General features: G+C 41.6%; 1 protein-coding gene across 1 annotated transcript; it reads left to right on the top strand.

Moving 5' to 3' along the window:
• Nucleotides 1-85,972: 85,972 nt before the first annotated feature.
• Nucleotides 85,973-128,521, top strand: LOC148014280 (P-loop containing nucleoside triphosphate hydrolases superfamily protein). Its single transcript, XM_087666186.1, has 7 exons — nt 85,973-86,891; nt 87,334-87,636; nt 88,219-88,502; nt 114,435-115,472; nt 115,616-115,784; nt 127,515-127,672; nt 127,990-128,521. Exons 1-7 carry the CDS (start codon nt 86,078-86,080, stop codon nt 128,266-128,268), a joined length of 3,045 nt encoding a protein of 1,014 aa, XP_087522312.1. The 5' UTR covers nt 85,973-86,077; the 3' UTR covers nt 128,269-128,521.
• The last annotated feature ends 15,658 nt before the right edge of the window (nt 128,522-144,179 follow it).

Genomic DNA, 144,179 nt, shown 5'->3' with positions numbered 1-144,179 from the left:
CTCTCTCTCTCTCTCTCTCTCTCTCTCTCTCTCTCTCTCTCTCTCTCATACACTACTCCTTGTAGTGACATGTGGTGATGTTGAGTCGCTTATATTGTTGCCACGTAGAAGCCTCCTTAAAAACCTTCTAGTGATACATATTAAAGATAAAAGATTAAAGATGGAGGTTACAATGGTAGTCTTCCTTTTGGATAGTCTCTTTAAGACCCAATGATGTTGGGGGGTGGCGACTACGAGGTGGCCCTTTTGCACCCTCCCTCTTCCCACATGGTATGATATTTGTCTTTACTCTTCTTAATGATCTTTGTCTTTTGTTTGTTTGTGGCTTTCCTCATCTGGCATCTCTAAATCCTATAATGCATCATCATTAGTATTTTGGCAAAAATTCATTTATTCTTGTTACATGTGCTATTGTTTCATATTTTTCCTATCCTACTTGCTTCATATGTGTTTTTCCCTATCCTACTTACTTCATTTGTGTTTTTCTGTATTTTATTAGTTATAACATAGGGGGCAATCCATTTGTGTTGCAATGAGTCATTTAAATTTTTCTATTTATTTGGATAATAAATCAATACTTTGACTCTAATTTCATATTATTTATTTATTGTATTCTCATTGTAATATCTTCTTTGTCAAGCTTGTGTAAATGCAAAGATATTGAGTGCTAATCTTATTAATGGTTGTGCTTGTTTTAATTATAAACATAAATCTCTTGCATCTTTGTACTTATTGGAATTTCTAATAACTATATTCCTAGAGGAAAATTTTTGTTTCAACCATACAAAGCTATGAATGGGATTTCTTTCATTGAAACTTAGATTGGGCACCTATATGCATGCACCACAAGAAGGAAGGACCTCATCTCAATTTTGTTGAAAAGGATCCACATACATGGAAATTTAAAACAACTAGCTAAAGCCCAAGTATATCAAATGTAGCTCAAATCCAAGTGCTAAAGCATGTCATAACCATATTTGAGCTCATACATCAATGTTAGACATCACCATATATATCTAGCATACTTGAAATACCATACATGCATAATAGGCATTCAAAGCATGAAGCTCGCTATTGTATGCTTGCTATCCAAACTTTTATGACAATAATAAATCTTTGTAAAACTAAACCAATCAAGCTCTAAATAATCCCCAAGTAGCATCCCGACGAAGCATAACCATACCATCGAGGCACCAAAATAACATCCCCGAAGCATCAAACATGCATTATGAAATTTACTATTTGCTATCAAAACCAAAACTATTTTATTATGTAAAATAGAGAATTGAAACTTTCTCAATACTCGGATTTGTAGTTCTCATCACTTGCTTAACCGATAAGACCCACAGACCACTTATTGTTCAAGCGTTTCAAGCGAGCACTATTGGCTACCTCTCATATAGCCGATGCGCTATCCATCTCTACGAGTGTAGTGAGCTTACCCTGACGCTCGAGTGAGTTACTTCCTCCCTCAAGCACTCCGATAGCCCCACGATTCTTGATGCAAGCTCAAGCATTCTCAAACCTCCACCTCCAAGCTCCATCCTCGATAGCCACACGCGAGGTGAGAGAAGAGAAGAGAAGAGGAATAGAGGAGATAGAGGAGGGCTTCACCTCCAAGATCCCCACCCTCACACACTCACTCCCTCACTCACTCAGACTTCCTCCCTCAAGCACTCACAAGCAAGCAAAAGAAGAGAAGAGAAGAAGAGAAGAAGAAGAGTCCACTTTACCAGACACCAAAAAATAAGCTCTCATTCACTTTTTGAACTTTATATACAAAACCCTCTTTCCCTTGGGCGGTCATTCCCTTTTTACATGGCCGGCCATAGCCTAGGCCCTTTTTTCCATTGTTCTCCTATCTTCCTAGCTTCTTTCCTACCGCCCATCTACCTTTACAATTTGCATGGGGCGGTCTTAAAATAAATCATGGTGCGCCTTGCGATCTTTTACAAAAGTATTGACTTGCACTTTTTTCTTGTGCGCCTCTCTCCTCCTTGATTTAGGACTTTTTTCACACTTCTTGTGTTTCCCGATATTTTCTTGGCACGCATTCGTCTTCCATTCCACTTTTTCCTTGGCCTTGTCTTCTGCTTTTGATTTTCTAGATTTTTCACTTTTTCATCTTGTTCGTGTGCTGGTTAACATTACCCCCCTCGTAGTTGGGTGCCAGTCCCATGGCACTTGCTGGGTAGTGAGTTGAACTGTGTGGCTGGAGTAGCCAAATGGCTTTTTGAGTTTGTATACAAGTCGTGTTGGGAGGTGTGTTGGAGGGATTTTTGGAATTGGAAGGCCCTTGAGTTGGAGATGACCCCTGGTGTTGGAGGGATTTATGGACCTATTGGAGGGATTTATGAAACTGAAAGGCCTTTGAGTTTGGAATGAGCCCTGGTCTTGGAGAACTTGAGAACCCCTGGATGTAGTGACTGTGATCGATGTGCATCTTGCGGTGGCTACGTGTGATATCTTTCTTTTTCATTTCATTTATTTATTTCTTTCTTATTCTTTTTTTTTGAATAAAAAGTTTCTTGAATTTAGTGAAGTAGTACAAGATAATGGATTCATTTTCTGGGTTTGTGGTGTGGGGTGAGGACCTTGGAGTCTTAAGTGATTTAATAAGGAAGTGACTACTTAGCATATACCCTTTTTGGCCTATTCTAACATGGAGAGGTATGGTGGACAATAATGGATGGCTACAATTGGTGAATTGGCTGTCCTTCATGTCCTCAAGGAGGGCCATGCAAAAGGATGGGAGTAAAGCAGCATGCAACATTAGCCGAGTCATGGCGCACCCATCTATTCCCCCATTATTGTCAAAAAAGAGCGGCGGAAGATGGTACTCTGCTGGTGCAGGTTGTTTGAGTAGTCCTAAGTAATCTAATATAATTACATGTTGTTACAAAGGCGGGGTCTGGGCAAGAGGAGAATTCCATTAGGAAATGGGCCATGGAGTCCCATAGATCTTGTTTTGAGAAGGTGAGTGCCTCCTCTGTTTTTGTGGCATTGACGTTGTAGATTTTGGGAAAGTCTTATTGGCCATGGATGTCGGGGTCAAAATCTACTCCCATCCTCTCTCAGGATATGGTAGATAGGTTGGGTCATTCCATTCGAAGGGTAGGGAGCCACAAGATGACATCCACGCATCCACGTGGCTGTTCCAGGCTCTTCTCATCCACTTACGTTGGGATTCGTAGCCTTTCATTATGTGGGGTACCTCCTCAACCTTGTTTTCCCATACGTAATCTAGGGATTCTGTCCCCCAAGCCATTGGATTTTTCTCTCTTTCAGCGAGCCATCTTTCACCAAGCCTTCTTCCCATGGTGATTACTTTCATTACTTCTTTGGTGGATAGTACTTTGCTCAAGCCTACTGGATATTGGAAGGTGAAGTCAAAGGGTTGGCGGTGATTTTCCCACTGCTTCCACACCAACAGCTTTGTATTCCAATTCATGGGTAAGCAGTCCCTTTCTAGTGGGATGGGCGGCTATGGAACTGCAAGCGGTTGTGCTTGAGCTCTTTTGTGTGCTTGATCTAACATTCTGGCCCTCTTCTCTTTCACTTCTGCCTTCCTTTCCACTGTGGTATCTTGTTCTTGAGGGGAATCTGATTGTGGTGAGGGGGTGGTGGGATCCACTCGTCATCTTGTTGCATTCCTTCATAGCTTAACCCTGGCCCTGCCTCTTGGGGTTGTCATTCTTGAAGTTCCGAGGCGTCAATCTCCTCTGGTGTCAAGCCTGCTCCCAACCGATTCTCTTGCTAATCTTGACCGATTGGGTTAAGGCTTGCATCTTGGATCTAGGAGCACAACCATTTTTTGATCGCCTTGTGGGCTATTTCTAGTTTTCTTTTACGCACATCAACTATCTCCTCCTCCTCAGAGAGTGTGATGTCTAAGATCGTGTTGAGGAAGGCATGTTGTTGGATGTCGAGACTAGCTTGAGTGGCACCTACCCTACCTTCTGCTAATATTCAGCCTCCCTCTGCAAGGGCCAAGCGGCTCACTAGATCCTTCACTTGCTTCTCGCTCTTGGCTTCCCATTCCCTTGCTTTCTTTTTCATTTCTTCTAGGCCTTCACTTAGCCTTTGTGACAGGGCCACTATCACCAGCTCCTACTTTTTCCATTTTTGTACAAGGTCCTCATTTTCTTCTGTTAGGCGCTCCATCTCCTTCTCTAGTGTTGCTCGTTCTTCCCTTTGTCGTTGCATTCCATGTTCTACTTCTTCTCTCTCTTTTTTCCATTCTTCCTACTCTTGTGCTCTCTCTGCTTCCAGTGCAACGAGCTCTTCCATGCCCTCTTGGAGTTTTCTCACTTATGCTTCGAGCTCCGCCTGATGTAGAACTAGGAGTTTGTATTCCCTTTGCATTACGACTAGCTCCTGGTTCTCTTCCTCTAGTATTTTTTGCCACTGTGCTTCGTCGTCTTCCTTGGCCCTTAGCTCTACTTTCAGCACATGGATTTCTTTTTGTTGCAAGGCCACTTGGCAGGTTTTTTCTAGTTGGGAGGCATTTTCCATTTCCCTTTCCATTTCTAGCTTCGCCACTAATGCTCTCTTCTCCTCCCTTGCCCTTTCCAACTGAGCGTAGAGCTCCCTGACATGCTCATCCTGGTTAGCATGCTGTGGCTCCGTGGTGGTAGTATCTATTCTTGGTCGCTTGGGCTCCTATTGAGGTTCAACGTCATCTGAAGCTCCAGTCTTTTCACTCATGTCATTGGGGTTCTCGCACTGGAGGTGGGTATTGGGGTATGTGTCTTATCGACCAAGAATTGCACCCATGCCATGAGGTTGCTGGCGTCCATTGTAGTTGGGGTGCATGGCGTTGCTATGATGGTCGGGGTATTGGGCAAGAGGGTAGACAGGGTCAGGTGGAGTGCGGCCTTGCCCTTTCCTTCTAGGATGGGTGGAGGTAAGTCGTTTGACACTTGGGCACTGGATCTCGGCCTGTCCTGCCTAGGGGCGCTCATTGTTGCTAGCTTCTCTTGCCTACACTGCTGTTCTATGGACATGTGCACAGCTTGTGCCAAGTCCTCCTCTTCTTTCCTTCTCAATTTCTCCTCTTGTTCAAGAGCTTTTCTCCTCCTCTCTTCCTCAACTCTTTTCGGCTCAGCCTTGGCTTTTAGTAGGTCCTCTTCCTCTTTTTTGTTTCTCTCTTTCTTTGCTTCTTCTTTGTTGTCTTCTTTTTAGGTGTCTTCGCCTTCCTCTTGCTGGATTGAGCTTCTTGCTCTACCTCTTCTTCACTAACCATCCTCTCACTTAATTGTTCTTTATCGTGATGAGGAGGTGACCTCTCAGGCATTTCATCTGATCCCTCTTCTCCATCTTGCATCTCTTTTATCACCTCTCGGATAAGGGTGGTCAAGACTCCTCCATACCCTATGAATGAGGCCTTGGCTGAGGGCTTCTTCTTGTCGATTCCCTTTGATGTTGGGGATTCTCCACCTGTCGGTCTGCTTCCAAGGTCTAGTGTCTTGGCTGATTGGTCTATGGTTTTTCTGATATAGCTATTCCAATCCACTTCATGCAATGAATGAGCTGCCATGCTCTCCAGCACGGGCATGCTGATCCTATGCATGAGTAAATTTTATCTTAGGTTGGAGAAGAGGGTGTGGATCACCTTGGCTTGCAATCTGACCTTCGCATCAGGAATGCCCTAGATACTTATGCCATCATTGGTTAAGACACTTTTCTTCTTCATCCCTAGCATGGCATAGACATCTCTTTTATGCCTCTTCTCCACCTTCGAATCATCCAACCCCAACGCCTTCTCCACTAAGGCCTTGCTAAGCGGGACTTGCACTTGTTGAATTCCTTCTCTACTTGCCAAGGACACTATCTCACTCTCCTTTCGGGGTCATACGTCCTCATGAATTCCACACACTTAGTGTGGTCATGCTCTTGTTTGAACTTTTCGATATATGTGGCGAGGTTGCATTGATCCACAATCCTCCTGATGACGGCTTCCTCGTTGGTCACTACCCCTTCGATATTGTGGATGCTCCTAAACCTGAGCTGGTTGTATGCCCGGTTTTCAAGGGAGAGGCCATACTTTGTTCTTTCTTGTTCAGTGAAGGGTAGGCGATGGGCTCGGTCTTGTTGCGACATCTTCAGCTCCTGTCAAAAGCCATGTTTTGCCATTAGTGCTTTTCCAATTAGTTACTCACTGAAAGAAAAGACTTCATGCTTGGGTAATTAAATTGTTTTTAGTACAAAGTTATACTTTTTTTCCTTCAAGTAGTCTAAGCCTATTGCTTTCAAATTTTATTGTCAATTCCTTTGTCACAAGTTACTTCGTCCTACCATTGAGGTCCCTCATGCATGATTTTCCTTTATGGTTTTTCTTATGTGTTTGGTTTGATTCACCTTACCTCCCCCCTCTAGTTGATCGTAGCTTTTAGCCAAGGTCATGAAAGTAGCGTCCAAGCGTCGGAGGCAAGTAACCAAGTTGTCCCTTGTATTTTTAGCTAAGTTCGCGGCCAAGGTTAGAATTGATCGTCGCTCATAAGAGGGTCGAAGGCCGGTGGGTGGTTGAGGTTTGACCACACTAGAGAGTTCAACAGCTAATGTTTGCCACTTGATTTGCTCATGAGGTCGTAGATTGGTTCTCTATTCGATGGGTTCGGTCATCGTAGCTGTGGTTGAAAAACTACTAGGTGCTTTTGAGGTTTGAGGGGCACCATTGGAACTCTTTTTGGGCGGTTCGTTAATATAGGCTGCAGTTTTGGGCGAGAGACTGGTTCAGGCCCTATTGAGCTAGGCTTTTGAGGTTCTATGGACTTAGTGGTACGATTCTCTTGTGGTTTGAGCGTTTTTGGCATGATGTTTCATGTGGTCAAGCTCAATGGTGGCATTTCAGTAGTGCCCTTGGTTGTTTTGTCTTTAGGCAGCCAAATGTAGGTGTATCCGCATACTAGCCTTGCGCTTGCAACAAGGCTTTGGGGACCCATCGTGGCTTAATCGTACATCGATGTTTATAGTTTTGTCTTGGCTTCCTAGGTTTCGGGTGCAAATCATTAACCTTGAGAGGCCATGGGCTTCTATTCCTAGGTGACACTTTCTGTTTAGGTACTCATTTGAACTAGGGTTCACAGGCTTCAACGTTGATTCTAGTGGGGTGTTGGCATCAAGGCTTGGTAGGTTGTGACAAGTCCCGACTCCCCTCCTTAGACTTGATAGTGGGTTTCTCTATCGGTGGCTTTGCAAACTTGGAAAGAGTCACACTGCCCTTGCTAAAAGCTATAACAATGCGAACGTTACCCACCACGGCTAGGTGGATATGCTGCGACTGATAGTCGACATTGCAATGAACTTGCTTCTTGAAAGTTCGTCCTAACAACTATTCAATGCCTGCATTCTTAGTGTTAGGAAATACATAGAAGATTATCGGCATGCTTTCAAACTTGATAGAAACTGCAACCTTGCACTTTCCTAAAAGTGTGTAGGATTGGCCTCCATAAGCGGTGAGATTAGCATTAGTGGGTTGCAACTGCGGTTTGCCAATTTGGGTCCAATGGTCATGAGTCAAGACATTAAAATCAGCTCCCTCATCGATCAATATGTTGATAGTGCATGTGTGTTTAACAGTGACCATCATGCGTAGATAAGTTGGTGGTATTGCTTCCTCATCCTCACCATCCACCTCAATGATAGTGGCTACTTGTATGTGGATAGGGGGTGCTAGCATTGGGGGACTCATGCAATGGGTGCATGGGAGGGAAGTACTTCTTTATGTGGCTGCCATTGAAGAAGCCTATGCCTTCGCCCTTTAGGGTTTCAAGTTCTACGTTGCTAGTTCGGCTGATGGTTCGAACCTTAAAAGGTCATAGCCCTCAAAATTTCAGTTTTTGCTTATGTTCCTTGACTGAGTACAGTAGTACTAAGTCACCTTGTTCGAAGTTGCGTTGCTTGACATGCTTGTCAACCTAGCTTTTGCATCTAGGGTATGTCTTATAGCCGTCTTGTAAGCCATGCGATAGGCCCACAAGGCTGCCATCAACTTGTTATCCAAACACTGCGCGAGGCAGAGATGACTTTGGTCAAGATATTTATCAAGATTTTATTTGTGGACTCTGCTTGACCGTTTGCCTCAGGGTAATAAGGCAAAGACTTCTGATGGATGATTAAAAAAGAGGATAGGAGGTGAGCTATCACTTCGTTGATGAAGTGAGTGCCTTGGTTGCTTCCTAGTTTGATGGGGCAATTGAACCGTGAGATCATCGGCTCCCATAGGAACTTGGCAGTGGTCCTAGCATCATTCTTTCTTATAGCTCATGATTCTGCCCATTTTGTGAGATAGTCGGTGGCTATAATGATGCATTTGTCTTATGAATACTGTGCCGCAAGACTAATGGGTTCGATGAAGTCAATCTCCCATTTCTCGAAGGGTTGTCGTGCGATAATTGGGGCTAGCTCCATGTGATCCTTACGAATCGGAACTTTAATCTGTTGGCACTCATCACAATGCTTCACAAATTGTGTCACATCTCGGAAGAGGGTAGGCCACCATAGCTGAGATTGTAGCACCTTGCGGGCTGTTGCATCTCCACGAAAGTATCTTCCTGCAATTCCACCGCATGCCTCTGTCAATACGTCATGCATCTCATGCTCATACACACATCTGCACAGTAACCTGTCCTGCCCTAGTCTATAAAGTTGGCCTGCTATCAATTGATATGGTTGGATTTTCAGGATGAGCCGCCTAAGTCGGGCTTTTTCTATCGGTCATTCCGATAGTCCATGCTAAAGCACTTGAACTATGTCATCTGCCCAGTACAACATCATGCCATCTTTAAAAAAATATTCTTTACTGGATAAGCAAAATAGATGCGCACCTAGCAGTTCATCCACAATGCGTTGTCTGGCTGCTTCTCCCATGGGGATGCGAGACAGGATGGTTAGCCATGTAATGCTGCTTCCCTTTATGCACCATCATGGAGAAGTCAAACTCCAAAAGTAGAAGTATCCATCTAGTAATGCGTCATGTAGCACATGGTTTGTTAACAAGATACAACAAGGCTTGATGGTCAACAAAGAAAGTGAAAGGCATAGCCAAAAGATAATGTCAAAATTTCTTTACGGCAAACACCATAGCCAAGCCCTCTCTCTGTGTTTGTCGAGTAATTTATTTCAATCTTAGTGAGTTGTCTACTAGAAAAGCTCAGTGGGGATAATCCAAGTTATGTTCACCAGGTTGGCACAACACAACTCCTACAGTGAATTTCGAAGCATCAATGTGCACATGGAACGTGAGTGTTCAATCTAGGGCTCATAGAATTGGTGCTATGGTCAGAGTCTTTTTTAGCTCCTCATACACGCGTTGGCATTCCTTGGTCCATTATTCGAATATGATCAACAGCTGGTATAGAGGTCTATCAATTAATGTATAGTTCAACACGAACCATTCGATAATACCTTGTATGTCCTAGGAAGCACTGAACACCCTTGTAATCAGTTGGGGGTCGAAGATCGACAATGACCTCGATCTTTGAGAAATCTGTGGCAATGCCATTCTTTCACACCATGTGTCCTAGGATACACCCATGCTTCACCCAGAATTGGTGCTTCAAGGGGTTTAGTGAGAGGTGGTATAGTTGACATCGTTCAAAGACCGCTCGGAGCATATCTAAGTGTTCTTGCCAAGTAGAGTGAACACACAAGTTGTCCATGAAGACCTCAAATTCTTTCCTCAACATGTCTTTGAATATTGTACACATCAATCGTTGGAAAGTGGCTGGCGTGTTAGTCAATCCACCAAAAGGAATGACTATGTAGGCAAAGACTCCCCATTTAGTGGCAAATGCGATTTTATACATATCGTTAGGATATACTTGCACCTAATTGTATCCAGAGAAGCCATCTAGGAAACTGTAGGTCTCTTTGCTAGCCACTCTCTCGAGCATGTGCTTGGTGTATGACAGTGGGTAATTATCTCTCTTTGTAGGAGGTATCTCACTCGAGGCTTGGCTCTCCAAGGTGGCGACAATGCATGGGGCTGTTGCGTGTCACGCTTGGGCATGGTTAAGTGGCTTGGGGCCTCTCGTCAAAAAATAAAGTGGGGAAGGTGAGTGAATGAGTGAAAAGTGAGTGGGGGGAGATAGTTTTTCTCATTGGGGTGAGAGGTGAGGGGGTCATAGGTAGGGGACAGGGTTTCCTTCCCTAGCTTTTGTGTAAGCACCAAAAAGGCTCATGTTACCTTTAGAAAGGCTCCTTGCTCATTGGGGGGAGTTGGGATAGCTTCAAAGTTCACATTCCGAGTTGATCCCATCATAACACAGCTGTGTTTACCTTCTTGTAATTGACACACACTCTAATCTTTCCATTCTTCTTTAATATGATGACTATGGGGGAAACCCAGTTCGTGTGTTCAATTTCGTAGATGAATCTTGCTCTCATTAGTTTGTCGATTTCTTCCTTGACAGCATCGACGTGCTTTAGATTCATGGGATATAGTCACTGCTTGATCGGTGTTTCATCAGGTGTCATGGGTATGTTGTGAGTTACCACACTTGGGTCTACCCCTTTGAGCTCTTCTAGGAACCAAGCAAAGACATCTATATACTCTCACAAGAGAGTAACGAGACTTGCTATCTTGCTTAGCCAAGTCATAAGTCATCAGCTATAAAGACAAGTCATGGGGTCTCCCCCTCCCTGGCTAAATTGACCTCCTTGACCTTGGCGGGTCCTTCGATTGGTTTGCTTGCTTGCCACTGTCGTTTGGCTCCTAGCAAGATCACCACCCTATCTCCCTTTTTGAATTTTGGAATCATTTTGGCAGGTCTTGCGGTTTTCACTAATCTTCTATCCGCATTACCTTGCTCAACGTCTGTTGTTCCTCCCTTAATCGTCGGCGTCATGGTGGACGGGTAGGTCCCCCTTAATGTATCTAGTCTTAGGAGGCCGAGGTATTTCAAGGTCACTATTTGAGCCGACTTTCAATTTCAAATCAAACTCTCTGTCCTCGCCAGAAGAGGGGCTCTCTCTTGGTGGTCGTGGCTTAGAAGGTGAGTTCGTTCGCTACAATGGTGTGTCACTCTCTAGGGTCTACTTATATTTGTTCGATTACACACCCCCCAATGTCATACTCTAGAGTATCGATTTCCCTTTTGCTCTCATCGCTAAAGGAACAACAATCCTCATATTTGTCGTCAGAGCTATCTTTGTCCGGCAGGTGCTCATTATTCTCATGGTTTTGACAATTCTCTTCTTGTTGGTCGAGGATTGAGGCCTAGTTGTACTTGAAGTTTAAATTGTGTATCTTGGACCATCGCCATTTAGGCTCGTCTAAGAGGTGTTGGAGTGGCTTAAGATTCGTTGCTAGATTGCTAACCAACTTATTGGTCAAGTACCCTAGAATCTCCAAGAGCTCTTGTCTATTGTGTTTGGGACTTGGAATGCAACAAGGTTGGGTCTTCCATGTAGGCTCTCGGTCATCATGCAAACAAAAACTGAAGGTGTGTCCAAGTGATAGATGATTTTTGATGCTGAGAAGTGCTTAAAAATAGCCAAAAATTATGAATTTCAGGGAAAAAATAGACTTCATCAAAGAGGGCGGTGGCAATCAGTACGATTTTAAGCGGCAATGCCCGGAAAAGGCTTAAAAAGACCCACTTGACGACAGTTGGTGAATTTTCATAATTTTTTGGCGTGTCAGATGAGAACCTAAGAGCTCGGCAATGGAGGACTTCAAGATGGATGCCCAGGATTTTTCAGATTTTGAAATGGTCATCGGACGAGGAAATGGGAGCGCCCGGGAGGCCAATGCCAAATGTTAAGTGGAAATGGACTTAAGGGATGCCAAAGGGCATGACCCTTGGGGGCTCCCTAAAAGGGGCCCAATCAAAAAAACATTTTTTTGAGGGAAAGAAGTAGGCAGCCAATTTTCACGCCAAGAAGAAGATGGCGCCATCATTTGTGGAGAAGAAATGGGATATGGGGGCTGCAAACACCCCCCTTGCCCCCCCTCCCCCCCCACAACCGATTACATGCTTGAGATACTCTTGATCTTCACCCTCTATCGCTCATGTCCACTCCTCAAATGGCTACCTAGTTCAAGAGATCATATTTCAATCTTTCTCTCTCCTCCCTCTCTCTCCTGCAAGCGGCAGTTCCTGCGTGTGAAGAAGAATGAAGCCCGGTTGATGAATGCTCGTCTGGTATGGTACCGGATTGCTTCCCAATCGAAGGTGGGCTGAAGAATGCAGTGTGGAGGTGGGCTGAGCATCAAACGGGCCCTGATTTGCAGCCCTGCAACAAGTTTCAAAACCCAAAATAATGAAAAATACACAATAATGACATTTTTACAAATAAAATGGCTCTTTTTTCGCATTTGATGAGGTTAGCAATGTTCATATGGGCTGAAAATTGATGGACATGTTGTTTGCTGTTGGTTTTAGTCTTTCATAATAAAAAAGTCAGAAAATATACACTTAAAGTGTGGAAAATGAATGGGAAAAACCCGAAAAGCATGGTTTTTAGAGTAAAAATGGAGTTTTTGGGCTTACAATTGGAAAAGCATGAAACAAAACACCAATAAAATCTACATGGTTGCTGTTTAAGGACTCAATAGCCACAACTCTGAAATAATACCAATTTTTTTATTTTTATTGATAATAAATAGGAAAAAATAAGAAAAAATGAGGAAAAATGCTCTTTAAAAGGGGAAAAAATAGGAAACGGACGAGGAAAATTATGGATGTGTCTGTGGGTGTATAATGAGGATAAAGCATGAGGGTAGGGTTTGCCTCAGGTTATCCCCATTTATATATTTTTGTGAGTATTTACTGCTTATTTCGTGCGAAATACACATGAAATTACCCTTTTACCTATCACCGCAAGCAAAACTCTAAACGTTAGGGAGAGAGGGGAGTTAAGCATTGAAATATGTTATAAAATCTGATGTATTCACAGCATTATTCATATAGGATGATGTTAAGTTAAATAAAGGAAAGTACAGCATGAGTGTAAGGCTCGGTGTCTTCTCTCATCGCAGCAATTATGCGTTAGTGAACGGAAGCATGAAAAGAATGGATTTGCACAATGTACGAGGCTGTTTTTCAATTGTTTGAGCACTTAATCATATACACATTTACATCAAGCATCGTTAAATGGCATCAATTACAAGCTCTGGATGCATAGCACTTGGTTTCTCTAGGACTTGGCCCATGTAGAGAGAGTGAGCAACCCAGCTCTAGGTCTAGACGGTGGGTCAAAAGGGGATGGATAAGTGAGGATAAGTGCATTCTTGGAACGTTGAATATATTGGCACTAAGAGGGGAGTTTGTTTCGAATGTGTCTATGTGTGGAAGCAGCGCATCGAGGGGCCAATCCCCAAGATGTAGGAGAGCTGCGGTAGGGCCACGGTAATTAGCCGATGGGGTGCCCTTGTGTTTGTGATATGTGGCATTCATTGTCGATATATGCATAATCTCCCTCTAAGGAGACGGGAAAGGGAACATTCGTTGGACTATAGACTAAAAACACGCAGTGATTAGTGTTTAGGATAGTGTATCCCTCGATAGATGCTCCTGGCCCGCGAGGCCATGTGGTGGGGTTGTTTATTGAGAGCATGACGTCCGGCTAGTGCCTTAGCCAGTGCCGGCCCATTTTAGGTCCCATCACTAAGAGGTCTTGGAGTGGCTTAAGATTTGTTGATAAATTGCCAGCCCACTTATCGATCAAGTATCCTAGAATCTCCAGGAGCTCTCATCTATTGTTTGGGACTCGGAATGCAATAGGGTTGGGTCTTCCACGTAGGCTCTTGGTTGTGTTCTTGTGCACACAACATACAATCCCCCCACATGGCCTCGCAGGCCAGGAGTGTCTAAGCCTCACTCTACACTTCGATTCTACATTTGTATTGAGTCATAGTCCAACATTCACCATCTCTTCTCCTCAGAGGGAGACCCCACAACATATAGGCATAGTGCCTTGTAACACAAACATAAGGAAGCTCCTCTCAGCTGATTGTCGTGGCTCCACTGCGACTCTCCTACACCTCGGGGATTGGCCCCAAGATACGTCGCTTCAATATAAAGTACACACAAGACAAGCTCCACTCTTTCATTTTGAACGTATTCCAAGAGATACCATGTGTCCCCAAGAAAATGATCAACTAGCCTACAGCTTAGGTTGTTCCTCGCACTCTCAAGCGTAGGTCCTCATAACGGAAAACAGGTGCTATGCATCCAACTCTTCATATTCCGATACCATGGTTGATATGCACATGTAAAAGTAGATGATCCTAATGTTCTCAAACATAATTTTCAATCAAAAATGTGTCGTGCACAACCAAGCTTTCCAATGCTCATTCACTAACTCGTTGCGACGATGTAAGAATAGCACCGAGACAATGCTCATGCTACTATTCTCTTAATTAAAATACAATGAACCGTATATCATGCTATACATCAACAAAATCAGCAATAATCTCTACCCAAATTGCATCATTCAAACACCCCACCCCTATGTTTAGGTAGTGCTTCCGTTGCATAGGTATATGGGTTCATTTTGTCACGTTTTGATGTGGGAAAAGCAATAAATCACAAACTTTGACAAAAAGATAGGGCAAAATGAGGCTGAAGCTCATGCTCCGCCACTACCATACATTCACAAACACTCATTATATATATTTTTATTTTTATGAAGCATATTTCTTTTTTTTTCTATTTTTCTATTTTTAAGCATTTATTTGATAATAATTACTATTATTTTTTATTTTTTCATGCCAACCATTTCATCATACTAAAATTAAATTTTATTTTTTATTTTTTCCCATAGAAACACATTCCATCCACCCGAAACGACAAAACCATCATTTTACCCTTTAAAACCGCATTTTAGGTTTGCGAGATTTAAATAACACATGTAAATCATTGTGAAATCAATATTTTTTGATGTACAATAATTGAACATAATGCAAATAGCACCCACACAAAATTTCATCGCATAAGAACATCATTTCCATCATAAAATGTTAAAAAAGCTTAATTTCCTTCATAAAAAATAGTCATACTGTGTTTCTATGAAACCTGAGGTGCATTAAATGACTGCGTGACCAGTAGATGGAGCCTCCATCAAAGTTCAGCATCTCCATTAATCTCCATCATCATTTGCTTCAATCTCCTTTCCCGATTCCTCCTTCAAGATAATGCGCATGAACACCCCATAAAGAGAGAGAGGGAGGAGAGAGAAAGACTAGATCTGGATCTCTTCATCCAAACAACCATTGGACGCGTGAGAGGTGGCGATGGAGAGCGTGGGAAGACACAAGGCCAGGGATGTAATCAGTGAGGGGGGTTGTTCTTCAGCCACCACCATAGCCCCCCTCTACCTCCAAAAATCGTCGCCAGGAGGATGTCGCTATCTTCTCCTTCTCGTGACTGTTGAAAACGCCCCCCCCAACAAAATCGATTTTGGAGGGTGACCCTTGACACCCTTTCACTTCTCCTTTTGGGCCCCTTCTTACCATGTTCTGCCATTTTTTGGCACTCCTCCCGCGTCCGGTCTCCGAATCGACTTCTGAAAAATGCTAGGCGTCCGTCTCGAGGACTTGCATTGCCTGGCTCTTTTCGGGACCCAATCCGATAGATGAAAAAATTATGAAAATTCCCCAACCGTTACCCGATGGGTCTTTAAAGCACTTTTGACACCCGTCTCTGACTTGCCGCTTTAAATCGTACTGACTGCAGCTGCTGCCTTTGATGAAGTCCATTTTTCCCTTGAAATTCGGATTTTTTGGCACATCACTCAACTCTCACTTCACTGGCTAATTTTTCAGCACTCCTAATCGTTTCACCTTCATTCCGTTAGCCAGAGTGACATTGAACCTAGCAGTCTCGACCGGTGGGTTACCCCAAGTTTGAGCACTGCATGGCTTAGCACACTCACTCTTGCCCCTATGTCTACAATTCCCTTTCTTGTGATATCACCCAAAGCTAGGACAGGCAAGATTGCATGCATTTCTATGCCTTCCCAAAAAGCATTGACGTGCAAGGATTTAGGCATGGAGTGCAGCATTAGACTCGGTATTTGAGTTTCTGCGTCGGTCAGGCAAGTTTGTGGTAATTGGCTCATTTGGTTCTTCAACCCATTGCTTCAGCTCTAGCCATAGCGTTGGATGCTACTTAAGCAGTTCGCCTAAGCATAGAGTTACAAGGGTGGTCACCGGTGTATTAAGGAGGTTGCTAGTCCCTTGCCTCTCTCCTAAGTTTACGGTTCTTGGCCAATGGCCTTGACTGGTTTGCTGGCCCGGAGTATTTAGACTTTGTCTAGGCGGCCTAGCTTGTGGTACCCTCGCTGCCCTTGATTTTGGTCGTGGGGGAGAGATTGGGGGGCTTATGCTTGAGAGATCATCGATCTCATCTTCTAGTATGGGCTCAGCATCCTTTAGGTGCTCCTAGGCCTCCTTCACCCATTCTTTCACCTTCTTGATAGCTTCGAGTTGGCGCTTTGGGTTGGGGTACTCCTCGACCTTAGCACTTCCCTTTTCAGCCGTTTGAGGAGCCGACGTTTCTTCTCCTGTGTCATCCCCTTTCCCTCCAATAGGTAGTGTTATGGCACTTTCAGTTTTGAGGGTGACCCTAGCGTGTGGTCTTTTCTTCCTTCTTCTTTGACTCTTCTTTCCAACTGTGGTTACGTCAAGGTTGCTAGGCCCTGGCAATGAGTCTTGACATGCAATGGGATATGTGTGGCCTTCCTATCGAGTGTCTCAACACCGAACAACCCGAACGAAACTGATGGTTTGATTCCAGAACTAGAGGATGATCTTTGCCTAGGGCAATTGACAAAGCGATGAGTGATTCCATACTCAGTGTATCTTAAGTCAATCTTATCTCTATTTGCTTGCTCCCTCTTGGGACAATGCGAAGAAACGTGTCCTTGGTGACCGCAATTCCAACACACGATTGGCTCTTGGGTTTCTGCTCCTACGCTTGTGCCTCTCCCCCTCCCTAATGCCATCACAGGCACTGGTCGGTAGTCCATAAGGACTACATTGCCTTCCTCATCGTACGACACGTATGGGTTTATATAAGGCTCATCGCCCCGCTAGGCTCGTTCACATAGTGGACTAGAATATCACTCGGTGGGTGGGTCACATAGGGTCCATGTGGTCTAGGGATACCTATAGGATTTATTTCCATCCTAGCGATGGGTGGCTTAGCATAATTAGGTGTGGAGAGAGCCGATGGGGCTCCCCTTCCAAAGAAGTTTTATGGCATGTTTGCAAGGTAGGGTTGACTGTAAGGTTGCGGGTATAAGAGTCTTCGAGATAATCGACAATGCATGGTGTCATGGCTGAACCTACCACAATTAGCACAAGGTCATGACCTAGGGTCTTGACCCTCAGCTGGCAAGTGATTTCCGCCACAATGCACACATTGAATGTGTGGGCACTTTGGTTGTCTCACAAAGCTATATGAGTCATTGTATGACTGGAATAAGTGAACTATTCCACATAAGTGAAGCGAGGTTTTTGAGTGGGCTTTTGAGCAAGTTTTTTTTGGCAACCCCTCTATTCTTATTCCACATAGTTCACTTATTCCAGTCTTAGATATATCCACCTCACTTATTCCACTCTAGTAGAGCGCCTCAAAGTAGGTTGTTGTGGGGCATGTATATCACGAAAAGTGCTATGGTGAACTTACCTAGCTAAGCGTACTACAGACCCTCCCTTGTATAGTCTTATTCATGCGCTTAGCCCTACCATTCTAGGGTGGATGGGGGTAGTCAATTGACACTTAATACTCTTCTCTTCACAAAAGCACTCAAAGGCTTTCGATACATTCTCACCTCCATTATTGGACCGTAGGTATTTCAACCTCCTTGAACCCATTTTGGTTCTTAACAAAGACAAGCCAAAGTTGAAAAGTAACCAAAACTTTTGACTTTTACTTTATGGGATATGACCAAAACTTATGTAAATAATCATCAATGAACGTAACAAAGTATTTCATACCACCTAATGACTAACAAGGCATAGGTCCATAGACATTAGAATAAAATAGAGCCAAAGGCTCATCCATATGCGTAATGCTAGACTTCTTATGCATACTACATGTCTATCTACCATATAAACAATGATCACAAGACTCAAACTCTTATAGTCAAGAGATAGAAGATATTGCAAATGGGCAAGTATTTTCATGCCCTTCACAATGACATGTGCCCACCAAGGCAATAATACCAAAGAGATACATGTGGAACTATAGCCACAAACAAAATATGATCCACAGATCTAGATACAACAAGGGGATAAAGTGTGCTAGACATGGCACCTCGTGCCAAGACAAGGTTTCCATGGGCGATCTTCCATGAAGAATCTCGAAATGAAATAAAATAACCCTCATCATCCAATGTGCTAGCAGAGATAAGACTCTTTGTGAAAGCCGATACCTAACATTATGCAAAGTAAACATATTGCATGACCAACAAACATCACCAATGCCAACTATGTCCAAAGTCACGTCATTCCCCAAATGAAGAGTTCCAGACAAACTACAGTAGGAGTGAAATCACTCTCTATGAGAAGTCACATGAAAGGAATCCCCTGAATCCATCAACTAACATTGACTAAAACATGATAAGGCATCAATTAGTTTTGTGATCATCCACAAAAGAAACTGTAAGTATATAAACGTCGTCACAGAATCAAGATGATCCATGGGGGGAAGGGCAAGAAGCGAGGTTTTTGAGTGGGCTTTTGAGCAAGTTTTTTTTGGCAACCCCTCTATTCTTATTCCACATAGTTCACTTATTCCAGTCTTAGATATATTCCACAAAGCTGTATGAGTCATCATTAGTTTGGTATTTGTCTAGCTGCTTTGCCACCACATGAATTTTTTATTAGCTCTTGGAGCCTTGGTTAACCCCTAACCTTGCTAGTAGTGATGTTGCTAATGATGTATCGCTTTGCTCTACTGATGTGTTATCTAGCAATCGCTTCGTCAAGAGCTCGCTCAATGTGAGGCCTCCTTCTAGCACTTTCTCACTCTCTGATCAGTTTCTACTTGCTAGGGCTAGCACTCTCTGAATCTCTCGCATTTCTAAGCTCTAGCACAAACTCCTAGTTTGTTGGTCCTATTTGTACATGGTTAGGCCTTGCAGAGCCCTACGTGCCAACTTCCTCTCCTCCTCGAGATCTGCTATGATGTCCTCTACAGGTCTACCGCGATACTCTAGCCAAGTTTGAGCATCATATTTGTTCACTAACTGCTGGATAGCCTCAGGAAAGTCTCCTAGGTTAAGCTCCTCATTGCTTCTATGGCTTGAGCTACCCTCTTCCATGTCTAGGACTTCCTATTCTTCCAAGTTTTCGATCAAGTCGATAAGGCCGGGTAGATCCACTTCCACGATAATGTCTATCCTTGTTGTATTTGAATTTTTGGCTGTTTCTTCGCCAGGTCCTACTTTTGTGGATTTGATCACCCTTTATATCTATGGGTCTTCTCTTACTAGTGGGTTGCTTCAAGTTCTTAAGTCAGAGTGTGTTCCTTGTTAATTACAACCAGTCCTCAACTTACCCTCACTCTGTGCGTGTGTGTGCTCTTTCATGTGCACTATGCGAAATCAGACTTTTAGCTCTTCTCAATTGTGCTTTAAGGGCTAAAAATCAGAGTGAGTGAGAAAACAAGTGCCTAGACAACTCTAGCACTCTCGTCGTGGGTTTAGCCTGATAAGCTTGTAGGCTTGATTTTTGGCCCTAGCTTTTGGCCGTCCCCACTGGTTTATAGGGTTCTTTGCTATTCCCTTCACTCAGTCATGATTTGTTCGTGCTCTAAGACTCCACTTGATGTTGCTACCGGACTAGATCGGTAGATGGTGACTAGTGTCACCTCTATGCTTGAATCTCACTGATCCCTTTGTTCCTTGTGCCAAAAAGACATCTCAAGTGTCTGTATGGTCTTTGGATGTTCGTACAGTCGGTGTCTAGTTGGTTCGATCCAATTTTTAAATTTTTTTGGGAAAATCAAACTCGGCCCAACATGTCCGAATTTCGACGTGTTTGAGTCTAGTGGGTCGGATGCTAATTTTTGACGCATCCGAGTCGAGTGGGTCGAGGGCCAAATTTTGACGTGTCCGAGTCAAGTGGGCCGTAAGTCGAATTTCGACGTGTTCGAGTCTAGTGGGACGAGGGTCGATTTTCGACGTGTTCGAGTCTAGTGGGCTGAGGGTCGAATTTCGACGTGCCCGATTCTATTGGGCCGATGGCCGATTTTGGGACATGGCCTAGAATCGCCGTCACTTGGACGGGCCGAACACGACGCGTTTTTTTCGAGTCGATAAAAATTTGACCACGTTGAACGATTGTGGCATTTACACTAGTCGAGCACCTCCATATCCTACCTACACATGAAGAAGAAGGTGTGGGTATACCTGATGTGGACAACAAACTTGTTGGAAATACAATTAAAGCAGGTCCCCGCAATGGAGCTCACTCGCTCTCTCTTTCTCTCTCAAAAAGCCAGGGTTTCAAATGAGCTCCCCCTTGGTTTTCTGGTTATAAAACCCCTCCCTCACAAGGTTCTTGCTACTCTGGCCCCCTCGTTTGTCAACCTCAATCCCCTTTAGCTCTCCTTTTTTCCGTTTTTTCAGATCTATGCCATGTTTGGTCTGTTTTATAGCAGTAAATCCCACACTTTTCCAACCGATTTCCTAACCTTAACCTACTCTAAATGCAACAAGAAATGAAAGCAAAGTGCTAAACTGATTTCTCCTACTCAACTAACCATCCAAAACCAAAAATACTTACTTATAGCATGGATTAAAGACCCAAAACCTCCTATATCTATCTCAAGCTCTGGTTTGGCAATGAAACCCTTACTTCGATGCTCGATTTGAAGTATGCAAGTGCTCAAGCTTGAATCCATTGGTCTCAGTAACGGAACCAAAATGTAGTGGCGAATCAAGCTCAACCATCAAGACCCACGGACCGCTTATTGTTAAAGCGTTTCAAGTGAGTACTAATGGCTACCTCTCACATAGTCGACACGCTATCCATCTCTACGAGTGTAGTGAGCTTACTTCAATGCCTGAGTGAGTAACTTCCTCCCTCAAGTACTTTGATAGCCCCACGATTCTTGATGCAAGCTCAATCATCCTCAAACCTCCACCTCCAAGCTCCATCCTCCATAGCCATGCGCGAGACGAGAGAAGAGAAGAGAAGAAGAATAGAGGAGATGGAGGAGGGCTTCACCTCCAAGATCCCTCACCCTCACACACTCAGTCTACCACTCACTCACACTCCCTCCCTCAAGCACTCACAAGCAAGCAAGAGAAGAAGAGAAGAAAAAGAGTCCACTTTGCCACACAAAAAAAAAGATATCTCATTCACTTTTTGAACTTTATATACAAAACCCTCTTTCCCTTTTTACATGGCCAGCCATAGCCTAGGCCCTTTTTTCCATTGTTCTCCTATCTTTCTAGCTTCTTTTCTACCGCCCATCTACCTTTACAATTTGCATGGCGGGTGAAAGCTCGACGCTCTCAAAATAAATCAAGGTGCACCTTGCGCTCTTTTACAAAAGTACTGATTTGCACTTTTTTCTTGTGCATCTATCCTTGATTTAGGACTTTTTCACACTTCTTGTGTTTCTCAATTTTTTCTTGATGCGCCTTCATCTTCCATTCCACTTTTGCCTTGGCCTTGTCTTCTGCTTTAGAGTTTCTGCATTTTTCACTTTTTCACCTTATTCTCGTTTGAGGGGGTTAACACACTCTTTTTATTTCTATTTATAGAATGTGTGAATTTGATCTTGTATGTAAAAGTTATGGCCAAAATACAAAAGTATTATCAAGTTATCACAGCTATCCACGACTTCTGCAATATGCTCTGTATCCACTTGAAATGGATAGAATGGCTACTTCTTAGCTCAATAAACACTCAACAAGGCTTAGCTAAGCCTCGGAAAGCTCTTTGACAAGTTGAGAGCAAGTTAGAACAAGATGGGAGAAGGGAAGACTCAATGCATACCTTAAGAGGAAGAAACAATGGCTACCATGAAATCTTAAGTTGAAGCTTTGAATCTGGGTTGAAGCAAACAATGAAGAAGCTCCTCAAATGCCTGCCCTAATACTAGTTGAAAGGTAGAGCCCAAGTGAAAGTACATATGTGGAAGTAAGAGCAAAGCAAGAGCTATGGTGGAGAGAGAGAGAGAGAGAGAGAGAGAGAGAGAGAGAGAGAGAGAGAGAGAGAGAGAGAGAGAGAGAGAGAGAGAGAGAGAGAGAGAGAGAGAGAGAGAGGGAGCGCATATGTGGAAACTCTAGTAGTCACAACGTGTGATCGGCCTTCCTTTATTCAATAAATCATTGAAAGAATAAAGAATAAAGTGACAGTGATTGATGCCCACCACATGCAATGTAGAAGTGTGCAATCATGATGTGTGAAGTAAATACAAGATGGCATAGGCACAAGCCCCTTTACCCCAGATAATGTGGTGGATTCAAGTGACACAACTAGATATAAGGCAAGAGATTGAGAATGAGTGGTAGCTAAGGATCTTACTTATGAAGTATTGCAGTTTGACCATATTCAAAGATCTTATACAAGATCAAAGAATTTGTAGACTTTGTAGCCATAAGACTCACCATATCCAATAAAGAATGGTTGTGTGGCTTTGGGTGAAAATCTTGAGTTGTGGTCAATATTAATTAGAAAAAATGTGCATTCAAATATCTTGAGATGTGATAAGTCAAGAGGGTGGCCAAACCATAATCCATAGGGAGTGTGGTTGTGAAGAGAGGTAGAGTACAACCTCTTTTGGAAATAAGTTATTATGGCAATTGCTTGTTTCCAATATTCTTTATCGAGACGGGCCACAGAGAGCATGGCTCTTGCTGCATTTAAAAGGGTTGCATTTAAAAGAGTACAATTCTTCCATTCAATGACTCCATTTCATTCTGGATGATATGGTATGATGAGGTCATGATGAATTCCAAAAGCTTTGCAATAATCTTGAAACTCATTTGAGGTCAACAATAGAGTCTTAATTCATAACTTGTGCTTATTTTTCACCACTTCTTTGTACTCTTAAAATTTGAAAACACTTTTAACTTCTTTTAAAGAAAATATACCGCAATATATCTATAATAATTATCTATTAACACCATGAAATATTTTGCAGAGAAGCAAGATTAATATGACCACAAATGTCAAAGTGTATGAGTTGAAGGGGTTGAGATGTAGCAAAGTCAGACTTAGAGTAAGGACGATTAGTTGCTTTGTTGAGAGCACAAGCTTGATAGAAGGGAAGATGAGAGAGAGATGATGGGATGCTCATGACAAGAGTTTAATGAACAAGTTGCTGGAGGACATGTTGGAAGACATGACCAAGTCGAAAGTGCCATAGAGGAAAGACTTGAGATGAGCTTGTGGAGGAGAAAGATGTAGAATAAGTGGAAGCAATGGTGTAAGATTTAAGGATTGAGTAACCAAGAGTGTAAAGCCTCCTTGATTTGGGACAAGTGAATTTGATAGAAGGTGAAAATAGCTAGAGGATACAATGGTCCTTAAGAAAGTGAGAAGTAAGAGAGGCTTTAGAAGCGAGCTCACTAATGCTAAGAAGATTCTCCTTGAGATTTGGAACATAATAAAATTTGTGTACCTTAATGATACGGTTAGATGGAAGCTCTAGTTGAATGGTGTTGTATCCTTTAGCTTGTTGGATACTATTGTCCCCCCTGGCTACATTGAGTGGAGAGGACATCTCCTTGAAGTTCACCAACCATTCTTTCTGGAAGGTCATATGATGAGTAGCTCCTGAGTCTAGAAACCAAGTGTATTCTTCCTCCTCAAAGTCTTGATGAAGTATCCAAACACTTGTAGCTAGGTTGATGATGGTGTTTAATTGATCTTCTATGTCATAGTTTCTGATACTAACAAAGTGAGCTTGCCCTTTTGAGTGATTCTTATTAAACCAGTCTCTTTGTGCCGACAATCTTTCTCTATATGACCTTGTCTTTACAAATATTGCATATGAAGTGATAATGAGGATTTCTAGGAGTGCATGAAGATTAAGATGAGTAGTGAAAATTGGGTTCATGATGAGGATTTCCAAGGATTCCTTTAAAGTTAGAATAAGAAGATATTTTGGTCTTTTAATGAAAGGTGTGAGGCCTTTTGCGAAGATATTTTGGATTATAGACAGTTTACTAGAGCTTCGGTTTCTTGGGTGAAGGAAGTGGAACGAGTATCCCTCATGACTTGTTCCTACTTGATTCTATTGATGAGAGGCTAAAGCTTGAGTTTATGAGTGGAGGTTTGAGTGGTGATGACAGCTTTCTAGGATAAAGGCAAAGAAGAGAGAAGAAACAAAGCTTATAGTTGTTCAAAAATGACTAAACTAAAATTTTATAGTTTCATCCAACAAGGACTACCACTCCTCCAAGAACTTGGTGGAAAATTAATCTTCACGCATAGTGACAATGGGTAACTTTTTGAATATGGTCATTCGATATACAATATCTATGTGTTTCATAAGTACTTTGGAAGAATCCCCAAGTATCTTTTATAGTGGGTGTTGATCTTACTAGTTGCACTTGTCAATCTCCACAATGGATTAGAATCTCTGTCCTTGTAGCTGTGTCTATTTGCATCCAATCATCTTGGTTCGTTCCTCCTTGTTTATGGAATTCTTATTTGCCAACATACTCAGCCTTGGTAGTAGTAGAGAGGACCATGCATTTTTGCACCTTGGACATCCAAGAAACAACACACTTAGCAAAGGTAAACACATAGCTAAAGGTGGACTTTCTACTGTCTATATGTCCTACATAATCAAAGTTAGTGTACCCCACCACTCTTATATATTTGCCACCATAATATATGCACAAATATATTGTACCCTTTAGATACCTCATGATACCCTTTATGGCATCCTCTAGCTATGTGTTTACCTTTGCTAAGTGTGTTGTTTCTTGGCTATGTTAGAACTAGTGGCTACTATGGTACACATCAAACTACCCACTACAGATACAAAGGAATCTTGGCTATCTCTGATTGGCATGGCTCACCTTCATATGAGAAGGCAAAGGAAAACCAATAGGCTTAACATCCTACATATGAAACTACTCAAGGACCTTCTAGATATACTCCTGAGATATGTAAAGGACCTCTAAAGAGTGATCGCGCTTAATGCATATCCCAAAAATATGTGAGGCATGTCCCATGTATTTCATCTCAAAGCTCTTCTTGAGCTGACTTTTCAAAAGCATGAGCTCTTCTAGCAATCAATATATCATCCACATAAAGTACTAAAATCAAAAGGATGCCATCATGAGTTTTCTTTGTATATACACAACAACATGACAGATCCGGCACTTAGACCACAAGAGACTCAGACTGCTAAATCCAAAGAACCTTTGGAGCCTAGCCCTGCGTAGAATCTAAAACAATCTATAGGTCTAAATTGTAGTCCGCTACTAACAAACTGTCTCAACCTAGGCCTACTAGTGCCCCTCAAACCTTAGAAGCATCCTTAGCAGGTGCCACAACCTAGCCTATTGAACAAGAGGCCAAGCCACAACTGTAGAAGCAACTAGAGCCGCAACAATCAACTGCTAAACTCTCTAGTTCAATCACAAGCTCCAACCACCTGCAGGCCTTAGACCCTCTTATGAACGAAAGTCAATTCTAACCTTGGCCACAAACTTCGCTATTGAGAACACGGGGGATGACTTGGTTGCTTGACTTAGATGTATACCAACTTGTAGAGACTAGGGATACTCTTCAACTTCTACATCCACTTGTATGGCAAAGCATGCTCTCCAGTAAGCAAAGGAATCAAGTCCCATGTATGATTTTTCTATAAAGGGTCAAACTCTAACTGCACGGCCCTCTTTCAAGAGTGACTATCACCACAACACATGGCCTCATTATCATAAGTGAGAGGCTCACCTGCATCATCTATCACCATCACATTCTAACTCTAGTAGAGCGCCTCAAAGTAGGTTGTTGTGGGGCATGTATATCACGAAAAGTGCTATGGTGAACTTACCTAGCTAAGCGTACTACAGACCCTCCCTTGTATAGTCTTATTCATGCGCTTAGCCCTACCATTCTAGGGCGGATGGGGGTAGTCAATTGACACTTAATGCCCTTCTCTTCACAAAAGCACTCAAAGGCTTTCGATACATTCTCACCTCCATTATTGGACCGTAGGTATTTCAACCTCCCTGAACCCATTTTGGTTCTTAACAAAGACAAGCCAATGTTGAAAAGTAACCAAAACTTTTGACTTTTACTTTATGGGATATGACCAAAACTTATGTAAATAATCATCAATGAACGTAACAAAGTATTTCATACCACCTAATGACTAACAAGGCATAGGTCCATAGACATTAGAATAAGATAGAGCCAAAGGCTCATCCATATGCGTAATGCTAGACTTCTTATGCATACTACATGTCTATCTACCATATAAACAATGATCACAAGACTCAAACTCTTATAGTCAAGAGATAGAAGATATTGCAAATGGGCAAGTATTTTCATGCCCTTCACAATGACATGTGCCCACCAAGGCAATAATACCAAAGAGATACATGTGGAACTATAGCCACAAACAAAATATGATCCACAGATCTAGATACAACAAGGGGATAAAGTGTGCTAGACATGGCACCTCGTGCCAAGACAAGGTTTCCATGGGCGATCTTCCATGAAGAATCTCGAAATGAAATAAAATAACCCTCATCATCCAATGTGCTAGCAGAGATAAGACTCTTTGTGAAAGCCGATACCTAACATTATGCAAAGTAAACATATTGCATGACCAACAAACATCACCAATGCCAACTATGTCCAAAGTCACGTCATTCCCCAAACGAAGAGTTCCAGACAAACTACAGTAGGAGTGAAATCACTCTCTATGAGGAGTCACATGAAAGGAATCCCCTGAATCCATCAACTAACATTGACTAAAACATGATAAGGCATCAATTAGTTTTGTGATCATCCACAAAAGAAACTGTAAGTATATAAATGTCGTCACAGAATCAAGATGATCCATGGGGGGAAGGGCAAGAAGCGAGGTTTTTGAGTGGGATTTTGAGCAAGTTTTTTTTGGCAACCCCTCTATTCTTATTCCACATAGTTCACTTATTCCAGTCTTAGATATATTCCAGTCTTAGACCATTGCCACTGTCACCACCATCGCCACCGTCACTAGCTCTATCTTCGCCACCACCTTCACACACACACACACACACACTCTCTCTCTCTCTCTCTCTCTCTCTCTCTCTCTCTCTACATGTAAGTAGTTCATTCTCTTTCTCTCCTCTCAATAACACACATTCTTAGTCTCTCTCTCTCTCTCTCTCTCTCTCTCTCTCTCTCTTTCTCTCTCTCTCTCTCTCTCTAATTATTGCCACCTATCTCACCATCACCACTACCTCCCTCCCTCCCCCTCTCTCTCTCTTTGGCAACCCAAAAATAATTTATGCTAGTACTCTGGATTGATAGAATCTGTATTATATTATATTATGAAAGGTGTTCCAATAAATAGTTCTCTCTCTCTCTCTCTCTCTCTCTAATTATTGCCACCTATCTCACCATCACTACTACCTCCCTCCCTCCCCCCCTCTCTCTCTTTGGTAACCCAAAAATAATTTATGCTAGTACTCTAGATTGATAGAATCTGTATTATATTATATTATGAAAGGTGTTCCAACAAATAGTTCTCTCTCTCTCTCTCTCTCTCTCTCTCTCTCTCTCTCTCTCTCTCTCTCTCTCTCTCTCTCTCACACACACACACACACACACACACACACACACACACACACACACACATGTTTGCAATATAGAAATATTTGTGCAAGCACTCCAAATCGATAGAAATTGTATTACATTATTGGATTGTGACATGTGTTTCAACGAACAATTCTCTCTTTACCGATATATAGTTCACACACACACACACACACACATTTGCAATCCAAAAGTATTTGTGCGAGTACTCTAGGTTTGATAGAACTTGTTTTACATTGGATTTATGACATGTGTCACAAAACAAATAGTTCGCTTTTACTTGTAAATAGTTCACACACACACACACACACACACACACACACACATTTACAATATAAAACAATTTCTGTGAGCAATCCGAATCTAGATTCATATTATGTTGACCTCTGGCAAGTGTACTATTGTTTCACAAATTGACAGATAATGACAGTAAAAGATTATCATAAATTTAATCATAGCTAATCAAAGCAAGATATGTTTATATTTTCTCGATAAAATAAAATGCATTTACTTCAAGAATTAGCAAAGTCTTTGTTTTGTTGGTCACACTATGGGTGACATTGGAAAAGTTCTTCTCTTTCCAAAAATGATATGTAAGTTCTCTTCGGTAAGTATGGGTTGATGTATAAACATATCTACATTTGCATCCATTCCAAATACTCACTAAACATTTTTCTATGTTAGGAGAAAAAACATTTCCAAAAGAGATGACTGTTTTTTGTTCACAAGGTCCAAACTTTTCAATATAGTTCATTCCAAAAGGCTCAATTTACTATGTCTCACATTAAAACATATCATAAATATACACATAATTTGATCTTCCTAGCTAGTAACTATTTTTAAGCTTTTTTCTATGATCAAATATTATTTTAAAACTTTATTTTCCTCTTCTCTCTGATTAAAATTTTTATATTTATGTATATATATGTGTGTGTGTGTGTGTGTGTGTGTGTGTGTGTGTGTGTGTTCTCTTCTCTCTCGACTCTATTCAGTCCTAATGACTCTAGAGAGAGATAGAGAGAGAGAATTGTAAGAGTTACATATAATGAGAAATGAAGATAATGACCATACACAAACACATATACATACATACATATACACATAGAGAGATGCGCATACACACATGCACTACTTAATTTATTGCTTAGTTAATAATTGAATTACTAATCATTTTTTAGTTAATTACTAAATAGAAATATAAAGAGAGAGGAGAGAGGGAGAGAGACAAAGACAAATGAGAGGAGAAAGTGAGATGAGAGAGAGAGAGAGAGAGAGAGAGAGAGAGAGAGAGATTATGTGACTTGCTTTGACTTTTTTTTTTGGTCAAGAAGGGGGTTGCTAGCAACTTGTCAAGAAGAGGATTGCTTGTAACCCCTTTTTGAGATGAAATTTTTTTTCACAAGTCTCCTCCATTATTTATTTGAGAGGACTTGTGAAATTTTTTTCCACTAAACAGGGGGTTGCCGACAACCCCTTCTCGACAATTTTTTTTTCACAAGTCCTCTTTTAAAAAAAAATTCACTAAACATGAAGCTATCAATAACCCTTCCTAAACAAAAAAAAATTCATAAGTCCCCTTAGAGAGATGGAGGCAACTTTTGAAAAATTTTCACCAAGAAGAGATTGGCGGTAACCCCTGTTTGTGGCGACAAAAATTTCATGTCCCCTTAGAGAGATGATGTAGGGGAGTTGTGATTCAAAGCGCTCTCTCTCTCTCTCTCTCTCTCTCTTCGAAAATAAAAATTCATGTCCCCTTAGAGAGATGATGATAAAGTCATATAATCTCTCTCTCCGTCTCTCTCTCTCTTTCTCGATGAGGAAACTACTACAATATTTAAGTGAAAAAAGATTTGTTCTTCTAGTTCACATAGGAGATAAAGAGAATTTCAAATGAGATGATGATATTGAGTCTCAGAAGTCATGCAAGTTAGTAGCATGGATTCTTCTCTACAAGCATAACTTGGTATCCTTCTATAGAAGTATATTTACAATGGTATCTTGTCGATGTGTTCTCTATATGTAATAAACTATGAATGGTAGGTTCATGATAGGCAATTAGAGAAGGGGATGTTGCAAACTTTGCCAAGGAAATACAGGGATTAGGTGCACTTGAAGGAGGAGTAGCTCATATATAAGGATCACCAGATTGAGCAGCAGCAGTGGAACAAGGAGGTGTACCGGAGATGTTATATCTTCTTTGATTACGTAAATGTGAATTTTCCTCCAATGAGAAGGCATTATACAAAAAATACTTGAAGAAAAAAAGGTGCAAGAGATATAAGGATCCACAATCCTGGTAAGTAATTCCACATGTATTCTTTAGAATATGTCACACTTTTATGTCTTCTTCAAAAGAGAATATGGTTGATCGTAGGAAAGTGATACCTGCAGTGCATTTGTTCTCGTAACTCATTCTTCGATAAGGAGTTAGGGTGAAGCCACAATTTCTAAAATATTTTGATGATATTGATTGGCCACACTTTAGTCTTACAATGATACTATTTGTGGATGATAGCATAAAAAATATGCAATATAACCCACCTAACTTCTTTGCATATCCATTTACATTTCAAGAAATCCCATGGATACCATCCTCTTCAAATAGATGCTTCTCTATTTGACTGAGGAAAATCCCTTGAATATCATCCTCTTGAAATACATGCTTTCATGTTTGAGTGAGCTAGTAGGTTTTCACGAGGGAGTCTAGGAGTTTGTTAGAGAACACCTATTTCACCCTCCTGCAATGGAGCTGAATTGATATTTAATATTTGCAATAAATTTGTTCATTTGCTTTGCATATAGTAGTTCACTAACTTGTAAATGCATTTGCAGGTTTATAATTTTTTTTTGGTAGTTGTTAATGTAAGTTCATGCAGTATAATGTGAAATATATCAGTACATTGAAATATTTGATTGTTGAAGTTTGGAGTTTAAAATGAAGAATTCTTGAAAGGAATAATAGCTACTACAAGTAATGAAGTAATACATAGCTATATTTTATGAAGATTGTGAAGCAATTGCTTGCAAGGGTCTATTGTAAACAAATGCATAACTTCAATCTATATGTAAGCCTAATCAAGTGCAGAAGAGAGAGAGCATTGTGCAAGTATAAGTGGATGTGTCTATAGTTTGCTCGTGTGTGTATAACTAAAGTACTGGCACATCAAGATGTAATTATAAAATATGTGCAAAGAAGAGAGGGGGGATGTGAATGTATATGTAGTGTGATATCTCATATGCATACGTAATTGAACTATTAACTTTGTGATAATATTATCAAAGATAAGCACATAAGATTAATCTAGTGATGTAAATAAGTTGAGAGAAAACTACTAATTCATTGTTAGAGAGAGACAGAGAGAGGATAAATTACAGAGTTGGGGGTGAAAAAGACAAAGAGAGGGAGAGAAAGAGGTTGTTATTTAGAAAGGAGGAGAGAGAAATGGATGTCATGGATCCCCAACATATGAGAGAGAGAGAGAGAGAGAGAGAGAGAGAGGAATGTGTAAGTGTATCTGATTTTGCTTATGTGTGCACAATAGAAGTACTAATACATCATGATGTAATTATAACATATATACAAATAATTAAGGGAGGGGAGATGTGAATGTATACGGAGTGTGATATTGATTGTGTATGTGTAATTCAACCACTAATATTGTGATAATATTATAAAAAATAATCACACAAGCTTAATATAGTGATGTAAAGCAATTAAGGAGAGAGAAATACTAATGTGTTATTAGAGAGAGAGAGAGAGAGGATGTTATTGAGGCAGAGGAGAAGAGGGAGATGCATATTATGAGTCTCCGAGAGAGAGAGAGAGAGAGAGAGAGAGAGAGAGAGAGAGAGAGAGAGAGAGAGAGAGAGAGAGAGAGAGAGAGAGAGAGAGAGAGAGAGAGAGAGAGAGAGGAGAATCAATTGTGGTTCTGATGAGGAGGAGGAGAGTAAGATGTGGTGGTATAGTGGCAGTGCTAGTGGAGGTAATGTTATTGAAGGGGAGTGAGATGTTGGTGGTTGGTCCCCAACATATAAGGAGAGAGAGAGAAGAATTGGTTGTGGCTCTAATGAGGAGAGGGAGAGTAAGATGTGGTGGTGGTAGCGGTGGTGGCAATGGAGGAGTAGCATTGGTGCTTAATATATGCCCAAGAGAAAAAGAGGACCAAGTGGACTATGTGGAATAAAACTTGAGGTTGCCCAAAAAAGCTCACTTCTTGCACACACTTTGCATGGTGCACTACATTCATCTCTTCTATCTTAACACTAGACTTAGTAGGTACTATGCTTTGATGATCATTTTTCTCCTGCACTTTCCTCTAACCCTTTTCCTTGTGCTTTTCATTAGTCATTTTGTGGCACTGCAGCCTATATATGTCTTGCTTTCCCACACTAAAGGCATGTTAGCTCAAACTTATGTCCATGGACTTGCTATAGGACTATCCATGGGACTTAGAGTGAGACCAATGAGAGTCTCTCTAGGAAGCATCAATATTATTTCTATTGATTTTCTCATTCAATAGTGCACCTTCTAGATCTTGTAGCTTTAGCTCATCTTTGGGCATATTTGCACACATGCTAGTGTGGAATGTATCCCATGACTCAGGTAAGGCGACTAATAAGAATAGTAGTAGGAGATTCTCTTTCAAGTCTATCCCCTACGAGGTCAAGTGGCTAAGAATAGAGTGAAACTCATTCAAGTGGGTAGACAGAGAGGTCCCTCCTTCATGCAAAGGTCCATGAGTTGCTTTAGCCAATACATAAGGGTTTGCTTATCATAAAGATTCTCAAATTTCTCCCATAATTTCCATGCATTGTTTGTGTCACTAACAACATTGTTATAAATCTGCTTAGAGAGTGACAAATGATTTTAGACTTGCATAACTCATCTAAGTCAACCCAAGTCTCCTTATCAACATTTGGAGGTTTAACACTCTTGGTTTTCAGTGGCTTAATTTGTGATTTCTGCACTAAAACCTGCAAAATCTTTGTTTTTCAATAGCTATAATTTGTACCATTCAACTTGTCAATGTTCAAGATTGCACTATCATTTGAATGACCATCCTCATTGGATTAGGAGTAAATATCATCATATTGGCGACATACCAACAATTTGGATTGATGGATGTGGAGTTAGTCCCCTTCTTAGTAAGGATGGCCAATCAATAGTGGGTATGACTGTTAACTCTCAAACAAACAAGGTGAAAAATCTAGAAAATCTAAAGCAGAAGACAAGGCCAAGGTAAAAGCGGAATGGAGGATGAAGGCACAACAAGAAAAATCGAGAAACACAAGAAATGTAAAAACTCTAAATCAAGGAGAGGCGCACAGGGAAAAGCACAACTCAAAATTTTTGTAAAAGAGCACAAGGTGCACCATGATTTATTTTAAGAGCGACGGGTGCAAATTGTAAAGGTAGATGGGCAGTAGAAAAGAATCTAGGAAGACAAGAGAACAATGGAAAAAATGGCCTAGGCCACGACTGGCCATGTAAAAAAGGGGATGACTACCCAAAAGGGACTTAGGGTTCTGTATATAAAGTTCAAAAAGTGAATGAGAGCTTATTCTTTTGGTGTGCGGCAAAGTGGAATCTTATTCTTCTCTTCTTCTATTCTCTTCTCTTGCTTGCTTGTGAGTGCTTGAGGGAGAGAGTGTGAGTGAGTGAGGGAGTGAGTATGTGAGGGCGAGGGATCTTGGAGGTGAAGCTCTTCTCCATCTCCTCTCTTCTTCTTCTCTTCTCTTCTCTCATTTCGCGTGTGACTATGGAGCATAAAGCTTGGAGATGGAGGTTTGAGGATGCTTGAGCTTGCATCAAGAATAGTAGAGCTATCAGAGTGCTTGAGAGAGGAAGCAACTCAATCGGGCATCAAGGTAAGCTCACTACACTCATAGAGAAGGATAGCGCGTCGACTATGTGAGAGGTAGCTATTAGTGCTCACTTGAAACACTTGAACAATAAGCGGTCCGTGGGTATTGGTGGTTCTCGCCTCTACATTTTGGTTCCGTTTGCTGGGAGCAACGGATTCAAGATTGAGTGCTTGCATGCTTCAAATTGAGCATCAAAGTAAGGGTTTTATCCCCTAACCGAAGATTGAGATAGATAGGAGGTTTTGGGTCTCTAATCTGTGCTACAAGTAAGTATTTTTGGTTTTTGATGGTTAGTTTAGTAGGAAAAATTAGTTCAGTACTTTGCTTTCCATTCTTGTTGCATTAAGAGTAGGTTAAGGTTAGAAAATCAGTTGGAAAAGTGTAGGGTTTGTTGTTGTAAAAATATCAAAAAGGACACAGATGTGGGAAAAACAGGAAGAAGGAGAGCTGAAGGGGGTTGAGGCCGACAAGCGAGGGGACAGGAGTGGCAACAACCTTGTGAAGAAGAGGTTTAATAGCCAGGAGACCATGGGGGAGCTCATTTGAAACTTTGGTTGTTTGAGAGAGAGGGAGAGAGAGAGTGTGAGCTTCATTGCGTAGACCCGCTTCAATCACATCGTTGACAAGTTCGTTGCCCACTACAGGTATACCCACACCTTCTCCTTCATGGGTATGTAGGATCTAGAGGTGCTCAACTAGTGTGAAGGCCACAATCGCTTGGCGCAAAAAATTTTGCATCGACTCAAAAAAAACATGTTGTGTTCGGTCCGTTTGAGTGACAGCAATTCTGGGCTGAGTCCCAGAATCAGCCCTTGGCCCACTACCATTCGACCATTCGACCCAATCAACTTGGACAATTGAAAACTCAGTCCTCGGTCCACTTGACTCAGACACGTCGAAATTCGGCCCTCGTCCTGGTCCGAAGAATCGGTCACTTGTCCCACTCGACTCAGACACGTTCGAATTAGTGACTCGGCCTATCCGAATCAAACAGGTCGAAATTCGGCCCTCGACCTGGTCCAAATCAGCCACTTGGACGGTCCGAATCAAACACTCGGCCCGTGCAATTTGGACTTGTTGGGCCGAGTTTGATTTTTTCAACTTTTTTTGAAAATTAGACAAGACGACTTAGACACTAGCCGTCCGAACATCTGATGGCCATACAGACGCTCGAGGAGCCTTTCTGGCACAAGGAACAAAGGGACATAGAGGTGGCGCTAGTCGACCATCTAGCGATCCAGTCCGACAACATCGAGTGGAGTCTTACAGCACTAATGAATCATGGTTGAGCAAAGGGAATAGTAGAGAATCTTATAAAACCAAGCGGATGGGGCAAAAAATCAAGCGTACAAGCCTATAAGGCTAAACCCACAACGAGAGCACTAGAGTCGTGTAGGTACTTATTTTCTCACTCACTCTAATTTCCAGCCCTCAAGCACAACTGTGAAGAGCCAAAAGCCTGATTTTGCATAATGCATAAAAAAGAGCACACACACACATACACACACGTGCATAGAGTGAGGCTAAGTTGAGGATTGGTTGTAATTAACAAGAAACACACCTAGACTTAAGAACTTGAAGAAACCCACCAGTAAGAGAAGACCCATAGACATAGAAGGGTGATCGAATCCCCAAAAGCAGGACCAAGTGAAGGACACATCCAAAAATCCGAATGCAACAAGGACAGACAATATCGTGGAAGTGGATCTACCCGACCTTATTGACTTGATCGACAACTTGGAAGAATAGGAAGTCCTAGACATGGAAGAGGGCAGATCAGGCCGTCAAAGCAACAAGGAGCTTAACCTACAAGACTTTTCTGAGGCTATCTAATAGTTAATGAACAAATATGATACTCAAATCCGGCTACTAGAACATCGCGTCAGGCCTATAGAGGGCATCATAGCAAATCTCCAGGAGGAGAGCAAGCTGGCATGTAGGCCTCTGCAAGGCCTAGCCGCGTACAACCATGATCAGCAAACTAGGAACTTGCACCAGAGCTTAGAAATGTGAGAGATCCAGAGAGTACTAGCCTTAGCGCATAGAAATCGGTCAGAGAGTGAGAGAGCACTAGACGGAGATCTCACACTGAGTGAGCTCCTGACAAAGTGGCTGCTAGATAACATGGTCACAGAACAAAGCGATGTAGCATCGGCAACATCGCTGCTGACAAGGTTGGGAGTCAACCAAGGCTTTAGGAGCCAATTGAAAATCCCCACGGTAGCAAAGCAACTGGAAAATACCAAGCAAATGATGACCCATACAGCTTTGTGGAACAATTTGAGCATGTTTGCGAGGCCAACAGCCTCACTGATCTACTCAACACTCCCAAGCCTTCAGACTATGCTTAGGCAAGAAGGGTCGGACCTGGTACACGAGTCTAGATGCTACGGAGCGTGCCGATTTCAATGGCTTGACAAATCTCTTCATTAAGAGATTTTCCGAATCTGGATACTCCGATAACCTGCTAGTGCGACTCATGAATGTCAAGCAGAAAGAGAAAGAGGATATTTGAGATTGTGTGACCCATGTGAGGAGTCTCTTCAAGAGAATTCTCATGGGTGAGAGACCAACTGAAAGGGTGGTATCCACAGTATTCATCCACAAATACGAAGCGAAGAGCTCTACAAAGCCTTGGCCGGCAACTCAAGCCTTGTAGCGAGACGCACTGGCAAGGAAAAGCTCAAGAGCTGATCGTGGACTTGCGGTCACCCTAGACATATTTCTTTGTGCTGCCCTGAGAGGAAGCAAGCAAATAGAGATAAGGCAGACCTGAGATGCACTGAGTATGGAATCACTCATCTCTTTGTTGATTGCCCTAGGCAGAGGCCATCCTCTAGTTTGGCAAATGAGCCATCTGTTCCATTGGGGTTGTTCGGTGTCAAGACACTCGACAGAGAGGCCATGCCTATCCCATTGCATGTCATGACTCGTGCGTATACAAAGCAGGTCAGCATATCATTACTAGGGCCTGGCAACCTGAACGCAACCTCAGTTGGAAGAAAGGGTCGGAGACGAAGGAAGAAAAGACCAAATGCTAAGGTCACCCTCAAAATTGAAAGTGCCATGATACTACTTGTTTGAAGGAAAGTCATTGACGTAGAGGAAGAAATATTGGCTCCTTGGTCGGCAGAAAAGGGAAGTGCTAAGGTCGGGGAGTATCCCAACCCGAAATGCCAACTCGAGAGAAGGTGAAAGAATGGGTGAAGGAGACCTAGGAGTACCTAAAAGACATTAAGCCCATACTGGAAGACGAGATTGATGATCTCTCAAGCATAAGCATGCCAATCTCTCTTCCACAACCAAGATCAAGGGAGGCGATGGCACCACAAGCTGGGTCGCCTAGACAAAGCCTAGATGCTCCAAGCCAGTAAGAAAATCAAGGCCATTAGCCAAGAACCGCAAACCTAGGAGAGAGGCAAGTGACTAGCAACCTCTTCAATACACTGGTGACCACCCCAGTAACTCTTAGCTTAAGCGACTTGCTTAGGCAGTACCCAACGCTGTGGCTAGAGCTAAAGCAGTGGATTGAAGAACCAAATGAGCCAATTGCCACAAACTTGCCTGAGCACGATGCAAAACCCAAATATCAAGTTTGATGCTGCACTCCATGCCTAAATCCTTGCATTTCAACTCCTTTTGGGAAGGCACAGAAATGCACTAAGGGATGTCACTAGAAAGGGGATCGTGGACACAAGGGTAGGAGTGAGTGTACTAAGCCATGCAGTACTCCAAACTTGGGGTAACCCATCGGTCAAGACTGCTAGGTTTAATGTCACACTGGCAAATGGAATGAAGGTGAAACCATTTGGAGTGTTGAAAAATTGGCCAATAAAGATCACAAGAATCCAATTCTCTATTAACTTTATAGTCATGAAGGGAGTGGACTACGACATCCTGCTAGGCCAACCCTAGATGCGTAATGCAACAGTTCTAGAAGACTGGGGCAATGGTCTTATCTTCTTAGGTAATCGAACATAAGCTATGAGAGTAGAGATGGACACTTGGAAGAATACACCAGTCCACCTAGATGCCATCTCCACCATGCTGAAGGGCGACGGACAGACTAGGGGATCCTATGGGGCCCTTACCAAGTATATCCCGTGCCCTGAGGACGAGCGAGACTAGATGTATCTTCTTGCTACAATCGACCTACCGTTCTCAGATACTCAGGAGTACGAACAAGCCATCAAGGCAACTGGCAAGCTCAAGGACATAACTTCAGTGCTAGTCTACACGATGACTGGAAGCCTACATGGAAGGCCCAACCTTGTTACATTCCAAGTCCCAAACAATAGATGAAAGCTCCTAGAGATCCTAGGGTACTTAACCAGCAAATAGACTGGCAATCTAGCAACGAATCTTAAGCCACTTCAAGATCTCTTGGATGACCTTGAATGGCGATGGTCCAGAGTACGCGATTTAAACTTGAAGTACGATTGGGCCTTACTCCTCGACCAAGAAGAAGAGAATTGTCGAACTAGGAGAATGGGGAGTAACCGAACAAAGACGGCTCTAGCAACAAATATGAGGATTGTTGTTCCTTCAGTGATGAGAGTGAAAGGGAAATTGATACCCTAGAGTAGGACACTAGGGGGCGTATAATCAAACAAATATGAGTAGACCCCAGACCAAGCAAGTGGAGTGCACTTAGAGTAGAGAAAGGAGTCAAACACAAGGACTGCGATTGAACTTGGTTGGAGCATACGGGTGCAATTGACTACGAGCAGGAAGGCCTAGCCCAACCAAGGATGCACCACTGCTGCAAATGGACTCACCTTTTGAGCTACGACCACTACGAGAGAGCCCCTCTTCTAGCAAAGTCAGAGAGTTTAATTCCAAATCAGAAGTTAACTTAGATAGTGACCCAGAAATACCTCGGCCTCCCAAGACTAGACGTACTAAGGGGGACCTTCCCATCCACCTACGACATTGATGATTAAAGGAGGAATGATAGGTGCAGAACAAAGAAACGCAAACAGATGAACAATGAAAAGTGCAAGACCTGCCCAAACAATTCACAAAGTTCAAAAAGGGAGACAAGGTGGTGATCTTGCTGGGAGCCAAACGACAGAGGCAAGCGAGCGAACCAATTGAGGGATCCACCAAGGTCAAGGAGGTAAATTTAGCTAGGGAGGGGGAGATCCCACAACCTATCTTTATAATAGATGACTTGGCTAAGCAAGATGAAGCAAGTCTCATTACTCTCCTACAAGAGTATATAGACATCTTTGCTTGGTCCCTAGAGGAACTCAAAGGAGTAGACCCGAGTGTGGTGACTCACAACATACCCATGACACTTGCCTCAATGCTTGCAAAGAAGCAACCATATCCATGAACCCAAAGCACGCTCACGCTATTAAGGAAGAAATTGACAAAATAATGAGAGCGAGATTCATCTATGAAATTGAACACACGGACTGGGTCTCGCCCATAGTCATTGTACTAAAGAAGAATGGAAAGATTAGAGTGTGTGTCAATTACAAGAAGGTAAACATGGCTACGACGAAGAAAGATAACTACCCACTGTCGTACACCGAGTACATGCTCGAGAGAGTAGCTGGCAAAGAGGCCTACAGTTTTTTGGATGGTTTCTCTGGATACAATAAGGTGCAAGTGCATCCTAATGATAGACATAAGACTGCATTCGCCACTGAATGGGGAGTCTTTGCCTACATAGTCATGCCTTTTGGATTGACTAACGCGCTAGCCACTTTCCAACGATTGATATGTATAATATTCAAAGACATGTTGAGGAAGGAGCTAGAGATCTTTGTGGACGACTTGTGTGTTCACTCTACTTGGTGAGAACACTTAAAAAGGCTCCAAGCGCTCTTTGAACGATGTCAGCTACACCGCCTCTCATTGAACCCCTTGAAGTGCTAGTTCTGGATGAAGCATGGATGTATCCTAGGACACATGGTGTCAAAGAATGGCACTGCCACCTCGAAGATCAAGGTCATTGTCGATCTTCCACCCCTAACTGATTATAAGGGTGTTCGGTGCTTTTTAGGACATATGGGGTATTATCGATGGTTTGTGTTAAACTATGCATTGATTGCTAGACCTCTATAGAAGCTATTGATTATATTTGAATGGACCAAGGAATGACAACACGCATATGGGAAACTAAAAAAGGCTCTAACCACAACACCAATACTACGAGCCCCAGATTGGACACTCACATTTCACGTGCACATGGATGCTTCGAAATTCGCCGTAGGAGTTGTGTTGTGCCAATCTTGTGAACGCAATCTAGACTACCTGGTGAGCTTTGCTAGTAGATAGCTCATTGAGACTGAAATGAATTACTTGACAATGGATCGAGAGGGCTTGGCCATGGTGTTTGCTGTAAAGAAATTTCGACATTATCTTGTGGCTAGGCCTTTTATTTTCTTTGTTAACCATTAAGCCTTGTTGTACCTGGTTAACAAACCATGCGCTACAGGATGCATTGCTAGATGGCTTCTTCTACTTTTGGAGTTTGATTTCTCCGTGATGTTGTGTAAGGGGAAACAACATTACATGACTGACCATCTATCTCGCATCCCCACAGGAGAAGCGGCAGGACAAGGCATTGTGGATGAACTGCCAGACGCACATCTATTCTGCTTATCCAGCGAAAAAGATTTGTTTAGAGCTGACATGATGCCATATTGGGAAGATGACATAGTTCAAGTGCTTGAACACCAGACTACCTGAACTACCGATAGAAAAGGTCCGACTCAAGCAGCTTATCTTGCAAATCCAACCCTATTAATTGATATAGTTGACCAACTTTACATGCTAGGACAAGATGGGTTACTGCATAAATGTGTGTGTGAGCATGAGATGCATGACATACTGACAGATGCACGTGATGAAATCGTAGGAGGACCTTTCAGCGAAGACGTGACAACTTGCAAAGTGCTGCAGTCCTAGCTATGGTGGTCTACCCTCTTCCGAGATGCGACACGATTCCTGAAGCATCGTGATGAGTGCCAATGAACTAAAGTCCCTATCCGTAAAGATCATATGGAGCTAATCCCAATTATTGCATGACAACCTTTCGAGAAATGAGGGATTGACTTCATCGGACCCATTAGTCTCACGACACAATATTCACAGGCTAAATACGTCATTGTGGCCACCGACTATCTAACCAAATGGGCAGAAGCACGAACTATGAGAAAGAATGACACTAGGACCACTGCTAAGTTCCTATGGGAGCAGGTGATCTCACGATTCGACTGCCCCATCGAACTAGTCAGTGAGACCAAGGCACACACTTCATCAACGAAGTAATAGCTCACCTCCTGTCCTCCTTCTTAATCATCCATTGGAAATCCTCACCTTATTATCTACAAGCAAACGGTCAAGCTGAATCAACAAATAAAATCCTAGTAATCGTCCTGACCAAGGTCGTCTCTGCTTCACGCAATGATTGGGATAACAAATTATATGGCTCACAAGACGGCTGTAGGATGACAGATCCGCTTTAGATTGACATATGTTACAGAGGCAATCCTTCCCTTGGAATTCTTCATACCAAGCCTCACGATCGCCCTTCAAGAAAGATGGGATGGGAAGGGGGCGTGGACGGAACGCTTGATTGAACTCGAACGCTTAACAGAACCCGATTTCTAGTCACCCATGCGCTCATATGCCAAAAGGCAAGACACAAAAGCTAGTTTGACAAGCATGTCAAGCAGTGCATCTTCGAACAAGGTGACTTAGTACTACTATACTCAGTCAAAGGACATAAGCAAAAGTTGAAGTTTCGGGGGCTAGGACCTTTTAAGGTTCGAACCATCAACTGAACTAGCAACGACAAACTAGAAACCCTAGAGGGTGAGGGCATAGGATTCTTTAATGGTAGCTGCATAAAGAAGTATTTTCCTCCCACACACCCATTGCATGATCCCCCAATGCTAGCACCCCCTGTCCACGTACGAGTAGCCACTATCACTGATGTGGACAGTGAAGATGAGGAAGTAGTACCACTAGCTTACCTACACATGACGATCACTGCTAAACACACATGCACCATCAATGCATTGATCTCGATGAGGGAGCTGATTTTAATATCTTGACTCATGACCATTGGACCCAATTTGGCAAACCGCCATTCCAGCCCACTAATGCTAATCTCGCCCCTTATGGAGGCCAATCTTACACATTTTTTGAAAGAGCAAGGTTGCAGTTTCTATCGAGTCTGAAAGTGTGCCGATAATCTTCTATGTATTGCCCAATACTAAGAATGTAGGCATGGAATCTCTGCTAGGGCGAACTTTCAAGAAGCAACCTCATTGCAATGTCGACTATCAATTGCAACATATCCACCTAGCCATGGGCAATGTTCGTATTGTTACAGCCTTCAGCAAGGGCGACGCGACTCTTTCCAAGACCGCAAAGCCACCGGTAGAGGAACCCATCGTCAAGACTAAGAAGGCATGTCATGACTCGTCACAACCTACCAGACCTCGATGCCAGCAAGCTACTGGAACTAACGCTGATGCCCATGAACCCCAGTTCAAATGGGTACCTAACTAGAGAGCACAACCTAGAAATAGAAGTCCACGGCCTCACTAGGCTAATGATCCTCACTCAAAACCTAGGAAGCCAAGATGAAACTATAAACATCAATGTATGATCAAGCCACGATGGGTCCCCAAGGCCTTATTGCACACGCAAGGCTACTATGCGGATAACACATGGATTTGACTGCCTAAATCCAAAACAACCAAAGACCCTACTCAAATGCCACCCTCAACCTTGACCACACAAAACATCATGCCAGAGACACTCACAACACAAGAGAATTAGGCCGCTAAGTCCATAGAACCTCCAAAGTCTAGCTCAGAATGGCCTAAATCAATCTATCATCCAAAATCGCAGCCTGCTACTAGCAAAATGCCCAACTCTAGCACTGATGATACCCCTCAAATCTCAAATGCATCTAGTAGCACGACAACCCTGCAACCCCCACCAAACCCATCGAATGTGAGACTAAGCTCCAACCTAAAGAGCAATCTAAATTGCCGCTATTAGTTGTTGAACTATCTAGTCTTGTTAAGCCTTAAGCACCCACCGGTCTTCGACCCTCTTATGAGCGACAATCAATTCTAACATTGGCCATGGACATAGCTGAAAATACAGGGGACGACTTGGTTGCTTGCCTCTGACGCTTGGACGCTACTTTCATGACCTTGGCCAAGAGCTACGATCGACTAGACTTAGGCCTCTTGGAAGAACCTATTACAACGGAAGTACGAACACTCCCTTGCTTTTGGAATTTGTATTCGTTAAGGTGTTCGAATCAGCTCAGCAGTTAATTGCAATTGAGATATCCCAAGAGCAAGCAATCAAGCAGCGTCTCATTTCATCGTATAGTAAGAATACAATCATGGCCTCAAACCAAGAACTCGAGAAGTTAAAACAACTTACTGACCCACGACTCCTACTTCTTGCAAAAATGGTATGCTTTACTCTTGCAATGGGAGCTAGAGGGATGCCAAATAATGACCAATGTTGAACACCGATGTGCAATCAAGGCATATAAATATGACTCATCGCTCCAACTTCCCATAGGGTGTTGACTTCCATTCGTAACCGACCCCTAGAAAAACACATTGAGAGACATCCTTATTTAGATCTCATCCTCACTGAGGAGGAGTTGCATGTCGCTAGTTGAGTGGACTCTGGCAACTTCTTGCTTCACGTCCTCACTTACATTACGTACGTAGGCATCCGCCCTTTCGACATGGATAGCTATGTGAATTTCGAATATAATCCAAATTTCTATGCTTGGCTCATGCGAAGGTAAAGCACTAAGATTATGTGTTGAATGCACTTCATCCTCTAGCCCTTTAATCCTGGGAAGAATTCTTCTCACTTCAAAGAGGGGAAGGTAAGGTGAAACAAACCAAAAAAGTAAGGTGAAACAAACCAAACACATAAGAAAAACCATAAAGGAAAATCACACATGAGGGACCTCAATGGTAGGACGAAGGAACTTGTGACTGAGGAATTGACAATAAAATTTAAAAACAACAGACTTAGACTACTTGGAGGAAAATTTCTAATTCTATACTAAAAATAAATTAATCTACCAAGCATGAAGTCTTTTCTTTCCGTGAGTAACTATTTGGAAAAGTACTAATGGCAAACCATGGCTTATGACAAGAGCTGAAGATGTCACAGCAAGATCAAGCCCATCGCCTACCATTCAGGGAAGAGGAAAGAGAAAAGTATGTCCTATCCCTTGAAAATCAGACGTACAACCAGCTAAGTTTAGGAGCATCTACAACATCGAAGGGGTGGTGATGAGCGAGAAAGCCGTCAGGAGAATCGTGGATCAGTGCAACCTCGCCACATATATTGGAAAGTTTGGCTGACCACACTAGGTGTCTGAAATTCCTGAGGATGTATGATCCCGATAAGGAGAGTGGGATAGTGTCCTTGGCAAGTAGAGAAGGAATCAAGCAAGTGCAGGTCCCGCTCAGTAAGGCCTTAGTGGAGAAGGCATTGGGGTTGGAATCGAAGGTGGAGAAGAGGCATAAAAGAGATATCTATGACATGTTGGGGATAAAGAAGGAAAGTGTCTTAATGAATGATGGCATAAGTATCCAGGACATTCCTGACGCAGAGGTCAAATTGCAAGCCAAGGTGATCCACACCCTCTTCTCGAGCTTAAGATACAATTCGCTCATGCGTAGGAGCAGAGTGCCCGTGCTTGAGAGCATGGTGGCTCATTCGTTGCTTGAAATGGATTGGAATGGCTATGTTAGGAAAACCATAGACCAATCAGCCAAGACACTCAACCTAGAAAGAAAACTGGCGGGTGGAGAATCCCCAACATCAAAGGGAACTAATAGGAAGAAGCCCTCAGTCAAGGCCTCATTCATAGGGTATAGAGGAGTCTTGACTACTCTTATCCGAGAGGCGATAAAAGAGGCATAAGATGAAGAAGAGGGATAAGATGAAATGGCGGAGAGGTCACCTCCTCCTCATGACAAAGAACCATCAAGTAAGAGGACGGTTAGTGAGGAAGAAGGAAAGCATGAAGCTCAATCCAACAAGAGGAAGGCGAAGACTCCTAAAAAGAAGACAACAATGAAGAAACAAGAGGAAGAGAGAAAGAAAAAAGAGGAAGCGGGCCTACTAAAAGCCCAAGGCTGAGTCAAAAAGAGTCGAGGAAGAGAGGAGGAGAAAAGTTGGTGAGCAAGAGAAGGAGTTGACAAGGAAAGAAGAGGAGGACTTGGCACAAGCTGTGCACATGCCCATAAAACAACAGTGCAGGCAGGAGAAACTAGCAGGAATGAGCCCGCCTAGGCAGGACAGCTAGGAACCAGTGCCCAAGAGTCAAAAGACTTATCTCCACCCGTCCCAGAAGAAAAGGGCAAAGCCACACTCCACCCGGCCCTATCTACCCTCTTACCCAATACCCCGACCATCACAGCAATGTCAGGCACCCCAACCACAGTGGATGCCAGTAACCGCATGGCATGGGTGCAGTTCTTGGTCAATAAGGCACAAACCCCAATACCCACATCCAGTGCAAGAACCCCAACGATAGGAGTGAAAAGATCAGCTCATGTAGACACCAAATCTCAATAGGGGCCCAAGCGACCAATAATAGATTCTACCACCACGGAGCCACAGCCTGATGACTAGGACGAGCATGTCAGGGAGCTCTACACTCAGTTAGAAAGGGCAAGGGAGGAGAAGAAAGCGGCAGTGGCAAAGCTGGAAACTGAAAAGAAAATGTCAAATGCCTTCCATTTAGAGAAGACCCGCCAACTGGCCTTGCAACAAAAAGAAAGTCACTCACTAAAAGTAGAACTGAGGGCCAAGGAAGACGACGAAGAACAGTGGCAAAAAAGGCTGTAGGAAGAGAATCAGAAGTTGGTCACAATGCAAAGGGAATACAAACTCTTGGTTCTACAAAAAGCGGAGCTCAAAACGCAATGAGAAAAATCCATGAGAGAATGGAAGAGCTCACTGTGCTCGAAGAAGCAGAGAGAGTACAAGAGCAAGAAGAACAGACAAAAGAGAAAGAAGAAGCAGAGCATGGAATGCAAAGACAAAGGGAGGAACAAGCAACACTAGAAAAGGAGATTGAGCACCTAACTAAAGAAAAAGAGGAACTTGTACAAAAGTGCAAAAGGCAGGAGCCATTGATAATGGCCCTGCCACAAAGGCAAGGTGAGGGCTTGGAACAGATGAACAAGAGGGTAGAAGAATGGGCTAGTTAGAATGAGAAAAGAGTCAAAGCCTTGGTACGTTGTCTTGCTCAAGCCAAAAAAGAAAAGATACTTGTTGAAAACAGAGTGACAGCCGCCCAAGTGAGCTTCCAAACCCAACAAGGCACCTTCCTAAATACCCTACTGGACATTACTCAGGCAAAGGAAGGAGAGTCCATAGAAACAATAAAAAAGAAACTGGGATTAGCTCATAGAGCAGTGAAAGAAGGTCTACAGATGCTGCGACAACCTAGCAGAGTTGGCCCAAGACTGGAAGAGCAATGCCATTATCTCCTATTGGCAAGCCTAACCTCGCAGAAAGTGGATGCACTCGGGTTCTTCGAAGAAGAACAGCAAGGGACAAGCCAGGAGAGAGGGTGGAGGAGACAAGGAGAAAATGGAATGCCAAGGGGGTGAGGGCACCCCAAGCCCCTATCCCACCATGTGCTGATGACACTCCAGCAAGCTTCCACACAAACCTCGTAATCTGGGAGAGGAAATAAATGTCAAGGAGTCCCTTTAATCATAATTTTCAATTTCCCACTACCCTACGCAGGGTTTAACCCATCAAGGTGGTGGAGGAGATGATTAACATGAGAGGTAGGCTTGGGCAGAAATGACTGGAGGAGAGAGCATGAAACCCGATGTTATGGGCCACTGAAGATGCCGAATTTTGGAAAAATAAAGTTTTTGAAGTACCAAGGTCCGTGCCCGACTATGAATGCCAACCTATTTGGAGAAGAAGGGTCTGCAACACCAACCTGGACACTTGGATGGCCTTTTGCAACACTCAACCCTTCAAGCGGAATGACCCAATCTTTATGCCCTACCCTCGAAGGGTAGGAGTCGATTTTGACTCCAATGTCCATGACCGTTATGACTTCCCTGTAATCTATAACACTCATTGCACTACATATGAAGATGCCCTCATCTTCACATAGAAAACTTGTATGATACCCTAATCCAATTCACCAACGAATTCTCTTCATGCTCTGACCTCGCCTTTATTACTACTAGTAATTACCTTAGATTGCTTAGGATACTCCTTAGGCAAGATCCCACCCCGTATGAGCGCGGCCTCCCAGTACTCCATTTTGACCTTAACGTTATAGATAGTTGTGCAATGGCTCTGACTAATGATGCGAGCTGCTCTATTGCCTTCATTTTGCTTAGCTCTGCTAGAGGACATGAATGATAGCCACTTCACCTACTGCAATCATCCATTCCTCTCCACCACCACCCTTTAAGTCTGCCTGAACCTCAAGGGGTATCTCCAAAGCCGTTGATTCCTTATTAAATCTATTAAGCCCCTTCTCCACCTCACTCCGATGACGAAGATTCAACTTCTATTATGACTATGTAACTTTATAATATTTATTAAAAAATAAGGGAAAAAAAGAAAAAAAAGAAAAGATATCACATGTAGCCACTGCAACTTGCACATCGACCACAATCATTGCACCTAGGGGTCCTCAAGCTAGGTACATTTGGTGGCTTCAGTCATGGCCTCGGTTGCCTCAGTCAATTGTCTCCGTCCCTAATCCTCTAGACTCATTCTAACCCCCCCTTCATGCTTAGGGCACATCAAGGGCAGAACACACCTAGGGAGGTAAGACTCACCTACGGTTAGACCTGTCATCCTAAGCCCCCTACACTGCACCTCCATTATGCACCAATTGGGTCCTCAAGTGTGGGACACCACTGAGAGCTTGCCCATGGTAGACCCATCTTCCAGCTCCACAAGCACCGGCACCACGTACTCCACGGTAAGGCAGACATACCCCCAGGTAGTACACCTTCTTTTCTCCCCAGGTACAAACAAAGGCTCCCACCACCAACTCCAAAGGCCCCATCATCCATGCAATGTACTCTCCATCTTATGTGACATGTCATCATGCAGGCACAACAAAGCAAGAGGCGGATGTAATAGACCCAGTCAAAAAGTGAATGAAGAAGCTCATTTAAAAAAGTGTGTTGGAGACGACAACTACAACAGGGCAAACAACAGATCTGTCCAACTTTATCTTCAATTTCAAAGCCAGATCTGTCCCCCAACCTCCCTCCAGCACCAGGGATCTTATCCAACGCAAGGGCCTTCCAGGTCCATAAATGCCTCCAGTGCCAAGGATCATATCCAATGCAAGGGCCTTCTAGGTCCATAAATCCCTCTAGCACCAGGGATCATATCCAATGCAAGGGCATTTCAGTTCCATAAATCCCTCCAAGAGGTCCATAAGTCCCTCCAGCACCAGGGATGATATCCGATACAAGGGCCTTCCAGGTCCATAAATCCCTCCAGCACCACCAGGGATCATATCCAATGCAAGGGCCTTTTAGTTCCATAAATCCCTCCAATAGGTCCATAAATCCCTCCAAGACCAGGGCTCATTCCAAGCTCAAGGTCCTTTTAGTTCCATAAATCCCTCCAACAGGTCCATAAATCCCTCCAACACCAGGGATCATCTCCAACTCTAGGGCCTTCCAGTTCCATAAATCCCTCCAACACATCTCCCAACATAGCTTGTACACAAACTTAAAAAGCTACTTGGCTACTCCAGCAATAGAGACTAACTCACCACCCAGCAAGTGCCATGGGACTGGCACTCAACTAGGAGGGAGGTAATGTTAACCCTCAAACGAAAAAGGTGGAAAATCCAGAAAATCTAAAGCAGAAGACAAGGACAAGGCTAATGGGGAATGGAGGATGAAGGCACGCCAAGAAAAATTGGGAAACACAAGAAGTGTGAAAAAGCCCTAAATCAAGGAGAGGCGCACAAGTCAAAACTTTTGTAAAAGAGCCCAAGATGCACCATGATTTATTTTAAGAGCTCCGAGCTCTGACCCATGCAAATTGTAAAGGTAGATGGGTGGTAGGAAGGAAGCTAGGAAGATAAGAGAACAATGGGAAAAAGGGCCTAGGCCACAACCGGCCATGTAAATAAGGGGATAAGGGGATAACCGCCTAAAAGGGATTTAGGGTTTTGTATATAAAGTTCAAAAAGTGAATGAGAGCTGATTCTTTTGGTGTGTGGCAAAGAGGACTCTTCTTCTTCTCTTCTTCTCTTCTTCTCTTTTGCTTGCTTATGAGTGCTCGAGGTAGGGAGTGTGAGTGAGTGAGGGAGTGAGTGTGTGAGGGTGAGGGATCTTGGAGGTGAAGCCCTCCATCTCCTCTCTTCTTCTTCTCTTTTCTTCTCTCATCTCGCTTGTGACTATGGAGGATGGAGCTTGGAGGTGGAGGTTTGAGGATGCTTGAGATTGCATCAAGAATCATGGAGCTATCGGAGTGCTTGAGAGAGGAAGCAACTCAATCGGGCATCAATGTAAGCTCACTACACTCGTAGAGAAGGATAACGAGTTGACTATATGAGAGGTAGCAATTAGTGCTTGCTTGAAACACTACAATAAGCAGTCCATTGGTCTTGGCAGTTCGCCTCTACAATGACATTTTGCCATTATTGGATCTCTATTTCCAGAAATTGCCACAGTCCAATTTCTAATTTCCCTCGTAGTCTTAAATATGGAGCATGCTGGTGAAGATTGAATATGGAGTATACTGGCAAAGATTACTGCCTGCTATTGGGAAGAACTTGGCTATGCCAAGCATGAGCAATCATAACTGGGATAAGGATAAACTAACTATTTGCAAGAATCAGCACAAGGTAACGATCTTCTTGACCAATTCTGCTCCACTCGCCCCACACTATCAAACAACTATAATTGAAACAATCAATATGGTCCAAGGCTTAAGTGACAATGAAGAAGAGGAGTTCATAAAGGCTAATGCCAACCTGTAAACCCAGTGTCTCATTAATGTTGTTCAAAAATCGGTGAACAATACATGCAACCCCAAAGTTTGCAATCTCAAGTTTTAGAAGAGCAAGAAGAGGAAAACCAAATAGTTCCTAAACTTTGAACCCACATTGCACATAAGGCAACACCAATACTAATCAAATTACTACTGATGACATCAATAAAATATTAAATCAAGAGCACAATTTTGAAGCATAGATATAGAAAGTCACATGAATAAAAGAACATGAATTGGACACAGTCTATCTTGGTCCGCGACCAGACAAAACTAAACTAATCAAAATTAGTGCTAAATTCCAACCAACATCTTATTAGCAACTCATCGGTTTGCTCACCAAATTCAAGGATATGTTTGCATAGGAATGTTTAGATATGAAAGGGTTGGATCCTAGATTCTATCATCACTAGATTCCTTTGAAATTGAATGTTGTTCAAGCCTAGATTGAATACTATAGAATGAACCCTCACATGGCTAAATTGAGCTATATTGACTACTGAGAGTAGGTTTTATCACTCCAATAGATTGAGCAAATTAGATCTCCCCAATTTTCATTGTTTCCAAAAAGAACAAGAAGCTGTGGGTATGTGTAGATTATCAGAAGCTTAATATAGCCACAATCCAAGATCCCTTCCTTATCTCTTACTTGGATATCATACTGGATAAAGTATTTGGCCATGAGATGTACTCCTTTCTTGATGGTCTCAATAGATACAATCAAGTGTGCCTCGGTCCAAAAAACCACACGCCTTTCATCACTAGCATGGAGAGTATATGTAGCATAGTGATGTGGTTCGGTCTCAAGAATGCTCCGGTCTCCTTTTAGAGAGATATGTAGGAGACCTTTGGGTCTTACCTCATGGATTTCATGAGGGTCTTCTTGGATGTTTTTAGTGTCTTTGGAAAGACCACACTTCATTTGATGCACCTTCGACTTTACCTCACCACATGTCGAGAGGTAAGTTTAAGTTTAAATCTGCTCAAATGTGTATTTGATGTTCAAGGTGGTATTTTGCTAGGCCAAATCATTTGGGAAAATGCTATGGTGACCCCACCAAGGTGGCAAAAATCATGCAAGCTCTAGTATGGGATTTTCCATCTCCATTACTTCACTTTTTAGACCAAATCTAGTGGCATGGCTACCATTGCATCTTTTGGCACATTTGACTGTTCCCCTCAACAAATTGGGCATGTGGCCAAATCTACTTACAAATAGAATGAAGAAGCCAACTTGGCATTTCGACACCTTCGATTATTACTTTCTAAAGCTCTTATTGTGATTCTACCAAATTGGGTGAAGACCTTCCATGTATTTGTAGATGCATCTAACATTGCTATTGGAAGTGTGCTTATGCAACATGATATAAGTAGATGGTTCAAACCAATGTTCTATACTAGTAGAAGATTGTCTACTGCCATGAAAAATTATTTAATAACCAAAAGAGGGTGTCTTGGCATGATCTACTCTATCAAGAATTTTCGACATTATTTGCTAGGAAATACCTTTGTTTTTCATGTAGATCATTTAGCACTCGTCTACCTAGTCAAGCAACAAAATGTCACTAGGCAACTCACCCGATGGATTCTCATCATATTGTAGGAATTTGTTCTAAAAACCAGCATGTCATTGTGAATTTCCTATCTCGTCTTGATTTCGAAGGACCACCAGCTAACTATGGAAGATTACTTCCTAGATGCCCAACTATTTGCCACAATAGTAAATGCACCAGTTCTAGAGCCACCAAACCCTATGTGGTCATGTTATGAGAAAATGATGACTTCCTTGGAAACCGATGTACCTCCATCCTCACCCCAAGAAGGACTAACATGAGCTTACCCTATAAATTTATCAAATAGAATGAATTAGTGCCAAAATCATTAAAGATCCAAAATGGACCTCTCCACTAGAACTGGAGCTTGGTGGGAAGTTTTCCCATCTAGATCTTAAAGACCAGGACAAGTTGGCCCTTCTGGTACATTGGTTTTTTGGATAGTTGGTCAACTTGATGCTTCTATCAGGCTTGGACCTCGGACAAAATTAGAAGGTCTTCTTCTAGTTGGGCAATGGCTTTCATCCGAAATAGAAGTGATTCTTTCGAAATGATCCAGTCTTCCATTGCAAGTCGAAAACTTGAGACTACAAATTCCAAGGGAGTAATGACTTCCAGACTGATTGTTAGTTTGTACGGAGTCATGTTGGTGGTGATTTTGAAGGAAGTCCAGAAGACCCATAATACTATAGGAAGCTTAGTGTCCCAATCTTTTCTGTTTTGATCTACCAACCTAGTTAAGATTTTACATAGGACCTTGTTGGTGGATTCAGCCAAGCCATTAGCTTGTGGATAGTAGGAGAAGATTTATTGTGTACAATTAGAAAGAATTATGTGAGTTCCTTAATGGCCTTATTTATAAAATCTGTACCTCTGTCACGAACTAGTTCGATTGGAGCATCGTATATCTGGTGAATATATCCTTAAATAGACATTTGGCAACTGACGTAGCGGTATTGTCTGGTAGGGGTCGTGCTTTTACCCATTTGGTGTAGTAATATGTTGCCTTTAGGATATACTTATTTCTTATATATGCTACAACTAGGAAAATGTGACCATCCAATCCCCACTTTTAGAAGGGTTCCAAAGGTAGGATTGGCAGGAGTGGTAAGCGGTCTTTGGCTCCAGGCGCTACTTGCCCAATCTTTAATAGAAGTCACAATACTAGACCCACTTGCAGATATCACCGTGCATGGTCGGCTACCATAATCCAGCTTATTGGATTATGCGGGTTGTAACTTTAGCACCGAAGTGGTCGATGACAATTCCTTGATGGGCTTTCTCCAGAATAGTAGGCTACCCCATGGGGAGGACCACTCTTTGCAGCACTCTAGAGAGAGTACAATAGTACAACTATCCCATGACAATGCCAAAATGCCAGCTTCAGAGAGCCAATTAAAGCCTGTCAATAGGTTCCAATGCCAATAATACCATGCTAAAGGCCTCCCATGCCCATCTCAAATCACATTGGATTCCCTTGCTTTCACTTCACCATTAGATTTCGGCATTCCTTCCCCATTGATTGCTTGGCTCCAAATCGAATGGCTCTCAGAAGTCTGCCCCTATGCTGATGTGGTGCTCATTTATGAAACCCACTCGTTAGTTCATGCAATTGATAGTGCCTTAGCATCTTGAAAAACCCATTCTAATCATATTTGGTTATGGTTTGTTTTTTTGATGTGGTGCATATGTAGTGGTCACTATCCTTTCGCATTAAACACACCATTCCTTAAGAAGGAACCTCTTCCTTAACACCCTTATTTTGTGCCCAACACTTGTGCATATCTTTTCTTTGCCTCTTCTTTCCCTAGACTCTATCTCTTGCACTCCTTCCCTCTCTCTACCATTGCATCTTTCCAGCTTGCCACTGAGGAGGTTACACCAATCAACCCTATGGCACATTGATGCTCAAGTGTGGATCGAGTTCCTACAACTCACCCATTCACCAACCTCCCATGGAGCTCTACTCCTGTCCATTTTAACACACACTCCATCCTAGAGAAGCTGATCAATGGCTCCACCATCCAGATCTAAGGCAACACATACAAGCTCTCCACTAAGAGAGTATAGAGGATGCTCTACTTACCTGCCCATGGTGAACAAGACCCACCCTTCCTCCCCATTGCCACCATGGAAGCAATCTTAGGTCCCATCACCAACAAGAAGTACTAACTAACTAACTTGTTAGATGACAACAAGAGCAAGCTCGACACTTCCTGCTCAAGGTCCTCTACTTGCAGGCCAAGGTGTTTAACATCTAAAAAAAGGTAGTTGCTATTTTCTCCCCTCTTCATACACCTATTGATTAGGCACATGTACTTTTGAACCGCCTCTTCGTTGAGGTGAAATGTCTCTCCCACATGCACTCCACTATTGAAACCATCAAGGTGATGTGTGGCCAACACTTTGCCCTTCTCTTTTCCCCACCCACCCTTGTTGACCCAGCCCGCTAGCTTTCCTTAGTAGTGGTTGACACCTCACAATCTCATCCTGAGATGAGAGCCACAATAGAGCCCACCAACAACCTTGCGAAGGACACCATGGAAAGCACCAAGGTACTCAAAAGGGGAAGCAACGCACCTTGCAAAGTGGCAAAGAACAAGTCCTAAAAAAGGATGATGAGCCACCCAACCCCATTGCCAAGCAACCCATCAAACAAGATCCCACACCACAAGAGCCCCACTAGTCCCAATCCCTCAATAAATCTAGCTTTGCTACCAGCCTCTTTGCCAAACTCATCCTCCTCAATTCGAAGGGGAAAAAATGCCCAAGGAAGGAGGAGACCACAAATGACATCAAGCCCCCAGCTACCACTTCCATACTAACTAGTCTAGAAAAATTTTCCCCTGCACCCATGCCCCTCCATGCTAACGTGTCCCAATAGCTCATTATCATCTCACCCAAGTTAAGCTCGGAGATGGCCCATCGATCATTGAACTTCATCAATGGGTTCTTGACTAGGCAGTAACATCAGTAACAGGACCTAGCGGCATAGGTGGATCGCCTCAAACAAGCCAATGCTGCCCTCTCCAAGTACCTTCGACAAGAGGACACTGCTCTCTGGGAGCATCGCCAAAGGTTAGAGGCATGCCGATACATGCAACTGGCCTTTATTGATGCTGTCAGGAATAGAGCACAACATCTAGATCAAGAAAATGTATTCCTCTAGTCCCGAGCTGTCGAAGTAGAGAACCCACCTGGATGGCGTGACCTCACTCTCCCTAGAGATCATTGAAGGACTCCAGCATGACTATCAAGCAAATTGGCTAGAGTGATACCCATGAGAACTTTGGGCCTCCTTGATCGACTTTTGATCCTGACCCTACCTGTGCCCGATGAACTGGATGAGCCAAACTCCTCGATGCCTAGACTGCACCACCCTTTGCTCATTCACTGACCTTAGCCCCTCCACCCCATCCATCATAGTACATTGATAGTAGTCCTACTGGCTTCACTTCCTCACTCCCACTTTGCATCTGGCTTGGCGGACAAGTTCAAACTTGTTTCCATGCCTCGAACTGAACTGTCCACACTCTACTAGATCTTCTTCGACGAGCGATCGCATAGTGACCAAGAAAACAAGGCCAAACGTCCCCTACCCATTGGCAAAGGTAAATAAGTAGCCATGGAGGAGCCCACTGTAACCCTAAGCAAGGAAGACGTATCGCCACCAACCCCAACTATGAACTTCTTTAACTTCTCCATGGGCATAGTTCCACCAACCCCAAGTGGAAGCTCATGGTGGAACACTGCAAGGGCTGGAGCAACGGAATGCTGAGGTGGAGAAGTGGATCCAAGTGCTTCAACATGCACAATGTTGGACCGAAATTGGGATTCAAAGGTTGAATCCGACCTTCTTTGGAAACACATCCTCGAGTAAGAGCGGGCTAGAGTGGCCCGAGCCATGAAGAAGGTCGGCATTCCTCGTTTGGGCTAGGACTCTCAACGGACCCATGCCTTGCCCCAGAGTGTTGTCGCCTCCAGCCCAAGGTTGAAGCTAGACAAGAACCATGCTAGAACCCAAAGGTTGAATCCCCCAATCTAGATGACCTAGGCTAGGATCAAGGAGGCAGTGATCTCAATCTTCATGATCGACTCTCTAACAACACCTCCACCCGTACCTTTGATATCATGAAGTTGGCCAGTATTACCCAACTTCAGGCCCACCACTCAGTCCGAGGCCCTCTCTCTCAAGCATTGGCACTGAATACATGCCCTTTAAAGTGCCAAGTCATGGTGTAAACTTGAATTGGAAGGAGTCTAGACTCACTTCATTTGGAATCACCTTCGAAGAACAGGACCACTTGCAACAATAAATCCGACTTGGTGCAATTTACTTGGAGATGCTCATGACGAAGCTCATCTACCACAACATTCTGTAGCCTCGCCTCTGGACTCACATAAACCTGTGGTTGCAATAGCACCACCTCTAGTACAATCCCCTCTTGCCACTTTACCATCCATCTCTCAACCTAGCAGCACCTCAACTTTGGCCCCCACCCAATCCAAATCCACCTCATCCCCTACTACCTCCCCTTCCACCATCGCTGGCCCTTTTTGTCCCATCTCTACCATGGGACCAGTTGACACAAAAGATGATGGTGGCATCAATAGTAACTTCATGGGCCAGAGTCCATCATGCATACCAACATTAAAGGTGATAGCAATTAGCAGCATTAAGGAGCCAACGGGTAAAGTAGTAAAGAGTGCCTAACATGACACATAAGTGAAGAGAATGTCCCACCATAGGCAATGGCCTATATAAAATAAGGGAGTGAATTACTATTGTTGTTGTTCAAGCATATATAGAGCCCTAGAGGTCAAGTATTAAAGGGTCCTCTTGTTCCATGCCATATCCTTTGTGAATATTTTTTACCAATCTTCCTTGACTGGCATCTTGAGTGCTCTCTAATATTGAAGCTTATATTGTACTATCCATCGTCATTGCATTCGATAGTGTTACTACCTTGGTCTTGTATCCTTGCTGTTGTTTAGGACCTTTTTGAATTGAGTCTTGGATACATTTGGTGTTTGATCTTTATGTTGTGAATATGTATTGTTGTGCAACCCGGGCATTGAATGTCGAAAGTGATGTCAATGTCCATTTGTGTCAATTCTGAGTACACTCGTTGTCATTGCTGTGTCAATTGTACGTGGACATCGATTACAATGATTACTCAATAAGGTCTAGGTATATCCCATAAAGCAAAAATAAGAAGTTTTTGCTACTTTTCAAGACTTGCTTTTGTTGAGAATCAATCTAGGTATAGGTTGAAATGCCTACAATTTGACAATGGGGGTGAGTATGTATCTAAAGTCTTTGAGCAGTTTTATGATGAGAGGGGCATTAAGTATCAATTGACTACCTTGTACACTCCACCTCAAAATGGTATGTCTAAGCGCATAAACAAGACTATTTATGAGAGAGTTCATAGTATGCTTAGCCAAGCAAGCTTACCAAAGCACTTTTAGGCTGAGGTAGTTACTACTTCCGTACGTTTGATTAATCAATCCCCGTGCACTGCTCTTGACTATCAAGTTACTTATTGGGAATAAAGGCCTCGTGCCTTTTAAATGTGCTCGGGTGTGAACACACCCTTAGCACTTGTACTTACACATATATATCTATCTAAAAACCTAAAGGTATACTCAGCCCGTATTTTTCGGCGCAAAATGCAAGCTGCACAGTCTGAAGCAAACTAGAGAGAGCTGGAGCTATGGTGCATGATTTGGAGCATGGAAACTTCTCTGCCCATGTGGTTGTTATGCAAGGAAATGTCCTCTTTTCATTAGGACTTTGATCATTAATGATTGGAAGTGCTTCTTCTTGAGTTTATGCACTCATTTTGAGCTTGATTATGGGCTGGAATTTTCTGTTTTAAAACAGGGCTGAAGCTAAAATTATGCTTCTTCAATTCATTTCATGTATCTTTGGCCCAAATCTTGAATGCATTTGAATCTATCAACAAAATACTTGTTCCAAAGGGTTGAAATCCATCTATGTACTTGAAATAAATGCCATTAGATCTTGCATTTGATATTCATAATTGAATTGAGAATCTGAAAATATCCTTTATGATATGAAGTATGTATCCAGAGGCATTTGATGTAATCAAGGTAGACTTATTTCTTCTGTTCATGTATGCTAAGTACATAGTGAAAAAGCTTGAACTCTTCTTCCGTACCTAAATCATTTCTAAATCCCGGATCTTATTAAACCCCAATCTACTTCCCCTTCCTGAACCTTGAATCCTAAACTCCTCTTCTGCACTAAAGCCCTGGTGGTAGACCTTCAACCCTTAACGCGACGACAGTGGTGAACTCGACGTGAAGGTCCGCTGCTGCGGAAGAAGAAGTCCAATGGGAGAATCATCGAGTTCGGGAGGAGATGCCTTGCAACAGTTGGTTCGTCTAATGCAAGAAAGCCAACAACAACAGTTGCAATTTCAGCAGCAGTTGCAATTGCAACAACAACGGAGACAAGAAGAAGAGCGGATTGATGCTGCTGCCATTAAAGCCTTAGAAGCAGTTGGATAAGAGCTCAAGCAATTTAATGGGCAAAATGTATCCTCTTTTATCCGCCTTTATACTGACAAGATGGTCTTCTTTGGAGTTCCTCAACATGCCTGGAGCCGTTATTTTGCATGCCTGGCTGTGCATGGTCTCCAGGACCGAATTCATGGTCTTTTCCAAAAAGATGCAGGATGGACTGTGTTCAAGAAGGCTCTTCGAGAATAATTTTTCCTTGAAGATTCTGGCCTTATGACAAAGAAAGTCTTCACCGAATGGGTCGAAAGGCCCAATAAGGGTCTAACCGCTACTGCTCTTGATGACCAACAAGATATGGAAAGTCAAAAGATTGAATTATTTTTAAAGGCTGCAGATTCTTCTCTTCAGGAGAAATTAACTGATCGACTTGAAGACCCTGACTCCGAGTCAGGATTGAAGACTCTTGGAGTGATGTCACTGAAGCAGTTAATATGATTGCTCGAAGAGAGCGATTGTGCCTAAGATGGGGATCAACCCCTGCAACAACTGAATCTATGAAGGAGCTTGTTCCAGTTTCTCGACCTCCTGTCTCTATGGCCGAGCAACCAAGAAATTCTGCTGTTCCTTCTCCAAAGAAGGATGTCATGAACGAGCTAATTAAAAGGATGCGGGATCTCCATCTTAATTTAACGAAAATTAATTCTAAAGTAGAAAGGCTTGATGTAAAAGTAGAAGAAAAGGGTCGGTCAACTTCCCAAAGGCCTGCACGAGAAGGCTTTAAAAGGAGCTGCATTTGGTGTGATAACCTTCAGCATGACAAGAGGGAGTGCGGTGCATTCCGTGAAGCTGAAGCACAAAAATTAGTCTTTTGGAAGGATGGTAAAATTCATGCAACCAAAACCGGGCTTCCTCTTGAGCCAAACTTCGACAACGGTGGCATGAAGAAAAGATTGGAGGATTTGGCAACAAGAACGGCCTATGCAGCTATTGATGCTGCAACTTAAGGGCTGCAAATTGAGCCAACTAATGAAATTGTTAAAGCATGTAAAACTAATGCAAAATCTAAAGTGTGGACGCAAGCCTTGGAACGCATGGAGCAAGGCAAGGCAACTAAAGATGATTTAACCACTGCCAGTCAATGTATTTGAGGGAGAACCGGTTGGTCCCGAGCCTGTAGATTCATTTTCAGCTTTTGCTTGATTAGCTGAAATTAATAATCAAGAAGCCATGATAGAAGAAAAGAGAAGAAGAGAAGAAGAGAAGAAGATGTTGCCGGTCCTTCTTCTTCAGGACCGACTAAACGCATAACAAGAAGTAAACAAGACCAACATGAGGCTGCTGAAAATCCGCCGCCACCAGAATTTGACATGGGAGATGCCCCTCAAGCAAAGAAGACAGAAGAAAAAAGAAAAAGCAAACATCCCAGTTACAAGTTGCAGTCTGACATAGAGACCGCAACGGATCTTAAACGGATCTTAGAAGAAAGGATTCTTGGAAGTAGAATTGAATTTACATTAGGTGAAATTCTCGGTATTGCAAAACGAGGATTTCATGATGTAATAATTGATGTAATTAAACGAAAAAGACAATATGTTGGTGAGGAAACTGAAGAATCTGTACATGCTTTTTTGCAAGTACTTCATGTGTATTTGCAGGATGAAGAGAAGCTGAAAACTCAAGGGATTCGATTGGAGGCAATCAAAGAATTGATTGCAGCCATAGAAGCCAAAGATGAAGACATTTATGAAGCTGAAGCTGAAGAAGCCATAATGGTGGGGACTTCTCAATCTAAAGTGCAGCCCATGTGTAAGAAAGAGACTCTTCTTCACAACATGCAAGAAGAAAGTGAAGCTCACTTTATTCCTAGTAGTCACTATTCCCGTACCGATTGGGCAAGGGCGACTACTGAAACTGTTGTTAAAATCGGTGAAAAAGAAACTCCATGCATTGCCCTTATAGACCATGGTTCGGAAATTAATGTTATGTTAAGAAGTCTCTATGAGAATGGTGGATGGCCCATTGATGTGGACCCAAGATGGCGCATGAAGGCAGCCAATAACTCTTATGGCGATCTTTATGCAGCATGTCCTTATGTACAAGTTACTATTGGTAATGTCAAAGATGAATTTCATTTCTTTGTTCAAGATTCCTGCAGTTATCCTATCATTCTTGGACAACCATTTATTTCCGAGTCTCGTTTAGAGACAAAGGCTCTTGATGATGGTTCATCATATGCTCGGATAAGAAGCAAGGATAATGATAAAGCTGTTCAATTCCTAACTGTCTGTGTTAATCACCACCGGAATAGGGATCAATTAAGAGATCATCATGTTCCTCCTAATGCCCGAGAATTTAAGGGTTTTCAGGTAGCGCTGCTATAAGTGGAGGCTATGGGAGTGCATCATGTCACAAAAAATTGCCTCCACATATGAAGGAGGCAAGGCCAAAAGATGATTTGTAGGTTTTTTCAGCCAATGGTGTGGGCTGTTATAAACAGTTTTCAGCCATGAACAGGGCTGAAAGAAAGTATTTGAGTCATATGGAGCAAGAGCTGAAGTAAATTGATGTTTTACCTAAAGATGAAGAAATTTCAAGACTATTTTATGGGCTGAATTATAATGATACAATGGCTGAAATTTATACAACCGTTCATGCAGAAAATCAAGCTGAAAATCAGTCCATACAGGTAAGTACATTGGATATGTATGACATAATTCAAGAATTTGCAGATTATGAAGCTTTTGGACAGCCAAACATGGATGAAGTAAGAGTAGAAACAAAGTATAAAACAGTTGATAAGAAGATCAAGCCGGTAGCTACTCCTCTACTGCCTAAAAGCGAAGGACTAGCAGAAAGGGTATCCAAACAACTAAGCCTTCGTGATCCTAAAGATATTGGTCACCAATTTACAGCAGAAAGTCTACACAAGCTGAAAATTGGTGAAGACTCTTTCCTCTTGCCGACTGAAAAGCAAGTCTTCATGCAGATGTTAAAGAACCATGGTAAAGCCTTTTCATTTCAGCCACATGAAATTGGCTGTGTGGATCCAAGCATTGTGGCACCAATGGTAATTTTTACAATCCCACATGTTCCTTGGAATCTTAAACCAATTCCGGTTCCAAGGGCTCATTTGCCTAAGTTATTGGAACTTTTAAATGAAAAGATAAAAATGCGAATATTGGAGCCATCTTCAGCTCCATATTCCAACCGCTGGTTTACCGTACCTAAGAAGAATGGATCTTTATGATTCATTCAAGATTTACAACCCGTCAATAAAGTCACTATTAGAAATGTTGGATCAGGACCAATTGTGGATGAGTTTGCTGAAGCTTTTGCAAGTAGGGCAATCTATTCCATGGGAGACTTATATTCAGGCTACGACCAATTTCAGCTTGCTTTGGAAAGCCGTGACAATACCACAATGAAGACACCTCTTGGCCTAGTCCGCATGTGTACTCTACCTCAAGGGGCTTCTAATTCAGTAGCTCACATGATGAATGCTATGCATAAAGTATTGAGGGATTATATTCCTCAATTGACTCTTCCTTTTCTTAATGATGTTCCAATCAAAGGATGTGAAGTTCATGAGAAAAATGAAGAACTCAATGAACTTGGATGTCGAAAGTTTGTCTCTGATCATATTAATGATTGTGCTCAAATCTTGTCTAAATTAGAAGAAGTCCATCTTACTCTTTCAGGAGCTAAATCTGTTTTTGGAGTCGAAGAAGTCCTTGTGGTCGGACATATGTGTGGTCCATATGGCCGAAAGCCTTCTCCATCCAAAATAGATGCTATCGGCAAAATGCAGGAAGAATGTACAAATGTTTCAGAGGTGAGAAGATTTCTTGGTGCATGTGTCTTCTACCTTATTTGGATACCACATTTTGCCCATGTTGCTGAAAGTCTTTATCAGCTTCTAAGAAAGGGCCAAAGGTTTCTATGGGAAAAGAACACACTCTGGCTATTCGAAAACTCAAGAAAATGCTGATTTCAGCCCCCACTTTAAAGAGGGCTAACTACTCTAATGGACAGCCCATTATACTCACAATGGGCACAAGTCCTATTGGAATAGGATGGGCAGTTGGTCAAGACAACCTTGAAGGAAACTGATATGTAATCCGCTTTGGAGCAAAGGTTCTTAATGAACGACAAAGAAGGTACGCTCAAATTAAAAGAGAACTTTGGGGAGTAGTAACTGCATTAAAATGTGACAGGGAGTACTTCATGGGCGCACATGTTATAGTTGAGACAGATTGCCTTCCACTCGAGCATGATCGCCAACTGTTCCACTCCCGACATAGCCATGCTAAGATAGATAGCCTATATTAAATCCTTAAATCCTGATTTGAAACATATTGCAGGTAGAGATAATCCAGTTGCTGACATGCTTTCACGTGCCAGATATATGGATAAAGAAGAAATGATGGATGAAGAAGAATCAGAGTTTATAAATGATGCTGTTAATGCAGGTACAAATCTGAAAATAGCAAGTATAGCTGAATCTAATATTGATTCAGCAGTCAAAAATGTAGGTACAACAAAATTACAGCAAGTACAACAGGTTCAGCTGCTAAAACAAATGTTACATCAGCAAGGAAGGATGAAACAACCAAACAAGGACAATGGACAGCTAGTAAACAACATATTCAATGTCTTGTTATGGTTTGTTCACACTTTAAAGAAGAATGTTATGCAGATGATTGGCTAAAAATTGGCCAATTTTTGAGCACTATGACAAAGAAGGAAGATTGGACTAATGAAGAGTTCAAGAGAATTAAGAGAAAAGCTTATGGTTTTTTTCTTAAAGATGGTTACCTTTGGAGGCATGCGAAAAAGAAAGGAAGGGTGCATGTTCATGTCTTAGGAGATAAAAAGACACAAAGACAGGTCATGCAAGAATTCCATGAAAGCCTATTGGCTGGTCATAGAGGCATATGGGGCACTTTTGCCAAAATAAAAGAGAAATTTTGGTGGCAAAACATGTATAAAGATATTGAGCATTTTGTTGAATCTTGTCATGTTTGTCAAATGTATTCTATGGTAAAGCATAGAGATGGGCTTCAGCCTACCTATCCTTTATCCATTCACTATAGATGGGTTATTGATTTAGTAACCATGCCTACAGGAATTTGGAACATGAGATATCTAGTACTTGCTAGAGAAGATCTCACAAATCAAGTGGAAGGAAAGGCCTTGACAATAAAGTCCACCCATGCTGTTTGTAGATTTTTACTTGAAGAAGTATTTTGCAGGTATGGATGTGTAGCTAAAGTAACTGTTGATAGAGGGGAATTGGATGCCGATGAGGCTCGCCATTTCTTTGCTCAATTGGGAATTAAGCTATCTCTTACTTCAGCCTACAACCCTAAAGGCAATGGTAAGAGTGAAAGAGGTCATCAACCAATTCTTAAAGCTTTAGCAAAATCATGCAAAGGAAAGTTGAGGGAATGGCCTAAAATGCTACCATTCGCATTATGGGCTGATAGAACTACCCATAGTGCAGTGACAGGATATATGCCAGCTGAATTTATATATGGACAGCCACCTGTTATGCCTATTGAGGAATCCATTGTCACATGGAGTATCTTGCCTTGGGATGAAGGCATGAATAGAGAAGAATTGCTGTCTTTAAGCATAAGGCAACTTGAAAGAAGGCCAGAAGATGTCAAAACAGCCATTGAAAGGCTAAAAACAGCAAGATTAAAGAATAAGAAGAGGTTTGACAAGCATCATCGACTCCGTCCAAGAGCTATTCAAGAGAATGATTGGGTTCTTTTCTATGATAGCAGCCTAGACAATCAATATAGTGCTCATAGGAAGTTAGCCAAGCGATGGTTTGGGCCATATGTTGTAAAAGTAGTACATAATAATGCTACTTACTCTTTGGCTGAAATGGATGGGACCATGATTAAGATTCCAATAGCTGGGAAACGAATCAAACTCTTCAAACAAAGAGAATCTTCAACTTATGAACTTGATGACTTAGATATAAGCCCTCCACTTGAAGACATGCAAGAAGAAAAAGACTTGGAGAATGAAGATGAAAAAGAAGACCCTCCTTGACCTGTAATCTTATCAAATGGCACATGCCGGAGGATGTGCAGGTTAGGAGGGGGTGAATGTCAAAGAGTTTACTGTTCATAATATAAATCATGGGATTCTTATGAACACAGAAGAGCTTCACTGGAAGTTATATGAGGAATTTGCATACAAAATTCAGACATTGTTATCCAATAACCAACTTAGTTACACAAGTTCTTTTGTATTTAGCATATAATTTTCAGTTATACCATGTATATTTATGAAAAATAAGTCTATGGGAACCTACAACTTGGTCAACTGGAAGTAATTGACAATCTGCAGGTGCAAAAATATGGTCAGAACCCAAGAAAAATGCCAAAAGTTGCCAAAAGTCCACTAGGTCCACATGGGACCTGAAGTAATAGACTTAAGTAACCAGCAAGTGACCTGGGTAGGTCAAAAAGTAACTAGGGGCTAAGCAGGGAGTAGCCCGTATTTTTTGGCGCAAAATGTGGGCTGCACAGTCTGAAGCAAACTGGAGAGAACTGGAGCTATGGTGCATGATTTGGAGCATGCAAACTGAAGATCAACACGTCCAAATACTGAAGATGTAAACATGGTGAGAGCTCCACTTCTCTGCCCATTTGGTCTGATGAAAATGCATGCTGAAATAGTCTATAAAAGAGGGAAATCTGAGAGAAAAGTATTCAGCCTGCTCTTATGCACGACTTCTCTCATTTTGTCTACCTTATTCTTGGTCCAATGAAGCCCGACTTGTACCCAAGTACTTGAGTGACTTTGGGGCAAGCAAAGGGTGAGGATTTTAAAGGTATATGGGCTGTTAGGGGCCGAAATAACAAGTCATAAATAGGGCAGCCCACTGTTATGGTCCATTTTTATGAGCAAACATGAGTTTTATGTGGTTGTTATGCAAGGAACTGTCCTCTTTTCATTAGGACTTTGATCATTAATGATTGGAAGTGCTTCTTCTTGAGTTTATGCACTCATTTTGAGCTTGATTATGGGCTGGAATTTTCTGTTTTAAAACAGGGCTGAAGCTAAAATTATGCTTCTTCAATTCATTTCATGTATCTTTGGCCCAAATCTTGAATGCATTTGAATCTATCAACAAAATACTTGTTCCAAAGGGTTGAAATCCATCTATGTACTTGAAATAAATGCCATTAGATCTTGCATTTGATATTCATAATTGAATTGAGAATCTGAAAATATCCTTTATGATATGAAGTATGTATCCAGAGGCATTTGATGTAATCAAGGTAGACTTATTTCTTCTGTTCATGTATGCTAAGTACATAGTGAAAAAGCTTGAACTCTTCTTCCGTACCTAAATCATTTCTAAATCCCGGATCTTATTAAACCCCAATCTACTTCCCCTTCCTGAACCTTGAATCCTAAACTCCTCTTCTGCATTAAAGCCCTGGTGGTAGACCTTCAACCCTTAACGCGACGACAACGGACCTGTCATCCAACCTTTTTTTTTTCCTTCAAAAATCTTTTGAAATTCCCCTCCCTCTAATCGACGTTCGTGAGCATAAGCACAAAACTGAGATTTGTGCCAGAAATTTGGGGCTTCTCCAAATTGAGTACTGTTCATGCAAAATTGAGGCATCTGTGTCAAAAATTGCAGACATTATGTACATTTGAATTGGGAATTTCGCCACAATTATTGAAATGTTGCTCATTTGAGTGAAATTTCTCAACATTGGACCCATAAAATTTGGGACTTTTCTAGATTTGGGAAATTTGATGCAAGACAAGCAAATTTGTCTCAGAAATTGCAGGAAATTGTGACATTTTGTCCCCGACATTTGGGGCTTTTCATGTACATGCACAAATTGGACTGAAATTAACCCGATTTCTCAACATTGAGGCACATTGGACCTCGTGCAATTTGGGGATTTTGCAGTTTGGGCAAAATTTGTGCAGCATTTTGTCATTTTATGTACATGCAAGTTGAATTCCACACAATTTGTACATCAACACTTGGTAAAATTTGGGGGTTTTGCTGAAATTGCTCTATTTTGGCAAGATTGGACTATTCTATGCATGACAGAGAAAATGCAGATGTGTGATTGATGCTTTGAGCACAAATTTTTGGAGCTTTTGACCGTTCGTGTCAAATTTTATGCCCGTGGGTACATGTACAATAGAAATTGCAGTTGGAATTTTGGGATTTCTCATGTAACGTGATGCATATGCCCTTGGAATAGCTGTAGTCAGTTGGATAATGTTGTAGCACATGGTTTGGTGCTTTTGAAAATTTATTTACAGATCTAAAATTTGTGCTTCTACATGTCATTTATTGCTGATTGGTACTAGTTTGTACCTTGGTTACTCAAATGACAGTTTTGGGCCTGCATTTGCAGGCTTTTTTTGTCTCATTTGGGCTGAAAACCATGGCTGGCAGCAATGACATCAGTAATCTGATGCACATAAAGAAGCTTGAAGGCGCACATAACTTTGTAGTTTGGCAAAAGCAGTGCTACAATATCCTGTTACAAAAGAAGCAGACAAAGCCGATCAAAACCAAAGGGGCAAAGCCCATGGACATGGAACATGACGATTGGGATGAGTTAAATAAGCTTGCATGCTCTACCATAGAGCTATTGATTTTTTATGCCTTGCTGTTCAACATTGAAGGTTTGGATTCTACATATGCTATATGGACTAGACTGGAAGAACTATATGCACAAAAGAGTACTGCAAGCAAAGTGTATTGGCTGAAAAAACTTATGGATTTGCGTATGAAAGAGGATACAACAATGTGTACTCGAGTGAGTTTAACTCCATTTTCAGCCAGCTGGTTGCCTTGAAGTTCATGATTGATGAGGAATTTAAGGCTACTTTATTGCTTTGCACTCTACTAGAGAGTTGGGATACATTCAGGACTGCTATGAGCAATTCTAATGTAATCCTTTTGTATGCTGATGTAGAGAATGCTCTACTTATGAAAGAGATGAATCGGCAGAACAATGCATCTAGTAAGTCTTCCAGTGCTTTGCATACTAGGGGTAGATCACAGCAAAAGGGCAAATATGATGGCAAGGGATGCAGTAAATCACGTGACAAAGATGTTGAATGCCATTGTTGTGGCAAGAAGGGTCACTTTAAATGTGATTGCTACAAATGGAAGCAAGAGAAAGGAAAAGGCAAGAAAACAAATGATAGAAAGGAAGAGAAGAAGGACAGTCAACCTAAGAAGAGCAGTGCAAAAATTGAAGAGGTGAATGTAGTCACTCATGACAATGACAATGGGAGTGACGTACTCTTTGTCTCTTCACACTTTGGTGCACATGCTTTACTTGTAGATACAGATGATGACATGTATACATGGATTCTCGATTCAGGTGCTTCCTTTCATGTCACCCCTCATCGTGAGTGGTTCTTCGCATATATAGGGGGTCGACATGGTGTTTTCCATCTTGGGGACAACTATGCATGTGAGATTGTAGGTATTGACTGTGTGCAGTTATAGTTTCAGCATGGCTTTGTCTTTACACTTCAGCATGTACGGCATGTACCTCAGCTCAAGAAGAGCTTGATTAGCATAGGACAGCTAGATGATGATAGTTTTCATACCACCTTTGGTGATGGAAAATTGAAGCTCTGTAAGGGATCTAGGGTTATTGCCAGAGGTTGCAAGAGTGATACTTTGTATCCACTTCATGTATCTAGTGTGCGTGACCATGTTGTTGCTGTGATGGAGTAGCCAAGTATTTCTTTGTGGCATGGCCGGTTGGGACACATGAGTCAAACATGAATCAAAGTACTTTCTCATTTGGGTTACTTGCCTTGTCTTCGTTATGCTGATTTTGAGCATTGTGATCATTGTATTTATGGCAAACATGCACATACGTCTCACAAAAAGTCTCTTTCTTTGAATTCTTCTCCTCTAGAGTTAGTACATTTGGATGTATATCAAATGCCAAGATTATATTCAGGGGGAAAGAAATATTTTGTCACCTTTGTCGATGATGCTACACGGAAGATATGGGTTTACCCCATTCGTAGCAAGGATGAAGTGCTTGATAAGTTTAAAAAATTCTTGGCATTGGCTGAAAATAAGACAGATAAGACACTTAAGTGTCTTCGCTCTGACAATGGTGGGGAATATGTGTCCAAGGCCTTTCAGGCATTTTGTGACAGCAAAGGGATAAAGAGGGAGCTCATTGTCCCTCATAATCCACCCCAAAATGGAGTTGCAGAGTGTATGAATCGGACCATACAAGATAAGGTCCGCACGATGCTACCTCATGCTACATTACCCCATGGTTTTTGGGCAGAGGTTGTTATGACAGCCGTTCACTTGATTAATTAGTCACCAAACAGGTCTTTGGGGGGGGGGGGAGTTCCCCAAGAAACATGGTCGGGCAAGCCAGCTGCATATGCTCATCTAAAAGTGTTTGATTGCGAGGCTTTTGTGCACATTCGTAAAGAAAAACACAGCAAACTTGAGCCAAAGTCCTATAAATGTATTTTCCTAGGATATGGTGATGAGGGTGAAATGGGGTATAAATTGTGGGAACCCAAGAAAAGGAAAGTAGTATGCAACAATGACGTTATCTTGCGGGAAGTTTCCATGCACAAACATCCCGAAAAGACTGAGGAGGTCCGTAGGGTTGTATTCCGGGAAGAAATACCTTTTGGACAGCAAAATGTGCCCGCTGTACAACAGCAAATACCTGCTGTAAATGAACTTGTAAATGTAGGAAATGATGCTAGAAATGATAAGCCAGCTATTGCCCATGAAAATGAGCCATTACACGTGCAAGAACAGCCAGGACAGCAAGGTGTTAATGTTGATTTGCAGGCTGAAATGCTAGGACAACATGCTAAAAATGAAAATTTGCAGGAACAACCAACAAAAAATGACCATTGGGTTAGGAGATCATCTAGGGCTATTAGACAACCTGTCAGTGCAATTAATGTGGCTGATTATGTCATGTTGACAGACTATGGTGAATCGTCTTGCTTCAAGGAAGCAATGGACAAACAGGATAGCAAGAAATGGTATAAAGCCATGTTATCAGAGATGGATTCTCTTTAAAAAAATGGCACTTGGGACTTGGTGCAGTTGCCTAAAGGGCAGAAAACCCTTCCATGCAAATGGGTTTACAAGATGAAGGTCATTTCTAGTTCCTCACCAAAGTACAAAGCAAGATTGGTTGCAAAGGGGTACAAGCAGGAGCATGGAATTGACTTTGATGAGATTTTCTCTCCTGTAGTCAAGATGACTACATTGAGAACCATTTTGGGCTTGGTCGCAGTTGAGAATATGAAGCTTATATAGATGGATGTAAAGGCTGTGTTTTTACATGGTGATATGCATGAAGACATATATATGCAGCAACCTAAAGGATTTGTTGAACAAGGGAAAGAACAAATGGTATGTAAACTCAAAAGGAGTTTGTATGGGATGAAATAAGCACCAAGAGAATGGTATCATAAGTTTGATACATTCATGCAGTCCCAAGGCTTTCATAGAAGTCAAGTGGATCACTGCTTGTACACCAAGAAGGCAGCAGATGGCAGCCTGATTATTTTGGTTTTGTATGTTGATGACATGCTGATTGCTGGTAGGGATACTCATGCCTTGGATTCATTGAAGCAAAGACTTCATGGCAGCTTTGACATGAAGGATGTGTTTACTTTCATAGGAGGAGTAGTCCCTTGGATCTCTAGGCTACAAAAGTGTGTTGCATTGTCTACTAATGAGGCAAAGTATGTGGCTGCCATTGAGGCATGCAAGGAGGCTTTATGGCTTTCACGTCTGGTGGGAGAGATTGGCATCTCAGAGTTACCTGTTCTCCATTGTGATAGTCAGAGTGCTATCATGTTAGCATGGAATCCTGTCTTTCATGCAAAGACAAAGCACATATAGGTGAAGTACCACTTCATTAGAGATGTACTTGACAGCAAGAGCATTGAGCTTGTCAAAGTGCATACAGATGATAACCATGTAGACCTTCTCATGAAGGGTCTTCCAGCAGAGCGGTTTGCTCATTGCCGACAGATGATGGGAGTTGGATAGATATATGTATTTTAGCTTTGTACATACCTAGACTTAGTTGATTCTTTTCTTCTCTTAAGGCACATTGCCTTTAGGTGGGAGGTTGTTGGGAATAAAGGCCTCGTGCCTTTTAAATGTGCTCGAGTGTGAACACACCCTTAGCACTTGTACTTACACATATATATCTATCTAAAAACCTAAAGGTACACTCTCGCCATTGTACATAAAAAGGTGCTCACTCTCTATGTCTCTCACTGCGTATAACTATAGTCTATCTTGATCTCTGTGACTAACCGGTCCCAACATTACTGAGGAGGTATGGTATGGAAAACCTCCATCATATGCTCATTTGTGTGTCTTTGCTTGTGAGGCTTTTTGCCATGTTCCTAGGGACAAATGCAATAAGCTAGATCCTAAGTTCGTGAAATGTATATTTCTTGGTTATAGAAATATAGGTGAGATGGTCTATTGCATATGGCATTTATAGCCTCGGAAGGTCATCCACAACCATGATGTTGCTTTCCATAAGGAGAAAATGCATAAACAATCCTATCATGTAGGGTTATGCTTCCTCTGTCATCTTGGTTCTCTACCTCTTGGACGATGGTCCCTCTTGCATGCAAGATAGGCCATCATGTGTGGTAGTTAATGCATATGATTTGTACACCACCACCATGTCCATAGAAAATAAAGGAAGGTGTTAGTTCCCAAATGCCATGTTCCCACTTTCGGTTCACTTACATTTGTTTCTTCCTCACCTTGCTAAGTTGCTATCATCCTTGTACTCCCATAATAATTGAATCAATTCAAGTAACTAAAAAAATCATTATATTGTTTAGTAGTAACTTACTCATTTGATGGACATGCTCCTAATGCTTCTAATTAGCTCTGTCTGATATGTCTCCGTGTGCCTCCTTTGCTCAGCCACTTGGTTCTTCACGCATGTGCTACTACTATGTACACCTCCTCTTACAACTAGCTAATGCAGTGTGAAGTTTCCTCTTCCTACTACCTTCCAGTTGGTGTCACTAGCATATTGCCACCCACCACACCTAGGGTTGATGGCAACCTCCCTCGCCTTCGCCTTTTGTGTTGAAGGGACCCTCAATTACCACTTGTTATAGTGAAGTGGTCCACAACTTGTCATTGATGCCTTGAGCCCTCTTCTCATTACATCATGGTGTTGCACAACTTGGTTATGCCAATCCTATAGACATATATTAGAGTCAACTCAAGAGTCAAGGTCGAGGTTGAGCAATGACAGACTTTAGTAGTGTGACTGAACTGTAAGGATTGTGATTTGTGGATTGTTCCTTAGAGTTGGAGCTTTAGGTGTAAAGGTCAAGCAATTGTGGTGCATATGATACTATCTTGTTTGAAGTTCACAGTGGGTTGGGTGATTGAATCCTAGGTTTTTAGTTTTAGATGCGAAATGATTATGTATTAATTGAATATCAGGGCTTATATCGATACTTGTAATCAAGGGGTTTCCAAACCCTTGTCTAGGATTTTACAAGTGATACTATTAGAAAGTCCACCTTGGTGACTAACCAAGTGGAGTATAGTCAACTTCTTGCATCTTACATCATACAAGGTGTCGAACTACTACACACGAGAATGGAATCCATAGTCTTGGATTTATTACACCATTTCGTTACCACTTGAGCTAATGGTTCTTAACTTAGATTTTAGTTTTAGATAATGTTCTATTAGCTAATGATTAGATATTTGGATTTTTAAATTTCAAGGTTTTTTAACATTGGAAATAAAATTAAAAATCATTTAATAACCTCTAATACTAAATAATCTATATCTACTTATCATTTTCGCTAGAGGTTCGGTATCTCCCGAACCTCCACAAGCCTCCATGGTTGTCCCAAGCCTAGATTTGAATCCCAAGCCTAGATTTGAATTTTGAATTGCATGTGCATGCATGAGGGTTGAGGTGGCTTTAATGCCCCCCACGTCCTCACGTCCTCCCTCTTTCATGATGAGGATGAGTTGCATATATCCAGGCTTCGTTCATCGTTCAATCGTTCAATTCGTCATTCAATCGTTCAATCGCTCACTCAGGCATTCACCAAGGTGCTCCTCGCTCACTCAGGCGTTCACCAAGGTGCTCCTCGCTGGCTCTCTCTCTCTCTCTCACAACACCTCTGTGAGCGCCCCCCCCCCCCCCCCCCCCCCCCCGCCCCTGTTAAGTCGCTGCCCTCCCACTCTTGGCTCGCTCTCTCTCTCCCCTCCGAAATCCGGCGCCCCCCCACCCGCCAAGTCGTTGCCCTCCCTCTCTCTCTCTCCCTCTCTCTCTCTCTCTCTCTCTCTCCCCCTTGGCCTTCGAACCCCCGCCTGTGCCCTCCCGCCGGTGCCGTGCCCTCCCGCCTGCCGTCTCGCTCACCTGGCGTCCTGTCCCGTCCGCCGTCATGCTCGCCCGGCCTCCCGCTCACCCACTGTCACGCCCGTCGTCACGCCGCTGCCGTCCCGCCCGCTGCCGTTATTCTTTTGTTAATTAATGTTATTTTTTTGTTAATTGTTATTGTTAATTAATGTTAATTGTTATTGTTAATTAGTTAGTTTCTTAGTTAAGTTATTGTTATTATTGTTATTATTTTATTGTTAAATTAATATAGTTAGTTTATAGATTATTTTGTTGTTAGATTGTTTTTTAGTTTGTTGTTACTTTATAGATTATTTTATTGTTATTATTATTGTTGATTATTGATTATTGTTGATTGTTGATGTTAAATTAATATTATTAATAGATTGTTTTAGTTGTTAGATTTTATTGTTATTATTTTATTTTGTTATTAGTTAATATAGTTTTTATTATTATTATTATTATTATTAGTTAAGTTATTGTTATTATTTGATTTTGTTCTTATTTAGTTTATAGATTATTTTAGTTCTTAGATTGCTTTTTAGTTTGTTGTTAGTTTTTATAGATTATTTTAGTTGTTAGAATGCTTTTTAGTTTGTTATTAGTTTATAGATTATTTTATTGTTATTATTATTGTTGATTGTTGATGTTAAATTAATATAGTTACTTTATTACTTTATAGATTATTTTAGTTGTTAGATTATTTTATTGTTATTATTTTATTTTATTAGTTGATAGATTATTTTATTGTTTTTTTATTGTTGATTGTTTATGTTAAACAAATTATTATTGTTAAGTTGTTATTGTTAATATTCTTATTATTGTTAAGTTATTTTTGTTATTGTTGTTAAGTTATTGTTATTAATAGTTAATGTTAATTAATGTCAATGTTAATGTTAGTATTATTGTTTTTAGTTAATAGTTAATTAATGTTAACGTAAATGTTAATGTGACGTGAATGTTAATGTTAATATTTAATAAATAATGTGATTGTTAAATGTTAATATTTGATTAATGTGAATGTTGATGTGAAATAGTAAATGTAAATAAATGTGAAGTGGATGTGAATGTTAGTTATAATTTATTTTGTAATAGTAATTATGTTATGTTATGATGATATGATTATGATGTTATTATTTATTATTGTTTAGATATGATTTGTTTTTTATGTTGTTGTTAGTTTATAGACTATTTAATTGTTATGATGATATGATTATGATGTTGTTAGTTTATTGTTGTTGTTTTTGGTATTGTTTTATTTAGAGTTAGATTAGATATTGTTTTGGTTATGTTAATAGTTAATAGTTATAAATAGTTAATATAGCTAATAGTTATTTAGATTTAGATATTATTGTTTTATATTATTGATGTTGTTGTATTGTTTATTATATATTATATATTATTACTGTTGTGTTTATTACCAACAAATTGTGTTATTTTATTATTATTATTATTATTCTTATATAGTTTTGTTAATGGTTTTGTTATTGTTAGTTATTATATTATATTATATTTCATTTATTGTTTATTGTTAGTTTATTATGGTATTATTATTGTTATTTTAATTGTTGGTTTGGTTTTTATTTTATTTTGATTGGTTTAGTTTATTTATTTATATTATTTATATTATTTGAATGTGAATTTGAATATTTGGATGGATGTGAATTTGAATATTTGAATGTTAAATGTTAAATTAAATAGTTAAAGTTAATGTTAATATGAATGTGAATGTGAATGTTAAATAGTTAATGTTAATGTTAATGTGAATGAATGTTAAATAGTTAAATAGTTAAATGTATTGTTTATTGGTTTATTGTTGTTTAGATATATATTTATAATAATGATGAATGAATGAATGAATGAATGATGATGATTTTATTATTATTATTATTATTATTATATAGTTGTATAGTTTTGTTAATGGTTGTTATTTTAACTTTGTTATTGTTAGTTATAGTTATTATATTGTATTATATTACCAACAAATTGTGTTATTTTATTGTTATTGTTAAGTATTATATTATATTATATTCCATTTATTGTTAGTTATTGTATTATATTATTATTAGTTATTATATTATATTATATTATTATCCATTTATTGTTTATTGTTAGTTTATTGTGGTATTATTATTGTTATTTTATTTTGATTTTGATTGGTTTGGTTTATTATTTATTATTATTTGAATTTGAATTTGAATATTTGAATGGATGTGAATGTGAAATAGTGAATGTGTATGTTAAATAGTTATTAATGTTAATGTTAAATAGTAGATGTGAATGTTAAATAGTTAATGTTAATGTGAATATGAATGAATGTGAATGAATGTTAAATAGTTAAATAGTTAAATGTATTGTTTATTTATTGGTGTTATTGTTAGTTATAGTTATTATATTGTATTATATTACCAACAAATTGTGTTATTTTATTACTATTAAAACTATATATCTATATAGTTTTGTTATTTTGTTAATGGTTGTTATTTTAACTTTGTTATTGTTGGTTTATTGTATAAATACATATAAAAATAATACTAATAATATAATAATAATAATAATAATAATAATATAAAAGAATTAGTTACAGTTGTAGTGAGTAATGATTTAGTTGTAGTTATAGTTGTATAAAATGGAAATTAATAGTTAAAATAGTTACTTAGTCTTTCTTATTGTTTTATTATTTTAATTTTGATTGGTTTAGTTGGTTGTTTGTTATTATTATTATTATTATTATATTTTAATTAGTTTGATTATTTGGTTATTATTGTTATTGTTATTAATATTGTTTTGTTATTTTAATTAGTTCCTTTAGTTGTTATATTATTGCTATTATTATTGTTTTATATTTTATATTATTAATATGTAGATGTAGATATATGGATAAATAGATATAGATATAAAATATTAGATTAGATAGATATAGATATTAGTTTATTGTTATTGTTATCTTATTTTATTATTGTTATTATCTTACTAATAAACGTTTTAGGATATGTGTTTTAAGACATGGAGTGGAAGGTAACTTTAAGATATGTGGAGCTAAATTATATATAACTAGCGTTCCTTGCTTGGACGGTCATGCCCCCCATCCCTAAAGTTATACCAATTTATACCATCACTGGCATTCCTAGTGCGCTTCGCGCGCAAGGAACGCTATCCCGCTTAGCGGGGTGCGAGGGAAGTGAAGCTGCCATGCTATCGCACAGTGGATAATGCTATCACAAAAACATCGCATGCTTTACTCTCCTCTACTCACAACCCCTCTATCTCTCATCCCATTTACACCTCCCCCCTCTGTATACGTTATTGACATTAAATATAGATATAGGTACAAATATAGATATAGATATAGATATAGGTACAACTATCCTTCAGAACTCATTGCAATTTGTGGGGTTGGTATGGATGTAGTAACCCTTCATGGCATTGAAAATCCGTTATTGACATTTTTAAACTTAGGAGATTGTTTAGTGTGTGAATTATAGTTTTATTGATAGGGGTGGGGAATGTTGCATTGTCCTGGGGCATGATTTTCTAAGAAAGGATACTGTGTGGTCTGCACCATGCAATGTTAAGTGTACCACCTAAAATATCAACTCACCGGTCATTGTGGCATTGGCTTTGATCCTTGACTGGATACATCCATTGTGATAAAAAGCCTAATCTCTCAACTAGGAGCCATGAGAATTTGCTTCAAATAATCCAAATGCATCTTGAAGATCCACTTGAGTCTTATGTGTGGGATAAACAAATTGAAACCTCACTCTGGATAAATAGATATATGGATAATGTAGTCAATCATGTGGTTTAATGCACGTATGTTTAAATTTAATGCATTGGAAGTTAATCTAATGTCATCTAGGATTTTTCACTGTTTCTAATTTTTAATATAAGATCAGAATAGTTGATATACACCTTGATGTTGATGCATGTGTTTTGCGCAGCATGGAGGAAAAAAATGTGTCTGTAGCAAATGTTGTACAGTGCGCTCCCAGTGTGCAAAGGGAAAGAGGTTATAAGGAAGAAGGCAGTTCGTCGTGCACTCATGCATGTTGGAGGATATGAAAGTTCTATTAGTTTTTTGAGAGTCATTTATCGCTTGGATGAGCTTGAGAAGCAAGTAAAGGCACTCTTTCGACGTCAAAGGGCTTCAGTTTCTCTTGGTGAGAGCATTGATAGCCGTCTACAAAGGATTGAGAGAATTTTGGAGGAGAAATACGAAGGAAACCTTTGTGATGGGGTGAGGATACAGGATGAGTTGGAAGAAATCAAGGGTTACATAGGGGAGATATATAAACATATCCGAAAGTATTGGCCACGTATTGGATCCAGCGATGATCATGATGAGAAGATGAAAGATCTTATTGACAGTGCTGGTCGTATAGAGGATGGCGTATGTGAATTAATTGCTCACAAGAATGAAAACGTTTCCCTTGATGTGCAACTTACTTCTTTGAGTTTCCCTTAATAGGTTTTCGGCAATGTTAACCCAGATGAATCACCGTGTGGGGTCATTCCCTTTCATTCGAGAGCATTGCCCTTGATGTGCGATTTGCTTCTTTCAAAGTTTATCTAGATAGGTTTTTGGCAATGTTAACTTGGATGAGTCGTCGCTGCATAAGCGCGCCCTTGAAAATCTCCATTTTGAAAAACATTATCTATCTCTATCAAATTGAAAATCGCCACATGCTTGATATATATAATCTTTGCAAGACTTTTTAAATGAGTTGTGTTTTATTCGATTGATGAAAATCTCCAGTTTAAAAAGCATTGTCTATCTCTTTCAAATTATTAAGATTTTTCGATCTCATTTGAATAGTTTATAGATTTCATATTTTCAGCTTGGTATTCATTCATCTTTGACACGTTCGAGCCTTTGGCAAGACCTATGTATGGATCTACACGAATGAACATCCATTAGTAGGGCTTGCACACACACACACACACACACACACACACACACACAGAAAGAGAGAGAGAGTTGGAGGAGAGGAGGTAAGGCATGGCTATATATTTGGTGAGTGTCATGTGCTCATGCATGATTATTTACATGTGTTTGTGCATGACTATTCTTTTGTCTTTGAGTCCAATACACTTTCGATTTGTGGTTTTCGGTTGGAAATGTGTTTGTCTTCAATGGCTTTGAGGTTTGAGATTGAGATTTCTCTATTGGGACTCTTATTCTCTATTAAAAGTGTCGTGTAGTCATCATGGAACAAAGCAAAGCTATGGATGATATTCCAGATATAGTGCATTCGACTCCATTGAATGCAATTGATTTGGTTGAATCAAAGAAAACAGCCACAACATCATCTCTTCGACGCTTGCCTGCTTGGAGCCGTTCGCATGGGTATGGGAGATAGTTATTCTAATAATTGTATTTTTACCAAGGTATTGTGTTTTTTTTTTGGAGATAGTCATTTGTGTATTTTGTTGCAGCCAAAATGTGGAGTTCAATGGAGTGAATAAAGTTAATGTGCGAAAGATGAAAGAAGTGGCAAGGCAACAGGGAGGGCATGTTAGTAAATCCACAAGGACATCAACGACCCAAAGAAACGCAAAGGCTGCTTCAAGTTCTTTGGAGTTTAAACGCCTCGAGACTAAGATGAATGAGTTGATGGAATTGCAGACGAGTTTATCCACACGTGTCGATCATGCACTTGCTATTTACTCTGCAGAGTTGCATGATCAAGCTAAGGGTTTGTATGGTGCTGTGTGCGAGACAAAGCACACCCAGAGTGTTCTTCAACAAGTCTCGAGTGGTTTGGGTGGTGAAGTGAGGGAAATTTCAGCAATTGTCTCTGAGACAAGTAGGTTGATGAATTTGTTGTTGAATGATATGTGGGCATCGTTTTGGGGGCTTGGAGATGACCACGAGCCTGTGATTTGCCAGAGGGGTTGTCGACTACCGTTTTTGCAGTTCTAAATGAACGTTAATAGGTTCAATGCCTTGCTACAACAATTGAGTCGTCAAATGAACGGTCACAATTGAGGAGGATTTACTTGGTTGAGGCTTATCATCTACTACCGTCTTGCTTATATCTTACTTGAAAGTGCTTGGACCAATGTTTCTTTTTGTGATTATGTGTGCTTCCTTTTTGTGAAGCTTATATTGTATTGGTTTTGATGTAACGATGTGATACCTCTTTCTTGAGGTTTGATCTCTCTCTGTCTCTCTCTTCAACATTTGGATGAAGGTTATGATCTATTGTTGTCTCACTTATGAAGACATTGAAATGCTTGGGCCACTGCTTTTTTGTGATTGTGTGTGCTATCTTTTTTTGTAACGAGACTAAATTGAGTAAATGGTATTGGGTATCTACAATGCGGTGTGATGTCTCTTTCGCTCTGTCCCTCTCTCTCTTTCTCTCTCTCTCTCTCTCTCTCTCTCTCTCTCTCCAGTGTTTGGTTCAATTTATTGGGGGTGATGCATTCTTCTCTGTTTTAAAGAGTTTGTAAACATTGATCTATAGTTTATTTATAGATATAATTATTATGTCTTGCAATTTAGTATGTATCAAAGAGTAATATTCTCTGTAAAATACGTTTCAATGTCTAGGTACTTGCTATGGATTGGAATAAGATTGTGCATTCTTTCTCTTTTCAAGAGTTTGTAAGTATTAAATGCATTTTCATTTGTAAGTATATATATTGTCTCTTTCTTGAGGTTTGATCTATAGAAATACTTATTATGTCTTGCAATGTACAGAGAAAAGTTCGTTGATTTAAGAATCCTAACGTTTTATAGTTTATTGCACATTCATATTGAAGAGTGATGTTTGGGTTTGAGTTATAGTTTGGGGGATTGCGCGCTGGTTGGATATAGTTTTTTTTTTAATCTTTGGGTTAGATATATCTAATTGTATAGAATATAATATATAAAATTATGTGATGATTCTAATTTTGACTGCTATTGTTCCTTGCACATAGGAGGATTGTGCTAATTTTCGATTATGTGATTCTATATTGATTCTACTCTTAAGTCTTTTTGGAAACACTAATCCCAATCAAGTCTCTGCTTGAAAGAATGCATGTTTTCTCTTGATGTGTAGGCTTTGTGAGAATACCAACAATATGGGATTAAATAGTCAGAGAACTAGCAGAGATTATGTGTTGCGTATTCACAGGCATAGACTCAACTCTACACGATATAGACGACGATAGATTGCTAGGCTTAGGGCTCAAATGGCAAGACATGACCGGAGGGGGTATAAAGAGATGTGTTCTACTATAGTTGAGTGCCGGAACGTTTTGCAAGGAGGGGCTCTAAATCATGATAGCTTGATTCATGAGGGACTTCACAGTTTGGTTGAGCAACAGTTTGCTAATGATTATAATTGTGATGCTGAAAATCACCAAAACTTAGGAGATGCTGTGATTATTGAGTCACGTGTCAATAATGCTCCAACCTTTAGTGCTCGAAATGGGGGGTTTTGCTCCATTTTACATGCTTTGCCTGCAATGGATATTCATCCTGCAACTACAATATTGCTATTTCAAGACCCGATTGTGCATTCCATGGGGAGTCTTTCTGAGATATGTGAGCGATGTTCGGCTAAATTATGGAGGTCTGAGGCTCAAGTGCAGGGGTCAATTTTGTTTGGTAAACATTGTTGTCGAAATGGAAAAGTAATGTTGCCACGGTTGCAATATCCACCATAGCTATTGCATGATTTGTTGCATGGTATGTATCCTCAAAGCAGAATATTTAAAAATAATATACGAGCATATAATAGAGCTCTTGCATTTGTGTCGCTTGGTGCCAATGTTGATGAAGTTTTGTCTGTTGTGGGAAATTCTTATACCTTTAGAGTGCACGGCTCCATTTATCATCGTATAGGCCCTTTGATTCCTAATGTGCAACGACAAGAAAGGCCAAGATTTGCACAACTTTATGTTTATGATACTGAGCATGAGTTATCTAATCGGTTGGATGTTATGCCTAATTTATTGCCAAACTTGCTTGGGGAGCTTCAGTCTATGATGCATATGCACAATGTATATGCACAAGCTTTTAGATCCGTGGGTATGCAATTGCAAAACAATCCCTTGCGTGATTTGAGAATGACTATTTTTGGGGTTCAACATGCTAATAGACAATACTCAGCTCCAGTGGCAACTGAGGTTGCAGCTATCATGCCAGGACAAGGCGATGAGAATACTCTTGATCATCGAGACATACATGTTTATAGTCGGGATGGATGATGTATTGCTATTTCAAACTTACATAGGGCATATATGCCAATGCTATACGTTCTTCTTTTTCCTATGGCTGATGATGGTTGGCATGTAAAGGTACCTTATAGTGGTGTTAATGTTCCAATTAATATACATGGATTATCTAATAAGGACTGTGTTACTCAGATGCAATTTTATGCATTTCGACTACAAGTACGTGAGGATACTGAGGTGTGCATGTTGCGGGGTGGCCGATTGTTGCAACAATTTATTGTTGATGCTTATTGTAGTATAGAGCAATGTAGGTTAGCTTGGTGTCGTCAAAATCAATCAATTTTACGCTCGGAAGTTTATAAGGGCTTCGCAGATATGGTGGGAGTGATGGATGATGGGCCCATGGGGATTGTTGGTGCCTCTATTGGAAAAAGGGTGGTTTTGCCATCTTCTTTTACTGGTGGGCTAAGACACATGTATCAGTTGTATCAAGATGCCATGGCTATAGTGCGAAGTAAGGGAAAACCTGATCTGTTTATAACGATGACATGTAATCCAAAGTGGTTAGAGATAACTAATGCTTTGTTGTCTGGACAGACTGCTTATGATCGTCCTGATTTGACTGCTCGGGTATTCCATAAAAAACATGCTAATATGATACATACATTGTTAAAAAGGAATGTATTTGAAAATGTTGCAGGCTATATTAGTGTGATTGAGTTTCAAAAGCGGGGGCTACCACATTCTCATACTTTGCTAATTTTGGAGCAGCCTTTTAAACCCTCTGAAGCATGCCATTATGATAGATTTGTTTGTGCTGAGTTTCCTGATAGAGCAAAGTTTTCAGTTTTGTTTGAAACTATCTCAAAATGCAATGTCCATGGTCCTTGCTGTGTAATGAATCCCAAGAGCCCTTGCATGCGCAATGGTCGATGCACTAAAAAATTCCCTCGGAGGTTTGTGAATGTAACAACTGTTGATAGCTCTGGCTATCCTGTTTATAGAAGACGAGATGATGGAAAGACAGTCACAATAAAGGGTAATACTATCGATAATCGATGGATTGTTCCATACAATCCGTACTTGAGCAAAAAATACAATGCACATATAAATTTTGAGGTGTGCTCAACGGTGGCAGCTGTTAAGTATTTGTATAAGTATATATACAAGGGACATGATCGTGCAACGATTAAATTTTTTGTTGAAAACTCAGGGTTAAATAGTACGACCATTCGTGAAGTGGATGAGATCGAGAGTTATTTAGATGCACGGTATGTTTCTGCTTCGGAAGCGTGTTGGCGAATATATGACTATGCATTGCACAATGAGAAGCTTGAAATACATCGGTTGCAGACGCACTTGCCTGATGAGAATTATGTGGTGTTTCAAGATACAGACAATATATCAGATGTTATGCAGAATGAAGATATCAGGAAAACTACTCTTACGGAATGGTTTATGTGCAATCGTATTCATCCAGAGGCTCGAGCTATTCGGTATCAAGACTTCCCGGTGTATTGGGTGTGGAATGCCAAACGAAAGGTATGTTCGAAGAGAAAGCGTGGAAATATGTATGGTCGAATATACTTTGTGCCACCCACATCTGGTGAGCGTTATTACTTGCGAATGCTCTTGATAGTGTCTCCAGGATGTATGTCTTTTGATGATTTACGTACTGTTGGCAACGTGGTGTACAACACCTTTAAGGAAGCCTGCATTGCAAAGGGCATGTTAGAGGGTGATGATGAGTGTGTTGTGTGCTTGGAAGAGGCTGCATCTATACAAATTGGTGCCCAATTCCGTGCTTTGTTTGCTGCAATTTTGGTCTTCTGTGAGCCTACGCAGCCTGGTCAACTCTGGGATAGGTTTATGTCACCGATGGTGGAGGATATTTTGTATAAGTTACAGCTAGAGCATGTGCATATATCTTCAGCAGTTCTACAACAAGAGGCATCAAAGAGGGCTTTATTGCATCTTCAGGATCTTTTGTGACAACATGGGTGAAGATTGTCTGACTTTGATGGATTGCCAGAACCTCATCCAACAGATTCTTAGTTGTGTTCTAACCCTCTTTTAGAAGATGAATATGCATATGATATACTGGAGCAACGTAGAGCTTGTGTTTGTATGGAGGCAATGTTGAATGATGGACAGAGGATTGCATATAATGCAGTTATAGGTGCCATTGGTGGAAACTTTGGGGATTTTTTTTTTGGATGGTCCCGGTGGGTCTGGAAAGACGTTTCTTTACAAGTGTTTGCTTGCTAGGTTGCGCAGTGATGGTCATATAGCATTGGCAATGCCATCATCTGGCATTGTTGCTTTGCTTCTGTAGGGTGGTCGTACTGATCACTCGAGATTTAAAATTTCATTGGATCTATGTAATCGATCCACATGTAATATTCATGTTCAGAGCAATCTTGCTCAACTGTTCAGGCAATCGAGCCTTATTTTATGGGATGAGGCTCCCATGATGCACATGTTTGCATTTGAAGCTGTTGATAGAACTTTAAGAGATATTATGAGATGTGATAAACCATTTGGTGGAAAAGTTACTTTGCTTGGGGGTGATTTTAGGCAAATCCTGCCTGTCGTGATGAAGGGCTCCCGTGAAGATATTGCTAATGCGGCACTATGTTGTTCTCATTTATGGCAGTATGTTAAGGTGCTAATGTTGTCTGGGAATATGAGGATGTCAACTATTGGTGGTGTAATGGATAATGGATTTGTTGCTTGGATTCAAGGGATAGGGGGATGGAGTGGGTATTACGGAGAATTGTGATAAGTTACATATTCCATCTAGCATGGTATTGAAAGGGTGCTCTATTGAGACCTTGGTTAATAGTGTGTACGGTGATGTGTCCGCGGTGAGAGACTTTGGGGCATATTTTAGTGAGCGTGCTATACTTGCAGCGCGGAATACAGAGGTGGCTTCTTTGAATCATTGTGCATTGCAATCGATGCCAGGAGAGGTTATACAGTACTATAGTGCGGATTCAATTGCAGAGACAGGTGATAGCTCATTTTTGTACTCTGTAGAGTATTTAAATACATTGGATATTGGAGGTGGATTTCCTCCCCATCTATTGTTGCTAAAGATGAATGCACCTATTATTCTGCTTAGGAACTTAAATCCAGCAAAAGGTTTGTGCAATGGTACACGGTTGATGTGTAAGGCATTCAATAAGAAGGTGATAGATGCTGAAATAATAACAGGGACAAATGTAGAGGAACGAGTTTCTATTCCTAGGATCACTTTTATTCCTAGCACCTTGCAATTTCCATTTGCTATGAGGCGGAGACAATTTCCTATTCGATTGACGTTTGCTATGACGATCAATAAGTCGCAAGGCCAGACATTGTCTGTTGTTGGTCTTTACTTAAAGACACCAGTATTTACACATGGACAATTGTATGTTGCATTTTCAAGGGTGAAATCCTCATGCGGTATGAGGGTGTTATTGGATGAGGATGGAAGCACTATGAATGTCACGATGAACATTGTGTACAAGGAGGTACTTCAGAAGATGCAATGAGGTGCATTTCTTTTTTGCAAAGATGCATATGGAGATGAATTTTTCTAGAGATGTATCTATTGAATTTTGATGGCTTTGTAGTCCTTGCTTGGTGTGTATGTGAGATAGCCTCAAAGCTGTACTCAGTTGGCATATACTGTATATATATAAGTGTTTGCTTGACTTTTGCAGATGCCTACTCCAAGCTGGGGTTATTATCCAGCTTCTGAGTATCAGAAGGAACTGCAGTGTGACTTGCGCGCAGTGACAACATATGATATTATAAGAAAAACGCTTGCAAGGGTCATTGAGCGTTTGTATGATGATGTCAACATAGAGATTTTACTTCCAGTCTTTATTGAGGTGGTGCATTGTGGGTATACTCAGTGCTTTCGAGTGCATATGGGTGAAGCTGAGCAAGACAAGAGGTTTTGGCGATCTCACACTGATAAAATACCGAGGGGGTGGCCAGCATATGAATTTAAGGACCTCAGTTGTTTTGTGACGCTACATCAAGCTGTGACAGTGCCTACCAAGTGGTTTGCAAGTATTAAGCCAGGTATTGTTATTCCACTGTTAAGTGATATTTGTCAATTGTTGGATGTGTTCATGTTTACGTTGTGAGCTTTTGAAATTTTAGGCATAAGAAAGAGAGGAAAGACTATCGTGTCCCCTGTACCATCACCGGGACGAAGAGTGGCAATGGGACTTGCTTCTCCTGAGCATGCTGTGTTGGAGAATGGAATTTTTCCCAATGATTCCTCAAAGAAAAGAAAGCTTCATTTTGGTTAGGCCCGATGGAAAGTTTCAACATCTTCGTAGCGTTTGGATGTAGATGTATCTATATCTATTTATCATAGGTGTAATCAAGAAGTGGTACTTCGTGGTTTGTTGATACTTGGATTTATGGTACCAAGTTTTTGGCTCTGGAGCAAGATTTGGTTTTGGGCTTTGCTTCACCTATCTGTATTTGATGCTTGGATATGCTTACACTTTGTGGTTCATTCCAGCGTAGCAATGTTATTTCCGATTGTAACATTGAATGATCATGTAGAGCTACTTCTAGCTATTATGCATAGCAGGTATTGTTGTTTTAATGTTAAGTCCCCTGTACCATCAACAAGACGAAGAGTGGCGATCGGACTTGTTTCGCCTGGCCATGCTATACTGGAGAGTGGAAAATTTCCCAGTTATTTCTCAAAGAAAATAAAGCTTCGTTTTGGTTAGACCTTATGGGAATTGTAATTTTTTTTGTAACATTTGGATGTAGATGCATAGGCACAATCAAGGAGTGACACTTTGTGGTTTGTTGATACTTGAAATTGTGGTGCAAGGTTATTGGTGCAATCTCTAGAAGAAACTTTGGTTTCAGGCTTTGCTTCACCCATGTGGGTTTTTAATACTGAGAGTTTGCATGCAATGCTTGGACAAACTTAAATTTGTGGTGTGGCTCATATATCTTTTATTTGTGGTTCGTTTCACTGTAGGAATGTTATTTCTCATTGTAACATCTACGGATACAAGTTGTTTCTAATTGTTGTGTAGAGCAAGTATAGATACAAGTCTATAAGTTTGGTGCATGGTCATTGCATGTATATATGAGTCTATGTACTTTTTGATGCAAATGCATATTTGGTCTTTTATACATGTGTGCAAGAGAGAGAGAGAGAGAGAGGTTGAGAGTGACTGAGTGAGTGTGGATACAGAGGGGGGATGAGGGATAGAGGGGTTGTGAGTAGAGGAGAGTAAAGTATGTGATGTTTTTGTGATAGCATTATCCACCGTGCGATAGGGAAGTGAAGCTGCCATGCGATACCCGCTTCGAAGCTGCCGCGAAGCGGGATAGCGAAGCGCGCCAGGAACGCTAGTTACAATTTTATAGAGCATGTAGTGATGACACGTAAAATTTCATCGTCAACTTGTATTTTGAGTGGGTATTTGTGGAAAAGCTATTTAGATAGGCAAAAGTTGATAGGGAAAACAGCCGTCAAATATAGGCACTTTTAGACCAGGCAAAAATCCTGAGATGAACGCCAGCGTGGAAAAGGACAATACGATTTATATCAGGCCACGTAGGTTGGAGATTTCATGGAGGCGCAAAAAGCGAGTACGTGGCGCAAGGAGAGGGGCTGACAGAGTGGAAGGGATTGGGAACCACAAGAACGAGGGAAAAAGATTGTGTACGAATTGTGTGGTGTGGCGGGAGGACGCACCCCAACCAGCCCCTGTTGAGCCCTGTGCGGCTTCTCTCTCTCTCTCTCGCCCTCTCTGTGTCTGAGACTGCACATGGCCCTTGCCATAGCTTCGCCTTCGTGCAGGGTCTGCTCCGTCGATTCCCTCTCTTCCTCCTCCTCCTGTTCCCTTTCCTCTCTCCATTGCAGGAAGACGTGCAGCTTGGCGTTCTTCCTGGCAGCCGCGCCCCGCCTGTGCTTCAGTAATGGCTTCAAGATAGTCATCTCCCCGCTCACTCCGCCGGTCAATGAGGTGATCCTCTTCAATGCCGGAAGAGCTCGCCGAGCCAGCAGAAGGCGGCTCTCCGTTTTCTCTGCATCAAGCAATAATCAGCAGCGGGGCAGGAGAAATACTGCAGATGCCGGGCGTACGGCCCCCGTGAAGAAGAGGCGCAAGAAGACGCCTAAGGGGATTGTGATGGCCAATTCCCTCTCAAGAGGACCCAGCTCAGGTACAAATGTAACGATGGAGGCGAATCAGAAGGGCACCAATGGGGATTCCACTGAATTGGAGCTCAATGGAGATCCACTGGGCAAGAAACACTTGGGAAAGGAGGTGATGAAATGGATAGCTGATGGAATGGCGGCTATGGCAGCCGATGTGGTGGCAGCGGACGAGCGCGAGCTGGAAGAGAAGGTTGCCAGTGGCCTTAGCTTTGTGATGCGTGCGCAGCACTACTTGCACACCATTCCCATCCCCAGCGGCAATGAGGCACTTTGCCTGAAAGCCAGCACGCACTACCCTACCCTCTTTGATCATTTCCAAAGGGAGCTGCAGATTGCCCTCATGGAACAGCAAGAGCAGGGCTTAATGCAGGATTGGAAGCAGTCCAAACCATGGCAGCTCCTTAAACTCCACGCCAAGTCAGGTGAACAAATGTCATTGCCGTGGCTTCAATTCAGCATATAGTTAAGTCAGGTGAACAAATGTCATTGCTGTGGCTTCAATTCAGCATATAGTTGCATCAAAGAATGAAAGAAGTTTCTGTACTTAGTAGGAGAGAGAAGATTGTAGCACAGCAGACTTTGTTGCTTCAATGTGACAGGGTTTGTGAACTGTTGCAATGAAGGCCATTTGATTGCTTCAATGAGACAGAAGAATTTATACTGATGACAGGCACATATGTTTGATTGCTTCAATGAGAGAGAAGTCTTTCCAATGAGTGCAAACATGCCGATTTGCTTGCTTCAGTAATAGAGAAAGTTTTATATTGATTTCAAACAGAGTTAACTGCTTCCCCAAGAGAGAAGCTTTTGCACTGATTGCAAGCTTAGTATGATGATGAAACCAGGCTTTGCTTATCATCTCAGGTAGCCATCGAGTGATTGCAAGGAAGGCTCCTGAGTCGAAGCAATTGCATGAGGAGCTGGGCCTGGGTCGAGAGAGGATTAAAGAAATTCAGCAAGCCATTGATGAATTTGTGAGCAAAGCAAGCCAGCTACTCCAAGTGGAGAGGAATGCAGAGCTCGAAGCTACCCAAACGGAACTGGATGCTGCACCTCCCACGAAAGGAAGGGGCACTTCAGCGGCGGAATACCTGGTCTACCATGGGCTATCAGAACTAGAGCAATGCGACACCATATGCAATCTCATAGCTGTGAGCTCATCTACAGGTTGGGGATGCTGTTCTTTTGCTCTCTTTCCCCCTTTGTTTAATGCCTGAGTGTATCTGTGTGCATGTGTATGTATGCGTTCGCAGCTGAGAGGCTGAGTAATCAGCTCCACCTTTATTCAAAGCCTATTACAGCCGGGAAAGATAGATCATCCAGCTTTGTTGTGCTGATATTCTCGTACACCTGTTATGGACTTGCATATAACATCTTTACCAATAAGAATGAAAATACGAGCCGTTGTAAATCAGCATAATCATCTCATGAGCAGTGCAAATTAATAGTTCCAGAACATTGATTTCAGAAGAACATAAGTGTGTAATCCCTCTTGGAAATTAACATAGTCACCTTATCAGCTGGATTGAAGTAACATTATCAGAAATTGATTTCAGAAGAAATGCGTTGTGTGTCAGGCGCAGGTCTGGATAATATAATTGTCTATCACATGTTGTTAAGCAACATAATCGTCTCATCGATTGGTGTCACTTATCTCAGTGCTTGCTGTAAAATGGCATAAATTGTCAGCACATTGGCTTTAAAAGAATTAAAAGTGTGTGCCGGAATAATAATGGCGTCCGTTTGCAGGCCTGGGGGGCACACACGTCGTTACATTCAGAGTGGAGGGAGGGAACCGCCTGCCTCCCACCAGCATCTCGCCGGGGGACATGGTGTGCATCAGGCTGTTGGACGACAAGGGCGCCGGAGCCACGGAATGCACGCAAGGATTCGTGCACAGCTTGGGGGAGGACGGCGCCAGCATCTCTGCGGCTATCGAGGCGCGGTATGGCGACCCTGTCTTCTCCAGGCTCTTTGGAAGGCCTCTCCGGATCGACAGGATCTCCGCTCTCGCCGACCCAACTACTTATGAGGTCTCTCTCTCTCTCTCTCTCTCTCTCTGTGTCTCTCCAGAGTCCACCCCACCAAAAGTAAGTAATCTATCTAATATCTATTATCTATCTATCTGCTAATCTATTATCTATTATCTATTAATCCATTAAATTTATAATCGATGGATTTACCGGACGTAACTCTCAAGCCTTCGTGGTAACCATAGACATGACCCCAAATTTTGCAAGTTGAAAGACGATTATGAATTTATTTTATGAAAGAAAAGTGTTTCTTTAATTGCTCTCTCCCTCTCTCCCCCCCTCTCTCTCTCAAAAATAGAATATGTCTCCGTTTTTGTTTAGTACCACCCATGGAGCTTATCTCTTGCGCATTGAAGATATAGTTTGACAAAGGGCCAACAAATTTTTTATTGGTACAAACGATAAGTTGTATTACTAGAAGTGAAAGTAAAAGAGGAGTATTATAAAATGTGGACTTAAGGAGGAGTCCTTCTGTAGACTTAGTACGTTAACTTCTATTTACATTGGCTTAGCTTTTCATTTCCTGACTTGATTTTCCATCACATCAAGGGTGTTGATAGTAGGCTTTTCATACATTGCAAGAAACCATACTTCTCTGCGCTCCATTTTCCTTCTCTTTTCTTCATGAATGAGGAACTTCTTCATCTCTATGCCCAGTCTTTCGTACGGATCTTCCTTTTTCTTCTTTCAGGCTGAGGGATGTTTGCTGCAGTCTTTAGCCAGTTGCTTTCTTTGAATCTTGGCTTGAAACAAAAACTCCTCTTTAAAACTATGCATTGGATCCACATTGAGTTGTTCAAATAAATTTTTATTTCGAGAAATCCATATCTGCCATAGAAATAAACTGCGCAGCCAGTTCCAAATAACAGGATGTACTCCATAAATTTCACAAATATATTTCTTCCCATGTTATGGTTTAGGGATGAAAAGGGGAAATCATTTTTTGTAGCAGATTCTGGGCATTTCGATTAAATTGACACGAAAAGAAAAGATGGGAGATGCTTTCCTCTTCTTTGTGACACCGAGGGCATAGATCCGTACCAATGCCTAGCTTTAAAGTTTTGGAGCATGTCTAGACAACTTTCATCTAAATTTGCCATAATAGGTTGGATTTTTCAAGGTGGATTCTGGGAATCTAGATCATGACGAATTTGTAATACCATTGGTGATGATTCCAATTGATGTGCCTTCTCTTGTTCAATTTATTGACTAGCAATCCTTCCTCTCTTGAATAGGTAGAAGTGGTTTATCATTTAACCAGTAGATTCCTCTGAAGTTAAATTCTTTATTCAATTGAATCGTACGGTAAATGCATGGTGTCCAAGAGTTCCTTCTTTGCAACATTCAAGTGATTTCTTCCTCTGACAGATGAAACTGGTTATTTAGAGTTTTCGAATCTTTCTTGTCCCCTCGGGTCTAGTCCCAAATGTCTGACCATTGTCTAATTCCTTTCTTGAGCATCTTGCATGCAGCATGAATTTGCTCTTCCTCCACCAATCCATGAAATACGCTAAGCCAGATAGAGTTAGAAGCACTCCATGGAATAGTGAAGTTGCTGACTGGAGAAACGTGACCTGATCTTTGAAAGTAAGCCATGAAAGCCAGATGTTTCTCATCAAGTCTGAGCACCCTTTGACTTTTACTTTTGCTTGACTCAAAGCAACGGTTAATGGATCCTTCATTTTCCATCTTGGATAGCTTAAGAGAGAAAATCCTGCAGTTGGCCTTGATGAGTACAGACCGGTCTTCATTCTCATATTGGAATGTTCTTGGAATCCACTTCATTGGCCATCTTATTGGCCATCTGGTCTAGGTTTGGGAGTCCAGTCCTCCCAATTCCTTTGGAAGAATGCAGTCTTCCCAAGCTACCTTAGGAATTTTAAATTGCTCACTGCTACCTAACCACAGGAAATTTTTGGCAAGTGTCTCCAGCTTCTTGAGTCCATCTTTTGAAGGCCTTCGGCATGCTAAGAAATATATTGTGGAAGGTATCAGAATATGCTTCAAAACAACCATTCTACAAGCAAATGAGCACTAGAGTCCATTGAGATAATCTACCTTCTTTTTGGCTTTGCTCAGCACCCATTCCCATCGCTGTTTCAATGAGACCCCAAACCCCATTGGGATTCCCAAAAGTTTGAAAACTTTGCATTCTTCCAGCTCCTTGGATCCTGCATCAATCAGCCATAAAAGAGGGGGATTAATTAGTGTCTTAATACTAGTTTTACTAGGATTCACAATAGAGCCTTATGCTTGACAGAATTCCTGTATGCATCTCCAAAAGGCTTCTATGGATGATGGATCATTGTTAATTGTGCCATTTGTGTCATCCGTGAATAAATTGAGCACCATGTCCTTGTTGTTGGGCAGTTTGATTCCTTTGAGTCTGCCACCTTTAATTTCCTCAATTAACTAGCCCAATGGATCAGATGCAATAGTAAGGGGGCAAGTGGGCAGCCCTGTCTAATAAACCTGTAGAGGGGGAATGGAGCTAACATCTCTCCATTAATTGCCACTTTAGCACTTGCATTACCAAATAGTGTGCTTACAAATTTGATAAATCTTTCTCCCATGCCCATATCCTGCAAGGACTGTAAGACAAAACACCAATCTAGTTGATTATAAGCCTTATCAAAATCAATTTTAAAGAATAGGAAGTCTTGTTCTTTTTTTTTTGGGCATGTTGAAAACCCTCCCAAAGACCGATGATAGCATCTAGGATAAATCCACCCATCGCAAATCCTTTCTGTTCCTTTCTAAGCCTATCTAAATGTGGGCTTAGTCTTCTTGCCAGAGCTTTTGCAAAGATTCTATATGCTGATGAAAGGTAGGTTATGGGTCTCCAATTGGATAGATTAGCTCTATCATCTTTGTTATGAATCAGTTTGATCACTCCTTGGTTAATATCTATAGGAAGAGCACCAAATTTAATTGATTCCTTCTAGACCATTAGTAGAGGGGTCAATATTGAATTCTTAAATTCTTTGGAAAATTCATTTGGGAGTTCATCCAAGCCTAGACTCTTGCCATTTGCTAGACTGTCTATGGTATCTGAGAGTTCTATCTTTGTGATGTCAGCATCTAGTATTCTTGCTAGGGATTGTGGAACTACATTCGGCCTTATTCTTGCTATTTTGGCTCTAGCTAGTATTGCTTTTGGAGACTGTCGACAAGGAGAAGAGAAGATTTCTTCAAAGAAAGCCCTAGCTGTTTCTAGATTGTCCTCTTTGGTTGAGGAAATCGAGCCGTCCTTCTTCTGGAGCATAGGCAGTAGATCTTTTTCTTTTTTCTTCTTCAATGTGTTAAACATCTCTTTAGTGGGTTTGTCTATTTTGCTAGTCCACCATGTTCTAAGATACAGGCGGATTGCTTCTGATTCATCCTCTTCGAGCTTCCTCAAGCTTCTTTTAATCTCCAAAATATGGTCTTGAACCTCCTCATTTCCTTGATCCACTTGGTTTTCTAGTTCAGTGAGAAGAGCATACTTAGAGCTTCTCTCTAGTTTCCTTTTTTTAATCCTTCATGTTTGGCAACTTTCAGGACAGTTTGTGTTTCCCTAATTGCTTCAGCCCAAGCTTTTGTTGGATATCTGCAGTGAATAGAGCCAGTGTCCAAAATTTTGCTTATTTGCCTTTTGATTTCTCTATCTTTAAAGAGGGCAGGATCCGTATGAAACCATCGAGCCCTTATAATTTCAGTGTGTGAAGAGAAATATGAAGATACTGGATAATGGTCTAAAAGGACTAAGTCTTTGCTTACCTTACAGTTGATGTTTGAAAAAGTTGAGAACGTACCTGATGCCACATAAGTTTTGCCCAACCTGACTTTCCTTAGGGCAATACCTTTTTGGTTGTTTGCCCATGTGAAGCTTGTGTTGCTACTAACATCAATCGGTCCATGGAATGTGACCATGTTCAGTTAAGCATCTTTTTCTTGCCCATTTATACCTGTCCCTTTTGCAAATACGTGTCAGTTATTTTTTCAACCATATTACAGTCACCAACTATGATTAGTGGACAATGAATTTTGCATATGAGAAGTCCATAGTAAGGTATGCTCTTAAGAAGAGTAGGGAGCATACATAGAGACAATAGCAAACTCTTCAAGCATTCAAAAATGTACAACAATCCATCTATTTTCAGTTTCCAGTGATGCTTTACTTAACAGACTTGATAATCTTGTATTGTAACCCACTGTTGTACCCCCACTCCTTGGTTTGTGATACACCATTCAAAGTTTGGGAGGATTTTCTTGAAGTTATTAGTGAGGTTAACTCCTGCTGCTTTAATCTCTTGTAAGCATAGTAGGTTTGGAATAGATTTTTTATCCTTGAACTAGTTTCTAATGATATCCGCTTGAGAAGGATCAGTGAGTCCTTTACATTTTAGAGAGACTATTTTGATTGAGTTTAATGACATGGAAGTTATTTTTTGTTTTTATTCTTCTTTGGTCCTTGGTTGATCTTTCCAAATGGGTTGTTTTCACTTTGACCCACTTTAGAAATCCTTCTTTTGTAAGCTTTATTGAAGTCATTGTTGTTTTTTTGAGGGCTCATTGAAAACTCTGGATTTTGAAATTGATTTGAATCCTCATTGTTTCCATCAAGATCCTCAATAACAACATCATCAGCATTATCATTCAGATTTGGAACCGTTTCTTTCCTCTATATGAACTTTCAACTATTTCATCTTCATTATTAGAATCATTAGATGCATTCCCCCGTTCGAGGTCCCTTGGGCAGGTTTAGAACCTGCAGTGTCATCAGGAACTTCTGATAGAAGCGGAGAGTATCTATTGTTGTCTATTGAATTTTTTAGTACCACTAGTTCTTGCCTGACTAGCATTATTTGGTTTTTTACTTTTTTTTTGCAGCTAGAAATCCATCATCAAAGGCCTGCTTACCTTCTTGTGTTGCATGTTCCTTGGGTTTCATCTTAGGGCAATCCCTGATGTAGTGACCCACTTTCAGACATTTAAAACATGCATTTGGTAAATTTCTATAAGTCAAAGGTTGTTTGATGAGGACTTGGCCTTCAGAGTTCGTGATTAACAAAAAATCAGGGATTTGTTTGGATAGATCCATTTCAATAAGAACTTGAGGGAACCATCTGGGAGTGATGAGATTGGTTGGTCTTTGCCCTAGTATCTTGCCTAGTAGAGTAGTAAGAGCTCACTGATTTGCCAAGGAACCTAAGGCCATTTGTCAAAGCAAAGGTGCAACATTGAAACCGGGTATGTGAGCTTCTAGTAGGCAATGGTTCAATGGTCCACCCCCTCCCCTTTTGTACGTTCTTGTGAACAAGGCAAGCTATCATGCACAAGAAAGATTTGGCATTGTCCGTCAAGCTTGATAGCAACCATAAGAGTTGTTCACATAGGGGTTCTCATTTGGAAATAATTTTCATATCAAAGTGGTTTTCAAAACCTTTCTAAGGTCACACAAGGGGTTTTGAGGACCCCCCTTTTCATTTCAAAAATCAAGAAAAAAAGGAATCTGGTTGCTTTTCCCCCTAGCCATCACTTTAATTGACCTTAGATTCCCTTTCCATATGGTATTTCCTAAAATTAGCACCATGTAGAGTTTTTTGGAACGTCACCATGTACGGTTGCTCTTTGAGGAAACCCCTAGTTTTAGGAGAAAATCGAAAGCCCTCCCATGTGGCATGGAGTCACAAGTGGTTTCTTGTTTTCTCTGAAAATTGTTGGCTCCAAACCCCCTTTGCTGCACGTGCCTTTCCATTTTCTTGGTTTTGGCCCCATTCTCATTGGCCCCCTATGGTGGAACCTTAGCTCTTTCCGATTTTTTGTTCTTCAGTGAATTGTGCGATCTATTTTTGCACGTTTAGGGTGAGTGCAAAATGGTTGTAATTGCATTTTTCGAGACTGCAGAAGAGTGGTTATCTCATGCCTTCGATTCCAGTGTTGCAGACTTTGTTTATTTATCTATGTTGCCATTGCAGAGCATGCTAGTTATCGTATTTCTTGAGACAAAGAACTATGACAATCCACATCTCTGGAGTTCCGGTGTAGTTGCAGGCAATGAAAAAATTCAAAGTCATAGATGAATGGAGAAACCTCAAGCAAACGTAAGGGAAGATGAAAGAGTACGCCAGCAAATACATGCAACTCATGCTGCAACTACCCAACATGGACATTGACACCAAATTGCATGGATTCTTATTTGGAACACAAGAATGAGCCAAAAGAGACATAGAGAGACAAGAGCCAACCAACTTAGTCGTGGCCATGAGAATGGCTGGAAGACTAGTGGATTTAGAAGGCAGGAGGACAACCCTGGGGAACCTGAACAGATTCAACACTAACCTCAACAACAATTCATGGACCCCGATGAAAGGAGAGAAGGATCGAAGCTTGCACGCGAGCTATGGCGGGAGAGCAAGAGCAAGAAAGAGAGAGACAAGAAATGGGAACTCCAACAGTCACAATGTGTGACCGGGCCTTCCTTTATTCAAACTGTCACTAAAAGAATAAAGAATAAAGTGACGTGACGGGCGCCCGCCACCTGCAGTGTGCAGTGGCGGGTACTGTCAGTGTAGTAATACACGGGGCGGCACGGCGGAGGCGCCTTTACCCCCAACAACCTCCCACTTAAAGGCGAATCTGCCCTAGTGAGAGAGAAAAGAAAAAGAAAAGACAGTACAAATGTACATAGGTGAGGAAAGGTGACATCTCATCCAACGCCCATCAACCTCCTGAGGAAGGCAAAGCGCTCAGTAGTGAGGCTCTTCGTGAGTAAATCTGCAGGATTCTCGTCAGTGGAGATCTTGACAAGGTCAACAGACCTGTCCTCCACGACACCACGTATGAAGTGATACCTCACCTCAATGTGTTTCGTCTTCGCATGGAAGACCGGATTCTTAGCCAACTGAATGGCACTCATAGAATCCGAATGCAGTGTAGGTGTAGCATCAATCCCAAGGTCAGCAACTAGACGGCCTAACCATATGGCCTCCTTGCAAGCCTCAGTGGCTGCAACATACTCGGCCTCAGTGGTAGACAAAGCCGTACACTTCTGAACCCTGGACATCCAAGAGATAGCCCCTCCAGCATAGGTGAATACATAGCCAGAAGTGGACTTCCTACTATCTGTATGTCCTGCATAATCGGAGTCAGTGTACCCCACGACCCCTGTAGCCTGGCTACCATAGCAAATACACATATCTGCTGTGCCCTTCAGGTACCTCATGATACCCTTCACGGCATCCCAATGTCTGCTGCCAGGTGTAGCCATATAGCGTGCCACAACACCAACTGCATGTGCAATATCTGGACGAGTGGCTATCATGGCATACATCAAACTGCCCACGGCTGATGCATAAGGGATCTTGGCCATCTCGGCCCTCTGCTCATCTGTCTGCGGACAATCGGCCTGTGATACCTTCACATAAGAAGGTAATGGACAGCCAATAGGCTTTACGTCCTGCATGCGGAAGCGCTTAAGGACTTTATGAATGTACTCCCGCTGTGAGAGATACAAAAGTCCCTGATGCCTATCGCGCTTAATGCGCATCCCAAGTATATGTGAGGCTTGTCCCAAATCCTTCATCTCAAAGCTCTTCTTTAGCTGAGATTTAAGAGCATCTAGCTCATCATGAGCTTTCCCTACTATCAGCATATCATCAACATAGAGTACCAAGATAAGCAAACTGCCATCACGGGCTTTCTTCGTGTAAAGACACGGATCCATAGCACTCCTGCTGTAGCCCTGTGACTGCATAAAGGCATCAAACTTATGATACCATTCCCTAGGTGCCTGCTTCAAGCCATACAAGCTCTTCTTCAACTTGCACACTAGGTGCTCCCTGCCAGGTTCTGCAAAGCCCTTAGGCTGATCCATATAGATCTCATCATGCAAGTCCCCATGTAGAAAAGCCGTCTTGACATCCATCTGATATAGATCTAAGTCAAGCTGTGCAACCAAAGCCAAGACTAAGCGCAGGGTGGTCATCTTAACCACAGGAGAGAAGACCTCATCAAAGTCCACACCATGTTCCTGCTTAAAACCCTTTGCTACCAATCTAGCCTTGTATGCCGGCTTGGGGTGTCCAGGGGTACTTTTCAGCTTGTACACCCACTTGCATGGCAAAGCCTTCTTGCCCTTAGGCAAGGCAACCAAATCCCAAGTCTCATTCTTATGCAGGGAGTCTATCTCAGACTGCATAGCCCTCTCCCAGGAGTGACTGTCACCCCTGCGCATAGCCTCATCATAAGTGAAAGGCTCTCCTGCATCTGTAACCAAAACATAATGCATAGAGGGCTGAAATCTGTCAGGTGGACGTCTATCTCTAGCAGACCGTCTCACCGCAGGCTCTGCTGCCTGTCTAACTACCTGTCCAACATCCTGGCCCTGTGGAGGAACTGCTGCAGGCTGTACTACTGGCTGTGCTGGAGCTTTAGGCTCCTCCTGAAAGATCACTCTGCGGATCTCAACCACCTTCTCAGGCTGCCTGTGCATCTTGTCTTCATGGAAGACGACATCATGGCTGCGTACTATTTTCCGCGCCTGCGGATCCCATAGGCGATAGCCCATCTCTCCTGACTCACCATAGCCAAGGAATATGCATTTAATGCTCTTTGGATCCAATTTACTCCTCTTGTCCTTGGGCACATGGCAGAATGCCTCACATCCAAAGACACGGAGATGCGCATAAGAGGGTGGCTTACCAGCCCAAACTTCCTCTGCAACCTGGAAATCCAATCCACTGGAAGGCGATCGGTTTATGACATACACTGACGTACTAACTGCCTCAGCCCAAAAACTCGGGGGTAGGCCTGCATGGCTAAGCATAGAGCGCACACGCTCCTGAATAGTCCTGTTCATGCGCTCAGCCAAACCATTCTGGGGTGGGGTGTAAGGGGCGGTCAACTGACGCTTAATACCCCTGTCATCACAAAACTGCTCAAAAGCATGCGAGACATATTCTCCCCCATTATCTGTCCTAAGGCATTTCAGCCTATACCCAGTCTGGTTCTCAACAAGAGCAAGCCATCTCTGAAAAATTGCCAAGACATCGGACTTCTGCTTTATGGGATAAGCCCACACTTTCCTAGAAAAATCATCAATGAAGGTAACGAAGTACTTCGCGCCACCCATAGACATGCAAGGCATAGGCCCACAAACATCGGAATGCACCAATGCCAAGGGCTCACTCATGCGTGGCCTACCCGATTTCTTATGCGTAGACCTATTCTGCTTACCATAAAGACAATGATCACACGAGTCAAAACATGCATAATCCAAAGGCGGAAGATACTGCAAACCAGATAACATTTTCATTCCTTTCAAAGACATATGCCCCAAACGGGCATGCCAAAGTGATACATGTGGAATAGAGCCCACTGCCAAAACATGGTCTACAGAAGACCCAGATACAACAAGAGGATAGAGGCTGCCAGCCTTGGCGCCTCTAGCAAGCACAAGTCTGCCTTTGGTAATCTTCCAGGCAGAATCCCCAAAACAGACATGAAATCCTGCATCATCCAACTGTCCTGCAGACATAAGACTACGCGTAAGCGCAGGTACATGACGTACATCCCTGAGCAAAAAGGAACTGCCAGTGGAAAACTGCAACTGAATATCTCCACAGCCCACAATATCAAGAGGCCTGTCATCTCCAAGTTTGACTGATCCAGATACAGTACGGTAAGAGTGAAACCACTCACGGTAAGGCGTCACATGGAAGGACGCACCTGAATCCAATAACCAGCACTGTGCATACATACTAGGTGTCTCAGTCAAGTGTGAAGCATCAGAAGAACTAGCTGCAAGTATAAACTCATCACCACCATCGGACTCTTCAGTCTGCGTGACATTAATTTCCTCAATCTTGACGTTGGACTTCGCAGGTACTATGCTGCGATCAGAGGACTTCTCCTGCACTTTATCTTTCCCCTTATCCTTGCGCTTCTCATTGCGCAACTCATGACACTGTGGTCTAATATGGCCCTTTTTCCCACAATGATGACAAGTGACATTTGCATTGCGTCCACGCGACTTACTACGTGACTTGCCACCACGAGATTTAGACCGACCCTTCTGCGAGTCACGGCCTCGGCCATTACCACGGTCATACCTGTCATTCCTGCCTCTAACTGTCAAAGCATGACTACCACGAGAGGCATCCAAGTTTTTGCGATTCACCTCTTCCTGAAGAAGAGCACTCTCAACATCTGCCAATTTTAGAGTAGCACTAGAGGCACAAAGAGCAGTGCGAAATACATCCCATGACTCATTCAGAGTTCCAAGCAAGAAAAGAGGAGTTACTTCCTCTCCAAAGGTGATATCCTGCGAAGTCAGGTTCTTCAGTATAGCATGGAACTGGCTCAAGTGAGCAGACATAGTCGCATTATCCTTCATGCGCAGATCCATAAGCTGCTTCAACCAGTACATCTGACTCGCCGGACTTTTCTTATCATAAAGATTCTTGATCTTATTCCATAGATCCCATGCACTCTGTGCTTCCTCAAATACATTATAATGTACCTGTTCAGTGAGAGACAATACAATCGTGGACTTGCATAGCTCATCAAGTACAAGCCAGTCGTCAATGTCCATAGTTTCAGGCTGCTCCCCACTCAACCGAAGTGGCTTAATCTGAGATTTCTGCACCAAAACCTGCCATATTTGACTCTTCCAGTAAGAGTAGTTGGTACCATCCAACTTTGTAATGTTAAAGATGGCACTATCATGCGAAGATGACGCCATTATGCAGGCTGGAAATGCCCAAACAGTCCAAAACTGCTTGCTGTTTTACTGCAGAAACTGCCCAAAAATGACCAAAACGGGGTCCAAAGGGTGAGCAAAGTGTGCTAAAAGTTGCTGCCCACTTAGTACTAGGTGCGGTACACCAAATCAGGATATTTCAGCATGAAAAGTACACCTCAGTCCACCAATAACTGCTTGCTGTAATAAATTGCAGGTATGCAGTCTAGAGAGCAAACTGTCCCAAAATAGGATCCAATGTCAAGCAAACAATGCTAGGTCCAAAGCCGGCATGAAACGGACATAAGCAAGGCCAATGACAGTGAAAAGAACATGAGCTCAACACCAAGCATGTCAAAATAACATCTGCCAGTGAAAGGCACACCCCCAGACACTCTAGGCAAAGTGTTCCTATAACTGCCAAAACCTGACACAAATAGGTATCTGCTCAAAGAGAAAGATCCAAATATGAGACTCAGCTCATAAGCATCCTGTGAACCAAGAGTACATCAATGCATATCCATAAAGATCAGAGTATGATCCCAAAGTCTCAATGTGTATGTAGCTGCTCAAGACATAAACTGCTTCAAATACATGTAAGTGCTCCAATAGCATGCAACTGTCAAAGGTCAAGAAAGCATGTAAAATGCTCCCACTGGCACAAAAGGCGTACAAAGCGAGCTCAGAAGCTCAAACAACCCAAGAGAAAGCACCAGTGATAAGTGACCCTGTCAATGCATCAAGTGCATCCGAGAGAGCATGACATACATGAAGCACCGGTCGTATTAACCATGAAGCAATACATAAGCCCAAATAAGCTCTCGGTCAACTCAATGACATCCAAATAGCAACCAAGATCAGTGATCAAGTAAGCCGGGAATGCTCAAATACATCCAAATCCAAGCTCCAAATGTCGATATGGCATACACGAACCAAATAGCATATGTCACGAACCAAAGCATGTAATGCAAAAGCCTAACTGTCAAGCAGAGACATGAGGCATAGGCGGTCCACGAGCATGCCAAGTCGGTCCAAATGCCAGTGAAGACGGAGCTAATGCAAAGCTCAAAAGCATCCCATAATCTCATACATATGCTCCAAGTCGTCCCCAAATGTCAGAGATATCATGCCAAAGCTCAAAGCATACATCCGATATCGGTAGGTAAGTGCCAAAGCATGTAAAGTACCTTCAGCCCACTGTTATTCCAGCATGTATTTACTGTTCTAAACAGTAGATTTCAGCCCCAAATTCAAGCCAAAATCATGGTCAAACCAAATGCATACATCCCCAATACATCCGGGTAGGAAGTAGACCGCATACGGGCATCAAACAAGGTAACCGGAATGGAGTATAAGCAACAAATGCTAATGCCAATGGTGCTGGCCTGTTTTCAGCCTGTTATGACAGTTTATGACAGTCCCAAATCTGAAGAGATCAGCCCCGAATGATCAAGACCAATGCCCAAAGCTTGAATGACATCAAACATGAAGTCTATAGCCCTCTTGATCAAGGTAGAGAGCAAGAAGCAATGGCCAAGTGTGGAGCTGAAGTAGATGAGTGCTCACAGCCTGGAAAAAAATGATGCAATCTGCCCTGTTGGTGCTGAACTTGCTGCTGCTCCACATGGGCTGAAAAGGGGGTAATGGGGGGCTCAATGATGGCCCAAGGTAGGCACATACCAAGCCATGAAGGCCCAATGCAAAGGGGAGGGAAGATATGAGCTATGGAGCTCAAGAAGAGTGGCTGCCCTTTGTTCCTGCCCTGTTTCAATCTGAGAATACACTCAAATGCCTACAAATGCTGAAGCAATACCTCAAGGGCAAGGCCCTGATGAAGCTCAAGAAGGCCAGGATGGAGCTCGGGAAGTCGGGGAGAGTCGGGAGCTCAAGAGGTCGGCTATGGCTGCCGGGATGGAGACCCAATGCGTGAAGCGAGTCGATGCGAAGGTCGGGAAGCACCGAGTCAAGCTCGAGCAAGAGAATGCCAAGCTCTGATACCAGTTGAAAGGAGAGAAGGATCGAAGCTTGCACGCGAGCTATGGCGGGAGAGCAAGAGCAAGAAAGAGAGAGACAAGAAATGGGAACTCCAACAGTCACAATGTGTGACCGGGCCTTCCTTTATTCAAACTGTCACTAAAAGAATAAAGAATAAAGTGACGTGACGGGCGCCCGCCACCTGCAGTGTGCAGTGGCGGGTACTGTCAGTGTAGTAATACACGGGGCGGCACGGCGGAGGCGCCTTTACCCCCAACACCCGAGACCGAATGCTACTAGAGGTCCATTCATGGAGACACTGAGCCAAACCTTCAGCATAACACCAGCTGCGTCACAATCCGCATTAGTACCAAGCAGAGTAGTTGGCAGATGGGGGAACAACCACTACAGGCCGATTCCAAGTGCGTCATATGGTCCCATGGGATCAAACACATGATGGTGGAGACCCCTATGCCCAACCACGGGGATCAAATGTTTCAAATGCGGGGGACCACACTATCAAAACAGATGCCCCCATGGAAGACACAACCTCATCAAGCGGGTTGAGGATGACCGTAACTAGTGCGTATGGAGGAGAGGAACTGCAATCCCGGCGCATCCAAGAAATCCCAAGCAGAAGTGATGAAAGCATAGACCACCCAAGAGTAGGGACAATCAGTGTGCGACCTCAATGCATGGTGGCATGGGTAGTAGCAATCCACCGCCTATACATCAAAGATAGAGTGAGCAAAGGGAATCAAGGCATTATGGTGGACACAGGGGCTATCCACAATTTTATGACATTGGAGAGCGCAACCAAACATGGATTGAAATTGCTTAAGACCCTAGAAGGATTAATAGTAACATTCGCACAAGGAGAGGCCAAGGAAGTGAAACAGGTCTTTGCAGTACTAGTAGAAGCTGGGAAATGGAAGTCAAAACTCAACTTCTTAGTAATCCCCATGCATGATTTTGAAGTTATTCTAGGCTTGGAATTCTATGATAAATATGTCATCTCAATGTTTGGAAAGGGAGTTAATGAGTGATGCTGGATATGCAAGGAGAAGGGCATTAGAGTACCCTGTGAAAGAATACAGTTGCCAAGCAAGACACCAATCAAAGTGCAATTGAAGGAGAACAAGCTTGGAGTTTCTTGCCGAACAGTGAAGTCAAGTCCAAACCAACCAGGTGTGCCAACCGAAGCAACACCGTGTCAAGTGAACCCTATTAGGCCACACATCATGACGTGCAGTGCCAAGGAAGTGGAGAAATCAATTAAGCAAGGAGACATGGTTTATCTATGTATGATTCGACCCATTGAGCAGGAGGTTACCAAGAAGCCCAAACCCCAAACCACTAGCACAGAAGTGGCAGAAATACTTGAGGAGTTCAAAGATGTAATGCAAGCAAAGCTACCCAAGGGCCTACCACCCAAAAGGGATGAGGATCACAAAATCAAACTCATTCTAGGATCCGCCCCACTGGCCAGAGCCCCTTATCATATGAATCACATAGAACTCATGGAATTGAAGAAGCAACTGCGTGAATTAGAAGAATAAGGTTTCATCCGCCCCAGTAAATCCCCCTTTGGTGGCCTAGTGTTGTTTGTTAAGAAGGATGGTGGGCTTAGACTATGTGTAGACTATAGGGCCCTTAACAAAATCACCATCAAAAACAAATATTCCATGCTCCTAGTGGAGGATCTCTTAGATAGACTACATGGAGCCAAGTACTTTAGCCGCATAGACCTTAGGTCAAAATACCACCAAATTTACATAGTAGAAGAAGATATCCCCAAAATAGCTTTCCGTACTCGATACGGTAGTTTTGAATGGTTCGTCTTAGGATTCGGACTAAGCAATGGGCTAGGCTCATTTTGTGGCCTCATGGATGGAGTCATTAGACCCGAGATAGATGTCTTTGTCATTATTTACATTGATGATCTCCTAATCTATAGCAAAACCTTAGAAGAACACAAACATTACTTACGCTTAGTTTTTGAGAAGCTGCGACAACATAAGCTATGTGCCAAACCAAAAAATTGCGAGTTTGTAGTAAAAGAGTTAGAATTCCTAGGCTTCATTGTAGGAGCAGCTGGTATCAAAGTGGACCCCAAGAAAGTAGAAGTTGTCCAAAACTGACCTATATTGAAGACTGTAAGGGAAGTGTGGGAGTTCCTTGGCTTCACAGTATTTTGTAGAAGGTCCATGAAGGATTATAGCCTCATCACTGCACCACTATCCCACCTCACTAAAGAAGATAATACCTTTACATGGGGTAGCGAGCAACAGTATGCTTTTGAACAGATGAAGAAATGTATGAGTCAAACCCTTGACTTGAAAGTACCTAACTTCACCAAACCCTTTGAGATCTCCACAGATGCATCTAATTCTGGCATTGGGGATGTACATGTGCAAGAAGGCCACCCCATCACTTATGAATCCAAGTTCACAGATGCTGAAACCAGGAGCACGCATGAGAAGGAAATGCTCGCAGTCATCCATTGCTTCAAAAAATGAAAGCATTATGTTCAAGACAAACACACAGTAGTCTTCACTGACAACTTCTCCCTCAAATGCTTCCAATCCCAACCAAAGGTATTGGCCAAACAAGCTCGTTGGCTAGACTTCCTAGCCGAATTTGACTTGGAGATAAAACACAAGCTAGGCTCCACCAACAAGATAGTAGATGCCTTGAGCCATAAAGCTGATTTGAAAGTAGCAACTTCATGGAATTAGTGAAGGAAGGTTTGGAATATGAACGAGACATGCACAAAATTATACAAGATATGGAAGCTGACAAAACTCTGCATGGCATGTATACCCTCGAGGAGGGAATCCTATTTGTAGGAAAGAGATTGTATATTCCCAACAATGTGGAGCTGAAGAAACTCATATTACATGAAATACATGATGGAAGACTAGATGGACACAAAGGACCGTAGCAAAACACTGGAGGCCCTTAGAAAGTAGTTCTTTTGGCGCAACATGAAAGAAGTCATTGACTACATCAAGACATGTCCTATGTGCCAACTTGTGAAGGCACTATGCTCTAAGCCAGCAAGCTTGCTTCAACGTATGCCTGTACCTAGCCACCCATAGGATGTAATTAGCATGGATTTCATTGTGGAGCTTCTCAAATCCCATAGATACACTATCATCTTTGTAGTAGTGAACTATTTCTCCAAGCAAGCTCACTTCATCCCTACCAAACCATCATTGAATGCCAAAGAGGTAGCCCGCCTCTTCTTTACACATGTGTTTAAGCTACATGGTCTACTCTCAGCCATAGTGTCTGATAGAGATGGAGGATTCACGAGTGATATGTGGAAGGAACTCTTCAAGTCCGGGGAAACACAATTGCGATTCTCATCATCCTTCCACCCCGAAATAGATGGGAAAACAAGGCGAGTCAACCAAGGCATTGAAGATTATCTCAGGAGTTATGCTCGGGTGGACTAAAAGGATTGGGCCTTGTACCTTGATGTGCTGGAATTCCACTACAACAACTCCATTCACTCTGCCACAAGTTACACACCCTTTGAATTGGCCATATGAAAAGAAGTCATCACCCCTCTTGCCTTAGTATCTGGAGCGGCCAAAGCTGAAGATCAAGATGCAGAGGAATTCTTGAAGAAATGGACAGACCGGAATGCGGCCACCAAGTAGAGCCTAGAACAAAGCAAAATCACCATGACAGAGCAAGCCAACAAAAAGAGAAAGACCGTACTTTTTGCTAAAGGCGACATGGTCTTAGCCAGCTCCAAGAACATGCCACTCCCAAAGAATATGAGCCCCAAGTTCAATCACCGCTACTATGGATCCTATCGCATCACTCAAGTGCTAAATGAAGTCACTTACAAGCTTCGACTTGCTAGAAAGTATGTGTTCATTATGCTTTTTATGCTTGTTTTTTGCGCAAGATCTATCCCGACAACCAATGGGGGTGGCATATATCAATGCTCCATTCCAACAGCCCCTTCGAAGTAGAAGCATTCCTGTGACGCGGGGAACAAAAAGGATATCTTGAGTATCTCACCACTCAAGTGGTGCAGGCTTCCTCTCAAGAAAACCACTTGGATTTCGGAAGTAGAGGCATGCGAATGTGGCAAAGACATCTTCTCCATCTGGCGCAAGGAGAATCCCACCAATTCTTCCAATGCCCCTTGAGCCTTCCCAAACAAACAGTCCTCATCATAGGCCTAGTTATGCCTCCACTCCTCAAATGTACTTGAGTGGAGGGTGGACTCGCATGGTAACCCAAACAATAAACCCAATGAGCCCTTACCAAGTCTAGATGGGTAGACATTGACTGGCTTGCTATAAAAAGCTATGTTAAGACCCCCAAGTCCTAGTGCGGCAGACACTGGCCAGTTTGATAGTATAGACTGTATTAAGACCTTGGGAATGTCTTACCAAGTCCTAGACCGGCAAACATTGGCCACCTTGTTAGCAAAAGCTTTGTTAAGACCCCGGATGAGTCAAATAAACGCTACCCTTTGATTGCTGAGGACAACAATCTAGTAATTAGGGGTGAGTGTAAGGGCTTTGTAGCTATACCATGGCGCTATCACCGGAAACACCTATATTGGGAGTAGTATGATTCTGAGCTGTGCTTGGTTTCCACTCTACATGTGATTCCCTATACCTAGTGGTGAACCCTCTTATACGCGGTGTCACGAGGGTGTAGTCCTAGGATGTGCCTATGTTGTAACGTGTCTTTGATTGAATACTACAAGAGTATACCTTGCTCTCATATATCGTGTTACCTTTCTGTGTTGTGTTGAGTGAGTAATGAGTGCAGGTGCATCACATCCCCCCTCCCTCTCTTTCTCTCTCTCTCTCCCTCTCTCTCTCTCTCTCATCTCCCTTTTTAAATTAAAACCCCCTCCCTTGTCTCTCACTTATAATCTCTTTCTTTCCCCCCTTTTCTTTTTAATTAAATTCCTCCCCCCTCTCTCTCATGTGTGGGGCTTAGGTTTTCTCTCTCTCTCTCTCTCTCTCTATTACAATTAGATTAAACTTTTTAATTTTAACTTTTTTAATTAAATATGTTTAAAAACTTTTTTTAATTTAAAGTTTTTTGGACAGTTTTTCACACACTTTGAGAGGGAGATAGAAGAAGAGGGAGAATGATAAAAATAAGAATAAGAAAGAAAAAGACTGAGAGGGAGGAAAGAGAAGTGGTCTTTTTTAATTTAAATCTTCTTTGATATAGTGTTTGAGAGAGAGAGAGAGAGAGAGAGAGAGAGAGAGAGAGAGAGGAAATATATAATTTCAAAAAGAGAGAAAATAGGGGAGAGAAATGGAAATAGAGAAAAGAGAAAAATAGAGAGAAGAAAAAATATATAGAGAGAAAAGAGGAGAAAAAACGAGAGAGAGAGAGAGAGAGAGAGAATAGGGGAGAGAAATGGAAATAGAGAAAAGAGAAAAATAGAGAGAAGAAAAAATATATAGAGAGAAAAGAGGAGAGAAAAAAACTTGAAGAGAGAGAGAGAGAGAGAGGGAACACAGAATTATAGAGAGAGAAAATATAAAATTTAAGAGAGAGAGGAAAAGAGGAGAGAGGGAGGAGAAGAAAAGGGGGAGAAAGACAGAGAGAAGAAAAGGAGAGAGAAAAGAAGAATATGAAGAGAGAATTTGAATAGAGAGGGAATTATAGAGAGAGGAAAGATAAAAATTAAAGGAAAGAGAAAATAAAAAATTAAAGAGAGAATGAAGTGAGAGAAGAAGAAAATAAAGGATAAAAGAGAATGAGAGAGAAGGAAAAGAGAGGAGGGAGGAGAGAAGAAAAGGGAGGAGAGAGAGAGAAGAAGAAGGAAGAGGAAAAAAGAAAGAGAGATGTAAAAAATAGAAAATAGAAAAGTTTTTTTTAAATATAAATATTTTTACAGAGGATAAAATCTAAAAGAGAGAGATGGAGAGAAAGAAAAAAGGAAAATTAGGAGAAAGGAGAGGTGAAAAAAAGGGGGTAGAGAGAGAGAGATAATAAAAGGAGAGAGAAGAAGAAGAGAGAGAATATGAACATAAAGAGAGATAATTATATATAAGAAAAGATAAAATTTACATACTTTAAGAGAGACTGAGGGGGGGAAAGAAAGCGGAGAGAGAGAGAGAGAGAGAGAGAGAGAGAGAGAGAGAGAGAGAGAGAGAGAGAGAGAGAGAGAGAATTATAGAGGAAAGATAATTTAAAAGAGAGAGGGAGAGAAGAAAAAAAGGAAAATTAGGAGAAAGAAGAGGAGAAGAAAAGAGGGTGGAGAGAGAGAATAAAAGAAGAGAGAAGAAAAAAAGAGAGAATGTGAACATAAAGAGAGAGAATTATACATAGGGAAAATATAAAATTTATATACATTACGAGAGATTGAGGGGGGGGAAAGAAAGTGAAAGAAAAAGAAGAGAGAGAGAGAGAGAGAGAGAATATAAACAAAGAGAAAATAATAGAGAGGAAATATATACTTTATAAGAGGGAGAGAGAGAAGGAAAAATTTAAAAATAGAATGAAGAGAAGAAAAAAAGAAAAAAAGAAGAGAGGGAGAGAAGGAAAAGAGAGGAGAGAGAATAAAGGGGGGAGAGAAAAATGAGAGAGAGAAAGAGAGAGAACCAATAGAGGAGAAAAATAAACTAAAATAGAAGGTAGAGAGAGAGAAAGAGAGAATTAGACATAGGAAGTTGGGGGGGGGAGAGGGAGAGAGGGGACAAAGAAAAAATTTGAAAATAGAGAGGAAAAAGAGGAGAGAGAAATATAAGAAATGGATTGTTGAGTAAAGTTCCCATGCGATAACTTTGCTTGCCGCCCACCTCGAAGCGGCCTAGTGCTAATATTTTTTAAATATACTAATATGGATCCAAGAAAAGAGAGAGAAAAATCATGAGGTAGAGATGGTTTTGTGTGGGGGCAGAGGGGATCGCTTTCCTTTCCTTCTTGAAAGCCCTCCTCCCTCTCTCTCTTCCCTCCACCCTCCGTGCGTGTGCTCTTTGCAATACATGAGTTGGGCAAAGAAAAGAATTGCTAAGAATCTCTCTCTCTCCGCTCCCCTGTGGTGTGCTCTTTGTAATACATGAGTTGGGTAAAGAAAAGAATAGCTAAGAATCCCTCTCTCTCTCTCTCTCTCAAATATAGAAAGAGCGCTTACTCTCCCTCTCCCTCTCCCTCCCCCTCGGGAGAGTTACTATATGTATATTCTCTACATTACGTGCGCTCAAGGACTATTTATGAATATCTTTATTTGTGAAATTTTTTGAATAAAATGTAACCCTTTTCTATTCAATCTATAAATAACACCTTTACATGACACCCTCTTGTAGGTAAAAAATGTATAAAAATGGTATTTTAAAAATACATTTTTTTTGAACCCACGTGATGCACACATATATTCATGAGTAACTTACCCTCCCCCTCTTCCTTCCCCCTCACTCCCTCTGACTGCGAGATGCACTCTCTTCCTCTCCAATGCAGAGCTCTCTCTCTCTCTCTCTCTCTCTCTCTGTGTTTGTCTCTCTCTCAGGTATGCAAGTAGGTAGATGCTATAGGTGGCATGCCCAATAGTGAAGAGACAACATAGATGAGGAGAAGGCAACAATTGCTTGGTAGGCGCAAGCAGCACGTCATTACAAGATCTCTCTCTCTCTCTCTCTCTCTCTCTTTTAGGTATGCAAGCAAGCAGATGCAACAAATGGCAATCTTAATAGTGAAAAAGGCAACATAGGTGAGGAGAAGGGCAACAGTCGCTTGGCAGGCGCAAGCAGCACGTCATTACAAGATCTCTCTCTCTCTCTCTCTCTCTCTCTCTCTCTCTTCAAGGTATGCAAGCAAGTAGATGCAACAAATGACAATCTTAATAGTGAAAAAGGCAATATAGGTGAGAAATCTCCCCCCCCCCCCCCCCCCCCTCTCTCTCTCTCTCTCTCTATCCTAGGTATGTAGGCAAGCTGATGCAATAGATGGCATGCCCCAATAGTGAATAGGCAAAAGGCGGAAGACTCCTTCAACACCACATCCAACCACTATAAACACATTATTTGTCATGATGGCAATGCCCTTCTGTCTCTATCTGAGCGATTTGAAGTCATTGATGGAATTGTGGTTGAAAGGATTGCTACATGCCATAGTTCTCAGTCAGTAGAGTTCATGATGAGATAATCGATGGAGAAGCTCAAAACTTGTAGATGCAAAAGTTCATTTAATATAATGCTTGGGAAGACTTGCCCTGAGAAGCTATTGGTGCAGATATGTGGTAGTCTCAGGAAGCCCTCATTCTTCTATCATGTTGAACGGGTAGGGTATAGCGATGTCGCCATAGGTTTTTTGTCTGTTGTAATTGAAGGCAACATGCGAGGCGATGAAGGCTAGCGAGCTCAAATCCCCCACCAAGATTATAATCAGCAAGAAGAAGAAGAAGAAGAAGAAGAAGATGATGATGATGATGATGATGATGATGAAGAAGAAGAAGAAGAAGAAGAAGAAGAAGATGATGATGATGATGATGATGATGATGAGGAGGAGGAGGAGGAGGAGGACGATAATCATCGTCATCATGGCTTGATGACCGTGTTCCAAGTCGCATGGATTTGATCATGTGACTTGATGGTGTTGCAAGTCAAAAAAGCACATGCCACACAATGGGTAGTGGGTAGGTTGACTAATGGGTAGAAGAAATCAACTTTCTTCTCTCTCTTAAAGAACCCTAGCAAAGAAATGGGGCAGTGGGTAGGAGTGGGGAGGTGCAAGCATAGGAGGTGTGCTGGAGACACGAGCGGCAGCGTCTAACTAGGCCAAGCGTCCGAGAGAGAGAGAGAGAGAGAGAGAGCTCTTTCTATATAAGAAGGCCTCTTGTTGGCAAAAATGAAAACCTTTGCTTCCCTTCACTATGTTGTTTTTTTTCCCCTCGTTTATGTAATCATGTCAATCCTACTATTATTCCAACCACTTGCTGGTTTGAATAGAGAGAGAGATTTGTGGAGCAGCGTGGATTGTGGATAGAGAGAAAGGGAGGCCAGAGCTAAGCTTGAATGAGATGGATGCAAGGAAGATTGAGAGAGAGATGGAGTACATATTAATGGAGGCCTTGCTCTTGCTATTTTTGTTTGTGGCCAACATAGGTCTATGAGATCAGAGGGAGCTACATGTTGTAGGAATGACATTTGGGTGTTCATTTTGGAGGCCTTGGTCTTCTTTGTAGAACTTTGCATGCAGCTTCTTTGTCCTACCCTCCCTCATGCGGGGCTAGGCCCTCAAGGGCAATTGCCTTGACATCTAGGACTGGCACGAGAGAGAGAGAGAGAGAGAGAGAGTAACCGAGTGAAGAAAAAGAGAAAGAGGAACAGAAAGAGAAAGAAGAAGAAAATAAATAAATTGATTTAAAAATAGGGGCTGCCACATGATGGATCTGAGGGTCTAAATACCTACGACATAACAACTCTAAAAGCTTCTAATGAGATATAACAACTCCAAAAGCTTCTAATAAGACATAGAATAGAAGAATAGATGTGACCTGGCACATAGTCATGTCCACTATGATCCAATTGATGTCGCTTGCGATGTTGGTACTATGTTGGATGGAATTTGTTTAGCTAGAAAATGGAGTTGCAAAAATGATATAGGCTTCGCAAAGGATTCTGATTCTCTGTTTTATTCCTCCAGGCCACCATTGCCATAAAGAAGTCCTCACAAGATGAACATTTGCCGTTAAACCTTAAAAACTCTGCAAGTTTATCTATTCTATACCTGAGTATGGAGCTTTCTTTGAGAATACTGCAATGATGAGAAGAGTGTCTCTCTCTCTTCGTCCCTTCAACAGACGACGAGCAGACAAGTGCGTGAAGAAGGAGCTCGAGAGGGCGGAGTAGCTTGTGTGTGTGTGTGTGTGTGTGTGTGTTTGTCTCATAGGTGGGCTGTAGAGAAGCATGTGAAGGAGGAGGTTAAGAGGGCGGAGCAGCCCGCCGGTGGCCTCGCTGAATGCGCCCACAAATCAAGCACGTAGAGAATCTCTCTCTCTCTCTCTCGATTTGGTCTGTAGCATGCGAAAAGAACGACCTGTTGCATTGCGTAGTCTATCTGTGAATCTTGCTATCCTTCTTGATTTACTCTTATACGCAAGCGACAACCAAGAGCAGGCAGTGCAGAGGGCAAACATGGAGGGTGCAAGCTGGGTATACAAGCAGCAACCAAGATAGAGCAGGCAGCGCACAAGGTGAACAGGCATGGTGTAGGCGAGGTACACATAGGCTTGACCTCTCTCTCTCCTTGCACATCAGCAAGGCAGGCATACTTCATGACGCTAGCAGTGCGAGGTGGGTAGTAGGAGGCCCGAGGCTACGACGCACTAAGCAGAGCGGGAGGTATAGGCGCCCAAGCGGCAAATGGGGGTGCCAGCCAGTGGCAAGGAGAGTGATGAAGCTGGGGGCAACACCACATGGGGGAGTAGGAGCAGCATGAGTCATGGACTCCCCATAGAGTGTGTGAGAGAGAGAGGAGAAATAGGAGGGAGAAGGCAAGAGAGAGAAGACAGAAAAGAGGGAGAAAAAGGGAAAATGGAGAGAGAGAGAGAGAGGAAGAGAGGAGGGAGAAAAAGAAGAGAATGATAATGGAGAAAATGGAAATGTAATAAATATTAATAACTAGTATTACAATAAGTTGTCTTATAAAGAATTAATGTTTTTAACTTTTTATTATAAATAATTAATGAATACAAATTATTATTGATGACAAAAGTATTAATTTGAAAATATTAGTAATAATTTATAATTACATTATTAAAAGTTTATGGGGTTCTCCCCTTAAAATTTTGACTAACATTTGATAATTTCTATAGTCAATTGTTAAGGCAATATCTTCTTTGCTTTATTCATTCATTCATTTTTCTCTATTCTTCATCATTAACAAACAAATAAACAAACAAACAAATAAATAAAATATCTTGATCTTCTACATCAATCGTGCATTTTGTGCTTGCACTCTTGAATCCAATTTGTCACTAAACTCTTGCATCCCCCTACACCACACCCTAACTTGCCCCAAGTCCTCCCCAACCAAATTTCAACCAACTTTTTGTATCAACCAACCTGTTATCAAGCCCTATCCCCAACTCTCTCTCTTGTTGTCTTCGACAACTTTACTCTCTAATGACATACTCAATGGGAGCATGTGTTAGACCACCACCCATGAACCCTCTTGCCACATGGAACACGAATTAGGACAGGAAATGTCCTACCTAGTTCTAACACTAGTGCTTTCGAATCCGATGCAATGCAAAGGGAGAACACTAGCACGAAATGCAAGATAACACCTGTGTGAAGTGCCCTACCTAGTTCTAACACTAGTACTTTCGAATCCGATGCTATGCAAAGGGAAAACACTAGCTCGAAGTGCAAGATAACATTGGTGTGAAGTGCCTATGGAGTCTAGGTGTAGAGTCCATGGTGTCCTCAATGAGAGAGAGAGAGAGAGAGAGTCCCAACTGATATAGTTCAATTGGTTAAGTTGAAAATGTTTGGTGACCAGAAGGTTTGGGGTTCAACTCTTACAATTTGTATAGTCATTTAGGTTAGGTACAGATAAGAAGATTTGAACCTCGGTCATTGGGTTAATGAAATAAGTGGCTTATCACTAGGGTAGCCACTTGATTACACACACACACACACACACAAAGAGAGATTAGTACATTAATCGCATCACACATGTTTTAGTAGGAGAGAGAGAGAGAGAGAGAGAGAGAGAGAGAGAGAGAGAGAGAGAGAGAGTCCCAATTGATATAGTTAAATTGGTTAAGTTGAAAATGTTTGGTGACCAGAAGGTTTAGGGTTCAACTCTTACAATTTGTATAGTCATTTAGATTAGGTACAGACAAGGAGATTTGAACCTTGATCATTGAGTTAATTAAATAAGTGGCTTATCACTAGGGTAGCCACTTGATTACACACACACACACACACACACACACACACACACACACAGAGAAAGAGAGATTAGTACATTAATCGCATCAGTCACATGTTTTAGTAGGAGAGCCTTGAAGCTACTTGGGTCTCACAACACGCTTACTTTCTCATAACTTTGATATCACTAGTTTGATCCGGATTTGGGATTGTCTTTTATAGGCATATTGAGAAGTACTTACCAACTTACCTCGATGTTCAACACACTTTAATGACAAACTTGCTTTGAAAGTGTGCCCAACTAAGCCTCAGACACCCCTAGTGTCGTCCTAGTTGGTGCATACAAAATATGTGTAGTTAAGAGAGAACATTTTGTCAATGTCGTTACATGAGATTGCCCCCTCATATGGTGGCTTCTATGAGGTGGTTGCTTGGCTATTGGCATGGTCATCCCGATAGGAACTTTCTGTAGTTATATTTGTGGATGTGGTCAATTACATGGAGATTCTTTATTTTTGTAGTATGGTTGTAGAACTTCTGAACCCCAGTTGTTGGTCCTCCTCTTTAGAGGACCATAGTTTTCAGGTGCATTGTTCAAAAGAATTGCCAAAACATGTGCTGAGGCTGATAATACTACATTTATGTCACTAACAATGGTAATGATGCCATGATTGATATATTTGATGACTTTGTACAATATCAACTACTCACAAACTACCACATATTGGGATGATTTTATGGGTCACCCAATGCCAAGAGCCAGAGTAATGGATCTTCTTGACAATGTATATTTTAATAGAACATGAAAATAATTGCTGGCTAGTATAAGGAAAATTCAAATTAATTTCAATAATCCTACATAATTATAATTAACATAAGCTAGTTTTAATTTTTTGTAATTTAGTATTATGTTAATATATATCAACTTAATTTTCTTACATATTTAACCATCGTCATTGTCAATGGTTACAATGATCCAATTTAGTCCATAGTTTTAAGAATTGAGTGATGAAATAATGGGCTACTAGACTAGATTTGCACACCGTTGCGAGCCCAGATGTCAGCACACCGAACAATGAGGTTGGAGATAATCTTAGTCGTATTTGAATTGTATGTTAGTGTGAGATGTGCCCTGTACTTGTTATTGGATCGATAATCAGATTCGACATCAATGCTCGAAGTCAAGGCATGGCAGTGTTGCACTGTTGGCTGTAATCAGACAACAATTTCCGCTGTAATCGGTCAAGGAACGTCAGGGTCTGCTATAATCAGTCAAAAAATTCATGTTCAAATCTAAAGTAACGGCAGCAGACGGTAACATCTTCTATTTTCTGACTTCATGCGTGTTCGGCTCTTTTGCAGCGCAATTTGGAGGCTCTGCAGCAGCTTCAGAAGGTTGGTTTGCACAAGAAGAATCCAGCTGCTGCCATTGTTGCAACATTGTTTGGCGACGGGCCTGATATCTGCTGGCTTGCCCAACATGGTCCTGCTACGTCAGGAAACCAGGATGCTCACAGTAGTGAATCGTCAAGTGAAACAGAGCTTGATGAGTCCCAAAGTAAAGCCGTCAAGTTGGGGTTGAACAAGAACAGGCCTATGGTGGTAATTCAGGGTCCCCCAGGTACAGGGAAGACATCAGTGGTGGTAAAGCTAATAGAGAAAGCAGCTGCACGAGGAGAACGCCTTCTGGCAACTGCTCCCACGAATGCAGCTGTGGACAATCTGGTTGAAAGGCTCGCTTCGACTGGATTGAACATGGTGCGCATCGGCAATCCTTTTCGAGTGGCTCCAGCTGTGAGCTCAAAATCCTTGAGTGCAATTGTTGAATCAAAAATGGCCGGATTCCAGAAGGAGTTCACCCGCAGGAGAGCAGATCTGAGGGCTGATTTGAGACAATGCTTAGGAGACGACTCTCTGGCCACGGGAATAAGGCAACTACTAAAACAGCTGAGCAAAAGCTGGAAACAGAAAGAGAAAGAAGTTATAAATGAGACTCTGAGGAATGCCCACGTCATTCTCAGTACCAATACAGGCGCGGGGGAGCCTATCGTGCAGCATCTACCTCCGTTCGATTTGGTTGTAATTGATGAGGCGGCACAGGCTGTGGAACCTGCCTGTTGGATTCCGCTGCTGAAAGGAAGACGAGCAGTTCTGGCAGGGGATCCATGCCAGTTAGCTCCAGTCATTTTGTCACGGCAAGCGCTGGAGGGCGGACTGGGGGTCTCGCTTATGGAACGGGCACTTAACATGCATGGAGGGATATTAAGTACTCTTCTTACTGTCCAATATCGCATGCACGAGGCCATTGCAAGCTGGTCATCTAAAGAACTGTACAAAGGTCTATTAACATCCTCTCCAACAGTTCGTTCACATTTACTGGTTGATTCTCCCAATGTCAAGGTACATTGTTCGATCACAATTTTTTTTCTTGAACAATAGCTGCAGAACATTTAATACCTGTGCAATATGAACATTTAATAGCTGTGCAATATGTGCTCTTCCAGCATCCACTACCTGCTCACTTGTACTCTATTGAATCATAGGCCTCTTGGATCACTCAAACCCCCCTTGTACTCTTGGACACACGACTCCCCTTTGGAAGTTTGTCACCTGGATGTGAAGAATGTCTTGATCCTGCTGGAACTGGATCCTTTTTCAATGAAGGAGAGGCAGAGATAGTGGTGAATCACGTGAAAGCATTGATAACTGCTGGTTAGCGATTTCTTTCAAAGCACTAGTTCTCACTGAAATGTTTATTTTCACATTGTAGTTCAACTAACACATCATGTCTACTGAGTTTGTTCTTGTTCAGGTCGCTGAAAACAGGGGGAACAGAGAGTTATACTATATGGTTGTTAAGATTTGTCTTAACAGCTGCACACAAATAATTAATGCCCCTGACTGGTCTAAATCTTTTGTGTATCATGGTCGACCAAGTCTGGGTTTTCTGACTAGTACTGGTCTATACAGTTTTGGAAGGGTCGCAACACTTATTTTAAATATGCAGTGCATGTCTTCTATCACTGTATATGCTTGCTAGCCGACTCAGTCAGCAGTAGAGAGAGTAGTTCTTCATCGAAATGCCATTTCATCAATCACATTGTGGTTGATGGTGCCTAAAGTGCACTGGCTGATCTCTTTCTATGTTTTCTCATCAGAGTAAGTGCTGTAGATGCCATATTTTGGTGTGCAGTGCACAAGGATTACTGTGACCTCTGAACATTGTGTAGGATTCTTACACCATGAATGAGCTGTGAAGAAAACTGCTAGGTTTTGCATTGAGGAAACACAGAGTGTACGACCATGACAGAAACACAAATAGACAGACACAGACATAAAGCAAAACTCAAACCCTAAACACAAAACTCAAAACTCAAACACAGAAACTCAAACACAAACAGAAGAAGGGAGAGAAGGACACAACTTTGAAGTGAATGAATACTGCAAATGAATGTAAGAGTGTACAGATACTCAAGGGCAGAGCGGTGTGTCAGAGTGTGACATCCACCGGAGACAAATCCCAAGTCTGTGACCACCAGTCGGAGTGTAGGATGGAGAAGATGCAGCAAACATAGGTCTCAGGAGGACCTAGACCACCAAACACAAGCTGGACAGATGACGAAGAGGGCTGGCAGCTGGCGTCTAGCGTGGAGAAGCTGTCGCCGGATAGAGGAAGCTGTCGCTTGATGATGGAGATGGGCTGCCAGCTGTCGCCTACACACTGGAGGAGCAAATGCAGCAATAGAAGGTGTGGCAGCAGTCTTTGGGGCTGGACAGCCATGTGTGTTTGGACTAATGGCTGAAATTTGCACTCAAGGGTGTGAAACCTGCATAGATGAAATTAGGCTGAATGGGGCAGCCTGTCTATTTATAGATGTTGAAGGGTGCCCCAAAGAATTAGGGTTTTTGGGGAACCATTGAAACTCTCTTGGATCGCTCCCCTTTTTAGGGGTTTTCATTAATTAAGTGTGTTTTGGGGCTGTTATAAGAATGCTAATCAGATGAAAAGCGTGTTTTAGCTCAACACCCCCTCTTAGGCTCAAAACAAAGCCGAAAGGTTAGGCCAGCTACTTGCATTTTTACTTACCCCCCAAGGTGTCCCATCCCAAAACAGCTAGGGTATCAGACAAAGGGGATACATTGGCTGCCCAATGTGGCAATCAAGACTATAGAGGCGATGGTTATCTTAGCAAGGGAGTCCAAGTGGTCACCCTAGAGAGGACAGGGCATTGGACAAAGGGTGCACGGCGGCTGCCGAGTGGCCTACTAAGCTTTGCAAAGGCGGATGGAACCACATCCCCACGTCTCTAGCCTAGGTAGGACCAAAGCAATCTGCAAGTTAGGCTTACACTGAAAGACAATACCCTATAAAGAGATGAGAATTTGCAAAGGTCAGTGGTGAGATGCTCCAAAGCAAAACATAATAGAGAGAAAATCTAATTGAAAAGACAATGCAATGAATGTGTATGTGTGTGAGTAATTACAGCGGAAGACTTAAGAAGGAAAAAGCTAAGGACAATGAATCCTATGGGCCCGACTCGAAGAGTGCGAAAAGTGGATGCTAGATTGGCCTAGGGTATCCTAAAGGACCTAGAGACATGCTAGTCTAAGGTGTCTACTACCACATATGTCTAGTAGCAGGGCTTTGCAAAGGGAATGCTTGACGAGGTGGAGAGGAAGATGAGATGGATGTATGAAATGCAACGGGATCGGAACTTGCAGATCAATCAGTGAGTCTCTCAGGGGTAGTGAAAGAGACTGTTTGTTGAGGTTGTGCATGGGCCACATGTCGAGTAGTAACAACGGATGCTAAAGGAGTAGATGAAGCAGGAGCGGAAGAAGTAGCTCCACTGAACTGTACAGTTGTAGCAGTTTGCTAAGGCTTTTTAGGTGGAAGACCTTGGGCCCCGGAGCAACACTTCTCGTCCACATGGCTTGCTCTCTGGCAGTGTGTGCAAAACCGGTTTTTCTTAGGGAGTTGTTGCCAGATAGGTCTAGATTCTTTGGTTCATCTGAGGAAGAGGAGTCACCCTTTGATTGGCCTGCCTTCGCATCTTGCGTGTTCTTGCCACTATTGGTTTTCCCTCCCAAAGAAGAGACAACCAACCCCCTCTGCTCAGAATAAGGCTGTGATGAGGATTTCTTGTGGACTTGATCATGCAGCCTTGCGTAACGCAAGAACTGACACTCAAACTCGTAGTAGGTTAGCAATCGAGGCTGTGAAATGATGTGCTGAATGAAATTGTAGTATTTTTTGGGCAACTTATGCAAGAAGAACGTAACCTGATTGTTGTCTGACTTTGGAGAGCCGGTAGTGGTAAACTCGTCGATTAATCGCCTATATTCAGCCAGCTTGACTCTTAGATTATCCCTTTCCTTAATAGAGAACTCTTGAAGCTCAAAGTCGAGATTTATGCACCGAGTACGATCTTGGGCCGTATAGCGGTCGAGAAGATGACTCCAACACTCTGACGCGAGCAGTAAGTGCCGTAACTGAGAGTGAAACTCAGGAAGCAATCCCTGCATCAGCTCAACGTTGGCTATGGCATTGCGGACTCTCCATTGATGGATGTAGTTAGGGTGAGCTAGTTGAGGGTCCGGCATAGGCTCTAGACCAATGACGAGGTCCCAAAGACCGTGAGACTCAAGCACTTGTTGCATGAAATTTGACCAAGTGGTGAAATTCGACCCATTAAAACGAGTCTTATATGTGAAGGCATTCTTGGTCATTGCAACAAGAGTGGTAGCGCTCGGAGATGGGTGGTGTGAAAAAGTGTAATGGGGGTAAGATGGGGAAGTGGAGTGCACTTGGGAATGGGCCCCAGAGTGCCCACCAAGCATTTGGGTAGTTTGCAAGGTGGATCCATAGGTAGGGATGGGTTGACTAGGCATGGGCATGGTAGCCGTATGCGTAGCCGCCCATGGTGGAGGTGGGATGGAAACACGCGGAGCAGAAGATGGAAATCTGTACGTAGCTGTAACCCAAGGTAAGTGGGATGACACACCATAAGCCAAGGATGGAATCCTCTATGGTTGAGTGGTCATGTGAGAGGTGAATCTTGGGGTAGTGAGAGGGATGCCCATCACAGCCGTCGCAGGTGCTATGGGTGTGCTCATTTGCACAAAGGTGAGAGGCACGATGTTAAAGGGTAGCATTCTTCCTAACCAAGTACCATGGTGCAAAGAGGTAGAGAATGGGAAGAGAAGGAGAAGGTGCTAGGAGTGGAGATGGAAGATCCAACCCCTAGTGTGTGAAGTGGATGTGGAGTGTAATTCGAGATTTTGAAAGGATGAAGAGAGATGATCTAGGCTGGAGGTAGAAGAGGGTGGGATGGTAGGGAAGTGAGAAGTGTGTGTTACATACTCAAATGAAACAGAAGCTGTAGATGTACCTAAATTTCGTCTGCTTCATGAGCCCCCTCCACTAAAGTTCACATACGCAAAGCCATCCGGATCCTGCATCTCAAAAGAAAATGCAAGCGGGGGTTTTGATTCATTCAACTCAAAAGGGTTGTATGAACCTGACATTGGACTTCGTTGAAATGATGAAGATGGATCACGAGACGCTCCAAATGCCATATGTCCGCTATGATTGGAGAGGTGGCCAGTCTTACCAACCGGTCCGAATGTGGTAGCAAAGCTTGTAGGAGGGGTGTAAACATTAGTGTACTTGTTGTGATAGTACTCCTCAAAGTCCTCCTTTGTCATGTTAGTGAAATCTAGAATAGGAGTAGAAAAAAAAGGTGAAGGTGAAAGTGGAGTGTTGTTCTCCTCACCGAGTCCATGATGCTGTCTTAGGGCCTTGAGTGATGGAGAAGCTTGATAGAACATCATAGGAATTGGAGAAGGTGTCTGGGGACATTGTGATTCAGTTATGAGATTGTATTGTGTGCCTCACACAAAGACTAGCTCTCCACAATATCCGCAGGATACTCTTTACAAGAGCATCGGCTCTGATATCATGTGAAGAAAACTACTAGGGTTTGCACTGAGGAAACACAGAGTGTACAACCACGACAGAAACACAAAGAGATAAACACAAACACATAAAGCAAAACTCAAACCCTAAACGCAAAACTCAAAACTCAAAACTCAAACACAAACATAAGAAGGGAGAGAAGAACACAACTCTGAAGAAGTGAATGAATACTGCAAATGAATGTAAGAGTGTACAAATACTCTAGGGTAGAGTAGTGTGTTGGAGAGTGATGTTCACCGAAGACGGATCCCAAGTTTGTGACCACCAGTCAGAGTGTAGGATGGAGAGGACGCAAGAAACGTAGGTCTGAGGAGGACCTGGAGCACCAAACGCAAGCTGGATAGATGACAAAGAGGGCAAGCAGCTGTCGCTTGGTGTGGAGAAGCTGTCGCCTGATGATGGAGATGGGCTGCCAGCTGTTGCCTACACACTGGAGGAGCAAACACAGCAATAGGTCTAGCAGCAGTCTCTGGGGTTGGACAGCCACGTGTGTGTGGATTGATGGCTGAAATCTGCACTCAAGGGTGTGAAACTTGCACAGATGGAATAAGGCTGCATGGGGGCAGCCTGCCTATTTATAGATGTTGAAGGGTGCCCCAAAGAATTAGGGTTTTTGGGGGACCATTGAAACTCCCTCGGACCACTCCCCTCTTTAGGGTTTTTCATTAATTAAGTGTGCTTTGGGGCTGTTTTAAGAATGCTAATCAGCTGAAAAGCGTGTTTTAGCTCAACATGAGCTGTATGTTTGGCAATTTTGGCTTTATATTGGGAGCTTATCTTGGGCAACTTACTATCCCATGAGAGTGTATGCTGGTTTTTTGTAGGCTTTGCAGGGTGTTGAGGCCTAATTATAGGAGTATATCTAGAAAATGGACAAGACCCAAAGACCATTCGGGATCAGATGATTTAGGATAGGATCAGACTACGTCATGTCAAGTACCCAGACAATACCCGGAGACCAGTTTCTTTCAAGGTGGATGAGTGGTGTACATTGGATGCAAGTCCAAAGGAGGAATTAAAAAGCTTTACATAAGGAATGTCCAAGCTAGCCCTAAGGAGATTTGTCATTGTTTGATAGATCAAATCCAATCACCTACCCTCTAGAAATCTCCATGTCATTAGAAGATGCACCCCTCTTTGCTTGTTGGCCTTCATTTACACTACTGTGAATTTGATCCAGGTGTAAGAGTAGATTCTATTTCATTGTTTCGAACTTACCTGTTCTTTGGTGACATTCAAAGGTTACCCAATCATCTAGGCATTTTGAGCCTAAGATTTTGAAGGATGTGTTCTTTCGCTTATACAAACAGAAGCGGGGCAGGTTGTGACCAGTGCATCAAACCCAACAAACCTTATATTAAGCGGACAACAACAATTAGACAGCTTATTTGGATAGGTGGTTTACTACTGATGTGACAGGATGCACTTGCCTCTTGGCAGTTGAGGCTTTGACCTGGTCCATTAAGTAGGGAAGCCAAGCTTGACAAAGGTTGGCCCCACTACTAGATTTGTATACCACATTCTTGGCCTTTGTACATTTATGTCTGTAAATGTATTCATGCCCTGTCTCTCTATTGTGCATTGGCATTTTTCCATTCTTGAATGCATGGGCACACCTGAGTGCTAGAGGTTCATACATTGTACATTGCATATCAGGTTATTGATAGTTGCTTCTCCTTCTAGCCTTTATGTGTCAAGTCAAGTTTCCTTTTTTGTTCATCGGTAACTTTCCTTTTGTAAACTTTGGTTTTTAGACGATTGTCAACCTCTGATTGTGCGATGGGAACTTCTTGGGTCCAAAGTTAGAGGCTCCGAGTTAGAACTACGTTCTCTAGGTTTTTCAAATTTGGCCAAGGTCTTTAACGGTAGTCTTGGATTGCAGAAATGATTCATATACTCTAGCCTCTTTCTTCCTCCTTTCATGCATGCACTTCAATGACATATCGAGGAGAGTGGCGTACTGTCCCTCATGTTGTAGTTGATCCTTCTTGCTCCAGGGAAGGTGTCTTCAATCATTTGGAAATCCGAATATCCATGAGCAACCTAGGGTGTAAATGCAATATGTTTGGCACTTTGCTCGCTATGAGAACCATAATAGTTGTTTGATCAATGAACAATAATAAAGACCTGACACCATACATCTTACATGTTGCTGCACTTGCTGTAAGTAATCACTTTTAGGCATGCTACATAACAAAGTAGGAATTCCTAGACTAGTATAATAGAAGCAATTGACCTTTCAGATTGGCTGAATGTGATGGAATCGACCTGTCAAAAGGGGGTATGAATAATGACTAGCCAAGCTTGATGGAGAGTCTTAACCCCTTACACAATGATCTCTTTTAACATTTAGGGTTTGAATATGCTTTGAGTGGATCATTAATCTTAGAGAGAGCGCTCCAATAGCAACCTCTTAGAATGTTTGGGGTCAACATTTTGTTAGTGGATAGTCAAGCCTGGACATGTCATCAATAAGCCGTATGCAGCATGTATTTATAAGCGTGATGGGCATATGTACCATTTACTCCTTAATGGAAGACAGCAGTTTGTGACTTTTATTTAAGATAGAGATGGTGACTTTATATAAGATAGAGATGAGTTCAAGTGATGTTTCACTTTCATTCAAGAAGTTGAAAGGTTTACAAATGTAAATGGAATGGATTTCTTATGGTCATATAGAGCTAACTAAAAGAAAATATTGCTTCATTTTGGATGCCAAATGCTTTGTGAAAACTAATTTCAGCAATTCCCTTCCTAGGATCTAGGTAGACTTTGTATGACTATGGCCCAACAATTCTATTCTTTCATGAAGGTTTCTTGAGAGAGTCTCCCCCTGACATAATGATTAGTGTACCTCAATGTGCTTAGTAGGTGCATGGAACATTGGATTTTGTGCAACTGCTAATGCGCTCTGACTATCAATGAAGAGGGTGGTAGTAGATGATTGTCCAACAGCTAAATTAGCTAAAAGGTATTTGAGCCAAGCAGACTCAACTATAGTTGTGAAAGGTTCCCTGCACTCAGCTTTGTAGCTAGAAGTGGCCAGAATGGGTTGCTTCTTGCTACTGAACCATGACATGCATGAGCTACCAAGCATGAATTAAAAATCACTTGTGGATACACGTGTCATAATAATCAGCCAAATTAAAATATGAAAAAGCATGTAAATCGAGTGGTAATGATCTCCCCTTGGGATTAAACAGTCCAAGGTGCTGAATACCACTTGAGCACGGAAAGATCCGGTTTATTGCTTGTCCATGCTTAGTGCCTAGGCTATGCATAAACATGCCCATCTGTGAGATTGCAATTTGAATGCTAGGCCTTGTAATGCATACATAAATCAAGTATCCAATAGCCTATTGATAGATGGAGACATAGAATTAACTTCGAGCCTCAGCATCATGAAGGCTAACTTCAAACCTGTCTCCATAGGAGTTGTTATAAGATCCGAGATACACGCTCGACTTTCTTACATACTTAAAATATATATGGTGAATATTATGTTGGTGCAGAGAGAGAATACATGTGAGAGAGAGAGAGAGAGAGAGAGAGAGAGAGAGAGAGAGAACACTAGGGACTGGAAGATGGGCCGATTTCCCCGCTTGTGGAGTTATATTATTGACAAGGAGCAAGCTCCTCCGTTACACATAAACTAGTTTTTACTTGTAGATCTTGGAAACAAGATCATGGTTTCTTGCACGGTATACAACCGGCTAACACTTGCACAACTTGGAAGTTGGCACCTTTCAATCTTGCTTGAGTCTCCTTCTCTCCTACACAATATGTGTAGGACTCTCCTCTTGGAGCTTGATTTCAGCAGAGCTTCTGTAGCACTTGATTTCAGCAGGGCTTCCGCAGCACTTGATTTCAGTAGAGCTTTTGCAACACTTGCACCTTCTCTTCTCCTCTTGGATGCATGCAAAGTGATGCTTCCTCCCTCTCCTCACACCCAAGGAGAGTCTCCTCTTTTATAGGTTTTCAAGAGCTTCTCTACTTGGAGAGAAACTTGAGTTGATCTTCATGCAAGATGTGGCTATTCCAGGATCTACTCTGTAGCACCAATTTTGAGATATCTCTCTATGTATTGCTCGGATGAAAAAACGTCCAACATGAAAGTTGTAGATCTCGTTGTTTCCGATAACCCATGCGAGCCATTTTTAGAGATCGTCTTTCTATCGCAAGATATTTTAAAAATGGATTCACTGTGTCTTTTAAAAAAAATAACTTCTTAAACTGTACTCTTAACTTGTGGTCCATGCAACTACCTTAAGGAGAGTTCATTAAATTGCCTTGGGCTTCAACCTTAAGATTGAATTCCAAGCTTGTGTCATTTTAGACCTTAGAAAGAGAATCACTTCACTTCTCACTTTCAGAGGTTCATGTCTCTCGTCTTTTTTAGTGAGAGAATTACCTCTCTTGTCTTTCTTAATGAAAGAAAAGACCTTAAACCTTGACTTGTAAGGGAGAGGATGACCCCAAATGAATGCAATGCTCATTACACACAAGTACACGTTCCTAGGCGTCCTTGGATGCACACATAAATACATATACACAATGTTAATGCACTCCCTCTTCTTAGAACTTAATCCTTCTTCATTTACGTGTAACTTCTTGGTTCTTGTGTACACTCTTACACTTTGCCAGATACTTCTTTCCCCCTTCATAACTTATACTGCTTGTACGAGATATTCCCGTCACAGTGCTCTGATTGGCCCATTAAGTGATGCACTAGGAATACTGGCCTCTAAATGGTCTCATGGCCATGCTAGATCATCATTAATACTTAAAGAAAAGCGAATCATTAATTTATTGACATAAATTTATTAAATAGAGAATAGGCAATCAATTTAGTGACAGGAGTATAGGCTTGTAGTATTTATAACTAAATGTTGTATATATAGAGGAAAATATGATCAAAACCAGCCTATTCTATGTAGATAGTAGCACATTATGAAGTAGACTATAGGGGCTCTTACTTGACTTATGTTAATAAATTCTGTACAAGAGGATGAAATAGCCTGCACAGTATTAGTAATAGTGCAATCGGAGCCTAGAACAAGCATGAATCAAAAATCTCAAGACTCCATGCTCTAAAGGTCTTTCCCACAATATATGTTGACTTGAGAATGCATGCCAAATCTTGTCCCAATTTGAGGAAATGAAGTGGAGGGTGTTGATGACTTTGCTCAAGAGGTCAAAGGCTGTGATTCAAATTGTTGGACTTAGGATTATAGCAATGCAAGTACATAGTTAGTAGAAGAAGAAGCTTGAGAAAGCACAACTCAAAATTGTATTGAGAGGTGTGAAAGAAGAAGATTTACAAGACTAAATATGCCCTAAAGTGAATAGGCATATATACAAGGCTGGAAGAAAAAAACCTCCCAGAGAGAGAAAGGAGTGCCCTGGCAGTCCTAAGTGTGTTCACTTCACTACCCAAGTGTGGTAACAATACATAGAATTGGATCTAGTTGTAGTTAGGAATGTTGGGGTACCTAGGCACTATCATGTAGTTCGAGGTGATCAATCATTGATGGTATATTTCAGGCTTGAAACTTGAAAGGTATAGCATTTTTCCAAAGGGTAGGGATTTTACCTTTTCCCGTAAGGGGAAAGTCAAATATTGACAGTCACAAGAAAGCATCCTTGATTGCCCTTCTAGAAACTATAATGCACAACCAATTAGAATTGTTACTCTAAACTTATATTTCAAAATGAACTTTTAGGCTATCCTTCAAAGTTGAGATCTCATTGGGGGGACAACTGCTCAGTTGGGGCTGGGGAAGATCTCCTTGGCCCCAGCACTGGATCTGAATAGCCAAATTATGAAGACCTTGTCTAGATACGCAGACAATGATTCCCTCAGGCTCATTTCAAACCAAGAGGGCGCAAAAGTGCCACAAGGTCTATGAAACCTCTCTAGGCAGCCTGACCATTGAAATAGGAAAGTCCCTGATCCATGTGGTCTCCAGACCTGGTTCGTTGGTGCCCATTCAACGTGATCTTGAATTTGTAGAAGCAATGGGTTAGCTAAGGAGTTCAGATTTCATGCTTGCCTCCTTTGAACCGCAGCCCATTTTTAAGATTAGGACAGGACCTCATTATTTGCCACATGCCACTTGCCTCCACATGCTGGTGGCAACAACGAGTGCCACAAGATGCTGCTGGGGTGAACTGCCTTCAAACATCAGGAGTTCCAAATGACAACCTTTACAGCTCATATATTATGGGTCAACTCCTTTGTGTATAGGCACTCCTTCCTGATCTCAATTCTGGAAGGCAGGCCACCACTCCCCAGTTCCCAGACGAGCCCTGAATATTGCTAGCTTCTCCTATGACATGCATTCCTCACCACCATGCTACACTAGCTTGTGTGTGAAAAGTTCGAAATCAGCCTCAAAAGAAATCTGCTATCAGAGCACTTTTTGTTAAGCACAAGAAACCAACTGCAGACCATTGAGTTCAATCGAGAAGGGGCACTTCACGTGGCTGCCAGTCAAGCGATGTGCGACAATGCGAGGACTGAGTAGCAGTTTGGCCTGCCACTGGCAATCAGATGCAGAAGTAAATCATGCCACTCAGTCCGCCTACTTTTAAGGAGGCGTGGTGCTTTCATCAGATCATGGAACAAACAGATGTGTGGAATCATGCATGAACCATCGTAGAAGCTAATGAGGAGCCAGTTGTCAGGGTGACCTGAGCTGTCAGAAAATACTGTGCAAGGCAGGGATGCCAAGCCAGCAGTCCTCCAGTGTACAAAACAGCACCTATGAGGAGTGACTGGTAATTTGGAGGTTATATATGCAACTTATTCTGTACTATATTGTCAGTGTGTCACCTAGAGCACAGGGTTCATGTGACATTTCAACAACAATTGGGCATGTATGGATGTGCTAGACTGTCTTGCAGACGGACTTATGAGTAGCCTGTAAGGAATGATAGCCGTCCATCGAGCCCAAGCAACTGGCACAAGACTAGTCAAATCTCAACAATATCAATAATTTGCCATCTGAGCCATGGTTTTGCAGACTCATTGGTTTTACCCTTTGAAAGAGATTGGATTGCTCAAGAGTAAGGTCACAAATTTGGTGTGCAAGTACGTTATTCATGTAGCATAATTGTAGTCACCAAAGCAACCATCGACTTGACAAAGCCTTGATGTGCATATTTTGCATTACTTTGTGCAGTAACTGTTGCCGTTAGTGTGCAGTCTCAACTCATGAAACTTTCACAGCTAGGAGCACCCTAATAACATTTCTCCATAGCCACATCACTCATACCAGCAGATAATTGTTTGGCATCAATGCACTTTATTTCTTCTATTAAAACTTCATACGTGCATGAAAGTGATGATAATCATACTTACCAAGTCAACAAAACTGTTTCTTGGGATAGTTTTTGTCTCCTTTGATCTCTTTTGAGAAAGCTTAATTTCTGCTCACCAATGGGATCTACGTGATTTGCAGGTGTTTCCCCTGCGTCAATAGTGGTGCAGTCTCCCTATATTGCACAGGTGCAGCTATTGCGAGACAGATTGGAAGATGTGCCCAAAGCCACAGCTGTTCAAGTTGCAAGTGTGGACAGTTTCCAAGGGAGGGAAGCTGATGCCGTCATTATTTCGATGGTAATACTTTCTGCCCTCAGGTTTCAGGAAAAACAATAGATGTCTGCCGTATTTGCCCAATGCTTAATTTTACCTTACTGGCTTCCGAAAGAGGTTGGTAGGGGACACTATTTGAATTCAACATTACAATGTCATGACTTTATTTTGTCTGCCCTTCTTTGAAGGGTAGCAACCTCCAATGCTTTACCTTAGACTGTATGCATGCATGTATTACTCAATGGTTGTTGTTAAGCATTTTGTTAAGCTGTAGATGATAATGCAGCATTTATTCTGTCGGAGTGAAGTGCTGAAAGGAGCAAATTGTGTACTACTCATAGGTTCGTTCAAACACATTAGGAGCGGTGGGCTTTCTTGGCGATCGCAGGCGAATAAATGTGGCTGTCACCAGATCGAGGAAACATGTTGCACTGGTGTGTGACAGCTCCACCATAAACCACAACAAGTTCCTCCTCAGGCTGCTGCAGCACATTCGTCAGAACGGAGTTATCTGCCACATGGAAACTCTCCAGCCATTGCAATCGGAACTTGATAACCCAAAACTACCTGTATTGGACCCCGACAGCAAAAGCTCTGGCCGACAACCTATCAAAAGATGACAGGTGTACCCCCCCCGCACATGGCCAATCAAAAGACGAGGCAATGTATCGCTTCACCACGACGTTTCTCAGGAGACAGCATGCATTTGTTTGTGTCTCTCTCTGTGCCCATATGCATCGAATATCTTTTCCTTCTCAAAGATTATATCCTGAATTGTACAGTAATTCTTATGCCTGAGAGCAAGGGCTACACATCTGTAACATTCCATTTTTTTGTACCATACTCTCCGTAAACAGAAAGCATGTATATTAATTCGTATTTTGTATCAAGAGCATCCAATTTCAACTGAAGGAAGTTGGAAATCCGCGTTTCCTTTCGAGGTTATTGTAGAGAGAGAGAGAGAGAGAGAGAGAGAGGATGTGGGACACTTTGATGTCATAGTACATAGGGCATCTGAAGTGTAATGCTCCTTTGACTCCTCAAATCTTGTCCTCCCTGGCCACACATGTTGCTCTATGGGTGTGCAAGGATGCTACCTTCCAGCCAATGGCAACCCTCACACTGCACAGCACGGGACATTTGCACACCCATGTAGCTTGGTTATCTGAAAAGCACGTCATTTGTGAATTTAGGGGATGTTCTGTAATGCCGTACCAGTGTTTATGGGACACCAATCCTCTCGATTATACATTTGCTTCAGATCCTCTCTCAAAACTTTGTTCTTGGTTTTGGCATGGGCAATTCTGATTGATACTGACAGGGTGCGCAGTTCATTTTGTTCAGACCTTGCTTCGAGAAGGAAATGTGGCATACCATGAGAGACATGGTGGCTATGTGGCAAGACTCTGATGCTTTCTCGTGGATCTGGAGCAGTAGTGGAGCGGGCCGTCCAGGGGGTGGGGATTGCACACTACAAGCTGTGCAGTGATCTCCTGTAGCAGTAAGGGCTTGCAAATCATGTTCGAGGTTTTAAGGATCTGATGTCTCCTCTTTCATCACGAAGGGGCATGAGTGTTAAAGCTAGAAGCCCTAGCCCGAGATTGCATATACTGTGGCTGGAGCAACTAATGTAAATGCTAGATTCGATTGGAGTAGAAGGTGCATGTGTCTCCTTGTCATAACACTGTTTGAAGGGACTTGGGGGTTAGTGACGGAAACCCTCAGCTATCACACTTAACGTGCCTTGACGGATAATGTGAAAGGGGCTAGGGTGTAATGAGTGGGATACATGGGAAGTAGAGGTTAGATGCTGGATCACATTGATCGGGATATATAAGGTGTAAGAAACTCGGTTTAGGGTATTTAGACATAATGGAAATCTAACTCTTTACCTTCTCTTTCAGCTCTTATGGCTTCCTTTCCCCTCCCCCTTTTTTTGTCTCTCTCCTCTTCTAGTATTTCTCTCTTCTTTTTCCTCTCTTTCTCTTCTTCTCATTCTCCTCTCTTCTTACTCTCATTCATTCAAATAGTATCAAAGTTTCAAGGTTTGGTTATTTTTCCATTTTCTCTTTCTCTATTTAGTCTCCTTTTCAAATTTGGAAACCTTAGTTACTCAAGCAATAGGTACATATGTAAATTACGATTAGTGATAACTTTTTTGAAGCAAGCAAGAGCACTAGAGCCTGTGATGTATTTGGAGGTAAAATGGTGAACTTAGCAAGTCGTTAGTCTTTTTCATGTAACTTTTAGGGGTCTCAAGACAAAGATCGAGACTCTAGAGTAGAGGAGGGTAAATATTTCAATAATTTTTTGCTCTAGTTTTTTTATTTTTTTTCCGTACAAGTTGCCATGGGTAAGGGGCCCAAGAAATCCCAAGCAACCCAGAGAGCATCATAGTTGTGTTGTTTTGCCCTAGGAGCTCCCCAGGTACCGGCCTGCAATCTATGGCACAAATTGCGTTGAGCAAGTTGCTCGTCTCTTGCTTAGCTCACCTTTATCACCACTCCAGGAGCTTCCCAGAGCATTAAGCATTGTTCCCCTTTACTTGATCAAGATCTTGGCCTTCATTCTCCAACATCTAAGATCCCATAAGCTAAAATCCCTAGTGCACGTCAATGAACTATTTTAGGTAGCCATTGAAGCTCAACTTGAGCTCTCAAATCAGTCCATACCCTCCTCGATCCTAGCCCTTAGGAGCCCCTTTAGCTACTCTTGACCTCATTCACTTCGATTGAAGACATGAAGCTCAACATGCCAAGAATTCTTATGGTGGGTAGCCATGAAAGCTCAACTTGAAGCTTTCAATTCTTGAAGAGCAAGCTCACGATCCATCATGGAAGCCCTCCACCATCAAAAGATGCATAAAGCTCTTGAAGATTGTACCCATTTGAGTGTTTTGCTTACTCGGGTTGACTTAACGGAGAACGTGGATCATTGTGGGATCATGCTTCATCTATTTACTTCGAGCAATGAAGAGATGCTAATTCAATCTTAATCTCTCATTTTAATCCACTTGTTGAGCTTAGTCCTTTTGTTGGAGAGATTAAGGATGCATATTGTCCACATTGTAGAGTCCTTTATTGAATGCATGCTACTTACATGGAATTAAATAGCCTAATTGCTTTCCTTTTGCTTTCAAATGCATCATGTTAACTCTTTTTCATTGATTATTGTTGACTCTTAACACTTATCCGATCATGTGTGTGTTGAATTAATTCCAAGTGGATAGTTGATAAGTCGTCGTAAAATGTTAAGTGGCAACTAATGAGTCAATGGGCTGTCAAGGTAAGTCCCACCCAAGCTCTTGTTCAATCCTTGCATCTCATGAAAAGGACCAATCTCTATTTTCCATTGCATCTCATGCTGGTTGCATACCGTGTATACTTCAGTTGAGGAAAAATGCCAATGCTAGGTAAGGTGGTAAGCCAAAAGAGAGGTGACCCTCTCTTACCACTTAAGACCCTGAAGGGATACACAACCTAGCCCAAGGGGAACTTTGCTATCTCTTGATGATCCGGAGCTTGATACTTATATGTAGGTGCATGTACATCCCATGGCTACCCCATTATCAATAAGATACATCTTTATTTGACACTCTTAGTGATCAAGACACCCATGTATGGCACTTGACATGTATGGAATCAATGCAAGATGTATGATATTTAGGCTTTCTTATGTAATGATGGCAGAGCAAATGAATGCTTAGATGTACTTGGGATCATACTAATTATGCTTAGGATATTTCTTACTATGATGATTAGGCTCCTCAGCCCATTAACCCCTTATACAGTGCATGTTGGAATTGGACAAACAATGTTTTAGTTGCACATATTCAGGAACAATCATAGAAAGCTTTCTGCTATAAATTTTGTACTACATCTGGGAGTAAGCTATATAGCTCATTTTGAAGATGGCTTTGTCCTCTTCAATTTGAATAAATAATCTCCCCAATCGGAGCTACGGTTTAAAAGATATGGCCATTTTTGTGAACTAAGGTCACTATGGATAGGGTATAGACCACATGCATATAGATCCCATTGCAAAACTCTCTAATCATTTTATGTTACAAACTTTTATAGCTCATCTTGAAGAGAGCTTTGTTCCCTTAATTTTGAATAGAAAATCTCCTCAATTGGAGTTTCCTACTAGAAGTTACGCCCATTTTACTGACAATGGGTCTTGTGGACTGCACTCAGATGGCATGATAGAAAGGCAAAGGTAAGGCCCATGAGAAGGTCTAGAGGAAAATTAGGGATCCAGAGTCTTATGAATGAAGAATCGAGCTTGGCATAAGATTTTAATGGTGAGATGGAAGAGAAAGTGCCCAATATGGACCCCTCACTACCCTTGTAGCCCAGTTGGCCACCACCCCGACACAAGACAAGGCAAATAAGTCCAAGCGTAAATTGCGATGGCCTCCATCATTGGACCCACTTCATGACCCGCATGACATTCTTGAAACTAATGGTATTCCTCCTCCCTCCACATTCGAGATTGGTGAGCTTTCCTACATGATGAGCCTCTTGAGCTCTCCCATTATCCATGCAACCAATCCCCCTCGTAAGACCCTCACACTAGGCAAATCTCACCCACTCACCCTAGGCGTCCCAATGGGCCTTATCTAGCTCAGTCCCATCATGGATGATATGGCATTAATGGCTAGCATGGTAACATTGGGTACCATGGGTTCAATACACAACATGGCATGTATGGATATCATGGTATGTATGGACAGCCTAGTATGCATGGATAGCAAGGCTATCATAGGCAGTAAGGGCCCCATGAACTTTGTTACAAGATCATTCTTACCAAGTATAATGAGTAATCACCATCTCCATCAAAATTGGAAGAATGAACCTCCAAATTAGAGTCTTACTTCAATATCTACCCACGCATTGATGATAAAAAAAATTCACTTTGCTTCTCTCCATCTAGAGGGATTTACCCACACATGGTGATGTTATATCAATCGATGTGAGAATCATTAGTTCATTGATTGGGAAGAGTTTAAGATACATATGATTTAGATCTTTATATCCCCTATGGAAAAAGAATGGTTGGCAAGACGATGGTATTAGCTTGACCAATGTAATCTCATAGTATGGGAGTATACTAATCAATTCATGAACTTGACCATGTATATTAAGAATATTAGTAATGCTGCAAAACTGCACAAGTGCATCTATGGGTTAGAGCCTAGAATGTCAGCAGCAATGGCTGATGTAATGGCTCAAAAGCCTTCCACTTTATTCATTGCAATTGAGTTGGCAAAAAGATATGCAAGAAAGTATTATAAAAATGAGAATTTTTAGCAAGGTTATGGACATCCCCACACCCCATTGAGGTTAGTTCCATGTGGAGGCATTTTTAGAGGCAATCCCATGCCTAGTAGGAGCCTCAAAATACCTACTTACCCTCCCTTTCATGTTGAAAGAAAATATGGTACTGGGACAACACTTGGCTCTAATGGTGAGAGTACATACACTCAAAATAGATCCAAAATTGCATCAAGCTTGAATGGTGTAAGTAGTCAAAAGTTCGTCTCCCTAGATGTTGTGAAGGACCGAAAAGAAAAAGGCCTATGTTTTAAATGTGGTGACACGACCATACCTCAAAATGCCCTTATAAGACAACTTAGGTGAAAGTTCATAATGTGTATATAATGGAAGATTGTAATAATGATGAGGATGAATTACATGTTGAAAATAAGGAGTATGTCAAGGATTTGGACTAAAAGTAGTTCTATGATTTGAAGGATGGGTTTCCCTTTGACCCATGTGGTTGCCCATCTCATGCTCTTGATTTGATTACCCCTACTACACCCCACTTGACTACCATTTTCCTTTGATTCATCTCCATGGACTAGCTCTAGGAGCCCCATCACTCTATGTGTTCAAGAAAATATTAATAGAAAGTATGTATTTATCCTTGTGGATAATGATATTACACACAATTTTGTCAATAAATTAGCCATTGATCGATTGAAACACACAAATATAGAATTACAGTACCCCTTGAAAGTTGATGTAGCAAATTTTTAAGAAAAAATCAACACACACCTTTGCTCCAAAGTTCCCCTATGCTTGGTTGAAAATTATATGGCATTAGTTGATCTAATTGCATTAGACATGGGCCCCATTGATGTTATCTTAGGTTGTGACTAGCTAAAATATTTGGGTAAAATTGCTATGGATTTCTTTTTGCTCTACATGGAATGGATATATGGAATGGCTTTGGGAGCCCGAGCACTCTATGTATTCAGGGAAATATTAATAGAAATTATGTATTTATCCTTGTGGATAAAGGTAGTACACATAGTTTGGTCAATACATCAGCCATTGATCGATTGAAATGCATCGCTATGGAATTACATCACCCCTTGAAAGTTCAAGTAGCAAATGATGAAGAAGAAATTAGCACACATGTATGCTCCAAAGTTTCCCTATGCTTGGCTAAAAATTATGTGGCACCAATTGATCCAATTGCATTAGACATGGGCCTCATTGATGTTGTCTTGGGTTGTGACTAGCTAAAACATTTGGCTAAAATTACTATGGATTTCTCTTAACTCTACATGGAATTCATGATGCATAGACAACTCATCCACTTGGAGGAAGTTTAGGATAATACTGATTTTCGACTAATTTATAGTAAAGCAACTCAAAAGGGACTTAAGAAATGCTCACAGATCTTCGTCTTGCACTTGAATATGAAATATTAAAATTAACCCTCAAAGAATTCAGCCTTGCCGGCTTTACTTGTGGAGTAAAATGATTTATTCTAGATGCCCACAGCCCATCCCTCTAAGAGACAAGTGGACCATCCACTTGATCTAGATTCCCATTCCAAGCTAGTGAATAAGCTATCTTATAGACTCTCCAAGTGTGAACATGAAAATGTTGCAAAGCAAGTCAAAGAGTTACTTAAAATGGGGTTTACACAAGGACTTGAATAAGATTATAGTCAAGAATCAGTATCCCATCCCACAGATTGATGACTTGTTAGATGAGTTGAAAGGGGGACAATTATTCACTAGAATTGATCTACACTCTAGCTATCATCAGTATGCATGAGGGAGGGTGATGAGATCAAAACCGCTTTCAGGATTGATCAAGGGCTTTAGCATTTTCTAGTGATGTCTTTTGGATTAACTAATACCTCTCCCACATTTTAGGGCTTATGAATAAAATCTTGCACTCCTTGTTCAAATTTATGCTCGTTTTCTTTGATGACATTCTCATTTATAGAAAATCACAAGAGGAGCACTTGTTGGCACATGTGAGAAGGGTGTTTGATGTCTTGAGAGATCATAAGCTATTTGCTAAGGTCAGTAAGTGTATCTATATGCATACATTAGTGGTGTACTTGGGGCACATTGTTAGTAAAAATCATCATACAGGCTAACCCTAAAAAGGTGCAACGTGTGAAGGATCGACCCACACCATCCATCACTACTTCATTACACAGTTCCCTTGGTCTCTCTTCATTTTATAGACGCTTTATCAAGCATTGTGCTGCCATTGCAACACCTTTGATCGATCAATTAAAAAGGGAATTATTCTTTTGAGATGCTATTGTTGATCACAACTTTACACAATTGAAAGAAATGCTTACTTCAGCTCCCATCCTCGTATACATTGACTTAAAGGATTTTACCATTCAGTGTGATGCTAGTAGCCGAGGTATTGGTGTATTGCTGCAAGAGCATGGTATGATTGCTTTTGAGAGCCATAAGCTTGATGAAAAGGAGATACAAAAAAAATGTTCATGACCAAGAGATATTGTCCATCCTCCCCTATTAAGAAATGAAACCATCACCTATATGGCAGTCAGTTTAGAGTGAAGAGTGAACATCGAGTTCTCTAGTAATTTTTGACTCAGTCTACTTTGAGTTCTAAGTAGAGGAGATAGGTGGAAACTTTGCAAAATTATGATTTTTACATCCCTTACACTAGGGGCAAAGATAACATAGTGTGACTGGTTCACTCTCATGGATGTGGGCATGCAAAGTGTCTTCCATTTCAAAGTTGCATAGTGATTGGATTGAGGAACTTTAGGAAGCCTATTTGTCGGATGAGGACTTCAACCACATATTTCATAAATTACAGTATGGGATAATGGATGAAAACTCCCAATATTAGCTCAAACATGACCTTATTTGGTCCATGGCAAGATTGTCATCCTCCACACTTCTTTTTTCATATGGAAGATCACGAAATAGATGCATTCTTGTCCCATTGTGCTAGTCATTCTCACGGATGTAGGCATGCAAAGTGTATTTGATTTCAAAGTTGCATAATGATTGGACTCAGAGTAAAGAGGAGTTAGAGCACATGGAGGCCCTGCTTCAGCAATGCAAAGTGAATCTTTAGAAGGCACAAGACCACATGAAGCTTTACGTTGATGAGAAAAAAAGGCATTTGGAATTCCAAGAGACAGACCTACTCCTCTTGAAAATGCCTAACTCCCATTACTCCACTGCTCAGGAGGAGGGCAACAATAACAAGTTGGCCCATTTTTTCTATGGCCCCTACCGAATCCTTAAGAGAGTTGGTGACTTGGCTTACCGATTAGAGATTCCTCCCACCACCAAGATTCACAATGTGTTTCATGTCAGCCAGCTAAAGCCTTTTATTGGCACCGCAATTAGATGAAGAATGCATCATTTAGTATATCCTTGAGGCATTGGGCAGTGAGATAAACACTTGAGATCTCTATCCATCAAGGAATACCTCATCAAATGACAAGTCCTACCCCTTGAAGAAGCCTCCTAGCACCCATCCACCATTATGGATGAGTCTCCTCACCTTCATGAGGCCCAATGAGCTCAATATGTCCCCTTTTGACCCCACATTGCTTGTTGACTATACATTCTTATAGAATAGTTTTATACCGCCTCAATTATAGCCATGTGCTTCCTACATGGGATGAAAGTGCTCATCAATAAGCTCCATTTTCATGTTCCATTTGGAGTAGCCCATCAAAAATTATGGCAGATTTACCTCAACAAGCATGTAGTGGACAACATGTTGTCTATAGTCTTCACCCAATCTTTTCATTGTAATGTGGATCAAAGTAGTACTCTATACCCCTGCTCTTTCGCTACTCTATCAAGTCCATCCATTTGTCTTTTGTTTTTTAGGGTAAAAAATTTCAGGGTTGGGATGGAATGTAACGAGCATGATACACATGAACTAGGTGTTAGATACCAAGTCACACTGACTAGGGTATATAAGATGTAAGAGACCAATTTAGAGACATAATTAAGAATTGACTCTTGACCTTCTCCTTCAGCTTCTATGGCTTCCTTCCTCCTTCCCCCTTTTCCATATTTCTCTCTCCTCTTCTAGTCTTTCTCTCTTTTCTTCTTCATCTCTTTCTATCTCTTCTGCTCATTCTCCTCTCTCAGTAAATGAAAAGATAGAAATTCAGTCTTTCTCTCTCGCCATAAACGTGGTTTATATGGGTTGAGAAAACGAGGGTGAATGGGTGCCGCTTCGATGAGATGGGAGGGATAGATCAAGAAAGCACAAAGGAGGCATCAACAAGGCTATCAAAGAGTGTCAGCAGTTTCTTGTTTTCAAAATACAACGCGTACGTATGCAAATTATAGAGTAAGTAGTCTTTAATTAAATTTTATGATGAATCTTTCATTCTTTTTATGGAAAATTATTAGAAATGGTTGAATATAATGGAAAACATAGAATAATTAGTAATTTTCAGCAATTTATCTGATGAAAATCAAAGCCATAAGACCCATAATGTGGTAGAAAAATGATATTTTCATGGATTTTTATGGTTCAAATGGTATTCCTATGGAGACATATTGCATGTAATATTGAATCACAATCCACATAAGCTTCATAAATTTGATTTTTTAAAAAAATAAATGACTAAAATTTATAAAAAAATACAATTTTAATGAAAAATTAAATTTATGCATAAAAAATCATTATAAATTAGATATATGTGTGTGGACGTATGGTGAAGGTAGAGCATGGGGATTTACCTCAACCTACCTTCATCTTTATGTAAAAGTGTGTGTTTATTACTTTTTTACAAAGAAATTTTGACATAAAAAACCCTCTTAAACCAGTGTATGATTGCAAAACTTAAATGGTAGGGAAAAAGGGATTGCGAAAAGTTATCAATTAAATTTTGATTTCCATGCATATCACGACATATAAGACTCGCTTCATTTAAGTTTTAGAGAGACAATAACACGGATTAGTCAAATATTATTTCTAAGTAATGCAACTTTACATTAGAAAGAAAAACATTGAAATAATATACTTCATATGACACATTGGCTAATTTGTTTGAGCACTATATGTCATTACACCTTGCATTTGCATTTTTATATATGGTATCAAGAAAGAGGAAGTCTATTGTGGATGCATTGCAATTGGTTACTAAAATTGTTGACCAACGATGAGAGTGTGTGGGGATCCCTAAGGTGTAGAATAGTACTATTTTATTTGGGGCCTGATTAAGTGAGAAAAAAAAAAACTCTTGGAACATGCAATCTGGGAAAAGAGGGGACAATGTTACGATTGTGTTTTATGTTTGAGATAGAGCATCTTGTGGCTAATCCCCAGGGTGTAGGAGAGTTGGAGGAGCCACAATGATTGACTGGGGGATGCTCTATATGTGTGTACAATGAGATGCTATTCACCTGTATGTGTGGTATACTCCCTTTTTTGGAGTTGGGATGGGTAAAATTGTTGGACTACAAATAGATACAAACACATGATTTATTTAGAGCAGTATGTAGCCTCTAGATGCTCTTGACCATGAGGTTGTGAGGGTGGTTTGAGCATAGGAGGTCTGGCTAGAGCCTTAGAGCCTATATTGGGCCTATTTTTGGTTCCAAGAGGTGGTGCATTTGTTATCGAGAGCTGGTGGTTTCCAAATCTTGGTTGATAGAGGGACCAGTTGTTTAGTGCATGCCAAAGAGCATTGAAATAGATCCATAATTTCTTGATAGACACCATCAAGTCAAGATCCAACATCCTTAGAAGATATTCTCCTAAGCGTAGTAGCTCGATATCCTTGATAAAGAGAGGTCTTGTTGACCCTATTATCCTAGCCAGCCTATTAGGGGAAGGGGAACCTCTAGCATGCCTCTCTTAACTTGATAAGTCATCCTACTTTGAGTTGAGGTGTAGTTGCACCTCGATAAGACCCCTGTAGTGAATCCAGTTATCATTATGGCACAACCCATTGCAATAGATTTGTAGGAACGCCGGATTTGCTAGCCCTAGGTTTCCCTCTACCCATTTTTAATTGATTAGCAGAGGAAGATGCAGAGCTCCATATCACTGAGTTTCAAAAAGTAATATTCAATTGTCGAATTTAGGACAAAGGGCATCTCATGATGTTTTTCAACATGACCTTGAAAGGAAGAGCTACAATGTGGTATCATGGCTTGGAAGCCTGAACTATAACTACGATTTATCTATTTTATGTGGCCTTCCGAAGAGAAATTTTCCTTGAGATAGGTGGTCAATATTGGTTGTGTGTTCTAAATGTGACATGTCGATAACCCCATGAGAATGCTCGAGCGTACACCAAGAAACTGAAAGAGGTGTTTTGCAAATTGCAAACCTCTATTCCTATTCCAAACCGGCAATAGTTTTTACACGGATTAGACTTCAATATCCAAGTGTAGTTGAGTAGTGTTACTCTTGTTGATATATAGACACTGCTATTACATGAGCAGAGGTGGTAGAGTCATGCTTACAAGTGGCCTACATATCTAGGGCTAACCTAAATTCGAGTCTAGGTCCTGGAAAATAATTTGATATTGATAAGTGGAAGTCAAGGTGTGACTAGTATACCTATGACCAATTTGAATGGAAGAGAAAGCATAATGTAGAATGTGCCTATGCTGCCGGCTCCTCTTAATGTTGTTATGTCAATGGCTAGCCAAATGACTCCACTAAATAATGGAAGAAAAACGATGAACCTTAATGTCATGCCGATTAATCAGTAGGATGATCACGACTTATAAGTCAAGTGTATCAAATATTCTTGGCAAAGTCAAGGACATGATGAAGCATTATATCGATATGATAATGGAATAATATAGACAAATATGAGTAGATATTAATTTTCTAAATGAGTAGTAAAACTTGATAAGAACTCAACATCTTGAAGAGGGTGGTTCATCAAGATTTAGTTGTACGTAGTGTGGTGCTCAATACTTTTTGAGAAACTGCCTTAATGTCAAAAGCAACATATGTGGAAAGTTTGGTCATCTAGCTAGTACTTGCTGGAGTAAGATCATCTCTCTTTAGCAAGGGAGTAAGCAACTAAGTCCAATTAATCAAAAGGGAATAACCTTCAGTAGGATGAGGGACCAAAGCAAATATTACAAAGAGCAAAAGCTATTGTAGAATAGTTCCCTAGTGGTAATGGTATTAACCTTATTGAAGCTATGCGTGTCAACACCAGTGGGGCTTCCAATTTAGGACCCATTATAAGAGAACAGAAGGTTAAAGAAAATGATAGGGATAATGTAAAACCTGTTGAAGCAAACCTTAAACATGATGATTTAACCCTGATGTGGAAGTTAGTCCTCTAAAAGTTGCTACTGATGGTGAAGCTAATTCCAATAAGGAGTTGCTAAAGAAGAAGGTAAAAGCTAAGAAAGAGGCACCTAAGTCTCTTCAACGAGACCAAGAGAAAGAATGGTTTGGAGGGAGAAGAGAACCATTGCTAATTATCATAAATTTGACTTAGCCAATTCTCTTTGCAAGGTAAAGCTTGATGTGAATCTCTTGAGTTGATTAAGTTATCTCCAGGAGTGCGTAAAGAGTTTAATAAGAAGATTGTTTGCAATGGGTATATCGTCAAACCCTTGGGAATAGCCTCTTTGGGAGATGATTGGTTTGAACATGCTAAAAAGCATTGCCTAAGGGTGGTAGCATATGTTGATGGCATATTAGTGGATCATGCCATTATGGATAGGGGATCCTCTGACAACATTATGAGTTCAGAATTGATTGGAAAAACTGGGACTGGAAATCCAAAAGGATGCTTCCATAATTTTCTAGATGGTTAATGATAGTATAAGGAAACTGGAAGATTGCATTACCAAATGCCACGTGACTGTTGCTAATGCGGAATGCATTTTGGACTTTAGGGTTATTAGTTTTGTAGGTGACCAAGCTATTAAGTATTATTTGGAAGGCCATGGATCTTGCAATCTGACTGCCAAGCTCATATACCCACGGGTCATGTGATTTTCTATCTCATCAATCATATATTATCGACAATTCATTAATGCATTGGTTGAGAGGACATTGCCATTGATGAATCTATTGTACTTTAATTATCTATTTGTTTGAAGTGATCCATGTCAAGTATCCTTCAAGAATGTGAAGTAATAATTAACAAAAGTGCTAGTCTTGAAAACACCTAAAAGAGGTGAAATATTTTATATATTTTTAGTGGCTATGATGTATAGTATCAGCTACTGTTTAGTCCAAATTTGGGAGGAGAAGTGGTACCATATGAGTGTATTTGCCAGTCATAAATTGGGGGTGTTTGAGATTAATTATATATACATGAAAAATTGTACCTTAGGATAGCCTTTGCAATGAATAAATTTAGACACTACATCCTATATGAAAATATACTATTTTATACGAAGGCAGAGGGGCTGAGGCTATTGTTGAATAAGTTGCAGCCGCATGACCACCTAGTAAAGTGGCTGATCACTTTGCATGAGTCTGACTGTGAAATTAAGAGTAAGTTGCAAAGTTGCAGGGCATCGTTGAATGTCTTGTGGATGTTGGGGAGTCGAAGGAAGTCTTGGCTGAAGGTAGTGATCTTGAGGGTCTATTCAAAGTCGATATGGTCTCCATTCCATCTTGGTATGTTGCCATAATACACTATCTATCCAGAAGAGAGATTGGAGCCACTTTATTGAAGGTTGAAAAGAGGAAAATTAGGCATCAAGCCTTGAAATTTACCTTGATTACAGGAATACCATATTGACAAGGGATCGATGATGCTTATTGCCAATGTGCCATGCCTAATGAGGTTCCGTTTATCTTGGAAGAGTATCATGACTTCGCTTGTGGAGGGCACTTTGCTAGATGGTTGATTGCACAAAAAGCTTTGAGAGCCAGATAATAGTAGCCATTGATTTTCGAGGATGCATTTGCATATGTCAAGAGATGTAATACATGTTAGAGACATGGCAATAGGGAGAAGAGGAAACACCCACTAACTCCTATTATGGCTATGCTACCATTTGAGAAGTGGAACATTGATTTTGTTGGACCTATACATCCTCGTCAACTACACAAAAATGTTATATCATTGTGGTGACAAACTATTTCATGAAGTGGTTTGAAGCCTATGCTACAATGAAGAATAATGCTTAAGGAAATGGTTAATTTTATTTTGAAATAGATTGTTTGTTGTTTTGGTCCACCTAAGGAGCTTATGGCTAACTGTAGGGCACATTTTTTGAATAAAGTGATTGAGGTTTTGACAAAAGCTATGAAGATTAAACATAATAGGACGATGTCTTACAAGCCCCAAGCTAATGGGCAAGTAGAGAGTACTAAATAGCAGCTTGTAGGGATTTTATCGGAGACTGTATCTGACACTATATTACTTGTAGTGGTGTTAGACCTTAAGTAGGTGGTATTGGACCACTTAAATTTTTTTTGATGTGGTACTAGATTACTTGCAGGGGTGGCACACCACTTATAAATTGTAGTGTCCTACTTTTAAGGGGCAACATCTAGTTATAAGTCATAGAGAGGACAACTTACAAGTGATAATGCAACACATGTAAGTGGTAACGTCCACTTTCATGGTGTAGCACACATTTTCCATTGAGAGGCGCATAACTTGTAAGTGGTAGTGTACTGTGGCAAAGTGCTTATAAACAATTACAAGCTAAGAACAAAACTTGTGATAGAGCATCATGTGTGAGTTGTAGTGTCCTACGCGTACCTAGCTCTAATAAAATGAAAGTCTAGTATAGAGACAAAAGAGTGGTGTATAAAATTAAAAAAAAAGATTTAGAGATAGAAAATAATTACAATGCATCACTTTTCTTAACTAGCTCTAATAAAATGAGTGATGTATAAGCACAAGAATAAAGTGTTTTAAAAGTATATATAATTACTAAAGCAAAACAACATTGTAAAGTGTTACATACCAATATACTAAATTGTCAAATGTACGCAACAAACTTAGCTTCACTTTGAAAGGGATCGATGGATCGAAGGTTGGACTTGAGAGCTATGGCCGGAGAGCAAGAGCAAGAAAGGGAGAGACTAGAAATGGGAATTCCAACAGTCACAATGTGTGACCGGGCCTTCCTTTATTCAAACTGTCACTAAAAGAATAAAGAATAAAGTGATGGTGACGGGCACCCGCCACCTGCAGTGTGCAATGGCGGTGACTGTCAGTGTAGTAATACACGGGTGGCTGGCAGAGGCGCCTTTACCCTCCAACAACCTCCCACTTTGAAGGCGAATCTACCCCAGTGAGGAGTGAAAAGAAAAAGAAAAAAGACAGTACAACATGTACACATGTACAATAGGATGAGGAAAGACGTCATCTCATCCCACGCCCATCAACCTCCTGAGGAAGGCAAAGCGCTTTGTAGAGAGGGTTTTTGTGAGCAGATCTGCAGGATTCTGGTCAGTCAAGATCTTGACAAGATCAACAAACTTGTCCTCAACGACCCCACGTATGATGTGATACCTCATCTCAATGTGTTTCATCTTCACATGGAACGTTGGATTCTTGGCTAAAAGAATAGCACTCATAGAATCCGAATGCAGTGTAGGGATAGCATCAGTACCAAGGTCAACAACTAAATGACCCAACCAAATGGCCTCCTTGCAAGCCTCAGTGGCTGCAACATACTCGGCCTCTGTAGTGGAAAGGGCCATGCATTTTTGCACCCTGGATATCCAAGAAACAGCACCTCCAACATAGGTGAATACATAGCCGAAAGTGGACTTCCTATTATCTGCATGTCCTGCATAATCAGAGTCGGTGTACCCCACGACTCCTGTATCCTGGCTGCCATAGCATATGCACATATCTGCAGTGCCCTTCAGGTACCTCATGATACCCTTCATGGCATCCCAATGCTTCTTGCCAGGTGTAGCCATATAGCGTGCCACAACACCGACTGCAAAGGCAATATCTAGACGAGTGGCTATCATGGCATACATAAGATTGCCCACTGCGGATGCATAGGGAATCTTGGCCATCTCGACCCTCTGCTGATCTGTCTGCGGACAATCAACCTATGATACCTTCACATAAGAAGGCAATGGACAGCCAATAGGCTTTACGTCTTGCATGCGGAAGCGCTCAAGGACTTTATGAATGTACTCCCTCTGTGACAAGTAGAGGAGTCCCTGATGCTTGTCCTGTCTAATGCACATACCCAGTATGTGAGCGGCCTGTCCCAGATCTTTCATCTCAAAGATCTTCTTGAGCTGAGCCTTAAAAGCATCTAGCTCATCATGAGCTTTCCCTGCTATCA

The sequence above is a fragment of the Lygodium microphyllum genome, chromosome 25 (genome assembly GCF_053477565.2).
Source record: "Lygodium microphyllum isolate KBCC chromosome 25, Lygodium_microphyllum_v1.1.10, whole genome shotgun sequence".
NCBI lineage: Eukaryota > Viridiplantae > Streptophyta > Polypodiopsida > Schizaeales > Lygodiaceae > Lygodium > Lygodium microphyllum.
This window is presented reverse-complemented; position numbering and strand designations above follow the sequence as displayed.

Bases quoted from the DNA above. Each gene is read 5' to 3' on its own strand.
- LOC148014280 (XM_087666186.1), top strand. From the start codon at position 86,078: ATGGCCCTTGCCATAGCTTCGCCTTCGTGCAGGGTCTGCTCCGTCGAT. The intron at 86,892-87,333 runs GTGAACAAATGT...TTATCATCTCAG, and splicing joins TAAACTCCACGCCAAGTCAG to GTAGCCATCGAGTGATTGCA. The intron at 115,473-115,615 runs GTACATTGTTCG...ATTGAATCATAG, and splicing joins TTGATTCTCCCAATGTCAAG to GCCTCTTGGATCACTCAAAC.